This window comes from Zalophus californianus, chromosome X (genome assembly GCF_009762305.2).
Source record: "Zalophus californianus isolate mZalCal1 chromosome X, mZalCal1.pri.v2, whole genome shotgun sequence".
In the NCBI taxonomy this organism is placed as follows: Eukaryota; Metazoa; Chordata; class Mammalia; order Carnivora; family Otariidae; genus Zalophus; species Zalophus californianus.
Window position 1 is genome coordinate 2,029,690 of NC_045612.1, and position 120,383 is coordinate 2,150,072.

Genomic DNA, 120,383 nt, shown 5'->3' on the forward strand with positions numbered 1-120,383 from the left:
TCATAGATTCCTTACCTTCTGGAAGAACAAGATGTTCTAAGCTCCTCCAGACTTTCCCTGTCCCCCATTCTTAGAACCAGCCATTTATCCGAGGATCCCTAGTTCAATTTGAATGAGTAATTGCACTTAGAAACCTTTTGGAAAATCACCACACACACACCCCATACATATATGTACACATATACACATTTATTAATAAATGTAGCAGTAAAATACATATATGTATGCACATTTCCATACATTTCTGTTTACCTATCTATCTATTTATCTATCTATCTATATCATCCATCTCTGTGGGTTCATACTGACACCTCTAATTCCAGGTTCATTCTAGCCTTCTTCCCACTTGCTGATTTGTAACTTCTTTCTTTGTCGCTGAGAAAGCTGGCCCCCATCATCCACACTATATTATGTGTTTGTTCAACCCTAGAATACTCAGAAAGCAGTTTCAGAATTGTCATCCTGCATCTTTGCAAAAAAGGAAACTGTTCTCTCGAGTTCAATATTCGTTTCTTTTTCTTTTTTATCTTGAGGGCATATCATCCAAGGACACCATTCAAAAGTTACTTGGGTTAGTTCTTTTCTTCCCTTCAGGGTGGTTGTGGTATTGTTTGATGGATGGCTTCGTCCATTTGTTTCCATTTGTATTTCATTTTTGGATAATTGCCCGCAAACTTGTGATTTTATTTATTATAGGTAATTTGAAGCTCAGATGCTCTCTGTCTTCTAGTGATGCTGAGGCCATGGGTTTTGTGTGGTTTTATTTGTTCTTGCTTTTTTTTTTTTTAAAGATTTTATTTATTTATTTGACAGAGGAAGATGCAGCGAGAGAGGGAACACAAGCAGGGGGAGTGGGAGAGGGAGAAGCAGGCTTCCCGCCGAGCAGGGAGCCCGATGCGGGGCTCGATCCCAGGACCCTGGGATCATGACCTGAGCTGAAGGCAGATGCTTAACGACTGAGCCACCCAGGCGCCCCTGTTTTTTTTTTTTTTAATTGATTTTTGTTTGGAAGCTATGTTGAGGATTTTGCCATTATCTTGGTTACCCAGAATTCTAAGAAAAAAAAAATCAATGTTTTGAACATTCCAATTCTCTTCCATTTGATTTATAGATTGAATGCAATTGTAATTTAAATGCCATTTTTAAATGGAGCTTGACAAGGTGGTTCTCAAATTTATATGGAAGAGCAAACGGCCAAGAGGAGTTAAAACGCTCCTAGAGAGGGAGGTGGAGGGAGTTGCCTTAGCAGGTTCTAAGAATTATTCTAAAGGTACTGTGTTTAAGATGGCTCAGTATTGGCAAAACGATGGGCAGACAGACCAGTGGGACAGAATGGAGAATGTGGAAGCAGACAGACCATGTGTAGAAACTCCATTTATGACGAAGCTGGTGCTGCAGCTCAGTGGAGGAAGGAGATATTTTTTTAGTATATAATGCTGGGACAACTGGTCATCCATATGGCAATTAAAGTCTGACAACATCAGGTGTTGGCAAGCCTGGGGAACCGCAAGAAAACTTAGATCCTGCAGGTGGGCCCGGGCCCTGGTGCAATCACTTGTCATTCCTCAGCAAAGTGGGGCGGGGGTTTCCCCCTGGATGTGATGACTGGAGAAACTTGTGCTGGGCATCAGGACGCCTGATTGTAACATCACAAAAGGCGGACGCAACCCAGCTGTCCATCAGGCTCACAACTACTAGCTCATCAAGCCCACAACGGGACTAAACTGAGGGAGGGTAGGAGGTTAGTCCTACAAGGGAACAGAATGCTCGGAGGACCAATGGATTCCAGCCTCATGGAGCAGCATGGACGAGTCTTGGGAATCTCGTGTTCAATGGAAAAGCAGGTTGCAGAACAATACAATTAACACGATTCCATTTGTGTCAAGTTCGAATCAGGCAAAATGAAACCATGTGTTGTTTGGGGATGCACACAGAGGTGGTGAAACTATAAGGAAAAACACGGGACTGGTAAAGGCACAATTCAGGGAAGAGGTCACCTCTGAAATGAGAGTGTGGGGGAAGTGAGTGGGGGGGGGATGAGGAGGGACACTCAAGGTCCTTCACAGGCCATGTCACCTTTCTTTTTTTCCAAGCTGGGTGGTGAGTACACAGAGGCTCATGGTATTGTTCTTCACACTCACACATATTCTGTAAGTATTCTTCTGCGTTTTCTCAATATGCTAACAGAAACAATTTTCAACCCGGAGAGTTCCGCTGCATTACCTACGGAGAGGCACCGTGACCCTGTTGTGGCTGGGACCTCAGAAAAAGCCCTCGGGCTCCGGTGCCTCACTGGGGAGCGGGGCCTGGTGCTCTGACCCGCAGTCTGGGTCAAAGCAGCTGACAGCACGGGTAGGGTGTACCGGTGCTTAAAGTACTCAAGTACTTCCGCACCTCAAATGCTCCGCACCTGCTGATCGCCCCAGCCCCCCCTCCGGGGGTGGGGGGACCTCCTGCCCCCATCCTGATTCTGTAAACTAGCGCTTGCTCTCTGGATCCTGTTCCAGCCCCAGAGCGGCCTCTCTGCCTGGGCCTCCGGGGTCAAGTGCAAGGAATATTCAGGTTGCCCCCCTACCCCCGCTCGGCAGCAAGGCCCAGCACCCCCACTGTTGGAGGAGAGAAGACTCAAGGTTACCTCCGCACACCGGATCCGTTTACCATCCAGTCCACCCACAGCCAGTTTGCCTAATGACTAGTTGGTCTAATTACCAGGTCACCTCCAAGCCGGGATTTGGAATTCAAATGAAGGAGTTTATTTTCACCTTTTATTCTAACAGTGACTCCAGCTTAATCAGTTCTTTAATGATCAATTTGCCCAATTTAAAAAAATTAAACATTTGAAACCGATTCACCGAAGGCCCTTGTTTCTCCGTGGTGTGTTTCCAAGGTTTGCTTCCCAGCTGGGTTAGGGGTTCCTCGCTGTCCTGGGCGCTCTTTCTCTTCTTGCCGAAGTAGGCATGTCCAGCCGCAAACGTGTCTCCCCATCACAGGGTTTCCTAGAGCTGCCCATTAGTCCCTGGACTTAGCATTGCCTCCCTCTGGCTGTGCCCTGGAGCACCGACCACATACGGGGGTGGGGGGGTGGGGGTGGGATTCACCTCAGCCCTGCCACCTACTCTGCCACACCACGCCACCAGACCACGCCACCACACCACCAGTTTTGTCCACTGAAGGGGCAAGTGGGACAGCTCGTTACTGCCCTTGGCTGCACGCTATGTTGCACTATGTCAAATTCACAAAGAAAATGGGATTGTGAAACACAAAATGTACAAAACATGTTAATAAAATCTACTTATGCCTAGAACAAAACAACCTTAGGAAAAGATCTTTATACCAAAAGGCAAAAAAGTCCTTGAGGTGGACAAATGTGCTGGGTGTCCTCCTGGCTTCTCATGGCCTCTGGACCCAATAACTCTGCTGTCACTGGCCCTTGACCCCGACAGGTCATACCAGCCTCCTCCTCCGTAAATGGGGCAAGAACAGTGTGTCCTTCAGAGGAGGAGGAGTAGGTAAGTTAATCCATTTACTGTTTGCTGTGGAGGCCTGGAGATCCACTTTTAACTACTATAGAAACACAGATTAAAGCTAGCTGACCTGAGAGGAATGCTTTGTTTTTTTTTTTTTAAATCCTTAAAATGCCAAAAAGTTGGGAAAAAATGAGGCCCCGGATATGGATGCAGAGCCGCTTTGACGCACCCGAAGGTGGGGGAGGCTGGGAGGGGGCTTCTCTCCAGCCTCTGGATTTGTTCTTGCCCTTCCCTCAGCGTGGAGAACTCCACCCAAGTCTCTAGATCCTTCTCTTCCTTTACTACTCTCCCCTGGAAGCCTTTCTTGAGCCCTCACTCCCCATGAGCCTCCACCATTTTGGGGGGGCAAGGCTTCCTTTGCTGTCCTTCACACAGAAGCTCTTAATGGCTTAATGGGGGAAGGGGTGACCCCCAGCCAAATGAGGAGGTGGTTCAAAGAGTGCCACTTGGGGAGAAGGACCCCTTGCTGTGTCTCGGAAGACCCACTTCTGGGCTGCCTTCCAAGCAGGAAGCGAGGTATGGGGAGCAAACATTCCGGGGAGAGCTGGGCTTGTGGCCCTGGGAATGGGGGTGCACACTGGACTCAGGAGTGGCTACCTGCATCTGCCCACTGGGGTTTCTGGAGGCAGGAGGCTTGCTGGAGCAGCTGCCCATCTGGGCCAGGAGGGCCTGAGGGTGTGTGCTGGGAAGGAAAGGATGGGGCACCCGTACCCCAGCTCCACTCCTCCCTGTGGGCGGGAAACCTGGGGCCAGAGGGCTGAGACTGGGAGGGCTGCCGGGGCAGCTGTCCTTGTAGGGGGCACTCACCCGGGGTGGGGGCTGTGGCCATGGCTGGGGCCCAAAGAGGACAGGGCTTGCTAGCCTTAAAGAATCCTCAGCAAAGAGGGGGCCGAGGCACCCTGGGAAAAAGGCGACCCCCCCCCTTGGCAGAAGCCACAGGCAAAGATGGAGCACCCTCCCCCCTTCGACCTTGGGCTGCAGACAAGGCCTGCCTGCCTCAGCCCAGGAGGGGGGCTGGGAGGGGAGGGGAAGTCAGAGCACCCTGTCTCTGTTCCAGTCCATTCCAGTCCTGGGGATGGGGAGGGGGAGTTTCGAATAGGATGTGAATCTGAGCTGAATTTTAATCACCCAAAAAAAACCCAGAAAAGTTACTGGTCAGGGGTGAGGGAGTAGGGGTCGGGGGTGGGGGCAGAGCACACCTGACTAGCATAAACAAGCCCTATCCTGAGCTCCACTGGCAGGAAAGGTCTGGAGTGGTTGGTGGAGCCCCAGGAAGTGCCAGAGGGGCTGCAGGCCCAGGTGCAACCCCTGTTCCGGTGTGCCCTGTCCCCCCAAGATGGGGCCAGCGGTGGGCCACTGCGGGGGCTGCCCGGGGGCAGAGCAGGAGGGAGCATTGCAGCATACAAGGGCAGGGGGCCTCTTCCAGAAGGCGGCCAGGGTGGGAGTCTGGGGGCAGTAGGGTAGCACCCCAAAGGACTCTCTACTTTCCAAAAGCCAAGCCAGGTGGACTTGCAGCCCCAGGAGACATTTCCCATAACTGAGGCTAAGGGGGCAGGGTGGGGAGACACTCAGTGTAGACAGAAAATCACGGGGCTGTGGTTTCAGGACAAACTGGGGCAGAGGTGAGAGGGTCCCTGAGTCAGCATAGGGGCGGCCTGTAGGTTTGGGGACCAGAGGGGCTCAGATCTTTGCCCACTTTCCTGGGAGCCCGGGCAGGCTGCCCGGGGTGGGCAGGCCTACAGAGGGCATCCCTGGGCCCTTGGAAAACAGACCTGGTGCTGCAGCCCGTGGGGGCCCTGGCTCAGACCTACTAGCAATTTCCTAAGGCTCCAAATGTCAGGGCATAACAGAGCTGGACCCCAGAATCTGTTGTGCTGAGCAGGCTGGGGACCCCCAAGATGCTCCTCTGTGGGTAGCATGGCCTAGGGACTCTCCCCTCTTGCTATGTTTCTTTTGCCAGAAGAGCAGATGGGCTCCCCTGTCCCAAAATCTGATGCCCTGCGTCGAAACCAGCTGAACGTTACGCCCAAGCATGTGTTAACTTTAACATTTTTTGACTTTTTTCTGCGTAGTCTCTCTTCAAGGCCTCTTGATCTGTGTGCTCAAGGAGTATGTAATGCCCTGACATTTACTCTCTGACTGGGGCATCTCTGGGACCAGGTTTTTTTCACCCGGCGGCTCTCTTTTGGCCACCATCAGCCTCACACCCAGGCGGCACCAGCATCCCATTGCAGGAAATGGCTTCCGCAGAGCCGGCTGCCTGGTAGCAGAGTGGAAACCATGGCAACGGGAAGCTGGGAGGATCTTCCCGTCACCCCGCAGAAAGGGCAGCCTATTTCTGGGACCTGAGCCCAGTTATTCACTAGTTCTGCATTTTGCTGTGAATTTCAATTCTGCAGAGCTGGCACTGAGTCGACTGGGCCTGAGTTTGAGGGGGCTGGATAAGTGACATGCTCCCCTTCTTTCTCTGAAGGAGACTCAACTCCTGGCCCCAACCTTCTAGGCCGTTGGTGCTGCCACAAGACTCAATTTCTACCCGCAATGAGGTCCCTTCTTCAGGCAGAACACGGGGTGGGACGGACCCCGCTGGGCTCCCCCTCACTGACCTCTCTCTATTCTAAGAGCCTGCTTTCCGGTTTTCAGCAGAGGGAACACTTTGAGCCACCTGGCTGCGGGGAGGAAGCTCTGACATGGTGGGGGAGTGAGCTGAGTCCCTTCAACCCAGCGAGGAGCGCGCCCCCAACGTGCCGTGCACAAGTGCGCGCGGGCACACACCCGCACACAGCCACACACACGAACACGCGCGCACACACGCCAGTTGTGTGGCTTTTGGTGTAGACTACTCTGCCCCCTAGTGGTAGGCTTCAGCCAGCACCCTGGGCTCAGAGGGGCAGGCTGCCACCTGGACTCAGCGGGATTCCTTCCAGCCTTGGCTTAGGGGAGAGGTCTTCGGAGATGAAGGAGACAGATGGGAGACTGGTTCTCCGAAGCTGCGTCCAAGGAGTAAATCTCAGGCTAAGCTTGGGGCTTGGAGAGGGTGAGGAAAGCATCCCAGGAGGGGATCACAGCTGGACCCTACCCAGCCATTCTCCTCTTGCCCCACCCTCTTCTCAGGTGACTTCCTGTCATGTCTGCCCAGGTCTTTCCCCTTGGGTTGCCCCAAACTGGGAACAACTCCTTGATGCCCCCCTTCCTCCTTCCCAACATCCAACTCCTCACCCATTCTGGGGGGCTTGCATCCCAAATTGCATTCATTCACTTATTTTTCAAATCTTTATTTATTTATTTTTCATTTCAATACAGCTGGCACACAATGTGACATTAGTTTCATGTGTACAATATAGTGATTCAACATCTCTATATGTTATACTATGTTCAACACGGATAGCTACCATCTGTCACCATACAACTAAATGGCTTTTAAATAATCCATTCGTGGTAGGCATAATTTTGGCCCTTGTGACTTTTGCCCTCTGATGTTATGCCCGTGAATATGTTACATTGCATGGCCAAGGGGACTCTGTAGCTGTAATTAAGGCTACTAACATTAGCCTAGATAATAGGCTGGGTCCAATGTCGTCACAGGAGCCTTGACACGCTGAACTTTCCCAGCTGAGACTAGACGGGAGACAGAAAGATTCAAAGATACTGAGAAGAATGCCACTCACCATTGCTGGCTGGAAGACGAAGAAGCCATGTGTCTAGGAAATGGTGACCTCAGTCCTACAGCCTCAAGGAACTGGATTCTGCCAACAACCTGAATGTAGAATCTTCGGGAGCCTCCAGATGAGAGCCCAGCCCGTGTGACATCTTTGCTGTGTTTTGTTTTTGTTTCAAAATTATTATAAAGTCCAAATTTATAGTTCCAAAGACAGTGCAGGGGACTGTGTGTACCCTTCTCCCAACTTCCCCCGATGGTGACATCTTACACAACTATGGTGCAGCATCAAACCTGGCCCTGAAGTTGTCGCCTGACATCCTCATGCAGGGTCTCAGAGACACACAGCATGGCCTTCACTCAGGACAGCCTCCTTCCCCCCGGCTAGCTAGAGTTGCCCCCGGGCAGTAACAATTTAAGTCTTTCCTTCTGGCTTTCGTTTTTAAAAATACAGCTTTATCGAGGTATAATTTACATACCAATTCACCCACTTAAAGTGTACAATTCGATGGTTTTTAGAATATTCATCACTATCACCATATTGTTGTACAACCATCACCACTGTCTTATTCCAAGACATTTTCATCACCCCCAAAAGAAAGCCCATACCCACTAATTAGTTACTCCCCTCCCTAGCACCTGGCAATCATGAATCTCCTTTCTGCCTCTATGGATTTGCGTAGTCTGACCTTTCATACGAATGGAATCATACAGTATGTGACCTTTTTGTGTTTGGCTTCTTTGACTTAGTATAGTGTTTTCAAAGTTCATCTGTGTTGTAGCATCCATTAATACTTCACTCCTTTTTATGACCAAATAATACTCCATTGTATGGAGAGGCCAAACTTTGTGTAACCATTCATCTGTTGATGGACATTTGGGTTGTTTTTACTTTTTAGCTATCATGAATAAATCTGCTATAAGCATTCATGGATAAGATTTTGTGTGGCCATATGCTTCATTTCTCTTGGGTATATACTTAGGAGTGAAACTGCTGTACCATATGATAACTCTATATTTAACTTTTTGAGGAACTGCCAAACTTATCCATAGTGGCTGCACCATTTACATTCCCACCAGCAATGTATGAGGGTTCCAATTTCTCCACATCCTTGACAACATTTGTTATTATGTCTTTTTAGTTACAGCTACCTTAGTGGGTAGGCAGTAGAATCTCGTGGTTTTGATTTGCATTTCCCTAATGTCTAGTGATGCTGAGCATTTTTTCATAAACTCACAGTACATTGTATACAATTTTCAGAGAAATGCCTATTCAGATCTGTTGCCCCTTTTAGTCAGGTTATTTGTGTTTTTATTATTGAGTTGTAATAGTTCTTTATATATTCAGGTCACTTATCAGCTCTATGATTTGTGGATAAGTTCTTCCATTTTATGGATTGTCTCTTCACTTTATCGGTGGTGCCCTTTGCATCACAGAGCTGTCTAATTTTGATGAAGCCCAATTTATCTATTTTTTATTATGTTGCTTGTATTATTGGTATCATAGCTAAGAAACCACTGCCTCATTCAAGGTCATAAAGACTTGTGCCTAGGTTTTTTTTTCTTTTAAGAGTTTTACAGTTTCAACTCTTACATTTAGGTTTATGATCCATTTTGAGTTAATTTTTGTATATGGTGTGAGGTGTGTGTGTGGGTCCAACTTCATTCTTTTGCATGTAGCTATCTAGTTGTCGCAGCACCATTTGTTGAAGAGACTATTCTTTCTCCATTGGATATCTTGTCACTCTTGTTGAAAATCAGTTGACCATAGCAGCATGGGTTTATTTCTGGGCTCTCAGTTCTATTCCATTGATCTAAATGTCTATCTTTGTGCCAGTATTACACAGTCTTGATTCCTGTAGTTTTATGGTAAGTTTTAAAATCAGGAAGTGTGAGTCCTCCCACTTTGTTCTTTTTGAAGGTTGTTTTAGCTATTCTGGGTCCCTTGCATTCCCATACGAATTTTAGGATTGGCTTGTCAATTTCTGCAAAAAAAAAAAAAAAAAAAGCCAGCTGGAATTTTGATAGGGATGGTGTTGAATTTGTAGATCAATTTGGTAAGTATTGTCATTGTAACAATAGGTCTTTTGATCCACAAACATGAGATGTGTTTTTATTTATACAGATCTTTAACGTCGTTCAGTAGTATATTGTTGTACAAGTCTTACCCTTCTTTTGTTACACTTATTGCTAGGTATTTTATTCTTTTTGACGCCATTATAAATAGAACTGTTAATTTCATTCTGGATTGTTCATTCATAGTGTACAGAAATACAGTTTTTGTATATTGGTCTAGAATTCTGCAATTTTGTTGGTTTATTAGTTCTGATAGGTTTATTTATTTATTTTTTGTGGATTCCTTTGGATTTTCTCTCCATACAAGATTACATCATCTGTGAAGAGAGAATTTTATCTCTCCCTTTCCAGTCCGGATGAACTTTGTTATCATTTCATTTGGTTGCCTTCACCCTAACATTGTAACTCTTCTAATAGTTGCCTCCATATCAGTAGACAACTGATTTCCACAGCTATTTCTTCATGTAGCAATTTAGACCTTCTCTATCGACTGCCTGCCAAGAGAGTTGAGGGTTTGACTTCCTTGCCCAGTAAACAAGTAGCAGAGACAAGATCTCTGACTGACTCCACTTGTCCTTTGCTGAGTCCCTTTCTAGGTGTCAGGGAGTGGTGCACAAAGCAATGGACTCAGGTGCTCTTGGAGAGGCCCTGCCAAATGGATGTACCTGGGCTCCTGGACTGACTCCCTTCACATAGTCTCTTCCACAGGAAACGGTACATACATTGGACTGCCCCCGGTGGACCAAAGGTTTCCTGTTTCGGAGCGAGTATTCATTAACTAGGTTCATCCAAACAGATTCTCCCTCTGGACTTTGAACCTGGAGACAGAGTTGGTCAAATGATGGAGGACACGTGGTTGAAAGTCTGGGTTGTGCTGGTCCCATGGCCAAAGATATGCGAGTGGGGAAGCCAGGGGGAGAGTGAGGAAGGCAATGGTTCTGGCCCCAAGCCTCAGTGATCCCAGCCACAGGAAAGGCTTTGTGGGCAGAAACCCCGAGAGGGTCTGGCGGAAACACTGAGAGGAATGGGGTATGATGACACAGAGCACAGGAGAGGGGGCTGGTGAGGATGACAAAACTGGTGAGGACTTCCCTTTTCAACCTCAGTGGGGGACATTTGGGATAACAAGGAAAGCACTGTGCCAGGAGCTAAAAGCCCCACATTTGGACTGGCATCCTTGTGCTGGGTGACCTTGAGAAGCCACTTGACCTTCTTGCATCTGATTTCTTCATCTGCCTCTTTTCATCTGTTTTATTTCTCAGTGCCCTGGGATGAATTATGCTTCCTCAGGCCTTCTTCCCTCCAACAGGGTTATGAGTGGCCTATGCATGGGCAGCAACATCCATCCTCTCTATTCTCTACAGTCTTGAGTTTATCAGTGGGTATCAAAGGGAAGTCTCAACCACCCCCTTCCTTACCCCCTTGTATGAGGTTCCTGCAGCTACTGTAACAAATGACCACAAACTGCGTCGCTTAAACAACAGATAGTTCTTCTCTCATACTTCTGGACGCCAGACATCTGAAATAAAGGTGTCTGCAGGGCTGCGCTCCCTGTGGAGGCTCTAGGAGAGGATCCTTCCTTGTCTCCCAGCCTCTGGTGGCTGCAGGCATCCCTTGGCTTGTGGCCACATCACTCTAGTCCCTGCCTCTGTCTTCAAGTGGCCTATGGGTTAAGGAGGTCACCCATGAGATGGACTTGGGTCAAGATGTTCCCACCAACTTCCAGTGTGGTGGGTGCAGAATTACTGAGGGGAGTTTTCCACCAGCACCCCAGACTGGGTGTTCCCCCATCTCCAACAATCCACTCAAGCTTTCCCTACCAAGGAGCCCCACATCTCAGAGTCTTGTGTTTCAGAACTGACACCGTTTGCCCCATTTCAGGACTTCGAGGGCATGCGCTACACCTCTGGGTCCTCCCTGCACTTCCTCGAACTCCCTGTCTTCTTGCTTCCCAGGGTCCCTGGGCCTTTCTCTAGCACAGCATCACCACCCTCACTGCAGCTGTTGTACTGCTGATGTCCCCCTGGCATCTCAGCTTCCTCTCCATGGGTCTGTGAGTTCACTTGTCCACGCAGAGCCTTTAGCTCTTTGAAGAACTCCCTGGCTACATAAATAGCTTGTGGTCCCTTCACCAGCATGGCTTTGCCCTCTGACTCTCTTTGCTGGCCAGTCTTCTGGCTCTTTTTTATGAAATCCCTTCTCCGCATGGGAGGGTTTTGTCCTCGATGGCACAATTGTCCATGATCATTTTTTAAATAACAGCTTTATTGAGATATAATTCACATACCATAAAATCCACCCATTGAAACTGTACAGTGCAATGATTTTTAATATATTCACAGAGTTGTTCAACCATCACCACAATCCAATTCCAGAACATTTTTATCACTTCCCTGAAGAAGCCTTATCCCTCTTAGCAGCCACTTCCATCACTCCCCCAGCTCCCCAGCCCCTGGCACCCCCTAATCTACATTCTGTCTCTGGATTTGTAGCAGCTATCTGTGCATATCTAGTGCCGGCGCAGGTTTTTGAACCCTTGTGTCGACTTTCAACACTTCTGAGGTCAAACTTGGTCACACACAAGATCCCGTGGGTGTTCAGAGCTTGCTCAATGTTTCTCTTTACTGAGTTGTTTTTACTCAAAACTTTGAAAAAGGAAATAATCTCAGGTAGTAGATTAACCAAAAGCTATAATTCCCACAGTGTCTCCACTCGTAAGGAAACTTCCACCTTCTTTAATAAAACTGAACCCTGACCCGCCAGGTAAATAGAGCTGTGTCTAGGTAGCTAGTATGGCTCTTGCAGGCTCAGAGAAGGAAGGGCCCCAATCAGACTTTGGTTTTACAAAGGAGGCTTTGTCTGGAGCATGTGGGGTGGGGGAGGAGAGCAAGGCTACTGAAGGGAGACCCTGTCTGCTTCATCCCAGCACCAGGCCTGAGCCTGGCTCATGCAGGCACTCGGTCAATGAGGGGAGGAGGCAGGGAGCCAGGAGAGTGGGGGTGACAAATCCTCAAGAGGAAGGTGTTTGGGGCAGGAAGGAGTGTCTCATAGTCACTCTTCAGGAACAGGATTGATCTCCCACCCAAAATTTGGTTTGGACTTGGAGACTGATGGCACCACACCCACCAAGAGGTTATGAAAAGATGCCTTACTCATATACTGAGGCTTTCTGGGGGGGTTGCACGGCAGGTCCCCCAGTTGGTCAGAAAATGACTTGAGAGGGTATGGAGAGGAGACTGGCAGGGTTCTTTGTCATGGTTGGAGCTAGGGCAGGGGTGAGGGCTCCTGCGGGTGGTTTGAACTTCCCTCTGGTGCCAAGGAAGGGAGCACTCAGGCTTTCTCATCAGCTTGCCCAGATGTGGGGCACAAGCGGACAGGGAGGATGAGGCTTCAAAGCTGTCAGCAGTCAGACTTTAAAGCAAGGAGCAACTGGTGCTGCTGGGAGGAGGCAGCTCAGAAGTGGCACATGACCTTGGTAGGTGCTATGGTCTGAATGTGTCCTTCCTCCCGAACTCACATGGTGACATCTGAATGCCCAAGGTGATAGTATTAGGGGGTGGGGCCACCTGATTAGGTCTTGAGGGCAGAGCCTCAGGAATGGAATCAGTGCCCTTATAAAAGAGACCCCGGAGAGCTAGTGTGCTGCTTCCACCGCGAGGGCACAGTGAGAACTTGGCTTTTTGCAAACCAGAAGAGGGCTCTTACGAGAGCCCAACCATGCTGGCACCCTGATCTTGGATTTCCAGCCTCCTGAAATTTGAGAAAGAGATGTCTGTTGTTTATCAGCCACCTAGTCTGTGGTATTTTGCTCCAGTAGCCTGAGTGGACTAAGATGAGGATGGTGTGGGAGGGGGACTGTCTCACCCAGCAGGGGCCAGATGCGGGGGGGCCAAGGGCAGAGCAGGCAGGAGGCTGTGGAGTCCAGGGACACACATGGCTTCAGAGTTGCGTAGTTGAGAAGGGTGGGAGAGCAGAGGGCAGTGGAGACGGGGAGGCGGACCCGGAGGAAGGTGGTTGGATTTGCCCATGGTGAGAGATTGGAAGTCAGAAGGTGTTTGTGGAGAGGGGGAGATATGGGGAAGAGGGGGTGACAGTGGAGTGAGGTTCTCAGGTTGCAAGAAGATTCCAAGGACAAGTGACAGGACTGGACTTGGATGAGGCTGCTCTTCAACTGACCACCCCTAGGGCCAAGGCCACTGGGAAGGAGGTGGGCAGGCTGAGCACTTTGGAAATCATCCCCTGTCTTTGAAGAGCAGCCAGGCTTTCCAGTGGCCCTGCCTGGGCACAGCCTTCCCTCTGTACCCCGAATGCCCCTCCCCCTTCTCTGCCTCATCCTTTGAGCTCCAGCCTGAGGCCCTGGCTCACTCACTCACTCATTAGGTGATAGCGCCATTGTGAGGAGGAGGCTGTGGTTTACTCAAGGTAGAGGCGCGCAGTGAAGGTTAGATAAGGGAGTGTTGGCAAATATCATAGAATCTTCTTCTGATACGATTGTCCGCCCCTCCTTTGTTGACCATCTTCTCTGTACAGGGTCTGAAGATAATCCCCGGGCAAGGTCAGGGGATGGTGGGGGTGGTGAGAGGGGGGACGCCACCTTTGGGAGGGGTGACAGATGACAGGGAAGGGAGGGCTCTGCAGTGGGTGTGGCTTGATGGTGGGAGAGGAAGCCCTGCCTAGAGGTTTGCTGGTTCCAACCGGTGGCTAGTGAATTATTCATTTGTCAACCACTGTGTCCAGGCTGCTTGCCAGGAGGGTGCCCTGTGACCCAGGGTTTTAAAAATTAATGTGTTCATTGAGTCATTCCCTTGACTCACATTCACGGGCACCTATTACTTGCTGAGCCCAGACTCTTCACGCCACAAAAGGCCCAGGGGGGAAGGAGGAATTCAAGCTGTGCTGTTTAACCGGCAAACACGGGATGGGGAGGCGACAGGCAGGCCACTGGGCCAGGGGCCAGAGGGAAAAGCGATACGATTTGGGTGTGTGCATGTGTGTGTGTGTGTGGGGGGGGGGGGGGGATGCCTGATGTACGTGTACATTTGCATGTGAGTGTGGAGAGGGGGGTGTGTGTGGTGTGCCCCTTTAGGCTGGTGCTCTGGGTGGTCTGGGTTACAGCCTCGGGTGGGGGACAGACAGCAGAGTGCTCAAGGCATGACAGGTGTTAGCAGCACAGGGGCCTTGGGGCCCTGAGTCCCTCCACACACATGCACACGGGCACACGTGCACAAGCACACATGTGCATGCGTACACACACACACACACACACACACACACAGCTACTCAGCCCAGAGGGCCTGTGCCTTGCCTCAGACAGAGGTAGCTGGGGAGAGGGGTATGCGCCAGGAATCCCTTCACTGGGCAGAACTTGTATGAAGACCCTTAGGTGGGAGACTGTAACTTCCAGGGAGTTGCTCAAGGGTGTTGCTATGAGTGGCCAAGTGGTGAGACCCAAGGCTGGTCAGTTTGACAGGGTGACTCCATGCAAACTGGCATGTCAGGCTAAGGCCTCAGCTTTCTCCTGAGTTGAAGGGGACCTGGAAGATGGTAGGCAGGGCAGAGCCCGTTCAGGCTTACATTTTAGGAAGCTCACTCTGGCTGGTGGCTGGTGTTGTGGGCCAGATGGTAGCCCCCTATGTTGTAATCCCTGGAAGCTGGGATTGGCAAGAGGGTCTTTGCAGATGTGATGAAGTGAAGGATCTCAAGTTGAGATCATCCTGGATTTCCTCAGTGGGCCCTAAACGCTGAGACAAGTAACAGGAGAGACACAGAGACACACAGAGGAGAAGGCCACGTGACAACGGAGGCAGAGACTGCAGTGACATGGCCATGAGCCGAGGAACACCTGGGGCCACCAGCAGCTGGAAGAGGCAAGGAAGGATTGTATCCTAGAGGCTGCAGGGGGATAATGGCCCTGTCGACACCCTGAGCTCACACTTCCGGTCTCCAGAGCTGTGGGAGGATGAGTTCCTGTTGTTTCAAGTCCCTCACTTTGTGGTCATTTGTTACAGCAGGCACAGGAAACGACCACGGCTGGTGTGGAGAAAAGACTTGGCTGGGAACTGGGTTGGGAGAGGGATGGGGGAGCTGAGGAAGGAGACAAGGCTGTCCCGGGTGGGTCAGGAGGTGGAGCCATCAGGATCGTCACCGGGGTCCAGTCACCCTGGAGGAAGAGCTTGGGAGCAGTGGCTTTTCCTCTCAAAGTTCCCAAGTCTCTCAAATCATAGCAACTATCCGATGATACCAGAGTGACCCAGATGACAGGGTGCTTAGTTTGGGAGTCCCTCTGGTGCTCTATAGCCCTAAGCCTGACACACGATACCCTGCTTATGGAAGGCACACGCACAAAGCGTGAATTGGCATTGCGAGCTGGATATTCAACAACATTCCTTCGTTAAGCTCCTAATGTGTGTCAGCCTGGGAAGGTGAGCAGAAGCCAGATCACCAGGGGATGCAGAGGAAAATCCCAGAGCCAAAACCCCGTAATGCACTCATCCTTCGCACATTTCCTTCGGGGCTCATCTACCTGTCTGGAGACTTTGGCAAAGCTGGATTCAGCTTTTACGAACACTGACACTGAGTCACATGATTTCTCTTGGTGGGAGTCGCCGACGTCTCAGAGAGCGCACAGGTGAGCGCCCCTCGCCCGGGGGCTGGCAGTCACCACCAGCTCTCCCAGTCCTAAACCACGCCGGGCCACCAGCCTGGAGCAACACCTTAGTGGACCGCAGGGACTTGCAGCTAAGATGCCTGGGGGTGCCCGTGACCTCGCGGCGCCCTCGCGAAGTAGCCCAGCTAGTTCCAGCCGCGGGGTACTAGGCTGGCGGCTCTCGGGGGCGGGGCATAAGCCTCCCAGGGACCTGGCGTCAGTTCTCTTGCGCGAGGCAAACGGCGTTCAGGTGCAGGGCGGGCTCAGGCCAGCCGCCACCTGGCCGCGTCGGCCTCTGCGCCTGCGCCTGCGCCTGCACCGGCGCCTGCGTGCAGCCGCGCGGTCATCCTCCCTTCCCCGCCTCCCGGGGCGGGGAGCTGGGAGGCGGGGCGGCGCGGACAGGGGCAGGGAGGGGAGCCGGCGGGGCGGGGCGGGGCGCGTGGCCGCGCCCGCCGCCAGGACCCCCGGAGCTGGTCGCCGCGCGCTGGGGCCCCTTCTCCTTCCCGCGGGGGGTCTGGGGCCGCGGGGCGGGGGCCTCATGGAGGCTGTTGGCCCGGACAGTTGTGGAGGAGGGGACGCGGCGCGGGGTGCCGAGGGGTGGCCAGCACCCGAGGCGAGGGTGCACTTCCGAGTGACGAGGTTCATCATGGAGGCAGGTAACCGCGGCTGGGGAAGAGGGCCGGCCTTACGGGAACCCACTTCCCGGAGCAGGGGACGCGCAGGACGGGGAGCTGGCGCGGCTGGCCAGGGGGAAGAGGCCCGGCTCGGGGGTACAGGCCTCTGCTTTCCGCCGCGCCCTGCGCGCTAGGCTTTGAGCTGCAAGGACACGGTCACTGCCACCTCGCGGACGGGCGCGCAGGCCCAAAGAGAGGACGTGGGAAGGGACTGGCCCGAGCGAGAAGGTGGTCGAATCCGAGCGCCCGCGGCTTGGTGGCCCACCGCGCCTTCAGGCATACCTGTCTCCCAGCGCACTTGGTCTCGCGGAGCCTTTTCCGGAGCCCGCAGTTGGTGAGGCCCGTGACGAGCCCTGCTGGCGAGGTCCCATCACACCGGGGACCCAGGCAGGGTGCAGCTCGCGTTTTGAAAACCCTGCCAGGGTGTCCACAGAGGTGTTGGGTGCCCCTGCTCCCAAGGCGAGACAATGAAGCAAATCGGATTCCTGTAGAAACATTGTTTCTCTCTCTGGCAATAGTGTCTCACTCGGGCAGACGGTTACTTTCGATCTTTGTTACTTTGTACGCACTCGGTGGGAGCGGGGTCTGGGTGAGTCCGCTTTCAAGTCAAAGCCAGCGGTCTGGGGAAATGATGCAGGACCATTAAGCCCAGTGATTTGTACATTTAATTTCCAGGAAGAGTTGCACAAGGTATGAAGAAGGATGGCAGTGGCCTCCCATATGCTGCCATGCATTCGCTTGGAGGGTCCATGTAAACCAGGGCAGTGTGCTGCCCTTTGAGGATTTGCTGCATAAAACAGGGCTTGGAGGGTCATGTGCAGCTATACCACCGTATTTGACATCTCTGGGAATGAGGAGTCCCATGTGGGAACTGCCTATGTAACTTAAGTTTAGACCTTGAAATGCTAAAAGCTCTTCCAGGTACCACCCTCCAAGGACTTCTTTATAAAATGTATTGCATATGCCTTGCTCCCCCCTGTGAGGCTAAGCACTGGTCCTCCGAAGATGTCCCCACCCTAATCCCCTGAACCTGCGACCCTGTGACTGTTACCTCACGTAGCAAAGGAGATTTTGCAGATGGGACTAAGCATTTTTTTTTTTTTTTAAGATTTTATTTATTTATTTGACAGAGAGAGACACAGCGAGACCGGGAACACAAGCAGGGGGAGGGGGAGAGGGAGAAGCAGGCTTCCCGCCGAGCAGGGAGCCTGATGCGGGGCTCGATCCCCGGACCCTGGGACCATGGCCTGAGCCGAAGGCAGATGCTTAGTGACTGAGCCACCCAGGTGCCCCAGGATTAAGCATCTTGGTATCGGGGAACTACCCTAGATTATTCACTGGGCCCAGGATAATCACACCTATCACATCCTTAAAGAGAGAGGCGGGAGTGACTGGCAGACTGGAAGGCCATGGAGTGAGGGGAGCAGTTAGAAGAGGCTTCCCCTGACTTTGACGAGGGAGGAAGGGGCCACAAGCCGAAGACTGCAGGCACCTCTAGAAGCTGGAAAGGGCAAGGAAACATTCTCCCCTGGAGGCTCCAGAAGGAACCCACCATGCCCACACCTTGAATTTAGCCCCCTAAGACTCATTTGGGACTTCTGACCACAAGGATTGTAAGAGAAACAGTATGTGTTGTTTGAAGCCACTAAGTTTGTGGTAATTCGTTACGGTAGCCCCAGGGAACTAAAACGCCTTAGGGAGAGGACACTGAATGTAATCTTAATGATTGACGGTTGTTCCCCACCTTCTTTCAGTCTGTTGCATGTCATTTAACCTTCTCTTGTTGACCCTGGTCATTGTGAATTTATATTGGTTCTGTTACCCAATGCAGTGATGTCCTTAGGAGCGTCCAGAGGTGGGGTGGGGCGCGGGCTTTACCCCCTAAATCAAACCACCACGTGCTCTGCTTTTTGAGTTCTCTTCCCTTTTCTGTGTGTCAGGCTTCCTCCCTGGTGCCTGTCGGTGGCCATAGGTGTTGCTTTTTTTTTTTTTTTTTCTTTCTGCTTGCTTTTCTTGCCTTTTTCAACCTTCAGACAAGGAAACCAGGGCCGAGTATAATCTTTAGTTGTAACATTGGGACTCTGTGGTGTCTTTTTGATGCTCAGAGGCCTTTTTCCCCTGCTGTCATCTTGGCAGGATTTTTGTTAGGTGACCTGGGGGGGTGGGGGCAACCTTTAGTTAAATGCTTGTAAGGTAGAAACAGACACACAACAGTGTGTGGTCCTTTCTGGGATGTTGTGCAGAGGCTGACATGCCAGGTGGTCACTGAGGACTAGTCTGAAGCCTTGCTTCTCCTAGTGTGGTCTGCAGATCTGTAGCTTGGGTGTGACCAGGGGGGCTTGGTGGAAGTATATCTGCAGTGCCACTGAAGGGGATACTGCATTTGAGCACAACCCCCCGGGGCTTGTTAGCCCCATAGAATCTGAGAAGCCTGGCTCGAAACCTCTCAGGTAGGGGACCCAGTGAAAGACCCAGCAGCCACAGCCAGCTAGGCTCTAGGCTCTTGGTCTTGTCTGAGCAGGGGTGTATACCCTTAGGGCCCAACCCAGCAGCTCCACCCACGCCTTAGCAGAGGGTGAGCACTGGACTGAGCTACTCTTCTGCCTGCTTTCTCTTGGCAGGTGTCAAGCTAGGGATGCAGTCCATTCCCATTGCCACAGCTTGTACCATTTACCATAAGTTCTTCTATGAGATCAACCTGGACGCCTATGACCCCTACCTGGTCGCCATGTCTTCCCTTTATTTGGCCGGCAAAGTGGAGGAACAGCACCTGCGCACTCGTGACATCATCAACGTGTCCAACAGGTAATGGCATCCCGGCCCAGGCCTTTGGGAGGACTCACTGGTGTCCACCCAAATGGGAGGGCAGAGAAGGGTCCCACTGAGCCCTGACCGCCAGGTGACAGTGGTCAAGCTCAGAAGGAAGCACTGGGGTGGTCTTGAGCCAGGGCAAGAAGCACTAGCAGCAAAGGCAGGAATGAGCCTGGTGTCGGAAACCCATGGGGTGAGTGGAAGGGAAGCTGGGGCCAGATTAAGGGAAGCCTCAAAGGCCCGAAGGAGTGTAGAAGAGCTGGGGTCATGGGGTGCTCTAGAAGATTAGTCTGGAGTTTTGGGCAGGCTGGGTCGAACCAGTTGTGTTCTGTGGGACCTGTAGGACCTTCCCATGCAAGGGAGGGTGTGGACCCAGTTGGGCAATTATTTTATTAAGATGGTGTGGGAAACTGAGTCAGAATTGCTAACAAGCACCTCTTGTCCTGGTGTGGGCATGGTGCTCTGTGGGCGGCCCCCTTGGGCCCAAGCAGCTGTGTTCCTACTGGGAAGGACACCGAGGGGGCCCAGGAGAAAGCAGTCTGTGGAAAGTTACTGGCTAGCAGTATGGCGTAACCTTTCTAGAAACTAATCATTAAGAAAACTGTTTTGTGCTGCTTCTCTTTTTTAATAAACAGGTAACAGGAAAAGCGCTCCCTACCCCCTAAGCATGACAGGGTCGCAGTGTACCGTGAAAGGCTAGGAGAAAAACTGGAGGGGGAACCAAGGGAGGGCCGCTAGAGTCCACCTGTAATTGCCAGGTCCCCAGCAGGGAGGCCTGGTAGAGGGGAAATTGTGCGGACCACTAATTAGACAGGAGCACCCGGGTGGGGTTCTGTGGGGAAGTTGCAAAAGGCGTGAGGAACTAGGAAGGCTGAGTCATTGGCAGAGAATTTTGATCACTTGAGTGTGAATCCTGTTCTCTTACATCTTGGTGATCATGCGTAGGTGGGAGTGTTGTGGATATATATGGCGTAAATAAGGACAGAAGGATCTGGAACAAAGGAAAGACAATCTGGGAACATAAAGCTGAAATACGTTTATTCTTCTGCATATAGCATCCCCATGACATGTTTCAATTCCTTCCTTGGACCCAGAGTAAGAGCCCTGGGCATTGCTGTCCCAGGTGGTAAAGCCTGTCCTTGATCCCAGGCTGACTGGTCAGTTCAGTGTGTGCTAGAGCTTCCAGTCCTTCTGGAGCAATTGCAAGGAGCTCATCTTTACCCTTGACATCTTGCTGAGTGATATGGGACAGCCCATCAGGGCTGAAACTAGAAGCCGGCTTCTTTTCTCTGTTAGTTACTGTTTTTATCCTATATCGTAGGCATGTAGATGAAGATGACTTAGAAACACATCAGTAGAACTGGCCCTATCTAGTGGAAGAACACTGGAGTTTGTGTCTGGACACCAGGGGACTCGAGGGGCTCCCCAGAGACGCTTCCCTGGCTGCCATAAGCATTGCTGTCTCTCCGCGCAGGTACTTTCACCCGGGCAGTGAACCGTTGGAGCTGGACTCCCGCTTCTGGGCGCTCCGGGACAGTATAGTGCAGTGTGAGCTCCTCATGCTGAGAGTCCTGCGTTTCCAAGTCTCCTTCCAGCACCCACACAAGGTACCTGCTGGGGAATTGGCAACTGTTTCTAGAGGCATGAACCTTTTCGTTTTTTATCCTGAAAGTGCACCCACCGAACCCTCACAAACACGGAGTGTGTGTGAGGAAGAGCAGAGCCACAGCTGGGCACTGGGGCTCCCGACTGCACACCCGGGCTGGCTTGTGTGGCCCCTCTTGTCCCAACTCCCTGGGTTTTCTCAGGCAGTTCTGATTTCAGCTTCTGCCTTTTGGCCTGCCTGGCCAAGGCTGCAAGCTGGGATCCGTGTGACTCTGTGAAACCCTTGCCGATCCCGTGACCCACCTAGATTGTGTGCTCAGTGAGCCACAGGGAAGTAGGGCTGGTTTCATGATGCCCCAGAGTTCCTGTCCCCGAGAGTCACGCTCTGCCTCAGAGCTCACATGCAGCTCAGCTGTGCTTTGAAACCCACAAGAAAATCTGAGTCACAAAGTTAAGTAGCACACTTTTAACTGCTAGGAACACGTAAGTCCCAATAGAACTGTTTCTGACGGCAGCAAAAGGGATGTGTGAAGCCCTTCGAGCACTTGGATGTGATACTTTGGTGGCCCCAGTCCCCGGTGTGGGCAGCTTGGAAGGGTGGCCTGCAGGGAAAGACGTGGGGCAGTGGGGGGTTGGGACATGGGTTGTGAACAGGATTTCGTTTTTTTTTTTTTTTCTAATTGAAATTCGTATGAGGTAATTGTAGATGTACAAGCAGTTGGAGGGAATAACGCAGAGATCCTGTTTGAGATGGAGACTTTGCCCAGTCTCCCCGAATGGAAACATTTTGCAGAACACCAATCAGTGTAACAGCTGGGGTGACGCCACTGGCACAGCCCCGCCCCTGCCAGGGATTCTGGGGGTCGCTGGGATGTTACTTGCACAATTTTAGCCCATATGCACCTGCATATATCCACCACCGCAGTTGAAATACAAAACAACTCCCATCCCCACAGGGGTCCTTATAATCTCACCCCACCTTTCCAAACTGCCTTCCTAATCCCGGAAACCTCTGGTAGCGATTTTAAAATAGTTGTGTTTCCGGATGGTCGGTTGGTCGGTTGTTCAGTTGGTCGCACGATGCAGGGGAAGGCAGGAGCCGCCCTGGCTGTGTGTCTGAGGAAGAACAGCACCTGTCAAGGGGGCCGTCGGGTGGGGGAGTGGGGGTCAGCGTTGCCTTGAGCCTAGCGGCCTTCCCCTTATGTCAGGTTGGGATGGGGTCTAGGGCAGCCCATGAGTCCCCTGTTCCGTGGCATGCTGGAGTCGCAAGCATGTGTGTTCAGGCCTGTGGAGTGGGCTTATCAGTGTGTTTGTAGATCAGGCGGTTCGAGCAAAGCCGCTGTCTTCCCAGCGTGGAAGCCGACAGACAGTTGAGCTGAAAAGCCATTAAGAGTTTATAGCCAAGGGCGGCACTCCTGGAAAACACGGTCACCATTCATGGTCCCTCTGAAAGCAGGCGTCCTGTCCCCGGGCAGCCCCTTGGCCTCAGGCTGGGCACACGGGCGCAGTGTTCTGTTTGGAATAGAAGGATGCTGTTTCTGGAGCTTACGTTGAGCTGGGCAAGGGGATACGCAGAATGATTTCTGATGATGGCTAGAGCAGGGCCAGGTGATGAAGAGGGACTGTGGTAGGGGCGGGGAGGAGGGGGAGACGATTTCAGGCAGGGCGAGCAGTGAAGGCCAAGGCCGGGAGGGAAGCGTGCTCTGCATGTTCCAACCTGGTGGGAGGGCGGGGCAGGGCTTGGAGGCCAGTGGAAGGGAGATGTTGGAGGGCTTGAACAGAGAGATGACTCGATCCAGTTTGTGCTTTATTCCTGTCGAGACAGCTTAGGGGAAGAGTGGCTGGTGGGCGGTGGGGCCGGGGCACGGGGCCTCACAGTGAGGAGTCAGGTGTCTTGGGGGCCTGCAGCCCCAAAGGCCAATCGGCTGACTGGTGTGTCTTTGCAGTACCTGCTCCACTACCTGATTTCCCTCAAGAACTGGCTGAACCGTTACTGCTGGCAGCGGACCCCCATTTCCGTCACTGCCTGGGCCCTGCTGCGGGACAGCTACCATGGGGGGCTATGCCTCCGGTTCCGGGCTCAGCACATAGCCGTGGCAGTGCTCCACCTGGCCCTGCAGGCCTATGGGGTTGAGGTGCCCGCCGAGGCCGAGGCCGAGAAGCCATGGTGGCAGGTGAGGTGACTGCTCCGTATGCTGGTGTGTCCCCCTTTCCTTTGCCTGAGGACTCATCCATGTTTCTTTGTAGTAATTATCCATGAAGGAAGATATGGGCTACTTAGGAATATTGAAGCTTGAGCATACCCTGTCATGATTATCTAAGGCAGGGGCTCTCCCCCCTTGGCACTGTGGACATTTGGGGCTCGACCATTCTCTGTGGCAACGCCATCCTGTGCTACCCTGTAGATGCCCCAGTCGTGACAACCAAGAAATGTCTCCAGATATTCCCACGTGTCCCAGGGTGGGGGTCACCCCCAGTTGAGAGTCACTTTGTTCAGCCAAGCACTTTCATTGAATTGAGCGGGAGCTTGCTGTAGATTGGAAGTTAATAAACTTGGATTCATATCAGAAGAAGTATAGGGAGTCCTCTAAAAAGATGGATTGATAATGGACAGGCAGATAGATGATAGATAGATCAATAGATGACAAATGGGTAGAGGGGCGGACAGACAGATGGACGACACGAGATGGACGGGTGGGTGGAGGGCTAGATGGCAGACAATGAGGCTGAGGGTTGAAAGATTCGCTGGCCTCCCCCCGACCTGCTGAATCCACAGCACGGTTTGTAGAGGGCGAGTCGGGGGGAAGGGCTGCCCTCGAGGACTTCCACAGTCCTATCGATTTTCCCTGAGTAGTCCCCACTGTTTCTCACAATGGAATTTTGAAATCATTTCTGGTTTTCCCTTTCCCATACTAGACCTGAGTCTAGTTTGCCGTTCCTTTCGTATATTGTCTGGCCTTGCCCCGGAGGTTTCTCCTTGCGTACCCTCCCTCCCCAGCAAACTGCCAGTGGCCAGAAGTCTTCTAAAATGTGTCCTCTGTTACGTGAACAGAGGGTGCCCTCCTGGGTCTGCTCCTGGCTCCGCGTCCCTCCCTGCAGCTCTTGGCTCCCACGGCGCCCCTCTGTCCCTGCTGTCCCTCTGTGGAGACCCGGCTCCTCCTGCTTGCCTTTTGTTCTCTTGCCCTTTATGGTCGCACCCCTCCAGCTAACCAGATAGCGAGTGCCGGGAGGTCGGGGGTCTCGTCTGCTCTATCCCCCGCCCGAGGTCCAGCGCCTAGATCTGGCCCACAGTAGGTGCTCATGCATCTTCGAGCAGACGTATCTGTGGCCCTGGTCTCCGGAGAGATGCACCTCCTCTGGCAGCAGGGGGCTGAAAGGGATCTGCACAGACAGAAAGTACTGCTCCGTGCTGGGTCTTCTCAGGGATTTCCAGGTCATGTGACCATAGCGTCCCTGCTCTGTTGGGACCGGGTGGTAGCAGAAGGGGCTGCCACTTACCGGCCCTGCTCTCTGAGGGCATGTGGGCATGGCAGCCCCTGTCTCTTGGCTGCTTGGGTCTGTGATGTCATCACTTGTTTCCCATTGTCTGGCTCTCCTCTCTGTGTGTCTTCCTTTCTGCTCTCCTTTCTTTTCACCTGCTCCTGAACTTCCCCGGGCACCACCTTACTGCCTCGGCCTCCCGGTGCCAGCCCTCAGCCAGCCCTGTGCTTACCCAGTGGGGTGGCAGACTCCTGTTCACCCAGCTCTGCACCTTTTCTGGGTGGCTCCGGGCCACAGGCACCAGGAGCATCCAGAATCTGGGGGCCTCTTGGCCTTGTGACGTGCAAGGACCAGTTGCCTTATGATAAATGGCTCTAGACAACGACCCCCCCCCCCCCCGCCCCCGCCTCGCCTGCCCGCCTGGCCCGGATGCTGATGTCTGAGTTGGGAAATACTTTTCCTCCTTGCCCTCCACTGCCACTCCTCGCGGCAACCGCCTCTCTGTTGTCCCTTGCCTGCTGGGGGCTGGGGCTTTGCCGTGCTGGTCAGGAGCCTTGGGGGAGCATGAGGTGCTTCTGCACTTGAGTGTGAGGGTGGTGAGGCAGGCCTTTGTGCCAAGCTGTGTTGGGCCTCCGGGTGGATGAGGCACTGACTCTAAAGCGGTAGTGTGTTGCAGCAGGTGTCAGGGTGTCTGTGCTTATGAAGGCTGAACACTGTTCCATGGGATGGATGGACTGCATTGTGTTTACGCATTCCTCCAGGGGTGGACTCTTGGATTGCTTCCACCTTTTGGCCCGGGACTACTTTTTAACAGTCTTTTCTTGGCTTGGGGTCCCCAGGAACACACAAGGAGTGGACCTTGGTGAGCAAGCCCAAGCCCATATTTCGGAAGCATTGATTTTCTACCTGGAGACTGGGGCGAGATGGCCAGTCTTCATGAACCAGGGCTTGGGGTTTTCAGGCCACTGATTCCTACCTGTGGCAGCAGCTTACGGAGGGCCCTGGCTTTCTTTGGGGGCCATGGAGGGGTTGGACTCAGGTCTAGTTTTTGCCCTGGCTTGGCCCAAGGTCTTGACCCTACTGGTATTGGTTTCCCAGGCAGCAACCCCCGGGCCCAGGGGGCCACAGCATCTAACCAAGATCTCCTTGTTTTGCTTTTTATTTCCCATGTCATCAGGGCTCCTCGAGAGCACCCTCAGGCTCGATGCTTCACTAGGAGGGCTCGCAGAACTCAGAAGAGCCGTACAACGGCTCCCGGTTACGGTTGTTATGGTCAATTACAGTGGAAGCGCCCAGGTCAGAATCAGCAAGGACGCGAGGAGCGTAGGGCCAGGTCCAGGGGAGACCAGGCGTGAGCTTCCAGGTCCCTGGCCGGCGGAGGCGTGCGGCAGTGCCGTTTCTCCCGCAGCCTTGTGTGACAACCCGCACCGGGCACGGCCACCAGGGAAGCCTCCCTGAAGTCCGGGGACTTCAGTGCGGGGTCGGTCCCATTGGCCTGGAGCTCCCGCGGGGCTGAGCTCAGAAACTCAGTCTCTGCACCTGCACCGTCCCCCCCCCGCCCCGGGACATGAAGCTGAGAGGTGTGGTCCAGCTCAGCCCCAGGGAGACTGAGACCCATTCATCAGGCAGGACATGCGGGGGGCCTGAGGTCCTTTCCCAGGGGCTGGGCAAGGGCCAGAACTTCCTTGGAAACATGCGGGGTTAGACCTGAGCTACACACCCCTCTTGGTTTGGGCCCCTGGGGATTCACTTGACAATTTTGTAAGCTCTCCAGCACGGTCAGGAGGATGTCTGGCCCAGGTTATAGAACAGGTCCAGGTGTTCTCCAGGGGCCAGGCCAGGGTGGAGTGGGGTTCAGTGGTTTAGCCTGTTTACTTCCGGGAATGAACTCCTGGCCCAACTCTGTCACCAGCTCCCTGTCCTGTCTGGGTCAGATGATCACTGAGGCCTCTTCCATCTGGAATGTTCTCTGCTTTGTGGTTAGCCTCGGCAGGCTGGAATTGAATTGGCTTTGCAGAGAGCCACCATCATCTCTGATAGCCAAGTCCCTGTGCCATCCCCCTGTGCAATGTGATTCCGTGCGCTTAGTGGTGGGTGCCTTGTTTGACACAGAGGGAGTCTAATCAGAACCTGTTTTCCTTCTCCTTTCTAGGTGTTTAGTGACGACCTTACCAAGCCAATCATTGATAACATTGTGTCTGATCTCATTCAGATTTATACCATGGACACAGAGATCCCCTAAGGCCCTGGTCCAGGCCTGCCCAAAGAGAAGCCCGGGATGCTCGGCTGCCTGGGGACGGCATCACCACATCGCTGTGACGGCTGGTCCCCAGAAGACCAGCTGGGAGGACTGGTTTTGTGCTGCTGGAGACGGGCTGGTGAAGGCGATGACCTGCTGCCACTTTGATTCTCATGCTTTGACTGTCCCTGGCAGCTGTGGTCCAGACGGTGATGGGAGCTGTGCCTCCTGCGGGCAGGCCGGGGTGCACCAGGGGAAGGGCCCCCAAGGCATCCGTGTCTGCTTTTGTCCTTTGAGAGGGCACCGACTGCAGTTGAGGTGTGACATCAGTGGAAGCAAAATCAAAGAACAGATGAGACTGCACCCTTGGGGATGTTTTTAAAGCCAGATTTATAGAAAGTATGAATGTGTAACATAGATGGAATTTTATTTTGTATAATAAAAGATGATACAAATCAACAGAGATGCCCTGTCTTTGCTCTCTGGCCTGGGCTGCTCTGGGTGCCATTCAACCTCGGTTTCCCCTGGAACGCTCTCTTTAGGTGGAATTGCCCCTTGTGCCTCCATTGCCTTCTGAGGGCACGGTGGCCCAGCACGTGCACACATCATGGTGGCGTCCCCCGAAGGAGTCGCCATGTCCTTACTCCCCCACTGGGACATTCACAGAGCTTGGCGCCTGTCCCATTCAGTGAGTGAGCATCAGTTTTGGAGAGAGGGATTGGGGAGCATTACTTGGGTTCCCCAAACCCAGATCTGACCACAATGTTACTAGAAAGTAAGTGATGGTGTTTTCTTAAGTGTCAAGACAGCGAGTCTAGATGGAGCGCCTAGAGAATCTCAGGGCCATGACACCCTCCTGACCCACTCGGAGGGCACTTCTTCCAGAAGACTTGCTTTTTGGGTGCATTAGAGAAAGAGAGCAGCCGAGGTTGTTCTCCCTGGGAATCCGCACTGGGCTCGACACACCCTGGTTGGACTGCCCTTCAGTACATGATGGTGTGGGGAGCGGGGGACCATCCCAGGTGCCCCCCTGCATTTGGGAAGTTGTTGCCAGGGGAGCATGGGCTCTGGATACTGGGTGCCATGCCCTCCGGCACCCACAGGTGTGGGAGCGGGCTGGAATGCCTGGGGTCCAGCAGGCTGCGTCCGAATGCTTGTCTCTGGTGGATCACACACTGGCTTGCTTGTGTTTACTTAGCAACTGTGTTCTGTGTCTTCGGGAGGAGAGATCTGAGTAAATGTCGGCTTTCCCACCGTGTGTCCTTTCCATATCTGTTCACCCAGCTCAGCTGGGAGCTCTTTGAGGCCAAGGTTGGTGCCCAGAGTCCCGGCTGTAAGCACGCAGTGGGTGGCGAGGGGCCAGCCCGCAGGCCTCTCTCTGTGAGCAGCTCTGGCTCTTCCGCCGGTCCTTTCTGTCTTCTGCTATTTGTCCCGCATCAACCCGGTGCTGGCCTTGGCCGGCGCTTATTGCTGGTTTGAATGGAACTGGGCAACAGATGTTTCACTTTTGGATTCTCTGTCTTCTCTCTCCTGACCAGATCACAAGCTCTTACAGAAGCTTCAGTGTCTTTGGATCTCTTAAGGTTTAGCCTCCAGTGAGGCAGCTGGCCCCCACGCACTTGATGGGAGGTCATTTGCTCAGCTCTCAGAAAACAGAACCCCCTGATCTGGATGGGAGGGCTAGGTGGAGGGTACAGGAGAACCCTCTGGAGAGCTCTCTCCATCTGCACCTGTTCCAGTCTGTTTGCTCCCCACCCCCTGCCCCAGGACTTACCAGAAAGAAGGGAAGATGGTTGGATAAAGCTCTCTAGGGATTTGGTGAACATCCCTACCCCCGGCTGAGAGCCCCTGTGCCGAACTGGGAAAGCGTGGCTCCGGAGACTCTGGTCTGCTGGGGCTAGCGGCAGCCTCCGTGGAGATTTTGTAGCTCTAGGTTTCCTTTTATGACGACTGCATAGCAGGCCGGTTCCTTTCTTTCTATGGGACTCGGTTTCCCACTTTGTAAATTGAGCAGGTCGGACCAAGTGACCTCAGACTGCGATCGCTGATGGCTAGTTTTCCTTTTCTTTTTCTTTCTGATTGCTATTTTAAAATCGCTTAGCCCGCCCCGTGCCTGTCGTGCTGCCCTGTGGGACTTGGAGCCCTCGCGCACTGGCCTCTGGGCCTGTCCTGTCAGCGCTTACCACTCAGGGCTCGTCTCTGCTTTCCTGATGCAGCTGGGGCCGGAAGCTCCCCCTTCAGTGTGCCGTCGTCGGAACAGAGATGAAGGAAAGGCGCTGGGCAGCAATGAGGGATGGAGACAAGATTTTCTACAGCCCGAAGCTTCCAGCACATCTTAATTACTGTAAAGTGATAAACGGCCGAGCCTTGCCTGGCCTGTCAAGTGGGTGGAAGGAGGGGGGCAATCCAAGTTCTATGAGGAACACGGCGGTCTCTTCTTTTCCAGCTGTGGATGAGTGAATGCTGTCCCCCGAAAAAATGTGTTTATGTCCTAACTCTTGGAACGTGGGGATGGGTCCTTATTTGAAAACAGGCTCTTTGTAGCTAGTGTCAGTGTGAGGTGAGATCCTACAGGAGTAGGCTGGGTCCGAATCCAAGATGACTGGTATCCTTCTAAGACGCAGTGATGGAAAGTGCAGGGGAGAAGGCCACGGGACGACAGAGACGGGGGTGGCGCGGCTACCAGCCAAGGAAGGCCAAGGACGCCGGCCGCACCAGCAGCTGGAAGGGACAAGGAAGGGCCCTCGAGCCTTCGGAGGGAGCGCCGCCCTGCCGACACCAGGATTCCTGCCTTCCGGCCTCCGGAGCAAGGCGGCGGCGGGGGGGGGGGGGGGGGCTAACTGTCTTGTTATTTTAGCACCCCCCCCGCCAGTGTGGGTACTCTGTCAGCTCCTACCGGGCTTCCTCAGACTCCCGGGGTGCACCTCTGCTTTGTGAAGGGGGTGGGTGTTGTTACGCTTCCTGGCCTCAACTCATTTGGCTAAGTACCAATTTTTTTTCCAAGGGAACCTGTGTCATATCTGATAGCAGGAGTGGAAAAGAGTCTCGACAGGCAGAAATTAGCAATCTGGGGGGGAGGGCAACATCTCTCCATAAGGTGCCAGCTATCTGGACATGGCGTTTGGCTCCACGTAGACTTGCTCAGCCTTAGGGTTCAAGGTGGACTCACACATCAATGAAGCAAGGGCTCTTGGCTATTTGTCTGCTGTTTTCTGTTATTTGTCTTTTTGCCTTTTTTAGAAGTATGGACTCTGGTGGTTGGGAGGGAACTTAGAAGCCATTTTCCTCCTTTCCTGGCAGCTTCCCTGGAAAAGGCATCCGCTGGCATTGCCAAGTTTGAAAGGGTGATGTGTGGAGTGGAGAAATAGAAACACAGGGGACGGAGATGTGGGTAGTCTCAGCTCTGTCCCTGTGGTGGTCATTTGCAAGTTTTGGCCCAGGGCTGCCTCTGGGCCGCGGAGCACAGATGCCCCCCACGCAGGTGCTCGAAGACGCCCAGTGTGCGAAGGAACGGATAGGGGGATGACCTGGCGAGCAAGTGAATGACCGAAATAATGGGTTTTCTTTCCCTCGCTTTGGCGTAAAGAGGAAGTCTGTGATTACAACCCTTGTGCACTGCTGGGGGCAAATTTAAAATGGTGCAGCCGCTTTGGAAAACAGTTTGGCAGCTCCTCAAAAAATTAAACCTAGCATTACCAAATGACCCGGCAATCCCACTTCTGGATGTACACCCAAGAGGACTGAAAGCAGGGACTCCAACAGAACACCCGTGTTCACAGCAGCATGATTCACAGTAGCCAAAAGGTAGAAGCAACCCACGGGTCCCCTGACGGATGAGTGGATAAAGAAAATATGGTCTAGCCGTACAACAGAATGTTACTCAGCTTTAAAAAAGGCAGGAACTGGGTGCGTGGGTGGCTCAGTTGGTTAAGCGACTGCCTTCGGCTCAGGTCATGATCCTGGAGTCCCGGGATCGAGTCCCGCATCGGGCTCCCTGCTCAGCAGGGAGTCTGCTTCTCCCTCTGACCCTCTTCCCTCTCGTGCTCTCTCTCTCTCATTCTCTCTCTCTCTCAAATAAATAAATAAAATCTTTAAAAAAAAATAAAAAAGGCAGGAACTTCTGACACAGGCCACACCATGCATGAAGCTCAAGGACATGAAGCTGAGTGCCATCAGCCAGTTACAGACAGTTACTGTATGACTGCACTTCTGCGGGTTTCTTAGAGCAGTCAGACTCAGAGAGACAGAAAGGACGGCAGGCACCAGGGGCTGGGGGGCATGGGATGAAGAATTAGTGTTTAACGCAAACAGATTTCAGTTTGGGGAGATAAAAATGTTCTGGAGACAGATGGTGGGGATGACTGCACAGCACTGTGAAAGTACTTAATGTCATCGGACTGTTTGCTTAAAATTGGAGAGTGACTTTTATGTTGTATATATTTTGCCACAGTAAAAAAAAAAAAAGAGGGAGTCTGCATGCGTGCATGTGGGTTGGTGGCCCCTGCCTTCGCCTTCCTTTGAGGATGCCAGCCTGGGCCTTCAGGCGAGGCCCCTCCAGGTCCAGACAGTTCGGGGACCAGCCTGCAAACCTCTGCTAGCAGAGCCCTTTCTTCCATAAGGATTGGACAGGTGGTTGCACACCAGGGGGGAGCTTGGCCATTCCTGGGGCTCTCAGCTTGGTTAAGTGGATGAAGACACCTCCTTTTCATTCCAGTTCATTCAGAATTCACCAACTAATAAATCACACATGTTACCCAGACTGGCACTGTAGGAGCCTTTCAATTTTTTTTTTTTTTAATACACAGAAATTTTGGTCTATTCTTTAAATTAGGAAATTCAACTACAGACTTTAAATTATTATGCATCTGGTCTTTCTCATTAAGATAATTTTTGTTCATCTTTATAACAGGCAGATAAAGATGTAAAACATGTTTAATAACTGAACACAGTTGACCAAGCCATTCCGTATAATATGCTTTATAGAGGGGGCTTCCTCACAAGACAGGTCCCTCGGCCTGAAGACTGTACAGAAACCAGAGCGACAATCTGAGGTCACGGCACCCCTTTTCTGAACCCCACACCCCGAGGGTTTTTGTTTAATCTATATTGACCATTTGTTCTACCAGGGTGTCTCTAACAGAGAATGAAAAGAAGCCCATGAGCAGAGCATATGCAGCTTACCTTCTTCAATTTGAAAGATTTCCAATTTTATTTCTAGTTTAAGAACACACAGACCCTCAACAAATTGAGTTGCCCTTTTTGTTGTTTAAACGAGGACATTAGGGAACAATTTACAAGTGGGTAACATTCTCAATGTGCCCTTTGGAATAAAGGGATGGCTTTAAGTTATCTGTAGCTGGCATTTTAAGTGGGATTTTCTTGTCTAACTGGAATTGCTTTGCCCGAGATTTGACTACTGCTGCTCCGGGGGTGACATGGCCTTCCTGTTGGCGGTAGGAACTGAGCATGTTTTGGATGTCCACCCAGATGCTCACGGAGGCAGGTGGGGTTGGACGAGTCCCCTGCCAGTGGGGGCAGCACAGGGGACATGATGGGTGAGCCGGCCTTGCTGCTCATCCACACCTGCATTTGCATTCTGACCCACGCCCCTCAGCTCCCAGCTGTCCCTCAGTGGCTCAGCCTCAGGCCCAAGTGATAAGCACCTGTACGCGCTGCGGTCGGACTTCAACTGCCTCTCTGCAAAGCACGACAGATGAATTCAGAAGGTAAAGGAAACTCTGCTTTTTCTGCATTTCCCTCCCTGGTCAGCGTGCATTCAGGGGAAACTGAGGCTTGGCACAACGGGTGCCCATACGGCAAGGAGAGGTCCCCGAGGGAACCGTCTGGGGAGCCCAGGCCCAGCTCTCCCTCCTGCAGACAGGGTGCTCAGCCGGCACGGCGAAGCTGACCTCCTCAGCCTTCCGGGCTCGTGAGACAGAGCCACAGCTGTGACCGGAGTGACGGCGGCGAGGTGCCATTGCTCCCAGGGGCTTTGCTCCTGCGTCTGCTTCCCCCATGTCACCGTAGGTGGCTGCAGACACAAATCCATGCCTTTGTGGGTCACAGTTGTCCTTGAACGAGAAGCCCCGGGTCGGAAGAGTGCTTTGGCGGGTGCTGACTGAGAACTGGCCCCAGTCACTCGACAGACCCCTTGGCCCAACTTCGCGGTTGCGGTCACGTCAGCTCTTCTTGGGTGTGGAGGGTACCTCTTCCTCTGCCGCTTTCTGCCTGGCTCTTGGTGCTCTCCCCACCCCCACCCCACCTCCGGACCTGGCTCTCCTGGGGCTGCTCCCAGATTCTGGGTTTTCCCAAGGGGTCGGTGTGGCAGGGGGCGGCAGCGCTTCATGCCGTTGAAGTTGGGGCGTGGACAAAGAAAGCCCACCAGCCAGAATTCAGGACTTGGAGTTGAAACCGAAGGAAACTGAAAGCAAAACTCCCCTTTCCACCTACTGGAGGGGATCATTCTTATCAATACTTTGGTATTTTCCTTTTAAATAAAAAAATTCCATTGAAAGGTTTTTGTTTTTTTTTCTCCCCCCCTCTATAGGCAGGGGTCTCAAAGTGCAAGAGTTCTAATTCCAACCGCTCCGGCCTCGTGTCTCTCTCCCCGACCTTCTTAGGAATCTCCACAGCAACATTCCCAGGAACTGTGCGGGGGGGAGGACTGGGATGGAGAGCGGAGGCTGGGCAGAAGGTGGGGGGCAGCGGGGGGGGGCAAGCAACCAAACAGATATTCTTGCAGTCTCGTTCCCTGAAAAAAAAAAAAAAAAACCTGCCACAATAAATAATGAAATTTCAAAATGAAAATACCTGATAAGAGGAATGGAAATATCATGCTGATAAATAGCTCCTTATTCTTTAAATACGCATCTGGTCATATATGTACGTATATGTCTATACGCACATGCATATCTATGCACACACGCACACACATGCAGACCGCACATGTGTCCTGGGGGAGGGGCGCTTGGTGGTGCAGGTACATTTGTAGGCGGCTCCCAGCGGTGGGCTGTCCGGGTGGGGCATCCTTCCTGGCCCTGCAGAGCAATGGTCATCTTTTTTCTTTCTGTATGAACCTATTGGTCCAATTGCTCTCCGGCAGGTGCAGTGAAACGCCCAATCACCTGAAACCAGGCCCCCGCCCCACCGCAGAACCCAAGCAGCGAACATCTGGTGGAATTGTAGTGTTCATTAAAAAAATGCTTCGATAGAAAAAAGGGAAACACAGCTCTTCTCACGCTCTAGTTTCTCCCTCCTCCTCCTCAGTTCCCAGAGAAGAAGCCTTGGATGGAGTGGCTTCCTCCTAGTGCCGTGCGAGCACCATCTTCAGCCGCCTTGGCCATGCTCTCCTTGCAGGCCTGTGCCGTCCGGCCGAGTGCGCGTGTGTGCGGGGTGCGCATGCTGAAAGCCGTTCCCTTAGAGGGACGTCTCCACGCTGTGGAGTGGGCTCCCAGGTCTGGAAGAAAACACTGACGAGGTAGCTGACTTGGTGCCGTGCGTGGTCAGGTAGACACCACTGTCTATGGCGTTGTTGTTCTGGTTGGGGGACGGGGGTGGGGGGGCCCGCAGGCGCTCCTCGTTCTCATCCACGTCCGTGTCATCGATGAGTGGGATGTTGTGGGTGTAGTCATTGATCAGAAACTCGGGCGTTGCCATGAAGTTATGAATGGAGGTCTTGGATTCCGGTTTCTCCAGGCCTTCATAGAGCGAGCTACGGAATGCTTTCACCACCCGGATCTGGAGTGAGAGATGGAAGGACAGGGGCCCAAGGTGGGAGGAGGGAGGGAGGGAGGGAGAAAGGAAGGAAGGGAGGAAGAAGGGAAGGAAGGAAGCCAGGAAGGAAGGAAAGAAGGAAGGAAGGAGATAGTCAATGGCTGGCTGGCGCTGGCAAGTTCCACCCACATCAACAGCACCAGGTTACTGCGTGACAAACGTTCATCCACTGGAATGGAGCAACTCGGGCAGCTCTGCCTGGTTGCACTAAGGGTTTTCAGGATTGGGTCTGTGTCTCATCAACTGAGCCCTCTGCCAAATCTGAATTCCAATTTGATAGAACAGAAAGATGATTCCAAAAAGGGAGAATGCTAGAGAGGGGACTCTCCGCTTCCTCTTACCACAAAGTCTGCATAACTTTCTGATCAGAGGAAGTCCCCAGCCTTCGGGCACATTGCCGGCCTTTCTCAAGTGGGTCTCCCTCCCTGGCTTCTCTATAGACCTTGTCTCTGTCCTGCCAGCTCTCGTGCCTGGAACCAGCACCTGCCATGTCCAGACGCACATGGCCATCAGTCTTCCTGCTGCGAAGTCCAGTGGCGACTTTTGTGTCTCCGTCTTATTTGATTTCTCAGGGGCACCCAACACAGCTGAATGTCCCTCTTTCTGGAAACTCCTCCCGGCTTCCCTGACATCGCCACTGCCTGGCCCTCCTCCTACCTGGCCCTGTCTCCTGCACTTCTCCTTCCTCTGGCCCATGGTGTCCCAGAGCCCTGGCCTGGCACTGGTCTTCCTCCTCTCTGTTCGTATGCCCGGGCCCACCTCCTAGCCCTGACCGCCACCTTGGGGCTCATCTGGCTATAATCGGGGGCCTGAGAGCTGGCCACTCTCCCATCTGGAGGCATCCAACACTGAAAATGGCCCCACTTTTGATTTGCACCCAGTAAGCCTGTCCTGCTTGGATGCCCTGCTCCAACGCGATGGTTCCTCTCGCCTCCTGCAGGCCCCCTGGCCCACAGCTCGGTGCCTCTGATGGGTTGGCGTTTCCCTTCACAGACCTTTTTGCCCTCGTGTTTCCGGCCATCACAGGCATTTTGCAATCTGGTGCTCCTTGCCCCTCCAGCCTTTCTCACCCTGCACTCTCCTCCTCCTCTTCAGTTTCCAAGCCAGATGACTTGTTCCCCGGCTGCTCCACTGGCATTGGCAGACCTCAGGGAAGAGCTTCCCACAGTGCCCTGATCCCCGGCTATGGTGGCCCTTGGCCCCAGCCGAGCTCAGGCACCCTCTGACCCCCATACCTCCTGCAGGATCTTGCTCCCAGAACTAGCCCCTTGGTCTCTTTGAACCCACCTTCACTTACACGAGTGCTCAAATGTCATCAGGTTTGTGAGCCACAGAGCTCCTGCCTCACTTTGTTCCCTCCCTGGTTCCCTACCACCTGGGCTCCCTCTTGGTTCTAGAAGCTCGAGTCCATGGGAAGGCCTCTGCTGGGCCCCACATGAGCCAGCTGGCCTTGTGCTGAGGTGGGGAAGTCAGCTCTTCCCTATGTGAGTGGGTGGACATAGCATCAGTTCTAAAGTCATTTCCAGGTCAAAGCTTCTAGGACTTGGTTTTCTTGGTTTAGACTGGGTGTTGGCAAACTGTGGCCCAAGGGCTAACACTGGCCCTCAGCTTGGTTTTATAAATAAAGTTTTATTGCCACACAGCCACGCCCATTCACTTGTGCTTCGTCTATGCCTGTCTTCAAGGTGCCAGGGCAGAGTTGGGTAGTTGTGACAGAGACCTGGCCTGCAAAGCTAAAAATAATTACTCTAAGGTCCTTTATAGGAGAAGTTTGCTGTCCCCTAGTTTAGACCATGAATCACACTGCTGACAATGAGTCCTTTCCGACCCTCCAGGGTCTGGAACCCCGGGACTGTCAGTGTGTGGCCAGGCACAGTGCTCCTAAATCAGTTTAAGCCAGGTGAACCTCACAGCCAGTTGAGTGCAAAAACAGTCAGCCAAAGAGCTCCGTAAAATTGGAATTTCCTAACTCCAAATCTTAAATCTGGCTAGGATTTTCTCTGAATTTGGTGAAGTCACGTCTTCTGGATTACAGATGGCCAACTATTTGCCCTCAGTTCCTTAACTCCCCCAGACTGGCTTCTGAGAAAGGGGTAACCCAGAAATTGAGGGGAGAATCATTTGATATTTTTCATGAAAAGAAATAGAAATCACTTTTTGTAGTCATTGAAGATGTGGCCTCATTCTTTGGGCCTTTTCTGGTGCCAGAATTGTGGGGGAGCTACTGGGAGAGTTGCTGCGGCTGTGTGGCGGTGGTGAGGTGTCTGCTCCAGCAGTCGGCTACACCCCTCAAGTCACAGAAAGGAAAGTAAGCTGGACCCTGCTGCCCTTGACCCTAGGCGCCTTTGTGGTAAGCTTGGCAGCAATGATCTGATGACCCTGGCTACACCCTTTCCTCTAGCTGAGCTGGTCCCCTCATTTGGACCTGGGTCACATGATCAGGTCAGACCCCCTGCTGAAACCCATCTTCAGGTCTCCCTGTGCCTGGCTGAACTCCAAAGTCTTTGCCCAAAAAGGGCAGCCAGCCCGTCTTCTCCAGCTTCTGCAGCTCCGGAACGTTCCTTCAGGGTGCTTGCTCCTCCCAAGTATAATCAGACTTACTTTAATGACTGTCTTGTCACTGGTCTTGTTTGCTGCCTATCGACAGAGTGTGGCACAGAGTAGTTGCTCAATCACCAGCGGGGGTCGGGCGGGCAGGGCTTCTCATGCAGACGTGCGATTTTGGGCTCTAAGCTTGGCTTGTGTCATCCCAAGTCTCTTCCAGGTCCCAATTCCCCACATTCAAACCTGGGGCTGTTAACAAATTGCTTGGTGTTGGTGTTATGATGGGGTGTTTTCAGGCCACCAGACACTGAAGAGAACAGCGACTTCCTGGGACACGAGTTTGGTGAGAACTGGCAAAGGTTTCGAGAAGAGAGGCCTGCCCCAGAGAGCCGAGCTCAAGCACGGGGCCTTCAGAACATCCCCACGGCAGAGTTCAGTGTGTCCCAGCAGAAGAGTGACCAAGGCTGAGCGGAAACAGTGCCCTTCTCCAACGCTCTGCCCTACTGCCTCCTCAAGCTCCTCCCCCAACCTGGGACCATCCCTCAGGTCACCTCTCCATCTCTGCCACTCCCCAAGGGACCTTGCCACCCTCAAGGCTGTCAGTGTCACCGAAAGCCCACAGACTCCAGGGACACCATTTAAAGGAGATATATATATACACACACACACACACACACACACACACACACACACACACACACACACCCACCTATGTCTGCAGCCAGCATGCACTCCTTCCCAGCATGCACTGCTGCTTCCTCACCTCCCCTTGGATGGCTGAAGGGTCTATCAAACTGAAGGAGGCTGAGGGTCAGCCCTGGTCTTCCGGTCCTAGAGCAGGGCTCTGGCCAAACCACAGAGGCGCCTCGATCCCCGACCCCAGTGCCCTGCATCAGCATGTGCCCCAGCCCCTAATTCCCCAACCTCTTCTCAGCGGAGCCCTCTCTACCTCCACGGCTGCTGCCATATCTGCCAAGGGCCCTGGAGGCCCCTGGGACTCAGACCCTGACTGCCTGGTCTCTTGATCCTCCCCGGCTCCCACCTCTGTGGCTGACATCTCTGGGGTCCCTCGCAGCCTCCCTCCTCTCTGACTATTGAATCAGGCCTGGCCCTCGCCAACCTAGCTGGTGGGGATGCCAAACATTCTAGCAGGTGAAGGAGCTGCCCTCGGTCCACTCTGTGCAGTGTGGAAACTCACCAAACTGAACCCCTGCCCCCCAAAAGTCCATTTTACTGCGGGATAACTTAAAAGTAAAAGAAAGACATGAAAAGCACTTTCCTAAGGTTGTAGCCAAGGTGTCTGGGAAGGCCGAGGAGGATCAGGTCAGGCTGGGGCCGGAGGGCTCTCCCATAGCTTCCTGTCTCGCCCCAAGTGAGGCCAGCTGTGCCCCCCATTTCCTGATGTCTGAGAGGCAGCCCTGCTTGTTCCCGCACTGCCTGGGTGCCCCACCCTGGCCTCTGCACCCACTCAAGGATGTTGCCCCCCCTCCCTTGCCTAGCCTACTCATTTGTCTTGTCTTACAAAAGACTCTCTCTTGGGGCCACAGTCCCCTCTAGCTGCTGTCAATGGCTGGTTCTTTCCTGACCCCCTGCTCCCCAGGGACCTCCCCATTTGGGCACTCACTGCTCCCCACGCCACACCCCTGCTTCCTGGCTGTAGACAGGTCTCCAGGTTCTCTGTCCTCTCACCATCCGCTCATATCCGGGGGCCCCAGGGCTCGTCTTTCGACCTTTTCTCTTCTTCATCTACACCCACACATTTCCTAGCTGCTCTTATCTGCCGTGGTCCTAAATACCATCTGTCTGCTGACGAGTCTAACACCTCTATCTCCAGACTCGGGGCTCTGCCTGCCACTTTAACTTCACCCCCACCCTACACCTCCTCCCCGGTCTCACAGCTGCTGCCCTTTACCTCTGCTGTCCAGTCTCTGCAGGGCAGCCCAAGCAGTCCTTTCAAACAAAAGCCAGAGCATGTCATGGCCTCCACTGGTCTAAACCCTTCAACAGCTGCCTCTCCTGCGAAGTCAGGGCCCGCCTCAGACCATTTTCTTTCTCAAACTTCTTTACTGTCTCCAGCCTCAACTTTCTGGCTTTTCCTGAATACTGGCACACTCCTGCCTCAGGGCCTTTGCACAAGCTGTTCCCTCTGCTGGGAAGGCTCCTCCCCAGTGAGCCTCATGCCCCCCCCAACCTTTTCTGTTTACAGTCTCAGCCCCCTCCCCCCTGCCACTATCTCCCTCAGCAACCCTGTGCCTCTTCTTCATTTTCTTCCCAGCATGGCTCACCTTCAATTCACCCCACCCCCGCCATTATGCTCTCCTCTGTCTCCTTTCCATAGGCCCCTGAAGACGGCTCTGTCTGATTTGCTGACCTCCCTACCTCCCAGCACCCAGCACAGTGCCTGCACCCAGCAAGATCTCAGTGGGCGGCTGTCGAAAGTACCTCTAACCAGCTAGCTTGAGCCTCCCTCAGCAACATTACACGGGCCCTCTCCCCTGCCTAGACTGTTCTTCTGCCAGATTGTCCCATGCTAGCTTTTTCTCTTTGTTCAGAACTCGGCTCACATATCCATCCTTCGAGAGGCCATCCCAGACAACCTTTATCCAAGATAGCACCCCCAACATTTCTCTTGCTCTCCTTTCTTCTCCTCTGTGGCTTGTGACCATCTACACTTAACATGAGCTTCCTTCTCTGTTCTTTGCTGTCCGCCGTCTGCTCCCACAGGTAAGTGCTGGCCTGCCTTCACCGGAGCCCTGAGCTCCGTCAGGGCGGACAGGGTGGGTGAGGCTTCGAACCCACAGCGCCACTCCAGCCACACAGAGCCAAAGCCAAAGGGATGCTTATGTCACACTCTGCCAACAGGACTATGCTACTGATGGATGCTTGGGGCACGGGCAGAGGGGCTGAAGGTCACGGCTGAAGGTGGATGTGCTCCACTTTTGTTCTGACCTCCAGTCGCTCAAGTTTGCAATGCAGGTATGATGGGGGTGGGGAGGGGATGTAAACACCGGGAGGCAAGGGAAGGACAGAGGGAACACCCACCCAAGTAAAGAAACGCAAAAAGGGAATGAAAAGAGAAGAGAAGAGAAAAAGCAAAGCAAAGGCTCCCGAACAACGATGACAACAGTAACCACAGAAACTGGCCTTTTCTCCTCTGTACCGTGGGACGAGCAGGCTGTGGATGGGGAGGGGTCGTCACGCTTTCCGCCCTCTGCTTCTGTCTCACTGCTGCTCCCTCAAAGCCCCCTCATGCTTGATGGGCATGCCTGTCTCTGTGCCAGCCACTAATCCAGAATCTTCTGCAGGAGGGAGGGGACTTTCTGCTCTCCTGGCATTCGGGCTTTGGGTTTACAGCAAATTCTGAACATAGCAGCTGGGCAGAGCCAGGGGAACTGCTTTCCAGGAACTTTGGGGTTCCCAGGTCCCAAATCGTCCCTGTAGGCATGAGGGGGGATCAGGGCTTGAAGGCAACACAAAGAGCTGTGGGGTGACTTACCCACAATCAAAGAGGAAGGTTCCCTTTCCTCACCATGGAATTAGGAAATGTGAAAATGCAACTCCAGAGCTGGCCCTTTCACTGAGGGAGGGATCGAACCCCAAACCAACTAAAGACAGGGCTCCGTGCATGTTGGCAAGTCAAAAATGCTAACGGTTGGCAAGTTCTGTGAAGATTACCTCCCATCCTGTGTGCATGCATCTGTGCCCAGGACTGGGAGAGTCCAGACTCATGCTGCTGATGTCAACAAGCTGTTGGCACTGAGCTGACCCAGGCATGGGGTGAGTCCTGGGCCTTTCAGGTGGTCGGCCTTGCTTTTCATCCTGGTCATGTCCAGCTGCAGGGCCTCGAATAAGTCTTGAGCTTCCTGGGCTCTGGCTCCCAGCCCTGGGAGTCAGCCTGGAAGTGCCTACTGGGGAGGGCTCGGAGCAGGGGTTCTGGGGTCGGCCTTAGGCTGCGAGCTAGCATGTGCTTTAGGAATTGGCTGGACGGTTCCTCCCTGTGGTAGGGCTCATTGGTTGCAGGAAGGCTCGGGCCGGGCAGGGCTGACACTATTCCTAATGTGGAAACAAAGCTGTCACATAGCTGAGAAGAAATGCCAGCACACTGTTCGCGGAAACCCAAGTGGAGAGACTTGGCTTGAAATCAACGAACTTCCTGAGAAAGGCGCTTTCACTTTGCAAGGCTCCTTCCTCCGCGGGCTTGGCTTAATCATGGGAGCTGCTGCCCTGCAAGTGTGTGATGAGCTTGCTTCCCCAGGCTCCGGGAGGGTGTGTCCAAGGAAATCGTTGGGGCTTACCTGGCCTCGGCTTTGCCAAGTTGGATGGAAGGCTTTCGTGTTGGCAATTAAAATAGAGCAACTGCTACGATCTGTTTCTGGCACGGTCAGTCAGAACTAAACAGCCCCTCTGGCCGCATCTGACCAGATTTGCTGCCCGTCCCTGCCCGTCGCCTGGCTGGGTTAGGAGCCCTCTCTGTTTGAGTACGGAGGCCCAGTGCTGCTGCCTGATGAGATGGGGGAGCCATCGGGGCACCCTGGTGGGGAGCAGGCTTTGGAAGTGTGGGTGGGAGGGGGCGCTGGGGCGTGTCTGTGTGTCTCCGCTCACCCCCGGGGGCAGCCATCTATCTGGCACCCAGCTTGCTGCTTGGGAGTAAACCTGCGTGCACACAATACCCCATCTCTGGCCACACCTTTGGATCCTCGCGCCCAGCCTGGGGAGTGGGGCCAACCAAGCGTGGGTGAGAGTGCGACTGGGGCAGGGGCAGGGCTGGCTGGCATAGCAGCGGGGGCGGGGCGATGGGATTGGGCTCCGTTAGTTTCCATAAGGCGGAGAGTGCTGATTAATCAAGCCACTCACAGGGGCTGGCCTCCGGGCGATGGCTGAGGTCCCATGCCAGGAGGTGGCAGCCGTGAAGGGCAGGTGTGACACCCCAGCTGAGGATGCAAAGGCTCAGTGAACCATGCTGGGGCTGCAAGGTCATTGTGTGTGGCCAGAGGAGTAGGTGCTGTGTGGGGCTCCCAAATCCAGAAGCAGCAGACATGTGGGCGTGGGAAGCCTGGGGGGGCAGGTTGGCTGGAAAGGGTAGGTGGGTGTGCTGAGCCCCAAAGACCTCTCATCTCTGACCCTCCCTGGTCACCCCTCTAGGGAGCTCTCCTTTCCCTCCTGCCCCGAGGATATCCTCCAGCCACCTCTTGGCATTGGTACTACGTGCTGGAACCTACATTGGTGAGCGACGTCACCTATCCCTCTGGCCCCGAGGCTCCTCGTACGCAGCCTGCGCAGGGCCTTCCACCTGGAGAGCCTGACATTCTCAGCGGAAGGGATGTCAGATCAGAGGCCCTGGCGTGCTGGAGAGACTTGTGCCGGCATGGGGGTTAGGGCCAGGCCGGCTGGCCTGTGGGGAAAGAGGACGGGAACCTTCTCATAAGAGCTGGGGTTTTCCTTAGGAAAACTCGTGGCCTGTAACCACTGCACCCTCTACGACTCGGCCTCTCGGCTAGGCTTAGAGCTCTGTTGTGATCTGCACCTTGCCTTCCTTCTGGTAAGTTCCAAGAGAGGGTGAGGGCCAGTGGCTAGCCCTCCTGGCCCCTGTGCTAGGGCTTCTTCTGCTTTGTACAATGAGGGTGCTGGGCTTAATGATTTCTCTAGGTCCTCACAGCTTGGACTGGGGGGGCCAGTCCAGAGTCCCAAACCAATCTGTCCCACAGTGGTTTTGGTTGGTGGCTTCCAGAAGCAGGCATGTCCCCTGGTGTTGCCCAGGCCTCCAGCCAGCACCTTCCGCCACAGTGTGGGAGCTTCCTTTCTGAGGTGGGCCCTTGCTACCACACCAGCACCCTCCTCAGACAGAAGGTGCTCAGCTCTCACTGGGGTCCTGCCACCTGTTCCTCACCCGGCACCATGGGGTGTGGATGGGACAGTGGACCCCCCCACTTTTTTTGGTCAGGCACTAGTTCTATCCCCCTGGAGTAGCTCTTGACCAGCGGAAGGGGTGGCATCTCTCGAACTGTTCTTACCAGGCACTGCTGGGCTCCCCAAAGTGGGAAGTGGGGTGACAGACGGTTGCAGAAGGAACGAAGGTGCCAGAAAGAGAGGAGAGAAAGAGGCTACTGCCAGGGAGAAAGCCCAAGGAATCCGAAAGGAACCAAGAGACAGCAGGCCTCAGCAGGTTCTCAGAGGGGAGGCCCGGGCTGGCCCTGGAGGGGAGAAGGCCTGAGGGGCATGAGGAGTGGGGGCTCTGTCAGCTGCCTCTCCCCGTTCAAGTCAACAGACAGGTGGACAGACAGACAGGAAGTGCGGAGAGAGATGGCAAAGAAACACGTGGAAAAAGTCGAGGGAGAGGGCAGGTCGGTATGTGCCCCTTGGGCGGACCCGCGCCCTCTCTCGTCCCTTCACTTCCGGGAAGGAAGGCGCTGCTGCCTCAGCCAGGCCCTAGCTGAGGCGCTCCTGGGAGGCCGCGTACCATTTCTGTCCTCAATTGACTGTAGCCGAGCCTCCCGCAGACCTCTCCGGGTGGAGTGGTGGCAAGACCCTTCTGAGACGGGGCCGGAGCTTTCCAGCCGATCTGTGATGGCTGACGGGCAGTATTTGTGGCCCAGCTGGGGAGGCCCAGTGAGTGTGCAAGGGAGCTGGAGGTGTGTGTGGCCTGTGGTTTGGGGATGGGGGAATGTGTGTGTGTGTGTGTGTGTGTGTGTGTGTGTGCGCGCGCACATGTACGTGTTGTTTCCGAAGGGGACAAGGTGGTCCAGCGGGGACTGGTGCGGCCCACATCCCTTCCTTAAAGGGCAGAGTGGCCTGAAACAACAGTGTAAGCAAGAGGAGGGATGCCCCCCACTGGGGACCTCTCACCAGTTCCTAAAAAAAGAAAAAGAAAAAAAAAAAGAGGAAGAAAAATTAAAAAAGGGGCGGGGGGGGGGAAGAAGACAAGACAAAAGAAAAAAGGGAAAGAGAAGAAATCAAGAAAAAAGAAAATCCGAGTCTGGTGAGGGAAAAAGGCATAGTTAATGGCTCCCGTCTGTGGGGAAGTGATGTGTTCACGGAGGTGAGAGTTGCCGGGTTTCACTGGAAGGAAAGGAAAGAGGTAGCATCGAACCATCCCAGCAAGAGCTCTGGGCTCATGCTTGGAGGTTTACTGTTTGGTCTTTGAAACCTCGAGTTTGTCACAAGAAGCGGGAGGCGCTGGGAGGGAGCAGGGCCCACACCGTTCCCTGCATTCTCGCTCGTTAGGGAAACCAGGGGGTGGTGGGTTCAGGGCTCTTGTAGCTTTCCTTTTGTTTTTGTAAAAAGATGTGAGCAATCATGGAAGTTTCTACCTCTTTTAGGACAGCCCCTGGGTTCTCTTTAAAATGTGACCAACATGGTGGGAAGTTTTCATTGGAACATATAGAAGGGAATCTGCCTCTCCCAGCTTCTCAGTGGAAGGAAGAGAGAGAATGTGGACCGGATCAGGCTAAGACCTTCCAATCCTGAGGCCTGTTCAGAAAAGAGCAAAGGTGCTTTGGGAACAAGTGGAAACGTGGCAGAGTGCTGGCTCCGGGTGTGAGGAGGACTCCAGTTCAAGGCACACCTCGGATACCTCTAATGCCCTGGGCTCAGGGCAAAGGCCTATGGGGCAGGTAGCCCCCGAGCAGAAGCAACTGGCCACCACCGAGCCCACCTGGGGACGTGTGACCGTGGCTTCCCGAAGCCTACATCCGGTCTCCTGCCTCTGGAGACCACCTCCAGGGGAGTTCTGGAAGCGGCCACTTAGTCCCAAGTAGGCGGGCTGGATTATTCTGCCGTGAATGATGCTGGAAAGGCACTTGTCCCCCCTCCCCCCCGCCCCGCCCTGGAAGGCAGCCCTGAGTCTGCCCGCCTGCCCTTGGCTGCCCCACAGAACACCGACCAAAGCCCCTCCCTGACACCAGACACCACCAGAAGCGGGCCCAAGTTCATGAAGAACCATCGGCAGATGCAGACAAGTTCAAGAAAAGAAAACCAATGACAGAAGGAGTGCTAAATGAAAACCAAAAAACCCAACAAAGAAAAGAACAGAAGGTCCAGCAGTGCCATGGATTCAGTACATTTCGTAAGAGAATATGGCTCTGGAGAGACACACCGTCTGGGCGGGAAGGACTGGACAGGGCAGTGAAGGAAGAACGGAAAAGCCACGGTGAGCAGAGGGTGCAAGACTGGAAAAAAGAGAAGGAAGAGGCGGGGAGGCTTTTTCTCCCCCAGAGATGCCATTTATGAGAGAAAAGGGGACTCAAGACTCACTCCCAGCGGCACTGGTGGGATTGGCAGCAGAGAGAATTACGTGAGTAGGGGTAGAAAGATTGGTTACGTCATGGAGCTGGCTGAGGACCGAAGACCGCCGGCGCACAGCACCCTGAAATGAACCGCTTCTCTTGAAGGTACTCACTACCTCCATCTGTGGGAGAGAAAATGAGATAAAGTTTGGCTTGCACTGTTGTCCCGGCTACCACACAGGGGTGGGGTTGGGTGAGGACAGGGGCCACGCCGGGGACATATTGTGACAGCAAAGCCTCATCTAGGTCGCCCCGCTCCCTGGGAGCTGACAGTGCTTCTGACGGGGGCCGTGGTCGTGGCTGAGGCCAGCCTCTGTGTCACCACCAAGAGAGGGAGGGTTTGCTGAGTGAATGATTAGCCCTCAGAAGACCGGGAGGGCGGGGAGCTCTCCACCCTGTTTCCTGCCCCAGCAGACCAGAGGGATACGACACGCTCCCATGAGGACGAGTCTCCCTGCGGCTGTGCTCGCCGAGGGTGTGCGTACGGGGGCCCTTCCCCAGCCTGTCCTTGGTTTACATCGCTCTAAGCAACAGACGTCCACTGCTTCTCACTACGCCGGCCTGCCCTGCCTTGTGGGGAGGTGTAGACATCGCTCTCCTTCTGTGGCTCATCCGAGTGATGGAGGGGGCACCCCTGTGGGCAGCCTCAGTGAAAGAATGGACTTAAAAAGAGAGAGGGGAGATTTTGCAAAAGCACCTGCTTTGGCTTATCAGGCTCCTTTCTACAGAGCCACAGGCACGGCAGGGCGGAGAGCAGAGGGATCGGAGGGTCCTGGGGGCAAAGATGGCTTTTGCTTTGTCCCCCACCCTTGAAGCTTCCCAGGTGTCAAAAGGGAAGTGGGTCTATGGGAAGTGAGACCCATGTGGTGAACTCGCTAGGAGTCCCATTGTCTTCTGACTTCCTGACCCCATCTTTCAGTGGCCTGGATGGCTGGGGGGTGAATCAGACCTGTGGCTGAGTGGCCGCACTGAATGTCTTCCCCCTCGGAGACTGTGTGCCTAGGTTCTAGGAGGCCAGCCTAGCGTGGCACCCTTTCAGCTGCCTCTTTGGGAATGCCTTCCAGGGGTGGGGTGGGGCGGAATCTTTTGGCCTTAGAAGGTGGATCTGATTTCTGGAAAGTGCCGTATGGTTCACTGGATGACATGAGCAGCAAAGCAGATAGGCAATTCTGGAGCCTGATGCACACTGGCTACCTACTCTCGGCCCAGAGCGAGGGGCCCCGTGCCACCCCCAAGCCCTGCAGTGTCTGGCACGGGGCCAGGCTTCTTGGAAGCAGGCAGCTTGAGGACCCGGACCCCCTTCACCCCAACCAAAATGAAGTTGTGCATCATTTCAACTCCTAGACGCGCGGTGGAAAAGACTTTTGCCATGTACTCTGCCGTCGAGCTCCCTTCCACCAACACAAGCTGCTCTTCAGCAAGGGACTGAGACCCACGCGTAAGGCACACTGAGCGGCCACAGGGGACTGCCCCAACGCACTGAAGGAAGATGACCCATGCCGCATGCCACTCTCTCTCCGGGGGCCCTCTCCTCCCTAGATTGCCAAGAGGTTTCTAAGGTCTGTCTCGAGAGGGCACTCTTCAGGCAGCAAAGGCGACAAGGGAAGGAAAAGATGCTTTTTCTGCCTCTGATTTGACCTCTCCTCATGGTGTCCCAATGGGATGACGGTATCAGTCAAAATACCTCCAAATTGCCCCCCCCACCCCTCAAAAGCCCAGTTGCTGCTGAAGCTTCTCATTGGTTCATAATGGAATGGGAAGTAGGCCGCATCATGGCTGCTTCGCAAAGCTCCGCGTTCACAGTTTTAAGGACTCTTTTTTTTTTTTATTCTGGAATGACCCCCCCCACCCACAAGTCTTTGGTGTATTGATATGTTAGTGTGGAATGGTGGTGAGAGCAGGCAGCAGGTTACAAAATGCCTTCACTTAGCAACGTGAAAAGCTGTGCTGGGGAGCAGTCTGGGGAGCAAGTTTGTTGTTCGCAGAATCCAGAAATCCAGGGCCAGCTGCCTAGGGCAGGTTTCCCTTGGCTTGGGGTATTACATACAAGCTGGGGGACTCGAGTTCTGCTTTTCAAGCAGGTATTTTGAATCAAAAAGAACAGATGCTCTTAAATTAGCTAAAGTAGCCAATTGGCTCAGCATTCTTGAGGGGCGTGAATCTGATGTGACAATGTGACGGTCCTGTGGGGGGAAGCGTGGCTCTATGGAGAGAGGGCAAGGCATATGCTAGCGGATCAGGGGACGGAGACTCTCAGTGGGTGACCTGGGGCAAGGCCCCTTTTCTCTGGGCCCCATTTCATCATGTACAAAGTAGGGACCTGACTGGCCCGGGTCTATGTGGGCGTGATAATCAGAACGGCCTGGAACTCCAAGACTCTGACTGAGGAGACCCGTTCTACTAGCCAGGCCACGGGGCAGGCCCCAGAGCCCCCAGGCACACAGAAGACACGGACGCACAGCCCCCAGATGCCTCACACTGGGCAGGGCTGCCGTCTCAGCTGCTAGAAAAGCGACCACCAGCTAGGGTTGGCTCTGGGCTCTGCAGCTGAACTGGGGCATGACAGACAAGAGCCCGTGGGGCCAGGATGGGGTGCGCAGGGGCTCACAGTTGGGTGTGAGGCAGTGAGGGGAGACCGGGACATCTGGCTACAGAGTTGTTCCTGCTCCTCCCCTGGGCGCTCAGCATTCCATTCAGACCTAAGACACTCTTCCCTGGCCATGCCGGCCTAGGTGCTCGGGACGCGAAGAGGAATGAGCCAGAGACCTGGCCTCCTGCTTCTCCATCGGAGAAGCCCCTTGCATCCCTGGGGAGCTCCTTAAACGTGGACTTATTGGGGATCACCTCGCCCAGCCCTACAATATCGCAAGCGCTGGGAGCAGCCCAGGACTCTGCCGCTTTGGAAAGTTCCCTGGGGTACTCTGCTCTTCCCTGATTCCAGTGCCCTGGGCTGAGAGCCCGGACAGCTGCCTGGGGCCTACAGGGGCAGGAGGGAGTGGACCCTGAGAAGGCTTCACGAGGTGGTGCTCTGTGAGCAGGCCGCTGCAGGAGGAGGAGGTGCCTCCAGGGAACACAGTGGGAGCTGGGGTGTCCTGGGGCCCGGGAAGTGGCCAGCATGGAGGCAGAGCGAATGCATGTCTGGAAAAGCGGCAGGGGTTATAAGGGCCACAGTGGGATGACGCTAAGAGGCACGGGCTTGAAGGCCATGGTCAGGACCCTGGACTTGACCCTAGGACAGGAAGAGAAGCTGGACGGGGTCGTTAGAGGCCCTAGCTCAACAAAGGCTGGAGGAGCAGGCGGGAGGCTGAGAGCTTGTGGTTGAAGCTGAGGCTGGGGCCTGGGGAGGAAAGAAGTGGGGGGCCCTGAGCCCGAGCCCCATGAGACTTCCGGGGACTGTATGGCAATAGGTGCGTGTGCGGGAGCGTCAGACCCCAGGCAGGGTAGGCACCGGCTGCTGAGGGTGCTTTGGGCGAGTTGTGTAAAAGATTCTTCGGGATGAGCCTGTAGTGCTGTGTGACGGGCTGGAAGCAGATACTGGGGAGAGCTGTGCTCCCCGGTCATGGCCCCGGGCCCAGGGGCCCTCAGCAGGAATCTGGAGAAGGGCGGGGCTAAGTGCATGGTAGTGTTCTTCCCACCGGTGCGACCCCCAGGAGGAAAAGCAACTGGAGCTAGGTCAGGGGCATGGGGGCTGGGGGTCCTGGACAGAACATGGAGGAAGACCAGAGGCGGGGCTTTGGGAAGCACAGGAGTGGCAGAGAGTGACAGGTGTCACTGGGGGCTAGGGAGGCAGCAGGGATACTTGATCCAGGCGGAGGCACTGGTGGCTACGCCAGGAGGATGGGGGGCAGGGGTGACTGGACTGGGGACTTGCATTCAAGGGGGCAGAGCTGAGCCGATGGGCCATGCTGGTGTACCAGCTGTGTGGGGAGACAGGGAGAGAGTCTGGGGCTCTGGCTTGCTCAGTGGAGGCGACAGAGCCATCGGTCAGGTGCTGCGGGGCTGGAAGGAGGTGGGCTCAGGGACTGTGGTCTGGCCCAAGCCCACTGTGGGCATCTCGGTTCAGGTGTGGCACTCTGGGGATTTCCGGTTGGGCACAGGAGGAGATGGGGAGTGAGGGCCACTGGGTCGCCATCTGAAGGCTGCAAGGGAAGGAGCAGGCAGTGGGGAATTGGCCAAGGAGTGTCCACGGGGCTGAAGGAGAGGCTACAGGAGATGCTGAAGGAAGGGGGGGGGTTGTAGTTGAGAGGGGCCGAGGGCTGGGGCTCAGCTCTCACCTGCTCTTCCTTCCTTCCCTACACAGTCCAGTGCCCCCAGGTCTGTGGGATTTTCAGCATGTGGGGGCCACAGCAGGGTGGACCAAGGTGTCAGCGGGAAGTGGGGGAGCCAGGCAAGCAAGGCTGAGGAGCAGACAGTGGGATGGAGGGGAAAGCAGGCCACCAGAGAGAGCAGGGCCGACTGCCCTTACGGAAGGGCGCTGGGAAGAAGGGACAGCCCGAGTCCGGGAGCCAGGGGTCTTACAGGCCTTGGTGACAACTGCCTCTGGGACGTTGAAGGCAGAGGCCAGGCTGTGGTGGGATCACACGTGAGTGTGAGGAAAGGATGTGGAGAGGCAGTGAATACAGAACATTCTGGCAAGAAGGCTAACTGGGAGGCGTTGGGGGCAAAGAACAGGGTTTGCTCTGGCAGGCAAGTCTCGTGAAGCCTTGGAAAGTGCCCGTGGCCGAGTGGTCATTGTGACCATCTGACTTTATGGAGGTCTTGGTCCCCACCAGTTCTGATATGTGGCCATTGAGATGAACAGAAAGGCCCAACTCTGTGGCCCGAGTCGGCTTCCATAGAATACACACTATAACCCGTGAACGGTGAGCTCACCAAAGGCTATTTGTAACGGGCATCTGTCTCATCCCGAGAACGTCACCTCCCTGTGACTGGGCTGTTTCCAGCGAATAAGGCAAGGCCCAGCAGCAACGCAGACAGTGGGTGGTCTGTGCCCCCCAAGAGACAACTACTGGTCACAACACACACCTTTAGCTGACACCTGCACCCAGCACGGCGGGGGGGCCCTCTGGGCTCTGAGGGAGGTGGCAGAGATAGGCCACCGTGGCAGCACACCCGCCAACAGGCGCACCTGGGGATGGCCCGTGTCACCGTGGCAGCGAGACCCAAGGGTTTCCCTGTTGGTAGGGGGCTCACCTCGCCCACTCTCTGCCTCTTGCTTGCTTGCCACCCTCTCAAGGCGGGAAAGCCAGAGTAGCCAAGTGGCCCGGCGGCTTACCTGTGTCTGAATCCGATTGAGGCCCCGGAACCAGAGGATCTGGCCTCTGCGGAGCTCCCGCTCGGCGTGGTCAATCTCTTCCTCCCCCTCGGCCAGCTCCTCGTCAGTCATCTCATCCTTCCCGGGCCCGTGCCCTGCTTCCTTCAGGCACTTGAGCTGGCTGGTGGGGATGGTGGCGATGACCTGGGGGGCCAGAGGTGAGGGACAGCAGAGACAGGTGGCTGTCAGAGCAGGGCTGGTCCTCTCAGGGCGGGAGCTCTGCTGGGGCCGGCAAGGGACCCAGACCTCCCCCCTCCCTCTGACACGGGCAGACCCGGGGATGGGACGTCCTTTTCTGCTCCCCGAGGCTGCATGCCTGGGCCACCTTTGCCTGGTGCCAAGTCCTGCTCTCCAGAGAGAGATGCCAGCCTCTTTCCTCTGACTGGGAGCAGGGTGTGGAGGCCGTTGTGAGCAAGGAGTGTTTTCTAGCCAGGGGAGGCCTGGCCTTGGCCCCCAGCTCCTGAGAGGGGACCTCTAGGCCCCTGGCCCATCCTGCCTGATGAGAGGGTCTCAGTCTCCCTGGGACCGAGCTGGGCCACACCTCTCAGCTTCACGTCCCGGGGTGGGGGGTGGGGGCGGCGGTGCAGGTGCGGAGACTGAGTTTCCGAGCTCAGCCCCGCGGGAGCTCCGGGCCGACGGGACCGACCCCGCACTGAAGTCCCCGGACAGCGCCGCTCAGGGAGGCTTCCCTGGTGGCCGTGCCCGGTGCGGGTTGTCACACAAGGCTGCGGGAGAAACGCCACTGCCGCACGCCTCCGCCGGCCAGGGACCTGGAAGCTCACGCCTGGTCTCCCCAGGACCTGGTCCTGCGTTGGCTCAGTCTTGGACTTCCAGCTTCCAGAGGTGTGAGAGAATAACACCTGCTGTTTAAGCCCCCCAGTCTGTGGTACTTTGTTGCGTCTGAGGTGACTGAGATACAGGGCAAAGTGGATCGTGGACTTGGCCTCCTACAGCAATGCTCCAGAACTGCCGAGCAATGCTTTCAGAAGCCTCTTGTGTGCCTATGGCTTGGGCTGTTTTTTCCCTAACATAATCTTCGGGTGCCACAAGCCTCCCTCTGCACATGGATTTAACTGCCAAGGCCCTGAAGTGTCCGACTTTCGCTTTCTATCATCTCAAAGTATGTCTTCATTTTCCTTGACACTTTCTCTTTGCCCCTTGGAGGATTTAGCAGGGTGTTGTTCAGTTTAGCTCGGTGGGGATTTTCTAAGCCACCCCGTTTTAGGGGATGATTTTTGGCTCCTATCACGAAAAGGGGAGTGGTGGGTGATTTTGCTGGGGCTTTGTGACATCCCCGCCGTGGCCCTTGGTCTTTTCTCTGCTGACGCTGTCACCTGTGGCCTTGCACCTGAGTGGTGACATGGCCCAGGCCTGAGCCCTTGAACACACTGAATACTTTCCTAAGTGTGGGCCCTGAGGCGCCCCGATCCCCCCACATCACGCCCATCTGTGGTGCTGTTGTAGAGGAGACAGCTAAGGGGTGGGGCCGGGGAAGGTGACGAGGCAGACACTCACCTGTCCCCAGACCAGCTCCCCAACGCCAACGAACAGGCACCAGAGCCACTGCTCCGTGGACAGGGGGGAGCAGCTGAAGGGCTTTCCGCCGAACTGGACGATGACGATCTGCAGGGGTGGGGTGGGAAGGAGGCAGGCACAGCTCCTGAGGCCCCTCCTCCAGCCCTCAGGGACCACATTTCCAGCTTCTGTCAACGTAATGCTTTAACATCTGCCTGGCGTAGCGTGTGGGACGCCACGAATTCCGTTTGGAGGCATCTTTGAGCTCGCGCAGTAGACACCATGAGCAAAGCTCACCCTCCCGAGTTGAAAAAATTTATGGACAAGAAATTGTCATTGAAATTAAATGGTAGCAGACATGTCCAAGGAATATTGCGGGGGTTCGATCCGTTTATGAATCTTGTGATAGATGAATGTGTGGAGATGGCAGCTAGTGGGCAACAGAACAATGTTGGAATGGTGGTAATACGAGGACAGAGTATCATCATGTTAGAAGCCTTGGAGCGAGTATAAACAATGGGTGTGTTCATCAGAAGAAATCAACTGCTTCCACATGTCCCCTCCATAGTACCTGTTTTACTACAATATAAAAATCAGGTCGTGTGCATTTTCATATGGAACTTTTTTGTTAAATAAACTTTTATAGTAGTCAACAAAACAAAACAAAACAAGACGAAACCATCTGCCTGGCGTGCCTGCGCTGGACACACCTTGCCCTGGATACCCCAGTGACACGCCCGACTCGCCTTGCCTGGGCCTCCTGCTGGCTTATTGCCCCTTCCTAGGGAAGAACCTCCCTCCCTGGGGTGAGCTTTGTCCATGCAGACCAACCACCCCCGTTACTGTGCTCTCCTTTCCAGGCCACTGCCCCTGCCTTAATCACCCAGGGCCAGGACCCAGACAACCAGAGACAGTCCTATGTCCCCCAGAACCCTGAAATTACTCATACTAGTGAATCCTCAGCCAGCTCACCCCCCTCAGTTTCTCCCCCAGAAACCACAGTAAAGGCTCCCTGCTCCCCCTCTGTCTCCTGACTGACCCAGACGCTTCCCTGGTTGGCCCTCCCAAGGCGTGGCAGGTCCCTCCTTTGAGAACTGTAAGGAGAGACTATCCTGGCCTGTTGCCGTCACCAAACCTCACATTTTCTATTGCCACACCCTACTTTTGAATGCTCAGCCTCTCCTGAAGAGTTGACTGACCAGCCTGTCCACAGCACGGTGGCGGGCAGAGGCCGGTTTGTCAGCGCTGGGGATAGAAAGCTTGTCCAAAGGAACCTTCTGGAGTTCTGGTGGCTTCCCACCAGGGAATCAAGTGCTGGAAATGGGACTCAGAGGGAACTATGAGGAGGTTCGTTCTCAGTAAGGCACACTAGGGCTCTCTGGAACCCAGCAGGCGAAGCCAAGGCAATGCCATGATGTTTTGAAGGTGGGGACAGAGGACGCGGGGTCGCAGGGGATGCCAGCCGGGGCTGGGGAAGCAGGAGGGGCAGAGCCACCTCTGAGCGGGACAGGCAGGCCACCGGGGGGGGCGGGGCATGGTCCCCCGCTTCCCCGGCTGTTGTAAGAGTGGGGTCAGCGCTCCTACCTGAATTGCAAAGGTGCCCAGGACAATGGTGCAGAAGATGGGGTTGCTGAAGATGCCATGGAAGACGTTTCGCTCACCGTGGATCTTTCGGGCATTGATCTCGTTGAAGAGCTGCATCATGACGAACGTGTTGAAGATGATGGTGTAGTGCTCTGAGGGTGGAGAATGCAGGGGCGCGTTCCTCCCGCTGTCGATGTCGAAGAAGAGCTCCCCTGCAGGCCAAGGGGCACACGAGGGAGTGGAACCCTGAGCGGACATGGCTCCCGGCCAATGTCGCCTGAGGGGTGCTGGTGGGGGGGTGTCTGTGGTGAGACGGCCGAGGGAACGGAGCTCACGGCCAAGGCCTGGCCCACAGCTCTGGTGCCGAAACCCCAGGGCAGGCAGGAAGGAAGCCAAGACAAACTCTGGGTGCCAGGGTGAGCTGGGGGTGGGCTGGGGAGGGATCGGAGGCTGCAGGCCGCCCTCCTCGGCCCTGTCCCTAAGCCAGGGCAGCCAGGCAGAGGCCCTCAGGCCGGGCACGAGAAGCTTCTGCTCCCAAGATATCAGAGAAGGGGCCCGCTGAGGAACCCTCTCCCCACCCGCGATCCTGACATTTGTGGGGTCCCCCCCACACCGTGACTCCTGTCTGTCAGCAAACGCTGTCCTGGAGGACGGCACCGGCGGCCTGCCGAGAGTGCCCTGACCTAAGGGAGAGGGGCCACAAACACCAACAAGGCCAGCCAACTGCCTTCTCTTCCTGCCCTCGCCTCCTTGCTTCCTGACCCTCAGTACCTCCCTTCCCTCCTCCCCCTTCTCCCTTCTTTCCTCCGGCCTCTCCTTCCTGTCCTCTGCTTTACCTCCTACTGCCTTGCTTTCTCCTCCCCCTCGTCCTCCCCCCCTCCCCCCACCTCTCTCCTGATCATGGTTGTTGTCCCCTGGAGAAATGGTCATGGGGTGCACGGACAGATGGGTGTGATCTGGGTCTGGGAGCAGTGGACAGTTTCTCAGCTGCTTGGCGGGGGGGGCGCCCTGTGACCCCTCGCCGGGGCACACCCAGAGAGGGACAGCAGGGAGGGGAGGGCGGGGTGGTCCTCACGGGGAACTGGGTTCCTAGTGCTCATCCGTCCCTTCCACGGCCAGACAGGGTCTGAGCCTGCGAGCCGGCCGCCGTGCAGCGTGCCCCAGGGCGGACCTACCGACGAACAGCAGTGTGAAGATGATGGTGAGCTGGTACACCGCGTGGCCCAGGATGTTCTTCATCATGGTGCGCGAGATCAGGGGCTTGTCCCGGCCGTACGGTTTCCGCAGCAGCAGCGCCTCGGTGGGTGGCTCCGTCGCCAGGGCCAGAGAGGCAAATGTGTCCATGATCAAGTTCACCCACAACATCTGCACGGCTTTGAGAGGAGAGTCCTGTGGAGAGGAGGCAGTCATCCTCACGTGGGGCCAGGAAGCGCCCTGGCGCACCGCTCCCCGGCAGAAACTCAGCTGGGGGGCGGCGTCACTGGCACAGACTCGCAGCGAATCCGCCCTTCCCAGAAAACCGTGACATCCCCCATCCCTGTTGTTAAGGTTCGCAGCGAGTTTTCGCCGCACTTTCAGATTCCTGCTCTTAAAATGTTGCCAGTCTCCCTTCTCGCACCTGGTGGCAGTGATCTAGAAGGTGTGGCCCCAATTGTCAGCAGGAGGTTCACGAGCCCGTGTGTTGCCCCAGACTGCGATGGGTGCTCTCCTGACCTCCCACACCCAGGGGGTCTGCCCTGCACCTTCCTTCTCCTCATCGCCTCTGAGTCGGTTAGAAATCAGCCTCACAAAAGGCAGACACAAAGGGCCACATGCTGTATGATTCCATTCCTATGAAACTTCCAGAACTGACAGAGAGCAGGTGGAGTGGGTGTCAGGAGCTGGGGCAAGGCAAGGGGCGGGGGGGGTGCCAGCTTTAGTGGGCACAACATTGTGAATGTACTGAGTGTCACTGAGCTATGCGCTTTCAAATGGCTATCGTGATGTGAATTTTATCTCCATTAAAAAAACCTTTCAAAGGGAGACAAATCCTGGACCCTCACTAACGGGGAGCATTGGACTATTGAAAACGGGGATGAGGCTCCTCGAAAGGAGCAGCACTTCCCCCCACAAAGACTTGTACACGCATGCTCACAGCAGTGTTATTCACAGTCACCAAAAGGTGGAAATGACCCAAATGCCCACCGATGGAGGAAGGGACAAATGAAAGGGGCTCTCTCCATACGATGGCGCATTATTCTGCCATCCAAAGGAACGGAGTACCGATCCATGCTGTAACACGGATGGACCTTGAAAACACGATGCTGAGTGAAATGTGCCAGACACAAAAGACCACATGTTATTTGATTCCATCTGCATGGAATGTTCCAGAATGGGTAAGTCTGTAAAGACAGAAAGCAGATCCGCGGGTGCCAGGGACTGGGGGGAGGGGGATGGGGAGCGGCTGCTACTGGGGATGGAGTCTTCTTAGGGGCGATGAAAACGTTCAGAAACGAGACAGAGCCAGTGGTCTGCACACACTGTGAATGTATGAAATGCCACTGAAGTGTGTCTACTCTCAAATGGCGAAGGTTTTGGTATGTGATTTTTATTTCAATTAAAAACAAAAAAAAAACATGCAACAAAGTAAAGACCTGGCTCTCACGGCCGAGCCCCTGGGCGGGCGCTCGTGGCCCACACACTCATGGGAGTGGGGTCTCCTGGGCTGGCTCTCCACACCGGGCTCCGGGCGCGTGAGGCAGGAGGGGCCCCGGAAACCGGCTGCCTCCCGCAGGCCCCAAGGCTTGCGGAAAGGAGAGCCCGGGGTCTTCCTCGGGCACGGCGGTCCCCAGTGCCCACCTGAGTAATGCAGGCACCCGTGAAGGCCACGATCACGGCCACCACGTTGACGGTCAGCTGGAACTGCAGGAACTTGGAGATGCTGTCGTAGACGTTACGGCCCCACATGACTGCCTTGACGATGCTGGTGAAGTTGTCATCGGTCAGGATGATGTCAGAGGCCTCCTTGGCCACGTCAGTCCCTGCGATGCCCTGGGGGGGGGGCACACACGCAGTGTCCACGGGCCCTTTCCCCAGCCCCCTTGAAGACTCAACCCACCGGGGCTTACCGCCCAGCTGGCCTTCCAAATGAGGCTCCCCAGCAGCTAGAAAGAGACCTTGTTTCATCCGACGTGACCTCCCACTCCAGGTGGCAGGTTGTCTCAGGGCAAGCTAAGGGTCTTTGCTCATAGACAAAGAGGAGGCCACACCACCGTGGCCACCAATGTGGCCTCAGGTACAAGGCCCGGCTGCCACCACGTGGCCACCACCAGGCTTCCGTCCAGTGCCAGCATGCTAGAGCGGCTTGCTAGATGGGAGCTCCATGAGTCCGGGGGCGGGGGGTGCCTTCGGCAGAGCAAGCACAGGTCTTCCCGGGCCACACACGGGTGCCTGGAGGAGGCCCTCCTCCATCCTCGGTGCTCAAAGCCCCTGCCGCAGGGACAGCCACAGCCGCGCAAAGCTGCACACCCCGTCTGCCGCCCTGAGGCTGGGTCCCGTGCAGCTCAGCCCGGTGCTCCTGGGCAGGACTGGCCTGGGGCCCTGGCGCCTGCCCGTGGTGGGCTACCGTCACTGTGGCAGAGCGCAGGTGCTCCTTAGTGGTAGGTGGGGAAAGGGGCTCACTGGGTTTCTGCAGAGCTCACTCTAGAAGGCTGTGGTGCCAGGGCCGGGCTCCTGGGCAGCAGGGCGAGGGTTTACAGAAATAACTTAGCTCCATATAAGCAACAGGAGAGAAACACAGAGGACAAGCTCATTGGGGCGGGGGGGGGGGGGGGAAAGGGGCTCCAGTCATCACACTTGGGGCTGCGGTTCGCTGAGACTGGACCGGGACTGGCTGAGGCAGGTGCACAACAGGCCCCACTGTCACCAAATGCCTGTGGAGGCCCGAGAGGCCAGGAGGTGAGAGAGGCCTTAGCACTAGCTCCCACCTTTCTGCATGGAGCTGATGTCCTTGAGACACAAGACCCTACGTGGTGTGCTGAGCCAGGTCGGCACTGGGTGGCTTACCATGGCAAAGCCCACATCTGCCTTCTTGAGGGCTGGCCCGTCGTTGGTGCCGTCCCCGGTCACGGCCACCACCTGCCGCTGCTCGCCAGTGCTGCTGTCGATGATCCCTGGAATGCAGAGTGGGGCGCCTGTGCCCTGGGCTCCTGCCTGGGGGCTGTGGGCGACTGCTTGACTCAGGAAACCCTTCGGGATTGCGCCTGCGCCCACTGCCCCCAATCCCCTTGTGCTTTGGTCACCTTTGCGGTGAAGTCCCCGCTCCCCTCCTCCTGCCCTGGCCCATCACCCGGCGAGATGACACGTGGTGGTGATTGGGTGGAAGGCAGGGGCTCAGCACTGTGTGACTCGAAGGCCTCAGTTTCCCTATCTGTTACAACGAGAGGCGTCTCCCACTCGTGTCATTAGCCCAGAGATGCGGAGGGGTGGGCCCTGGCATGTCGGCCATCATCACCGCCATTTTCCTGAAGTTCACGTTCAGGGCCATGTCCACCCGCAGCACATCTCCAGCCCGGGACCCCACTTCCTAGGCAGGCCCTGGAGCTTGGCATCGGGAGTCTGGGGGCAGACCACACCCAGCCAGTGGCATGGCACCCCGGGCAGGGGCGGGGGCAGGGGCGGGGGCGAGCAGCAGTGGGCAAGCTCCATTACCTTTGACCAGAGTATGTTTGTCGGTGGGAGACGATCGGGCGAGGACCCTCAGCTTGGGCCACACCTTGTCCAGACGCTCCTGTTCTATCTGGGAGGGGGAAGCACACAGATGCTGCAGAGCCTGGATGGGGGCTGCTGAGCAGAGGTGGGGCGGGGGGAGAAACCGCCAGAACCCTGGACTGAGGTGGGAGGGCAGCGGAGCCCAGGCCTACCTCGCCTTTCTCATTGCGGATGCGCCGGTTGAACTCCTTCCCCTCCAGGCACAGGAAGTCCTCCCCAGGCTGGATGATGCCACACTTGGCCGCGATGGCCCGGGCTGTATTGATGTTGTCCCCGGTCACCATGCGCACCGTGATGCCAGCACGCTGGCATTTGCGGATAGCTTCAGGGACCTGGAAGAGATGAGAGAGATGGGTGCAGCCACTGAGGCAAGGCGCATTTCCTCCATCCAGGTCTGCAGCACCCTCCCCCCCCACTGTGGTCCCTGTGAACGGTATCTGTGGGGGAAAGTGGCTTGTCCTTCATCCCCTCAGCACCCTCCCCACCCCTGGGGGCCTCCTGCATTGTGCTGGGCCCCAGGGCCAGCGACGACTCGGACCCGGGCCCCGACGCCACGAGTAAGGCTGGGAGAAGGCACTGGCCACTTGTACGCTGTCGAGGGGCGCCACTGGAGTCGTGTCTGGAAAGGTGACCATAGAAATCACCCAGCTCCATCAACCTCATTTTCCGCTGCGAGACGGAGCTCCAGAGCTGCTGAGCCAGGGGTGGCCCTGCTTACCAGGCTGGCTGGCAAGGTGGCTGTGTCAGTGAGCTCTGGAAAAACGAGAAAGGAACCTCTGTCCCCAGCTACCCTGCCAGATGGCAAAGCTGACGGCAGGCCTGTCCCTTTGGGGCAGGCTCCTGGCCGTCAACGGGCTTGTGGCCAAGCTCCGGGCACCTCTCGCTTGCCCCCCCCACCCCACCCCCGCACCCTGCTCCTGTCTACAACAATCTAAAACCCGGGACACCTAGAGCCGTAGGTTTCACGCGAGAAGGCACTCTCCCTACTCATTAGGGGAAATGGAGCAAGTGGACAAGTAGCTGAGGTGGAAGCGGGGGCAGGCTCAGGGTCCTGGGAGTACAGGCACGCTGCCCTCCTGGGTCTGTGAGACATTCTGACACCCACCACCCTCGGAGCAGCATCAAACGCCAGCCAGCTTTATGGCTCGGCTTCACTGGGTGGACACAGGCCTCCTCCTCTGTGCCTCAGTTTCTTCCTGGTCTGATGAAGGGAAAGGTCCACTGGCGTGGCCCCGTCACCCACAGCAGCATCCTCTCTCCTGGGCTGCTTCTCCCACTGTCCACTTTAGCTAGACCTGTCCCCCTGGCTGGGAGTCTCTCCCTTCCCCTCTGCTGCCATCTGCGTCCTCCCAGGCAGGCTTCCAGTCTCCTCAGAACACAGGGGTGCGCTGTCACGGACGGTCTGGATGTAGCAAGCACTGACTTTTGAACCGACGGTCTTTGGTACCCGATCCAGTGTGTGAATGAAGACCCGTCCCCCAAAGGAGGGCCCAGGAGTGTCTCCTTCCTCATGTCAGCAACCCTAAGGGCAGCTCATACACATACATGCGTCCAGGCTAATCAGCAGGATCAGGGTGGCCCTGCTTCTGACATGAGGTGGGTGCCACTGGACCCTTCCTTCAAGTCTCTTTGAAGGTTCCTCCCACATCTGTCCTAGCTGGACACTCACCCTGTGACATCACTCACATAAGGATGCTTCTGGAATCTCTCCTGCCAGGACCTTCCGCTTTGAGCGCTCCACTCCTACAGCTACCTACCCACTTGACATCTCTATGGGGAGGTCCCAAACCTCACCCGGCCCCAACCAAACCCTTGACCGAGGACTGCACCCTGCCCCCCAAACCTGGGTCCCCTGGCACTCCCAGGCCAGTGATGGCACTGCCATCCACCCGCGTCTCTGAACCAGAGCCCTGGGGGCGGCGCCTGACTCTTCCCTCTCCCTTGCCCCTCTCTCCAGTCCATCAGTCCTGCGGGGGTCACAGCCGTCGAGGTTCTACTGACGCCGTCTCTCACCTGGTGGAGGCAGAGCATGAGCCAGGCCTGGAGGCCCTGGGCGGGTGCAAGGGCGGGAGGGCAAGGGGGATCGAGTGTGCTCGGGAGGTCTGATCTGAAGGACCCCGAGGCCCTGCCCTTGCCCACGTTTCCTGACCTTTCTGGACTCCGGCAGGAAGTAGTGTGGTAGCAGGGAAGGCAGGAGAAAGGGGCCATGCTGTGGAGGCCAGGTGGGAAGCAGGGCTGCCCCTTCACCCATCCAACAACCTGGGCTGCTCACGGACAAGTGGGTGGCTACCTCGGGCCGCACAGGGTCCTCGATGCCCACGACGGCTATGCAGGTGAGGTCGCCCACGACCTCGTTCTCATTGTCCCAGTCGGGCTCCTGAGCGGCAGAGAAATCCCGGTAGGCAATACATATGGTGCGGAGGCCGTCGCACGCCATGGGCTCGATGATCTTCTTCACCATGTCGTCCCGGTCCCGAGGGCGAAAGCCACGCAGCTCACCATTGTTGTTTATGATGTTGGTGCACCTGGGGTGGGGACAGAGCAACTCGAGTTGGTGCCAATGAGGCAAGGGGAGCTGGACGCGCTGAGAGAATCAGCAGGCATCGGTGTGAGCCCTCCATCCTGTGTGGCGGGGAGGCTTCTTGGGGAAGGAGGCGTTCTGCTTCTGCGGGGCCCAAACAGTGTCTGCGCCGCCCCCCACTCCCCCCCACCCCCCTGCCGCTTCGCGATCTTCCCAGAACCTCAGATTGTGACTTGATTTGGAAATAGGGTTGTTGCAAAGTTAAGATGGGGCCATACTGGTGTACGGTGGGCCCTTAATCCAATGACTGGTGTCCTTATAAAAAGAGAAGAGCACACATCGAGACACAGACACACATGAGGACAGGGCAATGTGAGGATGCCGGCAGAGATGGGGGTGACACATCTACAAGCCAAGGGACTCAAATGACTGCTGGCAATCACCAGAAGCTGCAAGAGACAAGGAAGGAGCCTCCTCCAGCAGCTCCGAAGGCAGCACGGGCCTGCCCACACCTTCAGCTGTGGACTTCTGGACTCCAGAACTGTGAGAAAACAGGTTTCTCAGTTTTTAAGCCATCAGGTTTATGGCCCTTTGTCCTGGCAGCCCCAGGAGCCGGAAACTCAGAGACTTGTGTAGGCGAGGAGAGCGCCTTTTTGTGGATTCACTCATGTAAGTCTCACAACTTTCCTAGGAGGTAAGTGTTTGTGTTGTCTCCGTGTAGGAGGAAACTGAGGCTCCGGCAGGGGAGTAACTTGACGTTCACATGCCAGCAAAGAGCAGAACCACAGCCCTACTACAGAAATCGGGCTTTTAGCCAGAGGAGAAGGGAAGCACGGAAAGAGGGCTGAGGCCTCCCAATCCAGCCAGGATGCGGCAGGACAGCTTCAGGGAGGAGGTGGCCTTTGCACCCGGGGAGTCTGTGTCTGGGCAGAGTTTTGGGGGAGAACATCCGTGTCTTAGAAGGTGGCTCTGCGGGAAGTGAGGAGCCAGGTGGGCAAGGCAGGAGGATGGGGACTTGGGGGGGTGGGGTGCTCCCCCATTCAGTTTTTTTTTTTATAACAGCTTTATTGGGATATAATTCACACACCACACAATTTGTCCGATTAAAATGTACAGAGATGTGCAACTGTCACCACAGTCAATTTTAAAACATTTTCATCACCTCTAACAGAAACCCTACACAAGCGACACAAGAAATAAAGGGATAAACTTCCAATGATGACTTGTGCATCCAGGGATGAATCAAGGGGGTGAAAAGAAAAAAAACAAAAAAAAAGAAAGCAATCAAGAGAGTGAAAAGACAGCCCACAGGGAGGGAGAAGATATTTACAAATCGGATGCGTTAAGCTTCTAGTATCTGGCATACAGTGAGAGCTCTTAGAGCTCGGCAACAAAAAACCCCCCAAAACAACAAAACAACAACTCAAATCAAAGATGAGCAAAGGATTTGAATAGGCTTTTCTCCAAAGAAGACACACAAATGGCCAGTGAGGGCGTGGAAAGGTGCCGACATCACTAGTCGTCAGGGAAGTGCAAACACAGCCACCGTGAGAGCCCAGTTCACGTCCCCTAGGGTTGGCTATAACCATCATCATCATCGTCATCGTAATAATAAACAGATTAACACACGCTGGTGAGAATGAGGAGAAGCAGGAGCCCTCGTGCCTTGAAAAAGTGAAACTATGCTCTCATAGGACCCAGCACTTTCCACGCCTAGGATATATGCCCAAGAGCACTGAAAACATGTATTCAAACAAAAACGTGCACACCCCTGTTCATGGCAGCATGATTCACAGGAGCCAAAAGGTGGGAACAAGCCAAGGGACTGTCAGAGGATGAAGAGATACAGAAAGCGTGGTCTGTCCACACAATGGAATATTATTCTGCCACAAGAAGGAACGAAGCACCAATCTGCACTACGACGTGGATGAGCCTGGACAACGCTATGCTCAATAAAAGCCATACGTTGTATGATTCCATGACAGGCACGTCCGGAGAATGTCAGGGGCTGGGGAGGGGAGGGGGGAGTGGCTGTTTAATGGGGACGGGGTTTCCTTTGGGGGGTGATGAGAACGTTCTGCAAGCGCAGCGACAGTGCACAACTCTGGGGACATACTCAGTGCCGCCACGCAGTACGTTTTCAAGGGATTAACGTGGCCAATTTGACGTTACGTCTACTTTACCGCGATAGTGACCCTGGAAGCCCGCATTGTGTGGCTGGCCGCCGGCCTCCGGGGCACCCGGCCCTTAGGCTGGCCCTCGGGGCCCGCTCACTTTTTCAGCAGGATCTCCGAGGCGCCCTTGCTGAAGAGGCGGAAGCCGCCGTCAGGCATGCGGATGACCGTGCTCATGGACTTGCGGACCGAGTTGAAGGTGTAGACTTTGTAAAGCTTATCTTCTGGAATCTGCTCCCGCACAGGCTGGAAGTCCCGCTTCAGGTCCAGGACAAAGCCCAGCAGAGCACACTCAGTCTTGTTGCCCACTTGGCGTGGGAGACCGCCTTCCTTCTCTGGAGGCTGTGAGGCAAGGAGAAGCAGCATGGCACAGGGGGCCCGAGTCTACCCTCCTTGCTGCGCCCGGGGCCCCCTGCCTGGCTGCGGCCACCTTGTCTCTAGGGTGCGGTGGCTGGGAGCCGAGGACGGCCTCCACGGGGACAAGATGGGCAGGCTTGCCACCATGCACTGGGCTTGGAAGGGTTTCCAGAAGCTGCAGGTCTTGCCCAGCAGCCAGGACAGGAGTCCAGAGATGAGGTGGAGGCCGACCAGCATCCCAGAGACCCCCGTATCTCTGGCCAAAGGTCCTCAAGGGAGCCGAGAGAGGCCCTGGTGACAGCTCCGCGGCAATCTCTGGCCTGGCCCCCTTCCTCCATGTGCCCCAGCTTGGCCCAGCCTGCAGCCCGCTCTCTGCTCACTAGTATTTTGGTGGTGTAGGCACTGTTGATGGAGATGGCGTGGACCAGGAGGTCGAGGATCTTGGGGGTCACGGTGCTGGGGGCTGGAACCTCTTTGTAGTGGGTGTCCCCGAGGTAGGACTGGACCACGGTCATACGGTTGGTGGTGAGTGTGCCCGTCTTGTCTGAGCAGATGGCGGTGGCGTTGCCCATGGTCTCACAGGCATCCAGGTGACGGACCAGGTTGTTGTCCCTCATCATTTTCTGTAAAGGGCAGGGATGGGGGCTTGGGTCACCAGCTGTCCTCAGAAAGCTTGGCCCACGGGGTAGGGGAGCAAGAGGTCGTCAGCATGTCGTGTGTGCCTCTGCTCGGCCCTGCCAGGGGGCCTCAGTCAGCTGGCACACGTCCTCACCCCTGGGCTGACGGGCTGACAGCAGTGCCCAGAGGCACCGCTTGGAGGGGCTGCGGGATGGGAGGACTCTCATCAGACAGGCCAAGCGGTCAACTCTGGGCAGCCGCTCTCCCCGGAGCTCACCTGGGGCCTCCCGTGGCCCCCTCTCAGATCAGCCCCAGTGTCAGCCACCTGCCACCCACTGTCTCCCGGTGTCCTCAGCCCTGTCCTGATCACCCATTTGCCCCCTGCAACACACTTCTGCAAGTGACGCCAGCACCCTCAACTTCCCGCCCTCATCCTGCAGATGCCAGGTCTAACCCACCGCCTGCCTGCTTTCCAGCTCATCTCACTGCTCCCTTGCTCAGCCCCCCTGCCACTTCCCCTGACTGATCCCAAATTTTCGCCAGTCCTTGTCACGCCAAGTTGCTTAATGGCTTCGAAGTCCAGTTTCCGGGTCTGGATCCTGGTATCAAGGGATTCTCCTTCCTATCGCGTGTATTATCATTACCTTGACAGAGTAAGCTAAGGAGATGGTGACAGCCAGAGGCAGGCCCTCCGGGACGGCCACAACCAGCACAGTGACGCCGATGATGAAAAACTTCACAAAGTACTGCACATAGACGGGCGTGCACTCCGCCAGCCACACCCGGCCGTCGACGACGAAGGTCTCAATCACAAAGTAGAGGACCAGGATGATGACAGTGATGGCAGACATGACCAGTCCTGCCGGGGCCACAGGAGCCACAGACGGCGGGGGGGCGGGGGGGGGGCGGGGGGGCAGGATGGGGAGTGAGCGGGGTGCGGGAGGGAGAGAGCAAGAGCGAGGCAGACGTAAGGGAGGCTGAGGCGGGGGCGCCACTCCCCTAGCCCAGCCTTGCGGGACGTTGGGAACCTGCGCTCCCTGACTGGGGACTGCACCAGACTCTGATGGCCACCGCCGGCCCCGGGTGGGTCCCCTGGCTGCCTGGCCCACACGGCCTGTACCGTCCCTTTCCCGCTCCCACTTGCTTTCCAGAGCCCGGCCCGGTGCCCGGGAGCCCAGCGTCTCCGCGCCCAGTGGTGGCCCCACCTGCTTTCCCAATCTGCACGGCCAGCTTGGTGAGCTTGCCCTGCAGGACCGACTTCTCCTTCTTGGGCACGCTGGCTTTCTTCCTGTCCCGTTCCTCCATCTCCCCGCCCTCAGCGCTCTTCAGGGGCTGCATTTCCATGGCCACTGCCCCGTCCTGCTTCTTAGCTGCACACAGAGGAACCCCACAGCCAAGGTTAGGGCCCAGGTGGCAGCTACAAGGGGCTTTCACGCTCTGTGAGAGGAAACAGGGCTCCGGGGAGTTCTCTGACTTCTGAGGGGCTCTCCCCCCTCCCCTCCTCTCCCCTCAGCAGAGGCCCAGGCCCTCCTGATATGGGTGGGAGGCTGCAGGGCTGTCCCGGCCAGGGCAGACGCGGTTCTCTTGGGGCCTCTCAGGGCAAAGTAACTTGGGCACACAGACATAAGGCCCCAAATCTTGATACCTGACAGAGGCCTGGGGCCCAGGGAACGTTCCAGAATCTTGAGCTGACCCACTGGCGCACTGGTGTCCTAGACACCTCCCTGCTCTCCTCAGGAGGCCTAAGAAGCCCCTGCACTCTTCTCCCCTGCTCCCTGCTTAGGCTGTCTGCTCTCCCAGCAGCCTCTCGAGTGGGTGCCCTGACTTCCAGCAAGGCCCCAGCTCACCATGCGTGCACCCCCGGGCAAGCCTTGCACCTCTCTCTCCTCATGGGGCCTTCGCTACTCTCCTCTGGCTGCCTCTTTGCTCTCGGTCTGGAGCCGGTGGCCCCCTCACGGCTCCCCCAGGGGGTCCTGCACCCTTCATGCTGCCCCGACGTGGTGGTGGCATACCCCCCACCCCTCTTCTGTCACTTGGCACCTCACACACTCCGAAGACTGGGGAGTCTCCAGCTGTCCATCCCCCACGCGGAGGGGGCACCCGACCCCACCACTCATCCTTCTCCGTCACCACCCTTGGCCCCACACAGTGGGGCTCTTGGCGCTCCTGACAGCACCCCTGTATGCCTCCCGCCACGCCACTGTGTCAGCTGCTCCTTATCGCTTCCGGTCTTCCCACCCGAGCCTCCTCCCCTCGGCTGCCTGAGACCACTCACCGATGGCTTCTTTGCCCCAGGGGCCTCAAGCCAGAACCCACGGCCTCAGTGGTACTCCATCCCCCACCCAGCTGGGCCACTGCAGCCGTGTGCCCCAGCGATTGCCCGGGACCACGGCCATCGGGCCGGCCCCCTGACCCCACCTTCGCTATCCTCTGAACTCCAGTTGCCTTGTCTGAGCCTGTCTTAGTCTCTGGGCCCCCGGGCCCCACAATGCACTTGAGTCTTGCCCCTGGGTCTGTGTGTCTGCACCGTGACCTTCCTGACAGCCGGGACCACACTTTATCTACCTTTGCATCCCCAGCACCTGCACCTGACCACTGACGAACCCTCATCCCCTCACGGAGTAGCAGCACCTACCAGGCATGCGGGCTGAGAGGAGAGCAGGTGTCAGATGGCCACCCAGTCACCCTGCCTCAAAGGTCCAGCTGAACTGGGACACCCACAGGCCTGAGCCTCAGTCTCCTCACCAGGAAGCCCGCTCACAGGTGATCTCTGCGGACTTCTGGCAGGGTCTGCAGATGGGCACCCCCGGCCCCACTCACCTGCTCTCTGGGTGCTGCTCCTGCAACGGAGGCGGGCGGCCCCCCCACCCTTGCCACACCCTCCCCCCCCCCCCCCCGAGCACAGGGCGCGCATTACCTTTGGTCTGGCTACTCTCCATCGCCCCATCCTGCTGCTTGCCTACAACGGAAGAGGAATGACAGACGCGAAGACTTGAGAACATCCACACGGTCCTGGCACATGCACACAGGACAAGGGGGACACAGACAGCGAGGCCAGAGAACGGTGGAAAGCGGGGAGCGGGGGAGGGCTCCAGACCCCCCAGGCATCCTCTGATGCCCTGTGACCACCTCTTGGCAAATGGGCGCCACACTCTGGGCTTCCAGACCGAGTCCCCAGCCCTCCAGCGAACCCTCAAAGCCAGCCCCGGACAAACCGTGGGTCATGCACGGCCAGCAGTGGGAGGTTTCCAAAAAGGCTGCCACCATGGGGAGTTAGAGCGGCCGGGTGTCTGGTCCCAGCTCTGCTACCTTGAGCCGGGCCCCCAAGCTGCGATGTGCATTGTCCCCAGAAGCAGCACGAGCCGTTTACCTCGGTGGTCCCTAGCCCCCACTGGCCTAGAGGTCAGCTCTCTGCCGCACAGCCAGCAGTTAGCTCTATGAGGGCTTTGGAGGGACAAAGGAGCGAGACTCTAGAAGCCTGCCAGCTTCCGGTGCCCGCCTGGGTGCTGGGCACCTAGCACTGGAGGGAGGACAGGGGCGTGGAATGCGCTGGGCCCCAGGTGGACCTGTGGGGGGTGGCCATTCATGAACGTGCTCTGCCACCACAAAGCCCGCAGCCGGGTGTTGGGGACTGTGGCAGTGAGTGGCTTCCAAGGCGGTGAGTCTAGCACTGTGCTCAGGGTCAGGCTCTGCACCCAGCTCCTCTGGCCTCATCTTTCCCAGGGCATCATGGGTGGGGCATCAGGTCAAGGAGCTCTTTTCGGAGCCACACCACTGCTGGCCCAGGATCCAGAAATGACTGACCTGGGGGGCAGGAGGGGCTTGTGTGCTGACCTGTCAGCCAGCACCCAAGAGCTCATGTCACTGGGCGTCCAGGAACGCAGACAGGGTGCCAGGTGGCTCCTAGGCAGTAGGGTCTAGTCTGGGGGGTCCCAGGGAGCAGGGAGGGGTCCCCTCCTAGCTGGGGTGGGGTGTAGGTTGGTCCCTCTGTGAGGGCGGGGAGGTTCAGAGGGCAAGGAGATTTCTGGGGGCAGAGGAGACACCCGTAGACTCTAACACGGTGACAATACAGCACAGTGAGGAGTCATTGCTGAAAACTCCAGAGAGGACAGAGGCTGCAGACAGGGCCCAGGGAGGCCTCTGGAGGGAGGGAGGGGGCTGTGGGATGAGCACTACAGGAAGGGGAAGACAGGAGCCGAGGGAGGGGAAAGGGGGGAGGAAGGACACCCCAAGTAGAAAGGTGACTAGGAGTCAAGGCCAAAAGGCAAGAAACAGGTCGGAGGGCAGCAGGTGGACTGGGGGCACCGGGCTGACGGACGGGGTTGAGAGGCAGCGAGGGTGAGGACAAGGGCCGGGGGGGGGGGGGCGGGGGGGAGGCGCTGGGCGTGGCCATTGCAGTGGCTGGGCCTTGGGCTGAGACCTTGGTGGGGAATAATGTGGGTGCTGCTGCCCCTCCCCAGAGCCTGGCCGGCTCCGCTCCCCTCTGGGGCCCCCCCTCAGGGTTCCCCTCCTCCAGGAAGCCCGCTGGTGAAGGTGCCCCCTCTGACTCCTAAGTCACAGTGTCGATGGAGGAACACCAGGCACTCAGCTAGGCTTCCCCGGAGAGAGGGATGGGGACTCCGGCCCAGCCCCGACGGAGGCCCAGGGCTGACCTACCCACCCGCACGCCTGCCTAGGGACCCTACTGTGCTCACTGTGGAGAGCAATTAGGCTGAGCCCTGCAGGGAGAGGAGGCTTGCTGTGGCAAAGGTGGACAGGGCCAATGGAAGCTTCTAGGCAATAGCTGGTCATCTGAGTCCTCTCTCTCACCGCCTCCAGGAGCAGGGTAGCCTAGGGCTGGGGACACTAGCACATTCTTCCTTATGCTGACCTGCCCCCTTGTTGCCTGTTTTCTGGGTCTAGGGGCCCTGACTGACTGGGGTGGGGCTGGTGGCCGCAGGCTTTCGGCACACGCTTTCCCCACACACGTGCAGGTTCTCTGTACTTCTAGTGGACCCGAGTGAATTCTCTCAGAGGCACACATCTAGAAAATTCTGCTCCCACCTGACTGGACTGCAGGAGCAGCCTGAGGGGAGACCCAGGTTAGTGCAAGGTGAGTCGTGAGCTGGTGCAGGCCTGAATCAAAGAAGGTAATGGGGTCCTGACTCTGGGAGTGGGACTCTGGTGTGGGGGTGGCACCGAGGACTGCTCCGTAGTTTTGTAAGACCTGCCCTGAGGACTGGAAGGAGACACTGGCCGTGCCTGGGGCTCAGAGCCGCGGCAAGAGGAGGCAGCAGGATGGCCATGTGCCAGGGAGGCCAGAGTGGCTACAGAGCTGGGCTCTCAGAACACATCTGTCCCTTGACACTGTTTTCCCCCTGGGGTGAGGGCCCCCATCCCATCCCAGCTTCCTCTGGCCCTGGACATCCTCTGGGGCGTCCAGTCCATTCTGCCTGGGAACCCTCTGTCTCTGGCTGTATGCCCCACATTTCCCTGGCTGCCACGTTGGCGGGGCCCTCAGTACCTTACCAAGGGGAATGAGCACACCCAAGGGTGGGCACAAGGTCCCCGAAGCACTCTCCCAAGCCAAGGCGGCTGGCCCCTGTCCCTCCAACCCCATTCCTACCCAGGCAGGGCACTTCCCCTACCCTGGCACACACTTCCCAAAGCCTTCGGGGAATAGCTGCCCGAGGGAGGCTGGCCTTACACAGAAATGAGGGGCCCCCGACCTGCTGGCCCCAGAAGAGGGGGCCCCCGGCAGGAATCAGAAGAGAGGGTATAGCCTCCCACCCCCGAGGGCTGACTCTCCCTGGAGGTGGAGCTGGAGTAGGGGATTAGGCCAGCAGGGGATGAAAGAAGGAAGAGCGGGCTGCACAGGGCGAGGGTCAGCCCCTCATCGGCACTGGGAACTGGAGGTCACTGTTTCCTTACCTTTCTTATCCTTCTTCTCCTCTTCCTCTCCACCGGCTCCGAGCAAGGTAAAGATGATGCCTGTCTGGGAGTTCACACCAACGGCAGTCACCACCATTCTTCCCGAACCTTCCATGACATGAGTACCTGGCAACACAGAGGAACCAAGACGGACATTTGCACCTCTGGTGGGAGGCATGCTGAACACCTACAGGTTCTCTTGCAGGAATCCCAGAAGCAGGGACTCGGTGTGTGGAGGCCCCCGGAAGCTATGTTGACCCTAAGCCTAGGCTGAGGCCTCGCAGGGCCCACCTGGGGCCTCCAGCCTCTCTGTCCTGTTGCATGCTGCATTTGCCACTGGGATAAACACCGCGCTAAGCCAAAGCCTTCTGGAAAGGGAACACGACCCCCACTGGCTCTTCTTGGGTGTCTGGGCCGGGGAGGAGCACAGGCACTATGTTGACCCCTCTGGGGGGGCTTTTGGCAGGATATCAGGGGCCCTTCGGGGCTCGGAGTCCCCATTTCCTTTCCCAGTGGCTGAGCTACCACTGTCATGCCTCCCACGGGCTGCTCTGGCCTCTTGGGGGGCAAAATCTTCAGACTCTCTGACCAGAAGGGCTACTCAGGAGGCCCCTGGTTGAGGGGATGGCCAGTCCAAGCGGCCTCCAAGGCTCTTCAGGGCTGAGCTGGTCCAGGGGGCGGTGTCAGCCTGCGTCCTGGCCCCCCCCACAGCCTGGCTAGTGCCCTGAGGCCTCACCTGAGAGCAGCATGGGGTCTTTGTCGGCTGATTTGCGCACGTGGTCTGACTCGCCTGTCAGGGAGCTCTCATCGATCTTAAGGTCATTGCCTTGGATGAGCACGCCGTCAGCAGGTAGCAGGTCTCCTAAGGCCAGCCAGGCGGCCGGAACCACAGGCTGTGGGTCCAGGCAGCCTTCCTCCCTGCTGCCTCCCCCCTGCCCCAGGAGAGGTCTCGAACCTAGGGTGTGGGGCCCTCTTCTTTCAGTCTCCTCCTTTCTGGGGAGGATTCACCCACCCCAGCCTTGTCATCCTGCCCTCCTGGGGCTCTGTCTCCAGCCTGAGCCCCAACCTTCAGCCCCTGCGCAGCAACCCCCACCCCCTCCGCCCCGTAGGTGAAGGCCCACATGCTCCTGGGGCGAGGCGGTGGGGAGGCCTGCACTGGGTGCACTCACCGTACTTGACCTGGGCAATGTCTCCCACCACCAGTGCGGCCACGGGGACCTGCAGCAGCTGGCCATCCCGGATGACGGAGAACCTCTGTTCCTGCTCGATGCGGCTCTGCAGGCCCCGGAACTGCCTCTCCTTGCTCCAGTCATTGAAGGCCGTGACCAGCACCACGCAGGTGACCGACAACAGGATGGCGGCTCCCTCGATCCAGCCTGCCTCGGCCTCCCCTTCGTCTTCTGCCCCAGCTGACACATTCCCGCATGCTGGGCCCGAGGACAGCAGGGAAGGATGGGGTGGCAGCAGAGTCACGCCGTTGCCCCTTGGCTCAGGTCCCGTTCCGTCCCTCCTGTCGGGCCCGCCCCTGCTCACCTTCGCTCTCCTCCCCTGGCGGCGCATAGAAGGAAAGGCCCAGGGAGACAATGGCGGCCACCTCCAGGATGATCAGGGTCACGTCCTGCAGGGCCTCCCACACCAGCTGCAGGAAGGTCTTGGGCTGCTTGGGAGGGATAAAGTTCTGCCCATAGATCTGCCTGCGCTTCTCCAAGTCATTGGCATTGTTGGCCAGGCCTGTGTGGTGCAGGGGCGGAGAGCAGGGACACGAAGGGGATGGGAGAGCAGCCGCGCGAGGCCCTGCCCCTCCCTGCCCCGCTCGGCCACAGCGCCCGCCCCGCCCTCCGGCCTGAAAGCCCCCGGAAGGCCAACCTGCCCTGGCCTGGACGACTCTCTGCCACCACACAGCGCACGGCCCTGGGGGGCCCCTGGTGGGCCGAAGGGCCGGGTCCTCCCCCGGATAGGCCCAGGGACGTCCATGGGCTACGCTGAGTCCCTTCAAAGGGCAGGTGGGGAGGAATGCAGTAACACCCAACATGGGGGGGTGGGCAGAGGGGACCCAGCCGGGCCAGGGATGGCCAAGTGTCATCTGGAGACAGGAGAAGAGACTGCCAAGGTTCTCCCACGGGTGCAGGGCTTGGTACGAGACTGGGCTGGAGGGCACAGGGGCTGTGAGTGGGCCGACGTGCTCGTACCATCCCTCCAGGGTCCAGAGGAGGAAACTGAGGCCAGGGAGGGAAAGGGCCTCCTCGTACCCATGAGTTGGAGCTCTTGTGAGCAGCCCAGGACTCCTCTGCTACCCTGTGCACCTGACCCCAGGTCAGGACGAGAGCAGCCTCACAGATGCTAAGCCACCAAGAGGGTGGCGTGGTCAAACTGTGTGTGCGGGACACAGAGCCTTTATCATCTGACAGGACCTGGGGGAGGGTCGGCTCTAGCAGCCCAAAGACCTTGTCCATTTCGCCCACGCTGCTGAGCACGGGCCTGGCACCCACGGCACTTAGGAGCTGCATAGGAACTATCCCCAGCCCTGTGTTCTCAGGGCCCGTGCTCCGGAGACAGCTGGCTCCTTCCTAACGCTTTCCCTACACCCCACAGCGGTGCCAACCTTGAGCTCTGAGCTGGGGGTCACAGTGAAGGGCAGGGATGGGACGTGGGTCCCCATAGGAGCTGCATACATGGCAGTTGGTGAACCATCTATAAGGTCAATGGGATTGTCAGTGATTCATGCTGAGGCCGCGCTGTCCCCTGGCCACCAGGCAGAGGACAAGGACGCTGAAGGATGAGGAAGCCAGTCCCACCGGGGACCCCTTGTGGCCGGAGCAGATGAAGCACGGTGAAGGAGGGCTGAGGGGTTGACAGGGGCCTGACCAAATAGTTTCAGAGCCCTGGGAGGCCCCCTCCACATCCCAGACAAGCTACTGGGTCGAGGCTGGGACAAAGGACTCAGAATCAACACCCACAAAGGGGTGAGCTCTGGCATTTGGAAGCTGGGCCCTTACCTTACTTCTCATTCTTGGGACAACCCCACTTCCTACCCAGGCCTGCACCAAAGCCTGCTGGCCCTCTGCCTCTAGAGCACGAGTCCCCTCAGGCCCATGCCTGAAGCTACCAGAAGCTTCTCTGTGGGACTGACATGCAGGCCACCTCCTTCCAAGGCCAGATACCCACTTGGCCACCTACCCCTGAGGCCGGCAGACGGGACACAGTCCCCTGGGCCCGCCCTCAGCCCTCAGCCCTCAGGATGCGCCTTCCTTCTAGACCTGTCCCTCAAGTGTCCAGCCCCACACTGACACCTAGTGGACAGATGGTGGCCTGCGGTTCCCAGTCACCGCCAACTCCTTTGGCCTCCTGAGGGGGCAGGGAGCAAGCCGGGAGGGCAGATGGGGGGTCGGGGTTCCCAGCCTATGGGGTGCTCCCAGCTGGCTTGGGGAAGGCCCACAGGACCTGGCCCCCAGGCGACTTGAGAGCAAGGAAGTGCTAAGTGGAGCGCGGAAGGACTTGGGAGGAAGGACGGTGGGTGTCCACTAGGCAGGGAAATATGGCTTTGGGGGAGGGGCAGGGCGGGGCCCACCCGAGGTGGAAGGCCTGACAAGAGCCAAAGCCCACCGCCGGCACAGGCCTGGCCCATCTCCCCAGCTGGGCGATGATCACACACCCTGTGCCCCCCACCTAGCCGAGCTGCAGCTGTCCCTGCCCTTCTCCCCCGGGGCCTCATGGTGCCTGGGCCCTGCCGGGGCTCAAGTTTCTGGAGACTGCAACTTTCCAGTTGGGTGTCTGGGAGAAGCTCAGGACCTCAGGTCCTAGGGGCTGGGGTCCTAGCTGAGGGCTTGTGCCCCACTCCTGACTGAGGCCTGTTGTCTTTAAGCTATAAGACAGATGACATGTGGGGTCAGTACTAGGGAGGCACTTGAACCCTGGCCCTCCCAGACACTCAGCGTTTCCACAATCCCTGCCTGAGAAAGGGCAAGGGTCCCCATGGCACCGTAAGTCTGCATCCTGCCTGCCTCACCCCCACATGCAAGCTTATCCCCAAGGGAAGCCAGGCCCTTGGGGCCCCTTCCCCAGGAGTGCGCTGGCTCCATTCCTTCCTCCCTCTCTCCCTCCCTCCCACCGTCAGCCTGTTCCTTGGCCTTGAGTTGCCCTTGATGCTCTAGCAGTGCTTCTCTCTCCCTTGGCCTACACCAGCCCGAGGCTGTGGCCTTCCTGTCGGGCTCTGGGGTCTCGACAGCTGCTCAGGTACTCATGTGGGGGCCGGAAGGTAGCTGCAGTCCCTCTTGTTTCAAGCATGTGCCTGAGCAGCAGGCCCCCAACAGTGGCCCAGGTCCAAAGTGCTGGGGCAGGGGCCGGCTGGTTGGCATGGACACAGATGAGCGCCCTACCCAGAGCAGAGGCCAGATGCCATCAGAATTGGATTAGGACCACATCGTGCGGTTCCTGGATAATCCGTGCTCTCCTTTCCATGACTCCTGGTAAAGGTCAGACAGGGGAAGGGCGGGGACCTGGGCCCCGCCAGTGGGCTTACCGCTGCACTGAGCTTGGCCCAAGACCCAGGTTCCCTGGCCTCTGGAATCCTCTTGGATAGCTACAAAGGCTCAGCCCGTTGATGTGCTTCTTGCCAGGAACAGGCAAAATCTCCTCCCCCAGTACACCATGCACCTCCCCGGACTCCCCACCCTCCCCAGAGCACCAATCTGCCAGCACACCTTGGCAGGGGATTGATGTGGGGCCTGGGGTGCAGCTTTGGGAGGGGCCCAAAGCTGAGGCCACTGTGTCGGGGCAGGAGCGGGGCCATCTGGGTGAGCACTCCAGGGCCAAGTTAGCAGGTGTGCTGGGGGCCAGGGCTCCTGGGCTTAGAAAGGGGAGGGGTAGTCCTCACAGTGCTCATTCTTCAGGAGGCAGATCAGGCCTGGCTGGCTCTCTCTGTTGCGGCCTGGCCACCCACCTGGGCACTTGCCCTTCTCCATGCCCGCCCCTCCACAGGCACCGGGCAAGCTCCAGAGCCGCTGTGGCCGAATCAGGCAGGTTCCCAGGGGCCTTGACATTTTAAATATTTAACAAGGCCTGACAGGCAGAGGAAAGAACTGCCAGCTGAAGCCCATCTGCTTCCTTTTATCTGGGAGAGGCCAGAGCCCTTGTGGCTAAATGGCCCTCCACCCCAGCCTCCCCCCTAGCCCCAAATCCTGGTGGGGGGGGGGTAAGGAGGAGGGAAGGAGAGAGATCCCTCTGGCCCTGAGCCAAGCCATCTGCCCCGATAACACAACACAGCAGGCTGGGTCCCTTTAGAGCACAGAGCAAGAGAGACCCAGGTCACCCTGGGAAGGCCACTTAGGCTTGGAGTTCCTGACCTGGCTGGGTGGGCACCCTCTCACTCAGCCCTTGGGCCCACCACATCCTGGGTGGGCCATCTCCACCCCCTGCTCCAGCCCATGTGCCCCCCACAGATGGATGGGGCCAGGGAGCTGAGGACAAGGGTGATGGCCAGAGCCCTGGGTAGACAAGGGTGTGACAGCTGAGATGCGAGCTGATGAGATCAATCAGCGCGGGCTCAGAACAGGCCTGTTCCTGCCAGGGAGGTGCCAGCTGGGCCAGAAAACCCTCGAACTCCTGGAATCTGGGGCCAAGCCTGGCTCCTGGTGGTCCCAGCCTCCCAGCAGACCCAGCAGGCAGGACTGGGGAAGGCTGGCACAGGGCAGGGCAGAGTTTTGCCTCCAGAGCCGGGGGAAAGGGCTACAGGTCAGAGGCAGGGACCCAAGATGGCAGTCGGACCTCTACCTCTGGAACCTTCTAGAGGACGCTCCTCAGCCTCCCTAAGGCTCCCTGCAGCAGCTCTCCTCAGATCTATACTGCCTCAGGCTTGCACTTCTCTGGGACGGCCTGTGGCCAGTGGCACCTCCACTCAGCACTCTGCTCCCCTCGCTTTCCGGAGAGCGGCTCCCTGCAACCCAAGCCCTCAGAGGGCCTGTGTCCTGAACATCTGCCTCCTCTTCCTGGACATAGGGCTGAGCACACACGGAACCTGGGACATACAGACAGGGGCTCCGCCTTCCTCCTCCTCTGTGCTGGGAGGCTGTCCCACCCCGTTGCTCAGAAGAGCTTCTGGGGTTTCAGCTGGCGGCCCAGCCCGCAGGTGCATGCCGACACCGTGCGGTCCTCTCCCTTCCCCTTCTCTGTTGCTCCATTTCTGTTTAATCCAAAGAGGCGAGAGCAGGGAGCTGCTGATTATGGAGGGGATCGGGCCACAGCTCCTCGAGGACCCCACGTTACCCAGAGGATGACCTCCTCACCGCACACAGAGCATCGCCTGCTGGCGGGGGGGCGGGGGGGGGGGGATGGCTACCATGGTCATGTGCACAGTCAGGGTCAAGAGTGCCTCTAGGAAGCGGCTGCAGTAGCACCGCCCAGCCCTTGACCAGGCCTTCCCTGGGGGGTACGGAACATCTTCAGGATGCCCCTTGAAGCCTGGGGGGGGTGTCAGATGGCCCATGACCCTACATCCCTGGCGCACATGCGGCCTTACCCTCTGTGGGCGAGGTCTTCAGCCTCCTGCAGAGCCCGCTGACATCCCCGTAGGCTTCCTGGACCTTTTGCAGCGCCTCAGCTCCTCGGAGCTCCATGAGGGAACGCAGCTCAGCCAGTGTGCACCCAAAGCCGCCTGCGTGGGGGGCCTCCCGCGGCTGCTGGGGTTTGGGGTGGAACTCGATGGAACTGTTGGCCATGTCGCCCATCCTGCCTGCCGTGCTGGGAGGACAGGGTGCCCAACCTCTTCACAGGTGCAGCCTCGGCTCGGGGCAGGTGGCCACCGGAGGCCCCTGTGCCTGGGTGAGGTGTAGTGGAGGGAGCTGCAGCGGGGAAGTGGCTGAGTACGGACACCTGGGGAGAGGTGAGAAGAAGCCAGGGGCAAAGTTGAGACAAAACCAAGGCCCACTCTTCCAGAACATTCTCTGCAGATCTGCACTCAGTCTGAGCCATGAGTTGCCGATTGCAAAATTCACCTCCGAGCCTGGGCCAGTGGCCCTCATTCCCTGCCAGGCCCACCTGCCAGGCCATCCCCTAGTCCTGCCCAGCATGAGCACCCAAGCCAGGAGGACTTGCTGAGGTGGGGAAGGGGGAAGCGTTACTGTCTCCTGGAAGGGATCGGCTGCTGCCAGCACCAGCCCAGCCCAGCTGGGATGTGGAGGCTCTAACTGCCTCGCAATCTGTCTAGGAACCCACAGTGAAGCAGAGGCGATGTGTCGGGGCTGAATGGTGGCATGGGTGGGTGGGTCCTCTGTGCCACAATTCTCCCCACGTCCGTGCCCCACCTTGAGTGAAAGCTCGTCCACTCCATCGCGCTCCCTGCTCTTGCCTGATTAGGACCGGCCCACCGTGGTGGGCATGCTATAAATCCCCCCGCGCGGTGGTGGCGGCGGCGGTGGTGGCGGCAGCGGTCTTCTGGCTCAGCCTCTGTGGCTCACGGTTTCAGGCTCGGGCTGCACGGGGGTCCAGGGAGCAGGCCAAGCCATGGACAGGGCCAGCTGGGAGCCAGGTCAAGGCTTAGTGTGCAGGGTGTCTCTGCTGCCCTGAGGGCACCTGGGGGGCTGGGGCAAGGAAGGGAGGTGGCCTGGAGGGAGGGAGTAAGGAGGGAGAAGGAGGGCAGGAGCGGGAAGGGAGAGAGGGAATGGGGGGAAGGAGGGGAAAAAGGGAGGAGAAGGGGAGAGGTGGCGGGGTGGGGGGGCACATAGGAGAAAGCAGAAAGCAGCCACAGGTCACTGGCGACTCCCCATCACCCTGCCCCACGGCACGGTGCCATCTGCTCTCCCTCGTACCCTTCTGCCCTCCAGATGATGGATTCAGGAGCTGCCCAGCACATACACACATACTGAGAGCATGAGTGGAAGCACCCCCAAAGGTCAAACTCCCATGATTGAACTAGTCTCGGTGCACATGGCCTTGGCCTTCATGGCAGCAAGAGGCCTCCTGACGGCATGGCTCAGTTGGGACCAGTCCTTTGCCTTTGGGGGGGCTTTGGGCTCAGAAGGATCTTCTTGGAAGCAGAACTTGGCCGCTGATCCAGGTTTCTGATTAGAACTATCCATGGGAACACAATAGCCCCGAGCCCTGTGGCCTTTGCTCTCGGGAGAGCGCCCGCCTCTTCCTCGGAGCCCAGCAGACTCAGCAGCAGGGCTGCGCCACAGCCCGCAGGGGACAAGACCAGGGCCTCTGGGAGAAAAGGGCCATTCCCCTATGCCTACAGCCCCGAGGGGCCTCAGAACACGTAGGGGCCTTAGTTCCTCTGGATGCTGGCCCTGTGTTGTCAAGAAAAAGCACACGTACCTAGGGCAGCTCCCGCCCCTGAAGTCTGGGACGCAGAGAGGCACCCCAGAAAATGCCCATCTAAAGCGGTCCACATTTTCTAAGTTTGGGCACCTAAGTGTTACTCCTCTAGACTCTTTCCACATGGAGCAGGCTTCACTGCCAGAAGATGTGGGAACAAAATGGTAGACAAGAGAATGCACTGTCCTCTCCACTCCCACGCAACTTCCCACTGCCCGTCCTTTTAGTTTGCCATCTGACAAATCCTTACTGAGCATCTACTATGTGCCCGCACTGGCCGTCCGTGCTGGCGACAGAGAGGTGACAGGATTGAATGGATTCTTGTGCTCTCTGGCTGGGAGACGCGTACCCAGCAGGTGAGAGAGTTGATGGAGAATATGGTTTCACTGGGGGCGGGGGTCAGGGAAGGCCTCTTGGAAGGGGCACATTTGAGAAAAGTGAGCCATTCTTCCGGAAGGAAGAGTGCTCTGAGACTAGGGAGAAGGCAGGTAACAGGACAGGGTGGTGGGAGCGAGGGGCCCCAAGTGACATGGGCCATCACCAAGCAGAAGGCTGCTGGGTGAGGACAGACTGGAGGGGCAGAAGCCAGCACGTGAGGGAGGGGCTGCAATCAGTCGGTGGGCCATCCTGTCCGCGGCGGTGAGGGCAGAGGCGACGCAGGTCAGCCCTGAGCTCAGGGATGTGTGGAGCCTCAGCGCGCCCGGAACTTGAAGGAAGTGAAGCTTTCATTTTCATGGCGTGTAAGGCAGAGTAGGCTCTCTCCGGGGTGCTCTGTGAAAGCACCCCACTCACCTGGGTGGGTGCAGTAGGAGTCACAGTCCAGTTCGCTGGCCCAGGAAACAGAGGCCATTTCCGGAGGCACACTGGAGGCCGCAATGGCAACTTCTGACCTCCCTAGATGGCCTTGCCTGTTGCCCCCGCCCCATGCCTTTGCCCCCGCCAGGTTCCTTCCCCCACTCCAGACTCTTGCTCGGGACGGTGCCCCGGCTGGGTGCCCCTTCTCCCCGCCTTTCTCTCACCCAGCTGCCATGCCTCTCCCTTCCCAGTACGAGGCAACCTGGGGGAAACTCGCAGTGTTGGGCTCCGTGTCCCCCTTGGCCGCTGGACAGGAGAGACAGGGTCTGGTTTCAGCCCCCCAGCAGGCACAGATCCCTCTGTGAGTAGGCCCCAGGCAGACAGGGCTGCTGAGAGAAGACCAACCAATGGGCTGTGTGAGGTGTGAGTGCAGGTGGGGGTGGGGGGGTGGGGGGCATTTAGCAAAGCTGTGAGGCAATTGTCCCCGAGCAGAGTCCCCATGCCATGTCAGCCCCAGCCGGTGGGCCCCTCCTCCCAGGCTGAGGGGAATGGCCCGGCACCCACACTGGCCTGCATTCCGGACCTTCCACTTCGGCCCCAGGGGCCAGCTATGTGCCTGCATGGCTCCCACAGAGCTGCCTAGGGCCTCCCCGGGGTTCCTTCTAAAAGGGAAGCCAGATGAATGATTTTGTTCCTTTGGAACCTTTTATCTTTTTGGCCTCTACACCCACTTGGAGAAGGCTTGGTTGGAAGGTGCCCAACTCCACCCAGGTGGCATTCGAGGGCTCCAGGGGGTGACAGAGTGAATGGTCCAGAGTTGGGTGGGCTCAGGGGCAGATGCTGGGAGACAGCAGTGCATCCTGGTGGAGGTGACACCTTCATACACCTGCTGACACCCGCGGCACAGCCCTCTCCCGCCCCCACCCCCACAAAACAGGGCCCACTGAAGGTGAGCTCTGTCCTCCCCTCCTGTTCCCTACTCCTGCCCCCAGTGTGGCCCTGCCCTCGATTAAGCAACAGCAGTGGCCCAGACAGCCGCACAAGGTCCTTGAGCTGCTCCTAATTGGTGTGCTGTCATCACTGCGGCCTACTGGGCCTGTGGTGACTCATGGTAAGGGAACTGGGCAGGGAGGCAAGGCCTGACCTTCCGTGGGACACACGGCACTCCTGCCCCCACCACTGCCTCTCAGCTGGCCCTGCCGCTCCTCTGCACTTCCGTATCCCCTGGCGCCCCGCCTGCAGCTGGGGCCTGTTCCCTCTACCTCAGCCACCACCAAACAGGCCCCATGTCTCCATCTACCACCTCACCGGTTTCCGTCACCACCCTGCTCTGGGTCACCACTTCCCCTGGTTCAGGTGCTGCCACTCTCCCTGCCTCCAAACTGCACTGGCTTCTGGAAAGCCACACGTCCTGTTCCCACCGGTACCGCACACTGGTGTGCCCGTGGCACCACGCGCCTTGCCCCAGCGCACGGCCTTGCCGGCCCCAAGCGCTCCAGACGTACCCTGCCCCACACACCCTTCTGTCCTCTCTCCACCCGATGACCTCTGACAAATTTGAGTGGCAATTCAAGTGGAACTTTCTCCACCAAGTCTCTGCCAAAATTGATCGCTGCTGAGTCTGTAATCTGGCGACTGTCCCTATTCCAATCTGCTCAGCGTTGCAGTGACCTGTGAGCATGTCTTGCCACTCTCGGGGTCGCAAGCCTTTTGAGATAAATGGTTATTGAACTGGCAAGAAGTCCACCGCACGGTCAGCCCTGGGTGGGGATGGGGGTCTGGAGGAGTGAGTGAACAGGGGCCTGGCTGGCCAAGGAAGAGCTGGGAGCCTTTTTTTTTTTTTTTTTTTTAAATGGGGGATCGCCATCCTCGAGAGCACGAGGGAGGGCACGGGTATGAAGGGCAGGTCACTCTCAGTGTGCCCCGGGGCTTCACCCAGGTCTGGGGGGCCCCCCTCTAGTCAAAGACTGCTCATGCTAACCTTCTTCATCTTCATTCACCCTATAGGCAACCGGGCAGACAGGAGCCGTCAGTTAAATCAAAGTCTATCTTGCGTGACTGTCGGCTGCTGTAGAGACCAGATGGCATATACTATTGTTTTTCTGGGTTCTCTGTAAGCCTCGGCAATTGCCTCCCTCATTCTGAATAAGGACCCTAGCCATCACTGGAATGGCCAAGAACAGAAATGACCGGGCCTATCAGTTCTGCAGGCCTGACAGAGACTTTATGGCCTGGGCTGGCTGCCTAGAACGGTCTGTAGGCACTAAAAGTGCAGGGAACGTACCATCTTGGTACTCTTTCATCTTTCAGACCTTAATTGGCTTAATTGAATTACAAACCTCCACAGAGAGGGACTCACGCCTTCTGATATTTGCTCCATCCTGGCACAAGGTGGCCAGCACCACAGAGATCTGTGTCAGGTCCCCTGGCCTGCCTCACCCCTGCCCTGTGAATTTCAGCAGGGTGCTGCCAGAGTGCTGCAGGTCACCCAAGTTCAGGCCCGTCACACAACTGCCACCCTGACACCTCCTGTCCCCAGGCCCAGTGACTTGTCCCCTCTGTTCCTGCCCCGCCGCCCGGCCACTTCTAATCAGGCTCTGGGGGATCTCCCCGCACCTCTAACCTAATCTGCCTGGATCTCCCCCTTTGCCTCCTTGACCTCCTCTACCAAGGCCCTGGGCAGCCCACTGCCCACTAGGAAACCAGGAGCTTCCTGAATGAGGTGGGGGCACCTGTGCTCCCAGGCTCCCTTCTCTGGGGACCTCACTCCAGATGCTTCCCTCACTGTGCCTCGTAGTCAAGGGGCAAGAACACAGCTGTCCATTTCACAGATGAAGAAACTGAGGCTCAGGGAGCCTCAGTGATCCCAGACCTCCTGGCCCTGCTTTTCGTGCTCCTGAGGAGGGTCATGACACCTGGAGCAGCTTAGCCCCTTGGCTGCCAGGAGAGAGAAGCCTTGTGCTCCCTCAGGGGGCCTGGTCCCATGCTCTACCCAGCTGCCTACTCCGTGTGGGCTGCCCACCCTCACTTTGACAAAGGGGACAAGGAATGGAGAATAAAATCCCGCAAGTCAGAGGTGGCAATGCATCAGAATTCAGCCCGTTCTCAACGGTGGCAACACCGTTCCCCTGCAGCCACCGACCACTACCACCAGTGTGCAATTGTTGGGTCGGAGTGGGCATGTGTCCCCAGGTTGGATGGAGCCTGGCTGGCAGCACCGAAGCCAGGAAGTCCCAGCTCTCTGCGTCACTTCCAAGTCACAGTGCCCTCAGCCCTGGGGTCAGTAAACTGGTGACAAGAACATTCTCCCTGTGCTTGCCCAAGGCAAGAAAGGCGCAGGATCCAGCATAGCCAAGTCACGTCTGAGGCAGGGTCGGAGGCAAGGGATGTGGGCCTGAGGGCCCACCTGGGCATATGCCCTCCATCACTGCCCTCCTTGAGGCACACTGCCCATCGGCAACTCCCGACAGACCCACCGAGAAGGGATGCCTTCCAGAAGGACCCATGGCTCAGCAATGTGACTCACTGTGGGGATTCCTTGAAAAAACTGTCCCCTCCTCTGTCCACCTCCCGGCACCTGGAGCCCAGGCCAGGCCCTACAGAACTGAGAGAGGAAGAGCAAGACCTCCCCCCACCGCCCCCAAGGCTGGCCCAGGCCTCCCTCACACCTGCAGATGCGGGGTGTGGCCAGCTGGGAGCAGGGGGGCAGGGGGTGCAGGGGCCCTCCGGAAACGCCCCTGGCAGAGCCCTGCCCTCTCCGGGGCCTGGTTTTAATCTCAGGCAGGTGCGGATGTGGCCGGGCACCCCTTTAATCCCTGACTTCTCACGCCACCCCCTCCCTTGCCAGGCCCTCTCCCTACCGCCCAGCCCCTGCCCCTCCCCTCTGCTTGACACACCTTGGCTCTCCCAGGATGAGCCCTGCATTCAGCTGAGGAGGGAGGGAGCAAGCGTGGGGGGCGGGGGGAGCCGAGGCAGAGAACAGCCTCATTAATATTTCAGAGGCACCGTCACTGCAGCTCCTGGGCCCTCACAGCTCCACCACTTGTGCTAGCTGAGGGAGGAGGATGGGAAGAAAGAAGGAAATAAAACAGAGAAAACAGATTTAAAGGGACAGTCCCCCCTCCGTTCCTTCCTCCCCCTTGTTCCTGGTACAATCTGTGCACACACCAAGCAGGTCTCACGGGGAACAGCTTTGGGCAAAAACAATAAGAGCAGAAAAGGGCCGCCCCCCCCCCCCCCGCCGCCGCCAGCCCTGCGGCACCCTCTCCCCAAACTCACGCACACACGCCCGGTCCACCGCCGGTCCATCGGTCCACGGCCCTCTGCCCTTGCAGGGCTGCCCCTAGGGAGGGCCTGTCATGGGGCAACCAGGCCACTAGGGCCACCTCGGGGACTCCCTGGGGGCTGCCAGCAAGGGCAAAGGATGCTTCCCATCCCGTGCCTGGTCCAGACTCGAAGGACCATCTGAGGCCAGCAGAAAGATAGATGCACAGACTCCAGGCATTGGAAGTCCTTGCTAATTAGAGCCCAGCCAAGGAGGATTCTGGAACCCGGAGAAACACAAGTCTAGATTCCCGGAGGTGGCAGGGACGTGGGGTTTACCTGATTCAGGCCCTGCCTACAGGTGGGTGGACTTCTATAGTACCCCTGGCTACCACATAGCCCAGTACTTGAATCTAGATCAGTGGATGCCAGACGTGTAGGGGCCCCCTTTCCACCAGGGGACTTTAAAAAAAAAATGCCTAGTCCCAGTAGGAGCTTCATAGTCAGAAGAGGGTGGCTGTGCGAGTCTGCAAAGCCATCTGCCCGGGGATCCCAGGGCCCAGCCAGCTTTGATGCCCCACATTTGCCTGCCTTCAGTGGCTCCAGGGAGGGCCCGGAATTCTCCAGTTAAAGCAAGCCCCAAGGGACAATGTAAAATGGTGCAGCTGTGATGGAAAACAGTATGGCAACTCCCCAAAGAATGAAACACAGAACTTCATATCTGGGTCTGGACCTAAAAGAAGTGAAAGCAGGGGGTTGAAGAGAGATTTGCATACCCATGTTCGTAGCAGCATGGTTCCCAATAGCTAAAAGGGAGAAGCAGCCCCAAGGGCCCATCGAGGGATGAATGGAAAAGCTAAATGTGGTCTATCCACGCAGCGGAATGTTCTTCAGTCTTCAAAAGGAGGGACATTTAGGCACCTGCTACAACACGGGTGAAGCTGGAAGACATTCCGCTGAGTGAGGGAAGCCAGACACGAAAGGACAGACGCTGTAGGAGTCCCACCTCTACGAGGTGCCCAGAGCAGTCAGATGCAGGAAGTGGGAGCCGGGGCGGGGGTGCTGGGGGGAGACGGAGGGGGCGTCCGTGTCTAATGGGGGCAGAGTTTCAGTTTGGGACGATGGGCAGGTTCTGGGGAAGGATGGAGGGGTTGGCTGCACAAAATAGGAATGTTCTTAATGCCACAGAGCTGTACGCTTACAAATTGTTAAGATGGTAAATTTGATGTTCTCTGTATTCAACCACAATCGAGAAACCAAACAGGTCTCACCGCCCCTTTTGCTCTGTGTCCAGTGATTGCAGGTACCCCGCTGCTTTGACTGACGGTGAGCCCGTGGTTCTGCCCATGGAAATTGTAACTTTCAGGAGCATCCCCTATCTGAAATGGAAACCTAAGTAGACCACTCTCCACTTGCCCTACCCCCCCGCCCCCCCCCCCCCCCCCCCCCCCCCCCCCGCCCATGCGCTCAGTGACCTCTGGCACCACCCACATCCTGCCTCAGCTATTAGGCGGCAGAGATGCAGAGACGCTGGGAAGCTGGGCTCGCTGGTGACTCCTGCCAACGGCTCTTGCCCTTCTACCCGGAAGAAGCGTGGTCGCACTTCCCACGTGCATTTCCTCAGAGGCGCCGGCCCCACCCTGTCCTCAGAAGAGACCAGAAGGGAGCCAGAACACTTGGGGAAGGCCTGGCCTCCACATCTGCATTCTGCTTATATAAGGTGGCTTTAGGAAGTGCTAACGAACCCCCAGGAGGCTGTGGCAGAGACTTGCTAGATATTCCCCGATTTCTGTGCCTCTTTCCCAACGTTGTATTTTAATTTTTAATCAGGCATCTTGTCATCCAGCAAAATGACTACATTCTCCTAACTCTGGTGCAGCTACATGTGACACTATGTCCTGGCCAATGGGATTCAAGCAAAGGGACAGGGACACAGCTTACTCTTGGACTACACTTGGGACAGCACATGGGGCAGAGGGGGATAGGGCCAACTTCAGGGTTGTGTCCTTAAAGGGAAGGAATGCCACCAGTTGCTTGCCTCGCCCGCCATGCCCCCCCGAAATCTCCACGACCTAACAAAGGCCGACACTTCCATGGGCTCCCTGGGACGCGTGATGAGCCGGAGCTGGGCTCCCTCTCCTCTGTGTATTGGACACTGTGCTGGAAGTTCTAGCCAAAGCAGCGGACAGAACTGTGAAAGGACTGAGAGAGACAGAGTAACAATCTGGTCACAGGCGATGCCAAGGCCCTGGGGTACGCGAAACATGGCTCTCCATGCTGGACCGAGTTACGCTGCAACTGATTTGCTCTGTGCTACCGGCCCCACTTTAGGGCTGAGGCTGCTGAGGCACAGAGAGGTTGAAGAGCTCACTCAAGGTCACACAGCCGGCAAGGGGCAGAGGCAAACATGAACTCCAGAGAATTCTACATTGCTCCTCTGCCAAGTGACTGCCCAGGAAACCCCAGAAAAGCAATAAACACATGATTAAAACCAATTAAAAGAGTTCAACAAAGTGGCTAGACAGGAACTCTGTCCCCATAAACCTCAGGTCTTGGGACTGCAGCCACTGGAGTCAGGCCTGGCCGTCCCAGTCGGCTCAAGGCACTCAACCTCTCTGGGTCTCCACTCTTGCATCTGGGAGAAGGATTATTGTTCCTGCTGGCTGGGTTGGTGTGAGCTCTGAGGACAGGGTGCCACCATGCCTGCATAACTAGCAAGGTCCCCAGGGTGCCTGCTTCCCCAGAGGGAAGATGAGGAAGGGAATGCCCCTTGTTGAGTCCTCCATCTGCCACGCCCACCTGCCCTCCACCTGCCCCGAAGCCCTGAGCTCTCTCTCTGAGCCCATCTGGACCCCAGAATTCGTAGGTCAGAGCCAGACTCCACTAGTGAGGCCAGGACATTCTGCTTGGTCAGCGGCTGACCCTATGCAATGTTCGGAGGCTTCCCCTTTTCGGGGGCCATCCTCAAGCTGGCCAGGGCCACGAATCCCTCCTGGAGAATGCTAGACACTGTGGGGACAGCTGGCTCCCCAGGATGCTTCTGGAGAGAAGTCCACACTCCCACAAGGGTGCCTCTCAGAGCACCAGGTGCCCCTGGGTCCCAGAGGGAAACCGGAAGCCCCTTTTTGGCTGGGGCCTTGAAGTGTCATTATGGGGGTCACAACACTACCCTGGGGAAGGCAGCCATTTGTTTCCTGCCAGAGAAGGCGAGAGCTGGAAAGGAGAGTGCGAGAGAGCAGGAGAGGAGAGCTGATGGGCAGGAAGCATAATGACACTAATTATCCAATTACGGCGGCGGGCTGTTCAGGAGAGAACTGCATTGCAGCAGGGAGCCCGAGCCAGCCGCCCCTTCCCCCCATGCTCGTGGTCTGGCACACTGTGGCCCGGGCCCCTCCTGCTTTATCCCACGAGCAGTTGGTGGGTAGTGAGGTCCCGCGCCTGGCCCGCAGGGCGCAGAGCAGGGCCTGACCTGTGGTCTCAGGAGTGGCAGGTGGGAGGGGACCCTGCAACACCATGGCTGCTGGCCCCTGGGGCATGCCTCCAGCCCCCAGAGGGGCAGAGAAAATACATGTGGGGTCTTGGGAAGTAGCAGAACCCCGTCCTCTAGGCTTTCATAGAGGACGCAGGGACAGAATGAGGGGTGTTCAATCCCAATCCTCCCCCAAGTCTCCCCAGCTCTGTCTGCGGTACCACACTGGCTGCCCCCCACCAGCTTCCCATCCCCAAAGCCAGCTGCAAGCCCCTAGAAGCACCCAAGGCCTAGACAGGTAATTAGGGAAATTATAGGCAGCTGACGGCCACGTGCCACCGCAGTCCCAGGGGGGACTAGACAAGGGGCCCCATCGTGGGTCCTGGTGGGGAGAGGATCTGGTTTCTGGAAACAGGCTGAAGCCCTTGGGAAGACAGGCCTGGGAAGACTCACTGGGTCAACGTCAGGGGCCAGGAGGCCCATCAGGGAAGGAGACCCTCTTCCCTGTGGCCAGTAAGAGTCTGGAAGACCAGGCGCTGGTGGGGGATGGGAGATGTGTGGGCAAACTTAGGCTCCACCCTTGTAGGACCCAACTTGGCTGGAGGTTAGAGCCAGGTCCATAGAGCCAACACGACATGGAGAAAGAGCTGACCAGGACCCTCACCATATGGGGAACTTAGGTGCAGGTCACTCCAAGCACTTAGGAAAGACCTTGGCCTTGGCCATTCCTTTGGGAGGGGAGTGGCAAGGGTACGGGGTGAAGCAGAGAAGACGTCTTCAGACTAAAGATGGGAATTGAGTCTAGCTGGCCTTCTGCGACCCAGACACGAAAGCTGCTCGCACCACCTTTCCCGGCTAACTTTGGAGGAGTACCTGTGGACAAATGCGCTGATAGAGGAGAGAGTGACGGAAAGGGAGGGCTATCTGCGAGGCTTCCAGGCTTGGCTCTAGCCCCCTTACGAACCCCGCCCAGTGACTCTGGCAGGACCTGAAGGTCACCAAGGGCCTGGCTGCCATCTCCTGAAAGGTCAAGCCCAGCCAGGTCCTGCAAGCCTATTTCTGGCAGAGGACCCCAGCACACAAAGCCAGAAGGCATTTCCTGCAGAGCCCTGAGAGGACACCCCAAGGATCTTGCAGGCCCAGGAGGTGCTGAGAGGGACGGAGGGGTGGTACCGAGACAGGAGGGCCCCTCTTGTGTTGGGACGCCTCGACTGTGACAACAATGTGGTGGGGTCTGAGTGTCCCCCCTCAGCATACCCCACACCACAGCCCATCGGCCGAGGAACTGGGGGCCACGGGAAGGAGGAACCAGGTGGGGTGGGGGGCACCCTGCACTGGCCTGTGCCTGTGCCCATGCCCCACACTCCTGTCCTGCTGCAGGTGTTGGGCCAATCAGGTATGAGTCTTCCTCTGACCGTGGGGGCCACCCCACTCACGGGGCAGTGCTCAGGGACCCCAGCAGCCCGAGGAGCCCAGACTGCCTGTCCCTGGACCGAGTGCCTCCCTCCTAGGCCTGTGGCTCCAAGCCAAGATGGGTAATTCGGCCCCTGAGTTCTCCCAGGAGGACCAGAGCTGAAGCCCATTGAGGGGAGGGGTGTCAGGGAAGGTCCCCTGGCGTGGCAGGTGGTGGCACCAACGTGGCCCGGGACACATTCGCCCACGCTGTGCACCCAGGGCGCCGAGCACTTTCTGCCAGGCTGGTCGACTGTGGAGAAGGGTCCTCCCTGCCCGGTCACATCCCATGCCACCATCAAGGCCCGTGCCAGCGATCGTGCAGACGGTGGGTCAGCAGAGAGCCAGCGGCTCCACGCGCCTCGACCCTGGTTCAGGGTTTGCGCCAAAACGGCAGCGTGCAGGGGCCCCCAGGGTCGGGATGGTTCAGGGACTGGCAGTGTTCCCAGGCCGCTTAGGGGGAGAACGGACTGCGGTGGCTCTTTTGAATACTCCTGCATCTGGGGCAAGCCAGAGACATGACTCCCGAAGAAAAGCAAAAAGACCCAGAGCCCTGTCGTCTGAGTCCCGAGTCCCAGCAGCCCGGGCGAGGGCGGCCCGCAGTGATTCCCACATCTCTGTCCCTTCCTGGCTTGTCAGCTTTGTGTTTCTGTTTCTTAATCAGGAGGCTCTGGTGCTCCTGGGCTGTCTGGCCACACCCGCCTCCCCCCTCCCCGTGTGTCTCTGTGAGGAAGACCCACAGTGTCTGTGGAGAGCAAAAGAGGTCTGTTTTGCTTTAAGACTACTAAGGTGTGACCTGTAGGTCAGGTATTAAAAGATACAAGGTGTGAGCCCACAGACAGGTCCACAGAATGGGACAGACAGCTCAGAAACAGGCCCCACTCCACATCAGAATCCATCTCGACTAAGGAAGCATCACACAGTAGCTGGGGGACAAATCATCTGGTAAAAGAAATGGGGATGATGGGTTGGCCCTCAGGAAAACAACGTACCTTAGATCCTCACCTCATATTATTTCCCAAGATAGATTTCCTTTGGCTGAAACAGGGTTTAGTAAACTATGGCCCAAGGGCCAAATCTGGCAGCCAAATGTTTTTGTGAATAAAGTTTTATTGGCCCACAGCCATGCCCATTCATTTCTGTCCTGTCTGCATTTGGGACAGAGACTGTGTGGCCTGCAAAGGGGAAGATATTTACTATCTGACCCTTTGTAGAAAAAGCTCGCCCACCCCTGAATTAAATGGTTAAACATCTTAAAAATGTAACTACACACACGAGCGCGCGCGCGCACACACACACACACACACACACACACACACACACACACACACACACACACACACACACACACTCCATGCACTCACACGCAGGGCAAACCCAGAAATGGACAGCTCTCAGATTTTGTAAGGGATTTTGTAAGCCCAGAAGCAATGGAAGAAATCACAAAAACATGTGACATAGAAAGTGTTTATCTTGCACATGAAAAAATTCAAAGGCAAAGAACAAAGAAGTTTCAAAATCACTTGCAACAAGTATGCTAAACTGTCAATATCATTCACGTGTAAAGTTCATCCAACCCCACAAGAAAAACACTAGGGTGTCAATAAATAAAGGCGAGGAAAAGACAGATCACTGAAAGAGAGAGAGAGAGAGAGAGAGAGAGAGAGAATTAAAAGAAACACGTGGGGAAATGCTCACTCTCATGAGCAATTAAAGAAATAGATACTGAAGTAGATATTTTGGACCTAGATATTTATGCCAGGTTGTTTGACTATAATATCTAATGCTGGCAAGCCTTCAGTGAGCCAGTCTTTCGGATGTACTGAGGAGCCCTTCTGGAGAACAATTTGGCAGAATGAGCTTCTGTCTGGGCACTCTCTCCTCGGGACAGGATGAGCATTACCCACCAAGATGCTCAGCAGAGCCTCATGTATGACAGCAAAACGGATCCGACTGCCTGGATCTCCACAAATAGCCAAATAATTAAGCGAATTATAATCTCTTGAGAGAATATTATTCAGCCATTAAAAATTGTAATTACAGCCCTGAGGACTGCCTTAATACATCCTGGGTGCTGGATAAATTCGTAGTTCCTTCTTCGCACAGTTCAAGTTCTTTCTTGATTTTTGCAATAGGCACTTACTGCTTTCAAAATCTTAAAAAAATTAAACTGTATCTATTTTGAAAAATTCATTTAGGAAGGGATTATATTAATAAAGAAAATGCTTATGTGAAGTAAAAAATAGATTACACAATTGTGCCCATGGTATAATTACAGTAATGTGAAAATAAACGGCCTATGCTAAGAAAGCGGAGTGGGAACCAGTCCAATAGGATGGAAACACTGGTTTGCATTCTGGTGATAGGATGGTGGGGGTTCCTACGTCTTCTACTTCTCTGTGTTTTATGAGTCTTCTATAAAGAGCATGCATGTTAAGAGCATTATTTTTAAATGGAAAGAAATAAATGTTATTATTTTTTTAAACCCAAGAACCTTGCCCATCTGTGCAGAGCTGCTTGGCCCCGCCGGCCATGTTCCAGGTGAGCGAGCTGGAGGCACATGGCAGGAGCCTAATCAGAATGGAGCAGGGCCAGATCCACACTTGCCCCGAGCTAGTGTGTGCCAGGGCCTCGTGGAGGTCTGCTCCCAGAATGAGGCGCTCTCTCGCCATGTTTGTGGGGGCACCTGGGCCAGCCCTTCGCAATGGTGGCAAAGGCTCCCAGACTCTCAGGCTGGGGACAGGCAGGCTGCCCGGAGGCGTCCACACCCACCTGACCCACTCCCCTCCAAGGAGCTCAGGGTCCGGGTGTCTGCACTGGCTCTGAAGTGGTGCTATGTGACAGAAACTTCTGGAGTGACGGAAATGTTCTCTCTCTGCCCTGTCTGATACAGTAGCCACCAGCCACGGGTGTCTATGGAGCACTTGAAATGTGGCTAGTGAGACCGAGAAACCGAATTTTAAATTTTGCTTAATTTTATTTAAATCACCACTTGGGGCTAGTGGTTACTTCATTAGACTGCGAGGCTCCAGACGGGGTCTCAAGATTGCTGCTGCAGGAAAGAAGTTCTCATTGGAATAAAGGGGCTCCCTTTTACTGAGGGACCTATGTACAGAACCCGAAGCAGGCTCAGGACCACTTCAACTAGGGCGCTCCCCGATAACACTGACCTAGCCCCCCATCCGCCCAACTCTGATTTCAACCCAAGTCTCTGGAAACTTCTTGTGCTCCAAGTCCCCTGACAGTCCCCAGAGGTGGGAATCAGGAGAAATCTCCGGCCCTTTCCTCCCACCTGGACCTTTCCCCTTCATCCTGTAGCTCTGGTTCGTTGGGTTCTGCCACCTACTCAGCTGTGTGACCTCGATTTCCTCCCCTTCCCAACCCTGGCAACCCAGGACACTCAGCCTTTACTCCTGCATCTGAGATCCTCTTTCCCTCCATCCTGGTGACGTGTGAGCTCAGATCCCGCTCTCCAGGCGGTACCCCAGGCCACCTTCCAGCACCTCCCACCCAACAGAAGGTGCATAGGCAGGGGAGGGCTTTCCAGCCAGGTGCCACTTGGCCTGGCTTCTGCCAGCTTAGGCAGGGCAGGGAAGAGAGGAGCAGTGAGGAGCCAGAGCCCCAGCTAAAGAAGTGGCCTTCTGGGAAATGATGGGGTTGGAGAGGAGACATCTGCACATTCCAGGTCTCTGCCTGCCCTTCCCAGCAAAGATACAGCCAGAACCTGGATGCTGGGCCCATCTCAGAGATGGCACTGGTGAGGTTCCTGGGCAGCACACCATCAGATTTGAGCATCTGCTTTTGGTGCCACAGCCCCGGTCTCCAACTACCAGCTGCCATTTACACACACCGAGACTGCTCCTTTGTAGAGGTGACCCGAAGGGGCCACGCAGACTTACTGAGGAGTAGATCATTCCCCAACTTGCCTTGGATCAGTATCAATCCATGGTTTGTCCATTTCTCTCAGTGGGTAGATGGGGGCACAGTCGGCTCAGCTTCTGAGCTGCAGGGTCTTCCCAGGGCTAGAAGTGCCCTCGATAATTAGCTCATGTGTACAACTAATGGCCTGCCTTCCAATCTTGGTTTTGCCACCTGCTGGCTGTGTGACCTTGGGCAAGTTGCCTAACCTCTCTGGGCCTCAATCTCCTCACCTGCAAAATGGGGATAGTAATGGCCTTGGCTTAATTTGGTTGTTGTTTCAACGAAGTGAGGGAATATCGTGAAGCACTGAGAAGAACCGTGCCTGGCACATGAGGAGTGCCATTATTGTTACTGTCATTACCGACATTATTTAATGTGCTCATAACCTCTGATGGAGACAGCAGCCCTCAGTTTAAAATTGGAAGGAGGGAGTGCAATGAGCATAGCCCACATACGTGCCTACAACTGATCCGTAAGTGGGAGGAGGAAGCTGGGCCTGGCTTTGCTGGCTTCAAGAGAACCAGCTGAAGCTCAGCTCTCAAGGCCCCCAGGGATCCAGGGCACTCTTGTCCTGTCCACCGGGAAGGCAAGGGGCCCCTCTCTATAAGCCACGCTGGGGGAGGCGGAGGGACCGAAGCTGACCCCAGCACCCTTGGCTGCCTTCCTGGGCTGGGAGAAGATGTTCTGGGATGGAGTCAGGCTCACTGACTCAGGGCCTGGCCTCTCCCCACTCGCTCACAAATGATTCAACCTCCAAAGCTCCGGCTCAGAATCCTGAAATGTCAGCAGAGTCTCGGAGACCCACCCCTACCCTCCCCAGGCCTGGAGCAGGGAAGGGACTTGGCCAAGGTCACAAAGACCATCAGGCCCGGAGCTGGCACCAAAATAGAGCTCCTGGCTAGGCCGAGACACCCCCTACCAGCCTTCTTTGCCCCTCAGGGTCCTGCTGCAGCATCTCAGCTGCTCGTGGCTCTCTCCCCAGTGCACTCTTACCCTCGGGGGCTTCCTTCCCCAAGGGATGGCTTTCCTTCTGGCTCTGCGCAAAGCCCCCTCCCACGCCACCCCAGTTCCATCTGCCTGCGTTACCCTCCCCCCCAACACACATACACTTCTGTGCCAGAGCTGCCTGCCCCTTCGCTCAAACCACCTGGCAGCGCTGGGCAGGGCCCAGGTTGATTTGATCAAGACTAGCTGTGTCCTTGGCCGTCTCTCTCCCCCAGGCCAACAGCAGGGACAATCAATGCCCTGGGACCGAAACTGCCCAGCCCCTTCCAGTTGGCTCGCTCTCCAGGGCCCAGCTCCACCCGCGGACACTCTGCCAGCCTCTTGTCTGTGGGCCGGTTCTGGTAGGGGCTCCCAGCGCCCTGCTCACGAGCCACATGGCCTTGGTTTCCTGGGGGCAGTGCAGAGAGTGGCTTGCATGTGGTGTTGACCGAGAGATTCAGCCTGGGGGGCCCAGGGACCTGCTCAGAGTGGTGCTCCTGGAAGTGTCCCCAGCCCTCCACCCATCCAGGCAACGTAGGGCCAAGTCCCTTCCCCTCTCGAGGCCTCAATTATTCCAACTGAAAAATGGGAATGAAGAGCCCAGCCTTGCCTCCCTCATCGGGTGATTCTGCAGATTCAGTGAGGTCAAGGTCGTGAATGTGCCACACAGAAACCTGTGCCCACTCGGAGTCAGGCCTGTGCCGGGCACTCAAGTGCTCCCTGCCTTAAAATGCTCACAGACTAGTGAAGGGTGATGGCGGTGAAGGGGGCACAGAGCTACCGGGTGAATGAGGGGGATGCCTTCCAGGCTGGGAGCCCGGGGAGATTGGGATGGCCAGGGTCAAGGCTGGACTCGACCCTGTGGCCAGCAGGGACCCACTTTAGGTCCAAGGCTCAATGACCTCATCTCGGAGATACTGAGTGCACCCACTTACCTGCCTGGCCCCGGGGAGTGTCAAGCTCCTAGCTGAGGGATGCTGGCCCTGCCCTGCCCCTTGAGGGAGTGTTTCCACACATTCTTCCCACCCCTCACCAGCCCTCACCCCAAGACTCCCTACATATCAGCCTGGGCCATGCCTCTACTCTGCCTGCCACCCCTCCTGTGCTGGCCAGCTGCTAAGCCTGCGGGGGCCAGCAGAAGGAAAGGGACCAGGTCCTAGAGAGAGAATCTGACTGTCCAAGGCGGAGACCCAGGGCTCCCTCCTTTGGGAGATGCCACACCAGCCTCCAAATTCCAGAATCCTAAACCCAGAGAACACTGAGGCCCCACAGGAGAAGCCATCTGGCCAAGGTCACACAGGTGAGGAGGGGGAGGACAGCTGTGCGAGGAGGGATGGAAAAGCAGTTACCCAAGTGTGGCCTGGGAGGCTTGTTGTTGGCGCTGCCCGGGCCAGTGGCGGGGTCTGCCGGGCAGCTGTGCGGGTGTGCGGGGGACAGTGTGGGAACGCGTGAGGGTTTCTCAGTGTGTTGGGGGAAGATGACACAGTGTGGGGGCGCGGGGGGGGGGGAGGTGGTGTCAAGAGACTCCGGGAAGGTGCGTGCAGCGCAACCTGGCTCTAGCCCAGGCCCCCGGCGCCCAGGCTGTGCCCGCCCAGGACCCCGCCCGCAGCCCCCCGCGGCCTTCCCCCCTCCACCGCGCAGATGCGCGTGCGCGCGGGATGCGGGGCGCGGGGCGCGGGGCGCGGGGTGCGGGGCGCTGCCCGCCGGCCCAGGGCCCCCGGGGTGACGCGCGGCGCCGCAAGGACACGCAGGCCGGACGCGGGGCGCAGGTGCCGTGGGCGGGGACCCGCGTCCCCCCACCTGCCGGCCGCGCCACCTGCTGGGCCGCCCGCCCCGCCCGCCCCTGCCTGCGCGCCCCAGGCACCACTTACCCGGTCCTGGGCACGGCCGACGCTGCGGCCTCGGCTCCAGCGGCTGCTGTCGCTGCAGGCGGGCGCCCGGCGGGCAACGATCCGCTCCAAGGACGGAAAGGCCCGGGCACAGGGCGGCCTGGCCGGAGGCGCCGGGCGCGACCCTCCGCGGCAGGCGAGAGCTGCGGCCGAGTGCTCCCCACGCTCCGCACCGGCGGCGGCGGGCGACGCGGCGCGCTCGGCTCCAGCCGCAGCTCTGAGCGCGGAGGGAGGGAGGGAGGAGGGAGGGAGGGAGGGGAGGGAGGCAGAGCGCGGGGGGGGGGGGGGGGGGGGAGGGGGGGAGGAGGAGAAGGGAGGAGGGAGCGGGCGCGGGGGGCGGCGCGCGGCGCGGGGGCCGCGGGGCTCCAGAGCCACTCTCCTGGCGCGCGCCCTTCTGTCCCCCAGGATGCGCGGGGGGTGCCTGTCCTTCCTGGTCTGCCAGGGCCCCCGGAGGGCGCTAGCGGATGAGAGGTGGGCTTGGCTGGAAACCTGGGGGACCTGGCACCTGGAGCACGGAGAAAGAGCGATGAGCATGTGACTGGGCCACCCGACCGCTGCTGGGTCCTCGCAAATGGAGTGTGGGGCTGGGTTGCTGATTGGTAGCCTGGGGTTCCTGGGCCCCTGTGGTTTCCCAGGGGGTCGTGATACTCTTGGAACTGCCTGCTGTTGGGAGTATGACACCTAAAAGCGTCTTTGGGAAGGAGACTGGAGCTTATGACAGATTTTCAAAGTTGGTGACCCCAAAAGGTTATCACAAAAACACCATAACACAGGACACAGAGCTACTGCACACAGGTGGACACCCAGAGACAGACGCACAGGGACCCATACATTCCAGACACAAGTGGAGACAGACCCACAGACAAACCCCAAAGCAGAGAAGACCCACACTCACCAACACACGTAGGTGCATCCATGGACAGAGACCGAGTCTGTGCCCATGGACACCCTGCAGCCAGGTGGGAGCTGGCTGGCCTGTGCCACTTGTCTTTAGAGTCCCAAGCTTCCCGGTTCCAGGGACAATGGGTGCCTCCAAACTCAGAGGAGGCCTTTGTCACCATCTGTGAGCATCAAGCAGAAGTGCAAGAGGGCTGACTCTGTAGGAGAGAGAAGTGACAGGCCCACAGTAAGCCTCACCACCTCAGAGCAGGCAGGGCTCAGAGCCCAAGAATGGGGCAGGTTGAAGACACTTGGACATAGCCACAAATTCTTTCTTGCCTTGGACAAACAGGGCCCCAGGGTGTCCCATGTGCAAGGCCCATGCTGGGCACTGGGGACACAGCAGGGGCCACAAAACAGGGAGAGGGCGGGCAGAGTGAATGTGTGGTCAGGAAGTTGGGGTAAGGGCCCCCAGGGTATATTGATGGGGGAGATTCTTTATTTATCCCCCAGGGAATAAAGATGGTGCTGGGGGCTCAAGGAAGGCTTCTAGGAGGAGGTGCTTTTGTGACAGAGACCTAGAGGATGCAAAGGGCCTGCCCTGGGCCCGGGGACTGTCACACCTCCCCAGAGTTTGTCCTACCTGCGGGAAGCAGCTGGTTCCATGAACAGCCCTTGAGACCTGGAACCCCTCAGTGCAGGCAGAGGTCACACGCACCCTCACACATGCACACACATGCTGACGTGCGTGCACACACATGCTCATTCACACACGTGGACATGCTCATCTATGCTCTGTCACACACACATGCTCACTTCCCCACACTCACTCTCACACTCATACATAATTGCACTCGCACACATTCACTCACAAGGTCATATTCACGTAGCCCACACTTGCTCACTCACACATTGCACACTCACAGGTCACTCACACATGCTCATGCCAACACATGCCCGTGAGTCCTCACTGGCCAACATGCACACGCTCACACCCAATGAGTCACACACTGTCACACTCACACACTTGTACACACTCAGTTACTCATGTACCTAGCCAACCACGCTCACACTTACTCACGCACAATTATTTACAGACACTCACACTTGCGCCCACTCTCACCTAGTGAGCTACGCACACTCTCATATACACTCACGCACTCAGAGCCCACTCCCATGCTCGCTCCCACGGACTCTTACACACCACTTGTGCACTTGGAGAGCTAGCAGGCCGCCCCGCAGGCAGGGGGTCGCCCCAGTGGGCGCAGCCGGCAGCAAGGCTGGCTCCCTTGGCCCCACAGCAGCCCCAGAGCCCAGTCTGCCTGATGCACTGGGCCCCGAATGGGGAACATAAAGGCTGAAGCGAGTCCTCTGATTTCCGGAGCTCGGTGTTGCCCATTTGGCCTCCTGGCATGTGAGAGGCAGCCATCTTGGAGTTGTTCTTCTTGCCGCCCCCCAACTCAGAGGGGCACCGGACCCCACCTGAAGCCGACTGTGAAGCTGGGTGGGCCTTCACCCTGGCCAGGAGCTGAGGTGCCAGCTCACCTCCCGGGGCATCCACACTAAGGAAGAGGAACCCCGAGTGGTGGGAACACCTCCTGAGAGCCTGTGGCCTCCTCCACCCCACAGATTCAAGCTGGGTCCGCTTCTTGCCCCGCCCCCCCCCCCCCCCCCCCCCCCCCCCCGTGTGGCAGGCTTCCTGGAGTCTGGCCCAGTGGCATGTCCTTCGGTCCCAGGCCTGGGGTCCCTGGCTCTAGACCCACAGGAGGCTCTGGTGGCCCTTACAGGAGCCTCCCTTGGGCAGGAGGTGCACTCTCTGGCTGATAGCAAACGTTCAGTTATTGGTCAGCCTCTTAGCAGACATGTGTTGGCAGCTCGGGGCGGGGGGGGGGTAGGAGTGGGGAAGAAATGGGTGCTGAGTGGGAGGGGAGAGTCTTGCACGTGCAGGCCTGGGAGTGGCTGAAGAGAAGAGCTAAGACTCCCTTGGGACTTTGTCACTGCCTTCCTTCAGGGACCAGGGGACCTACTGATTGCCCCTGGGGGCATGCTCATGTTGCCGATGGCTGCCGTCCACACGGGGGGCATTGGCACCCTCGCGTGAAGTCCGCCCAGCTCCCAGAGCTTGGTGCTGGCTGCCTTGGTTGGACAGTTACATGAGTCCCCTTCTCTTGCTGGAGTTGCCTTGGAACACCCAGGGGGAAGAAACAAGTTGAGGGGAGAAAATCAAAGGCAGGGAACAGTCACCACCACCCCTTCGCCTCTTTCCTAGGGATACTGCCAAGGGCTAGCCCAGGCCAGAGTTGGCTGGGCCACACAGCTTTGTGATGAGGCCCGCTGAGGCCAAAGTCAGCTGACCCAGGAACGAGGTGTGTGGCCTTCAGGAGATCTGAAGGGACCGAGCCACGAGCCACGGCTCCACAGGGTGTCATGAAAACCCCCAGTCTCTGGCAAATGGCAATCCCCAAACAGCTAATGAGCCAGGAGGGGGATGACCCCCTTTCTGTAGTTCAAAACAGTTGGTCCCTAGCCTGTGGCCTGAGGCCAAGAGGGAGGTCTCAGACCTGGGGAGTGAGGGAGCCTGGGTGCCAGGGAAGCTCTCCCACTGTCATCGATGGCCCCTGCTCATTGGCCAGCCCCTCCTGGTTTCTCTATCTGTACGGAGGTGGGTGGGGAGAGCTTCTCTAGAAAGTTCTTCCTTACATCAAGCCCTGTCTCCTGTACTGAGAATGCTTAGGGGGCAGCTCCAGGAGGCCCACGGCTGGGGCTGGGGGTGCGGCAGGGCAAGGTGTTTGGCTGAGTGGCCCCACTGTTCTCTTGCCCTTTCCTGCCCCCTCCGGAGCCTTGGGCCTTGGTCCGTGCCCCTGACTCTTACATGTCAATGGCTCCCTGTCAGCTGTCTCCTCCTGGGAACTTCTCAAAGGCACTCTCGGCCCAAGAAACAAAGCCAAGAACCAGAGGCCCTCCCTCAGGCCCGTCTCCCTGCAGCCTTCACACTCACTGTGTAAGAGGAACCCACACGCCCTCTTCCTACTGACCACCCCCTCCTTGTCACCTGCCTCCCGCGCTCCCCCTCCCCCACTGCCGCATGCTTTCTTTCCCAGGTCTTCAGCCAACCGGCGCCACACCACCACACCCCTCTTCCTGGGCCCGGTAGCAGCTGCCCCTCCCCCGCTGCCTGGTTTCTCCCTGGGGACAGCAATTCCTCAGCCCAGACTTGAAGTGGGGGAACTTCTGGCTGGGCCCCAGGGCCCTCTCTTTTCAGAGTGTTCGCTTTCTCCCTGGCTGAGAGCATAGCCCCTTCCTTCTCCCCTCCTCCTAGGCCTTGGGGGCCGCCATCATGCTGGGGCCTCCCAGATCAGTACTCACCTGCAGCCCCACAGCAGGCTGAAATGTCCCCACAGAGCTGTGCGTGTCCTAAGCCCTGGAACCGACTGGGACCTTATTCGGAAACAGGGACTTTGCAGATGTGATTAAGTTAAGGATCTTGACATGGAGAGATCATCCTGGATTATCTGGGTAGGCCCTAAATGCAGTGACAAGTGTCCTTATAAGAGGGAGGCAGAAAGAGATTTCACACACACACACGCACACGCACGCACACGCACACACACGCACACACGCACACACGCACACACTCACAGAGGAGGAAGCCATGTGAAGACAGAGGCAGAGCCTGGAGTGGTAGCCACAAGCCAAGGAATGACCGGAGCCCCCGGAAGCTGGGAGAGGCAGGAAGGATCCTCCCCTAGAGATTTTGGAGGGAGCACGGCCCTGCTGACACCTTGATTTTGGACTTGTGGCCTCCAGAACTGGGAGAGACTCAATCTCTGAAGTCACCTGCTTGTGGTCCTTTGTTACAGCCTCCCCAGGAAACTCCTACCAGTCCCTGACCTGTCCCCCAAGAAGTCCTGGGCCCCCTCAACCCTGCCTGCGGCATACCTCCCCTTGGACCTCCCAGGCGCTCAGCCTCAATAGAGTCTACCCCAGAGGTTCTGGAGAGCCAGGGTTCCTCTCTCATTCTCAGGAACAGCTCAGGGCTGGCTGTGGGGCAGGGCCCCTGCAGCCCTAGAGAGCCCGGGGCAGCCCTGACGCTGAAGGGCCCCTGGGCCTGCTGCACGCCCCAGAGGCTGGAGTGGGGTTGGCTTTGCCTCTTCCTGCAGCCCCTGCCCTCCCAAGACCAGAGCCCAGAGCCTGCGGGGACGGGGCCTGGAGCCCATGGGGGGACCAGAAGTGAATGAACACTGCCGCCCAAGTTCTCAAAGCACCCCCTCCACCCAACCCTTCAGGACCCTCAAGGAGGGGTTGTCCTTCTGAGGTGCCCTGCCCCCATCCCCGGCCGTGGTCTATGGATGCCTGGCTGGCTGCCCCTCCGACAAGCCCTAACTTGTCTAAACCCAAGCAGTGGATTCGGCTTAGGCTCCAGCTGGGCCCCGCTACGTCCAGAAGGCACCTGACCTGCAGTAAGTACTTGGAAATGTCCCCCCACCCCAGCCTCGTGTGGCTGAGAATGCTCGCTCCTTGGCAGCCACTTCCTGCACAGGACAGCCCTCCCTGAGTGAGCTGCTCCCGTGACTTTCATGGTGCGCGTGCGTGCGCGTGCGCGTGTGTGTGTGCGTGTGCGTGTGTGCGTGTGTGCGCGCGTGCACCTGTGCCTGCCTCAGCTCACTCTCTGGCTTAGGCCCCTCCTCTGAGCTGCATCCACACACCCAGAGCACCTGGGGTGCTCCCAGCCCTCGGGTGGTATTCCTTGCAGCCCCTGCCTCTTCCTCCAGAGGCCTCAGACCTGGGGGTGCCCAACCCCCATCCTGCCCACTTCCTTCCTGTCACCCCACGTCCTATATCTGTCCCCAAGTCTAGCGGCTGGAACCTGGTCCCTCCTCCCATCGTTCCTGCTGCTTTGGGGCATAGTTGAGGCTTTCTAACTGGGCCCCCCTGAACCCATCCATCTACCCACAGCTCAGAGTGGGCCAGCCCAGCCCGCTGTAGCTTTGCCGCCCTGGGGCTTCCCGGGACCTCAGCCAGGCCCCGAGCTCCATGAGGAGGGCACCCTGTGTGGCGTGAAGTATACATGAAACTGTATACTGGCCTGGTGCCTGGCAGGGATCACCTTCATTTGCCCTGGGTTTTATTTTTAAGCCCAACCAGCCCCAACTTTTGTATGGTCGTCATCATCATCATCTAATAGTTGGCAACACACTTGACAGCGAGTGAGACTAAGTAATCCATCTTCGACCAACTGCTCTGGGTGTAGAACCCTGTTTTCCAACCATGACTCACAAGCTCTTGTGGGGCATGGCCCTGGTCACCCCCCTGGGCTCCCGCCACAGGGCCCAAAGGGTGCCCTGGGTGCCTCAGGGCCTCTGGTCTGGACAGAGTGTGGGTCCTGCCCGCAGGGCACTGTCCCCTACTGTGTAGGGTGACCCACAAGACCCACAGGACACCTTCCCTAGGGCCCAGCCACAAGGGTCTTATATGCATTATTACACTTGTCTTACTAGGGTTTTTTTTTTTTTTTTTGAGAGAGAGAGAGAGAGAGAGAGAGAGAAGGAGAGAGGGCACATGTGTGTGAGCAGGGGGAAGGACAGAGGGACAGGGAGAGAGGAATCCCAAGCAGACTCCAAGCTCATTGCAGAGCCCGACATGGGGCTCTACCTCACAACCCTGAGACACGTCCCAAGCTCAGGTCAAGAGTCGGATGGTTAACCGACTGAGCCACCAGGTGCCCCACTTGTCTCACTAGTTTGTCCTGGCACCTCTGTCCCTGAGTGAGAGGGAGGCCGAGAGGAGAGGAAGGGCAGGAAGGCTGGGAGGGAAGACAGAGACCTCTGGGGGCTACGTTGGACCTTCCCGACACAGTTTGGTGCGCCAGACCGGCCCACAGAGAGGTGGCCTGAGGGCTCCACGTCTCTATCTCCTCCAGGCCCCAGTTCTGCCTGTCCCTCTTCCCGGCCAGTGAGGGGACTTGACTGAGGCCCTGTCTCCTGGCCCCTGGCCAGTGCCCTTGCCCTGAGCCTGCCCAGCTCAGCAGACATGGCCCAGAATAGTGCTATGATGCCGACGGGTGACATTCTATCACAGGGCCACCATGCTGAGTGGCGCCTCCCATCCCCAAAAGGGGAAACTCAGGGACGTCGGGCACCCTGGTGCCAGGCCAGGCAGAAGGGCATGCAGCCCTGCGCTTGGAGCCAGCCCGGGGCGCCTCTGAGCTCCTTCTCTCCTGGACTGGCTCTCCTCATGGGCCCTGCCTGCTCTACTTTCATTGGCGGTCTGTGGCTGCCCGGGAAAGCCCAGGCCCCCCACCACCTGAGGCAGAGGTCCCTCGTGGGGAACGAGGGAGGAGCAGCCAGGCTCTAGCCCACCATCTCCTCGGTCTGTTGGGCTTGCCGTCCGAGGGCACATTGCTCTGGGGGACTGTCCCTCCCATGCCCATGCTGCCCTTTCTGGGCCAGACCTGTATCCCCAGCGAGTAGGCTTCTCAGGCCATGTCCTGGATCCTTTCTTGGGAGCTGGCGACAGAGCGTTGCAACCTGGGCTTGGCTCTGCGGGCACACAGTGTGACCTACTGCGTGGAGGCTCTGCTCGGGGCCCAGGCCAGGCCCGCCCAGGTGGGCCGCGCACAACTTGCTGCCGCGTCTCTGTGAGGCCTGGCCTGCCCAGGTGTGCGCCCCCTGGTGCTGACTTGGGTGCTGTGCACAGTTTTGATAACAGCCAGGATCTAGTGTTGTTCTGAGCCCCCAAATCCCATCAGGACAGGCAGGCAGGGCCCCTAGGATTTCCAGGCTCCCCTCTCAGAGTGAGGGTCTAACCTGGTGCTCTGAAGATGGCAGGTGCTTGGCAAATGCTCCACTCTGGGAGGGCAGATGCTCCCTCAGCCAGGCCTGCTTTAGGAGCCCAGTATAAGGACAGCTGGGGCAAAAGCAAGTGCCTCGAAGAAAGCGGAAGGGGCCTCCTTGTCCAGTCTCGGACCGGGAGGTACTGAGGACTCTGGCCTGTGGGCAGGGAAAGCAGCAAAGAGGAAGCCCGAGGCTCAGAGTGGCCCACCGTGGCTCCCCTCTCCGCTCAGTCCGCAGCGCCACCCCCCCACCCCCCGTGAGTGGCAGCACACAGAGCCATATTGCACAGTGTTTCTTTAATTGGAAGACAACAACCGACCTCAGAAGCAGCCCCTCCTCAAGCTGGGTGTGATTGCTTGAAACCCCCACCATACCAGGGGCCAGAAGGCGAAGGGAGGGGAGAATTAGCCATCATGGGGGGAAAGAGGGACAAGGAAAGCTGGCTGGTGGCTCCAGTGGGATGCTGGGCCCTTTCCAGGGCCAGTGCTCCCCTTTGGAACAGTGGATGCGTGCAGGGTGCATCACCTCCACCTGTCGGCCTCCTCCAGGACAGTCCAGACTTGGGGGCAAGGGACCGGGTGGGGCAGGCTTGGAGACAGCTGCCCACTGCCCCCTGGCTTGCCCGGGTAAGGGCTGGGCAGAAGCCTAGCGAGACAGACACTGGACCCAGCTCAGAGATGTGAGAGAGGAGAGCAAGGATGAGAGAGATAGATGGAGATAGAGAGAGAGGGAGAGAGAGAGAGAGAGAGAGAGAGAGAGAGAGCCAGAGAGCCAGAGAGGAAGATACTGGTCTAGAGGCCAGTAGAGCACAGAGGCTCGGATAGATGGGCCATGAACTTGCGGAAGGGTGGGGGGCATGAGAAGCCAAGGGTAGCAGGCCAGGCCAAGGATGGTTGGAAGCTGGAAGAATGTGTGCCAGGCAGGTGGGGTGGGCTGTCTCCATCCTTGTTAGCCCCTTCCCACCCCCTTGACCCAGGGCCCATCTTTCTTGGACTGGAGTCTTGGGCAATTTGATTTCAGGGTGAATGGGAAGAGAGCTTTATGAGGGTGCCTCTGAGTGGCTATGATGGGGGGCGGGGGCAGGGGCAGCTCTGAAGCCAAGAGGCATGTGATGGTGGCTGGGTCTTGCGCCCCATCTGCATGCTTGGGAGCCAGGATGAGGGCGTCAGGAGGCAGCGAGTTGGGGTCCAGGATCAAGGGCGGGGCTGGGCTGGGTGCAGCTGGGTGCTGGCTTCGCTCCTTTGCTCGGCCTTCCCCTTCACGATGTCTGCTGTGCTCCCCAGAGGCCCCGCCCAGGCCACCACAGCGGCTGCTTGCTGCTTCTACTTTTTGTAGTTGCCAAACTGGATGGCCAGGCGGTCGGTGACGCAGCGGAAAGTGGCCGGCTGCACCTCCCAGTAGGGCACAGGGTTATTGAAGAGGCTGATGCCGTTGTAGTACGCCCGCTTGACCCCGAAGCCCACGGGACAGAAGTCATTGACGCCCACCTTGGTGATGTTGTTGGTGTGCAGATAGACCACCTGGGGGCAGATGGGTGTGGCTCAGGCCCTGTGCGGGCGGCCGAGTCAACCCCTGACCACCCTCCGAACCTGGTCCAGCCTGGGTGGGCCAGGTGGAGGGCAGACAACAGAGGGCTGGGGCCCTCCCTCCTGTCTGAGTCCCGCCTGGCCATCGCATGGGTGCGATTTCATTGCAGGGTTTGCCCTTTTGAGGCTTGGGTATGGTTGCCAGGTGGGTGTTGGATGGGATTTTAGGGGGCTGGTGTGTGACCAGGGGCCGGGACCAGGGACCCAGATGCGGTGTGTGGTGGGTGGGAAGTGAGGGGCCTGGAAATATGGCACCTTGGGCTCACAGAGGGTCCCTGGCCCTCCCTCTGGGTTTCCCAAACTCCAGGCCTGCCCCTGGGTACAGCCTCTCACTCCAGAGACCCAGAGGTATGAGGAGAAAGAGCCTGCAGATGACCTCCTCTTCCTTCCAGTCCGCAGGGGTGCTTCCTCTCTAGCAGCCCTCAACTTCCTGAAGCCCCTCTCTCGGGGAGGGACAGAGGAAGCAGGAGGGTGAGTAGGTAAGGAGCCCCGCGGTGGTGCGGAGATGCTCAGACTGCAGCTGCGCCCTCTAGAGGCAGAGAGGACACCGGCCGCTAGAGGGCGCGCGTAGCCGGGCATGGACCTCCCTGCCGCAGCTTCTGGCCTGACCCTCTCCCCCCGCCCTCACCGGTCTGGACTTGGCTCTGGCTGGACAGCCTGTGAGAATGGCAGGTCTCCTGGCGAGTATGAATGGGACCGAGGAAGAGACTGGAAACCAAGCCAGGGACACGGGTCCCTGAAAGAACCCCAGGCAAGACCCTGCACCCCCTCATCAGCCTACTTCCTGCCCTGAGCTGAACCTATCTTGCCACAAATCTGTGCACCTCCGATGCCCAGACTGTTCCCTGACCTCCCAGGCTCTGCCATGCGTTTCTGGTGTCCCACCCACCTAGGAAAACTTCAGCTGCAATATCTACCAGGCCAACTCCTGCTCACGCCTCGAGCCCCTTCCCCACCCATAACCTGCCCTCCTTGTCATCCACGGTGGAGTCCCCGCTCGCCTTCCCTACTTCCTCAGCACTGATCCTTGTGATTGCTTCTTTGCAGATCAGGAGGCGGAGGCAGAGAGAGCAGAAGTCGTTGGCCAGATGACACACAGCAAGGTCCTGTTCCACTCTATCTTACAGAAGCCGGCATGGGGGCTGCCCACGGCTCTCACCTGGAGGAGCTTGAGGTCCGGAAGGCCAGAAGGCACCCTGGACAGCTTGTTATTGTCCAAGTGCAGCTCCCGCAGGGTGGGCAGGAAGCTTAGGCTCCCGTTCTCGATCATGCGGATCTGGTTGTGGCCAAGGCCCAACCTGCAAAGGGCAGATGAGATGTACCAAAGGCTAGAGGAGAAAAGAGCAGTGGGGCAGGGCACACCGCTTGGACCCCCAGACCACCTGTACAGCTTAGAGTAACGGAGCAGATCCTCCAGCTCGATGGCCTGGATTTTGTTGTGGTCCAGATGGAGTTCATTCAGGGTCTCGGGGAGGTCTGCCAGGAAAAGAGGGTGTTCTGAGTGGAATGCAGGAGGGGAGGCCACGTGTGCGGGCTGGGTCTGTATGCGGGGTGGTGGATGGGAGCGCAGGACTGCCAAAGCCCTCCCTGAGTTGACTGGTGGCTCCAGATGTCTCCAGCCCCCCCGCCCCCCATCTGTGCCTACCTGTGCCATGGAGGCTGGACAGCAGGGGGGAAAGGGGCTGCCTTCCTACCTTTGGGGATGCCGGTGAGCTTGGCCTCAGAGATGCGAAGGTAGTTGAGCTTCAGGCCATCGAAGGCTCCAGGCTCAAAGCCACTGTTTTCCAGGGGGTTCCCACCCATCTCTAGGAGAGAAGCCCTGCTCAGTCCTGGCGCCGGAGCTGGGCGGCCGCCTGCCTGCACAGCCCCAGGTCCTGCGGGCTTCCTGGCTTGGGCTGGCCTGACGGGCCCTGCTCCCCCAGCTCCCCGTGAAAGCAGCTCTGCTAATTTACTGGGCCGATTGCGAACTCCTGGCTATTCAAGACCATTACCTCCCAAGGGTGTTGGCCCAGGCATCGACCTCCGGGGGTAGGGGAAGCAGGAGGAAAGGGAGGGGAGCCAGAGATCAAGGTGGGGCTCCACCCCAGCCTGCTCAGCTCCTCTGGCTAGGCTCATGGTGGTCCCCGGCTGGCTGGCTGGCCCTTTCCCTTCCCTCTCTCTATGGTCCCCAGGTTTCTCTTCATTTTGTCTTGGCAGCCCTGGGGCATGCCCCCTAGACAAGCCTCCAGAATGTCCTATGAGGCCCACCAGGCTTGTCCGTGGCACTGAGCCACTCTGGCTACAAGAGGCTGCTCTCCCTGGGCCCTCCCTGCTGGCCATGGGGTAAGGCCTGCCTGTCGCAGGCCGGCCGCACTCACCGATGCAGTTCATGTTGCGCAGCCCGCTAAACACGCCCTTCGGCACCTTGCGGATGCGGTTGTCATGGATGCGGAGCTCCACCAGGGAGCTGGGCAGGTTAGGTGGGATCTCCACCAGGTGGTTCTTGGAGATATAGAGCTTCTGCAGCTTCCGCAGGGGGCTGAAGGCCTTCTCGTGGATCTTGGAGATCTTGTTGTTCACCAGGACGAGAGCCTGGGGCAGGGAGGGCGTGGGAAGTGAAGGCACCAGCTCCCCACCGCGCCCTGCCCTCACCACTTTCTCCCTCCCTTGTCTGCGCGCCACCCCCCCCCCCCCCCCCCCCCCCCGGACTGGCGATCAGTGGGGCCTCCAGCGCAGCCTCAAGCAGATCCATCTGTGCCTGTGGGCAGAGTGCAGAGCCAGGAGCCCACACTCAGGCCTGGCTGGGCGATTATTGCCTCACACGGCCCACCACTTCGCTGCGCCTCGATTTCCCTACTTGCACCCTGGCTATGACGAAGTCTTTTCCTTCTCGGGTCGCTGCAATGCGCCAATACAACGAAAAGTTTTCAGCCGAAAAGGGAATTGGGCGGAGCGATTCTGTCCTGTGCTTCTGGCTGCTGACATCCACACATGTGACCTGTGACCTGGGGCACTCCAGACTTCTCGCAGGACTCCATGGGCCCCCGGTCCCTCTGGCACCCACATGGCACTCCACAGGCACCCAACTCCTCAGCTGCAGACCGCCCACCTCCTCGGAGCCCCGCAGGGCCGGGGCAGGCTTACATAAAGGTGCTGGAGGCCTTTGAAGTCATCCCTGCGGAGCTCCGAGATGTCATTGTTCTGCAGGTCCAGCAGCGTCGTGTCGGGTGAGATCTCCTTGGGAACAGCCTTCAGACCTGGGGGCCGGGGCCGCCGTCACCAGCATGAGCGACTCTGAGCACCGGGTGCACGCACGCGTGCACACACACACACACACACACACACACAGAACAGACACGCACGCAGGGACTCTGCCACACGTGAAGGCCCTTCTCACTCCCCACCTGCTTGCAACCAAACAACCGTTCCACACTGAAACCCCAGATCACCCCATCCCTGACCCCACCCTTTCATGCCCATCCCACAGGACGGACACGTGTCTTCTTGGTAGGGCACTCAGGCTGGGCCTGCGCCTTCATGCACCTGTCCCGCCCTGGTCCCAGGACTGACCCAGGTCGGAGCACTGAACAACCCGCAGGTGGCAGTGGCAGCCAAAGGGACACATGGCGCTGAAGGTGGGCGTGAGGGAGTCCAGGTCCGGGACCCCTGAAGTTGTCTCAGCACCCGAAGCCTCCTCATCGTTCAGCATGGGCAGCCCGTCGTCCAAGGTAAAGTCCCAGAAGGCCTTCTGCTCAAAGGGCAGAGCCTGGCTCAGGGCCAGCAGGGATGCGAGGAACCACAGGGGCCGCATGGTAGGTGTGCCTGGGAAGCCAGGGTGAGGAGGGGCTGTCAGGAGGGCCCAGCCGGCACTTGTACCTGCCCTCCAGGCCCTTTCCTGGCAAACCTCCAGACGGCAGGAGCCGAGGTTCTGCGAGTGCTGGCACCCCGTTCGCCACTCCTCCCTGGGGACAGCCAGACCCCAAGGTAGGAGCGGCCTGGAAGGAGGCGGCAGAGGGAGGAGGTGTGGGCAGGCAAGAGACACCTCCTTCTGCTCCCCTCCGATCCCAGGCAGGATGCTGGCTTTAATGGGCAGTGTGTTGTCTGGCCAGTCGGTGAGTCTGCAGCACTAAGCCCCTCCCCCGCTGTCCCCCACACACCACTGAGTCAGCCGGCAGCCTGCCTGGGGAGGGGGGGGGTCAGTGAGGCGAGCGAAGGGAGTGGGGGAGGCAGATGGAAACGCAACTATTTGCCCCATGCCGGCTTCGAAGGATTTGGAGTTTGAATGTACTATTGTGGCTCAGGGCAATGTGGGTGCAGTCAGCATTGAGCTAGACCACCATGAGTCACTTCCTTTCCTGCCTGAGCTCCCCCTTGCAGCACACCCACATTTTTCGAAGAAAAGTGGAGGGGCCAAGACACCAGGCTGGGCACGCTGGGCTGAGACCTGGGCTAGCCCCGGAGGTGGTGCGGAGAAAAGACGGCAGTGCCGAAATGGCTGAGGGGAGGGGCACCCACCCTCCCCATTGCTCCCCTGGGCCTCAGCAGCCCCTCCTGGCCTCCAGCGCTTTCCCTGGCTTGGCCTGCGGAGCCCCAGGGCTCGCACATCGGCCCCTGCCTTCCTTCTGCCCGTGGCCCAGCCCCCTGGAGAGGCCACCAGAGGGGAGCAGGCTGCTGCCAAAGTGGCAGGCAGGACCAGGCTTGTCTGAAGGCTCCCCCAGGCCGGGCAGCAGGGTGGGCGTGAGGGGGAGCTGCCCTGCCTGAACCTGCCCCGGGTGCCCATATTTACCCACCTCCTTCCTTCTCCCCTCCAGAGAGAGGCCCCTCTGCTGGAAGGTCCTGGGCAGGAAAAGGCCTCTCCCAGCACCCTCACCTACCTGGATTGCCCGGGAAAGTCCCAGCCAGCCTAGTTTCAGCATTTGTTATACAGGCATAATTGGGCCTGCCCTGCTTCGCTCCCAGATTCTGGTGTCTGGGGCTGCCTTGGGGGCTTCTGTGGGCAGTTAAGCCTGGCCGGATTCCAGGGGCTTCCTGCAGACCCACACTGGGCCCCACCCCAGGGAGACCCTCCTCACTTGGGGCCCATTTTGGCTGGGGGAGGGGCTGTGAGGGGCTTCAGTGAGGCTGGGTGACCCCTGAGCCTCAGTGCTGGATGGAAATGTGGAAGGAATCCCTGGGGAGTGGAGGGCCTGCCTACTCTAGGCCGGCACCTTGTGAGCAGCTCGGCCCTGCCTGCTGCTTTCCTGGGCAAGCCCAGTGGGTGCGGGCTTGGGCTAGCTGTAGCCGGCTGCCCCCCAGAATCCTCCCAACGAGCAGGCCAGGCTCCTGGGACCCCCTCCGGGTTCCCATCTGTCCCAGTCCTGCCACCCCCTTCCATACTCAGGCATGACCCCTCAGTGGGTCACGTAGCTTGCGCTGGCTCCCACCATCCCCGAGGACAGAGCGGGAGAGAATGGAGTGGTCTTTCTGGCAACCAGGCCTGCAGTGTGCTTGGCCAGCAGAGGTCACGGACCCAGGACATGGTTCAGTGGACTCAGCTGGAGAGCCAGCCCCAGAACGCCCCCAGCAGGTTCCAACAGCCCTCCTGAGTGCGGCGCCCAGTGACAAGCGCAGAGAAGCTGCGTGCCTGTCCCAGGTCACACAGCAAAGCAAAGGTCCCCCATGTTGGGGGAGCACCCAGTGTGCCTGGCTCCTTCAAGCCCCAACACCCCACGATCACACCCCAGGTCCGGCCAGCCCCCAGAAGGTCACAGCGCCGAGTAGGGTGAAGGCCCTGTGCTTGCCTACCTGGCAAGCGTGTCCCTCCTTCTTCACCTGATTCTGCAACCTCCAGGGCAGAGCAGGGTAGGCCTAGGCCTCGAGTGCCTGCTGCCGCTGCTTGGGGCCCTTGCCTGGGAGCCACTGGACGGAGGCAGGAGAGCAAGATGGAGTGGGAGAGAGGGAGGAGACTGTTCCCTTCTCGCCTGGCACCCCTGCCAAAGCCGCTACCTCACAGGGGGGATGAGTCAGGGCTGGAACGCCCAGTGGGAGCCTTGGAAGGCTTTGGGATCCGCAGTTCACCTGGATAGGTGGGGGTGGGAGGGGTGGTCTGGCCAGGCCCAGGGAAGGCCGTGGGGAGCGGTGGGCAAAAGCAGGCCTCTTGTAGCCTGCCGGGGCTGGGAAGGGCTGGGGGTCTCCACCGGGAACCTCCGGCCCCCCTATCTGGCCCTTCCACCAGAGCAGGGGATGGATGGCCCTGCGAAGGCCAACCAGGGTGAGACTGGCCACCCAGGCTCCGCGTGGGCTCCCGGAACCTGTCCCGGGGGGATGGGTGCTCTAGACGAGATGAATCAGCTCAAACCAGCCATGCTTGATGTCGCTGCATCTGGGGGCCGCAGAGAGGCTGAGGCAGCGGCCCTGGGCTCCAGCGCAGGCTCGTTCTTGGGGGAAAGGGACTGAAGCTGAGGGCTTGGAGGCCCTACACCAGGGCCCTGTGACAGAGGCAGAGGACAGGGTGTGGCTGGTTCTCCTGCCACCCGCTTCTGGCCGGGCCCAGGCAGTGGACCGGCTGGAAGGGTGGGGGCTGGGCAGGCTTCCCAGCAGAGCCTCATGTCCACTCTGGGAGCCGGCACAAGACTCAGCGAGTAGAACTGCACGGCGGCGTGGGGAGTGGGGGCTGGCCGGACAATGGACCCGAGGGGCCTTGAGCCCCATCAAAGTGTGCTTGGAGCTCGCTGAGACACCCCCCCGCCCAGCCCCCAGAGCAAGGGAAAGAAGTGGTCACAGCGGTGAGGCCTCCGGCCCGGTGCCCACAGGTGTGAGCAAGGGAAAAGGCCGGGCTTCCTGGAGCCTGCACCGCCAGAGCAATAGGGCCTTCCTTGTCTAGCCCTCTGAAAGCCAGCGCAGTCCTCCGAGTGGGATTGCTCCAGGTCAGCGCCAAACAAGACGCATTGGCAGCCTCTGAGAACATGGAGGGGCTGTGCCAGGCATTCAGGCCAGGCCAAGGGCGGCGGGAGCAGGGCTTAAGGTCTGGCATGCCCTGGGAGCTTGCTTGCAGATGTGTGGCTTGCCGCTGCCAAGTCGTAGACGCCGGGCACTGTCCCGAGGCCTCAGCCCAGGGCGTCTGGCCCCACGGAGCAACCCGACCTGAACTCTGGCGTGCGTGCCACCACCTACCTAGCCGTGCCGAATCCCTGCGACTACGTGGATGGGGAGGGTTGGGAAGGGGACAGGCAACACAGGGTACCCTTCCCCCCCCGGCCCCCCTCTGTCCGCCAAATCCCTCAGGGGCCAGCTCCAAACAACAGGCCGGAGGCAGGGGCACTGTCCAGAGCTGTATTCCCAGCTGCTCCCTGCTGCCCTCCCAGGCCCCAGCCCACTGACCCTCCGACGGCGTCTAATCTGCATTTGTGTGCCAAGCAGAGAGAGGGGACACGTGCCACCCACGGGTCTGCTGAAGCCTATGCAGGTGCGTGTGTGTGAGGGGGTGACCGTGTGAGGGGCTCATGGCTGGAGTGGGGAGGGGGCAGGCCCTGAGTGCCACCCCATCTGCGTCTGCACCCCAGCCACTGTCGGCTGCAGGGCGAGCGGACGCCTGAACATGGCCGGCCAGGGCAGCTCTTTCCTGCCGTGGCCCTGGCACTGCTGGTGTGACTGGACAGAGCTGCGCCCCGGGCTCTGTCAGCCTTCAGGGAGAGGTTTGACCTGAATGTGGGAGTCGGAGGCTGCAGGGAGCCGGCAGGGAGCCAGCCCACTGGCTACAGAGGGCTGGTCCCGGGGACCCGGCAGGGTGGCCCGGGCTGGCTCGGCCAGACCTCTCTCCCCACAGCACTCGGGAGAGCCATCCACCCCTCTCCCACTCTGCCGGGAAACCTCTGGAAAGCAGGAGGGTCGAACTGCTGGCCCGGAGCCAGGCAGCAGAGGACGCAGGTCAGCCGGGGGTCCTGAGTTTCCGGCTCCATTCACACCTGAGCCGTGCGTCCTTCCTCCTCCTCCTCCTCCCACTCACTGAAGAAATCCTGAGCTCCTCCTCACCACATTCTAGAATGTTTGAGGAAGAGGGTGGATGCTATCATCTCCCAGGGGCGGGGCAGGGGACTTAAATGGTCTCTTAACACAGCCCTCCCAAAGACCAAAAGAAGCAAGCGCTGTTTTTACCACTTAATGAATAGGTAAACTGAGGCTCAGACTTTGCCCCCACAACTCTTGCCCAAGGCCACACAGTAAGGAAATGGTAGAACTGGACTCCACTCTCTGTCTGTCTCTGTCTACCTGCCCATGTAACTGGCCCCATCCTCTGTCATTGCAGACTGTGCCACAGGTCCCAAAGCCACAGGACCCCTATACTCCCTAGGCTGTGCAGGGGGCTGGATCAGCCCCTGGGTCCCTGGAAAAGACTCCTCGGCAGCTCCCTCACCTGAGCCGGGAGGTGATGCTGGTGGAAAGCAGGGCCCTGCTCTGTGGGCCCTTTGCCCCCTTGCTGGCATCATGAATCCTCTGGCAACACGGGGCCTCCCTCTGACCACCGCGAACAGTAACGCCCTACTGTCTGGAGGGCCAGCCGCCCCTCCGTGGCCCCAGCACATCCACCAGCGCTTGCTTCAGGTCTGCAGAGGCATGGAAAAGCCATCATCCCAGCCAGGCCAGGGAGCTTCCCTGGAACATTTTAGGTCCTAGCAGGCACCAGACCCCGAAGGGAGATGTTCTCAGCCTGGTTCCCAGAGCCCGGCGCCCCACCTGTCTTGCTCCCTGGCTGCGCCAGGCCAGGCCAGGCCGAGGCAAGGGGGCTTGGCCCTGCCTTCTGGGCAGGAGACTGGCCAGGCACCTGGGAGTGAGACCCTTCCCTTCCTGGGCCCAGGGTTTCCTGCAGCTCCTTCCCTGCATCGGGTTCCCTGTTCTCTGCCGGGAGATCTGGCTGGGGGTGGGAGCCAGCCCCCTGCAGTCAGCCCAGGGGGCCCCTCCCAGGGCTCCCCCCGTGCATGCCTCCTTGCAGCCAGGTGGCCTCTAAGGCCCTGGTGGACCATAATCAAGGGCGAGCAGGGACTCAGACTGCAAGATCAAAGTCACATTTGCCTCCGGTCTCCTGGGACGGGGCTGCCAGAGCCAGCCTCTCTCTCTGCCCTCTGCCCTTCTCCTTCAAGTCCCGCTTCTGTTCCCCCAATCCCCAATCCTGCAGCCACTTGGGCCTGTGTCTGCTGTGTTCCACTTAGCCATCTGACCCTCAAGGGGCAGATGGTGGGGGAGAAACAGGGGTGGGCTTAGAGTCACAGAGTCCTGCAGCTCAGCCCCAGGCTGGTGTTTGCGGAGTTTGGCTTCCAGATGCCATGGCCTGGGAGAGCTGAGTGCTAGGAGACTGGGTAGAGACCCCAGCCCCTTAAAACTGAGACATGTGTTACCACAGGGAGGGGCTGGTGAGTCATCTGAGTTCCGGGCTCCCGGGAATGACAGTGATGTTGTTCTGTAGGCTGCCATGGGAACTGAGGCTGGTGGGTCCCAGGCAAGAAGGCGTCTTCCATGGCCACCCCATGAACTGTCCTGATCCAGAGCAGGGCAGTTGGGGGGGGGGGACACGAGAAGCCAAACGGGGTGGCTTTGGGGCAGCTCCCAGGAGCCTGGAGTCCCAGAGGGAGTGAAGGAGGCCCCGGGGGGACGCTCGGGCTGTGGGCTCCAGGTGAGCGTGGGGGGGGGGATGAATCACAGCCACCCACCCCCTTGAGGAGGTGGCCGCGAGGGCCCGGCCCCATGCCCACCCCAGGGGCCACTGGGAGACTGGCCTGACCACGGGGCCGGCCAGTTAGGCTTAATGGGCCTCAGGCCCGGGGGGCAAGACTGAGCAGATACGTTCCCCATTCCCCCAGCGCAGCCCTCCTCTGCCGGCCCCCTACTGGCCCCCTCTAAGGTGGGATTTACAGAAGGCGTCCTGTGGGTGATCAAGGTGTGGGCCCCAGTGTCTGAGCAGAAGAGGACGGGGTGGGGGCACTGACTGGCACTAGGGTCAGCTGATGGGGGGCAGGGCAGGGCTGCCAGGACCCTGCCTTCAGGGAGAGCTCTTGCTCAACCCCCTCAACTCCACGGCTCACAGGGAGGGTGCCTGGGAGAGCCGCCATCACCCCTCCTGCCCCTCAATTTGAGCCAAGCCCTTGGGCTGGTGTGTCCCCTTGCACCAATGGGGCCAACAGGTGTGGAAGGAGGCAACTCCGGGCAGAGACCAAGCTCTCTCACCCTGGGGTGACCAATGAGGAGGGTGGGGAGGGAGTCATGGTGGGGGTGGGAAGACCTTTTTTACAATCAGGGGTGTTGGAAGGTCCCTAGAGATGTGCAAGACAAATGACCCAGTGGCTCAGCAGATGAGGCTTCAGAGGTCCTGGGGTTGGGGCTGGGACCGTCTGCGGTGGGGGAGGGGGACAGGGCGGACGGCACCTGCACCAGTGCCCACTGCTTGTGTGTCCCAGAGAGATCCTGCGAGGCGGCTGCGTCCCCAGGCTGCTAAGGACAAGTGACCGCTGGGGCAGTCCTGTGCTGCGCTGTCTCCGCCGGGCTTCCCCAGGGAGCGGAAGAGGGATGGCTGTGAGTGGCCCAGGAAGCAGGGCAGCTGGGAGAGATGGGAGGCCCTGTTGGAAGGCTCTGCCCTCTTGTGGGGACTTGGCACTGGCAACGGAAGGGGCACTCTGGGGTCTCTCAAACACTCCCGTTCCTCCTGTCGTTCCTTGTTTATGCTCCTCCAATGGGCCAGGGCCACTGGTAAGATGGGGAAGAAATTTGGTCAGAGGACTGGCATGCCAGCCTTCTGGGCCCCGGAAATGAGCCTGCACAGAACTGGCCCCAGCCCATCAGCGAAAAAGCTGGGCTTCAGACTCCCCATCTACAAAACGGGCACTCGAGTCCCTGCTCCGGGGCAGGGCACAAAAGCCGTGGGATGGTTTGTGCCCACTGTGACCTGGGTTCTTGGGGCTTAAAGGTAGGCCAGTGGGCAAGCGGGTGGGCCAGGCTCCCAGTCTGCTCTCGCCGTCCAGTGTGGTGCCTTTCCTTGGATGCACCCCCACCCTCCTGCCCTCCAAGGCTACCCCGAGCTGTCCCACCAGAGCCAGACACGGGCGGCTTCCCCGCGAAGGTACCTCTGCCTGAGCAGCCGGTGTCTCAGGGAGCCGAAGGCCCGGGCAGCTGCATGTCTCCAGGAGGCGCTCCCCTGCGTGTTCGCGGCCGCCCGCACGCATTTTCACCCCGCACCAACCCTGTCCCTGCAGGGACCTCCCCCAGGAACCTTCTTTCTTGGCACTGAGGGAGGCCTGAGCATCTCCAGCCTGTCTCAACGCCACTGAGGCCCTATAGGGTGGAGAGCTGGCAGGCCAGGGAGCAGGGGAGGGCACGGACGCAGGAGCATGCTGAGGGTAGGACTGGCCATATCTGCAACCAGAGTGGCCCTTAACGAACACTGTTCAAGAATAGTCTCCCTGGTCTGAACGAGGTCTACCCCGCCTGCCCTAAGCCACCACCCTGCCCTGGAGCACCCTGGGCCTCCTGTTCCCCTCAGCCGAACCAACTCGGGCAGCCCTCACGAACCAGTGCCTGGGCCGCAGCCCCACCCACGGAGCAGTGAGCGGGGGTGCTCCCATCCCCCAACCCTCCAGGGCACTTGGTGACCCATGCAGAGAGCTCCATTCAGCCTTGCTCCTCTCCTGGGTCTCTTGGCAGGCCCCTCAGCATGCCCGCCATCTTGGGACCAGTGGCCCTGTCACCTCCCACTCCAATCCCCACGCGGTGCAGTTGGCCACAGGTTGTCGTTATCAATGCCCAAGTGACTTTGAGGCTTCCCTGGGTGGTATGGCGTCGATAGCCAGGGCTTGTCAGTCAGGAGCCCTGGGTCCTGGCCCCAGCTTTGCATCTGATTTGCTGTGCAATTGTAGGCAGGCTTCTGCCTGTCTCTGGGCCTCACGGGTCCCCTTTGTACGTTGGAGGGAGTAGGGGTGAGGCCAGCAGGGGCCACTCCTCCCCTCCCAAAGCACTCTGGGGGGCAAACTTGCAGCTACGCTTTTGCTTCAGACCTGGGGCTCTCCCTCCAATCTAGAGTCGCCCCATGCACTAGTCGGTGGGGGGCTGCTTTTGGGGGACAGAGCTCTTGAACCTCACTGATCCTGGGACAACGGTGTCTGAGTTTGAAAGTGGATCTGTGGCCTCACCCTTCCCCAGGGCCCCCAGAAGCCCTCCAGGGCCCCAAGCTAGGCCTGCCCAGGCTGACATGGCATTCCCCCTGCCCCCCCCCATTCTGAATCTCAATCCAAGGGGCTCCTGGGGACAGGCAGAACTGAGCCACCCAAAGCAGCTGCACCCAGGGACCCTGCGGCCAGGGCCCTGTGGACCCACCCCTCACTCAGGAGGAGGCAGAGGAAGGGAATTAGCCTGTGAGGAAGGGAGAAATATCTGGGCCGGCTGCCTGGGGTATGCGGGGGAAACCGAGTGTCCGAGCCCACGCCAAGGGCCGGTGCTGGGCAGTGCGGACTGTTCCCCGAGGGTGCCAGAGCAGAGCGCAGAGGGAAGCCCGCAGGAGTGCGGTGTGCTCTCAGGGACTCAGGGACTCCCAGTGAAGGAAGAGGGCCACCGGCAGAGCTGGGATGCCAGCCACCCAGCCATGCCTGGGCCATGCTCGGTGTGTGTGTGTGTCGGGGGTGGGGGAAGTCAAGGGGAAGAACCCGAGAGGGAGGCAGGGAGGGCAGGCATGCAGTGTTGCTGAGTGAGGTCAGAAGGGAGAGGAAAGGGGGTCAAAAAACACAGAAAGGGCCAAGGGCTAAGGGAGCTGCAGCGTGGCGACGAAGGGGTGTGGGCCGGTGGGAATCATGCCTGGAGGTAAGGGGCTGGCAGAGACAAGGGTAGGGATGCGGAGGGGTGGTGTGGGGGCAGCAGGGGCGGGGGGCAACTCCAGGACGGTGAGGGGGCAGTGGAACCAGGGATGAGACAAGGAGGGGACAGCAGGGACAGCTGGGGGGGGAGCTGGTGTGGGGGCCCTACCTGGAGAGGGCAGGCAGCCGGGCACAGGCTGGCTGGTTGGCAGGCTTGGGTGTCAGGCAGTCAGTGCGTCTGTCCGTCTTCGTCGGGCCCTCCGAGAGCAGCTGCTCACTCCGGGGCAGTTTGTGGAGAGAGGGAGACAGAGGCGGTGGGAGGGAGGCTAAAGGCTGGGCGGGCTGGCCGACAGGGAGGGGACGCCGGCAGGAGGGGGCGGGGAGGGAGGAAAAGAGGGAGGGGGCTGGTAGGGCGGAGAGGGAAGGAGAGAGGGAGGGAAGAAGGGAGGGAGGGGGCAGGCCTCCGGGGGCCCCCCTGGAAGCTTCAAAGGGAGCAATTTTCTTCTAGACGGCTGGGCTAGCTGTCCTTCCCCCCCCACCCCCCACCCCACGGCCCCAGGCGCATGGGGAAGGGACACACTCTCACTCACACAAGGACCCTTGGTGTCTCTGGGCAGGCACAGCCTTAGATAGTCAAATTTTCCACTGCCCAGATAGGGACACTGAGGCCCAGAGAGGGGCGGGAACTGGCTTGCTGGCACTTGCAGGCAGAGAGCAGAAAGGGAAGGGAGGCCAGGGGGAGGCGGCCTGTGGTTGCTAGTCCAGCGAGTGGCCCCTGGAATTCTGTCCTGAGCCCGCCCAGAACCTCGGGCGGCCTGGGCCTGAACAAGGAGGTGGTTCTCCGCCGTCAGGGAGGCGGCTGTTGCGGATTTCTAGAAGGGCCTGATGCAGGCTCCCAGGTACTCTGGACATCCCAGCCCCCCACCCCACTCCAGTCTTTTTTCCCTCGAAAAGAGGACTGGTCTTCTCTGTGTGAACTCAAGATGGGACTCAGCTGGGGACTGACAGGAAGGCGTCACAGACGCTGGGGGTCTTCCCTAGCTCGCCTGCCCTGAGGCTCAGACAAGCTGAGAGTAGAAAAGTGAGTCATCTTTCTTTGCTCAATCCGTGCGGTCCCCTAGGAGGCAATGAATGCTCTGTGGGTGGGCACTTCCTCGGGGCCGAGCCCAGTGCCGGCCACTCATAGGGTCGAACTGGGCCAGCCTGCCGAACGTCCCAGGAAGAGGCCACCATCAGCCACAACCCCACGTGATCACTGGGAGCCCAGCTCTACCTGTGTCTAGAGCCCAGGGCCTTAGCACATGTCCTCTCTGTCCAGCGGGGTCCCCTTCTTCTCCTGGTCTGGGTACCCAGCATGCAGCAGAGCCAGGCCACGGCCAGCCTCCTTCATGGGAGGGGACGGGAGGGTTTCCATAGGGCTAGAAAGTGAAGTGGGGAGCAACGTTGAGGTCCGCAAAGGAAACAGAGGGAAGAAACTAGAGAAGGGACGGAATGCCCCCGAGATCAAAAGAGAAAACTGCATGGAGAGACGACAAACTCCCCAGGCAGAGGCTGAGGGAGGCGGGGTGGGGGGGGGGAGGTGGGTCCCAGAAGGGAGAACAGGAGTGAGGCCTGCGAGTCCTGAGCACCTGGCCAGGTGTGCAGGGCCACGTGCAGGTGGGGTCTGGAAAGTTCTGCCTGGGGATGTGGCTGGGCCTGGATCCCCTTCCATGTGCACCAGGATCAGTTCAGGGCCCCCGGCCGAGGACCTGAGACACATGGTGGCCTGATGAAGCCATGGTGCCTGCCTGCAAGAAGGTTCCAGGCCATGGAGAAAGGAGATGTGGGAAAAACAGGATCTGGGGTGGGAGCTCTTGTTTTCACGGGTGAGGCTGCTGCAGATGCTTGGGACCTGGAGACTGGAGAGAACACATGCCCTTCCAGACAAGGGGAGTCGTTTGCTTGTTTGTTTATTTGTGTTTTTTACTGTTTATTGGAGACATCCTCAAACGTCTCTGGCAGTAGAAGCCCACGTAAGCGTCCCTGAGCTCCGGCGTCCCCAGTCACAGTGCCCCCGTCATGGATAAAACACCGGGCTCTGGGAAAGGGGCCCGTCACATATTGTATGATTCCACATGAAACATCCAGAAAAGGATGTTAGTATAGGGACAGAAAGTGCATGAGTGGTTTCTTAGGGCCAGGGGGTAAGTGCGGGGATAGAGGGTGGCAGCTGAAGGCATCAGTTTTCTCTTCCGGGTGATGAAACTGTTCTAAAGTTGACTATGACGATGCTGCACACTGAACATACTAAAAACCACTGCATTATATGTTTTATTTTATTTTTTTTAAAGATTTTATTTTTTATTTCTCAGAGAGAAAGGGAGATCACAAGCAGGGGGAGCGGCAGGCAGAGGGAGAAGCAGGCTCCCCACTGAGCACAGAGCCCGATGCGGGACTCCATCCCAGGACCCTTGACATCATGACCTGAGCCGAAGGCAGATGCTTTACCGACTTGAACCACCCAGGTGCCCTGAATTGTACATTTTAAATAGGTGAATTTTAGGGTATGTGAATTATATCTTAATAAAGTCTTTTTAAAAAAGAAAAAAAAAAACATAAGACATGCCCATTGCCCCAAGCACCCTTTGAGCTGCATCTGAGGGCCCACCTGGCCTTGTGCCCCCAGGCCACCCTCCACTGGCCCTGCACGGCTCTGGGGGCTGGGACCCTAGGAGCCAGCACTCAGGTCCTCGGCCTCCAGGAGTCCCAGTGGGAACAAAAAGAGCCCTGAATACGGTGGCTGGAGCTCTGCTGGGGAAAGGCACTCTGGGGGCTCCGGGGCTGAGCTCTGAGCCCTGCAGGGAGGGGACGGGGGCACTCTTGTTTCTTGCTTCCCCAGGGCCACACACAGCACCAGAGACTCCGGAAGGCTCCCTGGAGGAAGTGACTTAGAGTAGACAAGAGAAAAAGGAGGGAAGAGAAATGTTGGCAGAGGAAGGGATAGCACACGGCAAGGTGCAGAGGCTGTGGGGACCAGCGGGGAGAGCGTACCACCCCAAATGGGTGGGGTAGCCTCAGTGTCCCCTGCACAGTGCACAGCCTTGGGTGTTGGCCAGGCATGCTCCTGGAGGGAGCCTGGGGGTGATGGTGGGCAACACCCTGCACGGGGCACATTATG

General features: G+C 57.8%; 4 protein-coding genes across 9 annotated transcripts; 2 read left to right on the forward strand and 2 right to left on the reverse strand.

Annotated features, from left to right (window-relative positions):
- The first annotated feature begins 16,315 nt into the window (after positions 1-16,315).
- Positions 16,316-27,175, forward strand: CCNQ (cyclin Q). Of its 3 annotated transcripts, none has more exons than XM_027609323.1 (5): positions 16,316-16,563; positions 19,203-19,386; positions 20,867-20,999; positions 22,944-23,171; positions 26,630-27,175. In XM_027609323.1, the coding sequence occupies exons 1-5, from the start codon at positions 16,446-16,448 to the stop codon at positions 26,717-26,719; spliced, it is 753 nt and encodes a 250-aa protein (XP_027465124.1). In that variant the 5' UTR covers positions 16,316-16,445; the 3' UTR covers positions 26,720-27,175. The 3 variants fall into 3 exon arrangements, with proteins under 3 accessions (XP_027465124.1, XP_027465126.1, XP_027465125.1); XM_027609325.1 differs by having other exon boundaries at positions 26,690-27,175; XM_027609324.1 differs by lacking the exons at positions 20,867-20,999; positions 22,944-23,171 and having other exon boundaries at positions 26,690-27,175.
- A 4,030-nt stretch (positions 27,176-31,205) lies between these two features.
- On the reverse strand, positions 31,206-95,298 carry ATP2B3 (ATPase plasma membrane Ca2+ transporting 3). Of its 4 annotated transcripts, XM_027609151.1 has the most exons (22): positions 95,123-95,298; positions 76,572-76,924; positions 71,591-71,788; positions 71,227-71,484; positions 70,794-70,919; positions 70,058-70,183; positions 67,065-67,106; positions 65,353-65,517; positions 64,792-65,006; positions 63,910-64,152; positions 63,273-63,514; positions 60,768-61,002; positions 58,630-58,809; positions 58,418-58,505; positions 57,773-57,879; positions 56,567-56,758; positions 54,904-55,117; positions 53,729-53,940; positions 52,145-52,252; positions 50,591-50,773; positions 45,351-45,437; positions 31,206-34,453 (listed from the first exon to the last, which is right to left on the reverse strand). In XM_027609151.1, the coding sequence occupies exons 2-22, from the start codon at positions 76,777-76,779 to the stop codon at positions 34,133-34,135; spliced, it is 3,750 nt and encodes a 1,249-aa protein (XP_027464952.1). In that variant the 5' UTR covers positions 76,780-76,924; positions 95,123-95,298; the 3' UTR covers positions 31,206-34,132. The 4 variants fall into 4 exon arrangements, with proteins under 4 accessions (XP_027464952.1, XP_027464953.1, XP_027464954.1 ...); XM_027609153.1 differs by lacking the exon at positions 95,123-95,298 and having other exon boundaries at positions 34,177-34,453; positions 45,284-45,437; positions 76,572-76,779; XM_027609154.1 differs by lacking the exons at positions 31,206-34,453; positions 45,351-45,437 and adding an exon at positions 40,204-40,468.
- Positions 52,366-52,657, forward strand: LOC113931312 (small nuclear ribonucleoprotein G-like). The gene has a single exon (XM_035725766.1). The coding sequence runs from the start codon at positions 52,427-52,429 to the stop codon at positions 52,655-52,657; it is 231 nt and encodes a 76-aa protein (XP_035581659.1). The 5' UTR covers positions 52,366-52,426.
- A 7,833-nt stretch (positions 95,299-103,131) lies between the features above and the next one.
- BGN (biglycan) lies at positions 103,132-117,564 on the reverse strand. The gene is made up of 8 exons (XM_027608033.1): positions 117,396-117,564; positions 107,988-108,239; positions 107,562-107,674; positions 106,796-107,009; positions 106,133-106,243; positions 105,821-105,914; positions 105,598-105,736; positions 103,132-104,372 (listed from the first exon to the last, which is right to left on the reverse strand). The coding sequence occupies exons 2-8, from the start codon at positions 108,226-108,228 to the stop codon at positions 104,175-104,177; spliced, it is 1,110 nt and encodes a 369-aa protein (XP_027463834.1). The 5' UTR covers positions 108,229-108,239; positions 117,396-117,564; the 3' UTR covers positions 103,132-104,174.
- Positions 117,565-120,383: the final 2,819 nt, after the last annotated feature.

What these genes read in the sequence shown, in the direction of transcription:
- CCNQ (XM_027609323.1), top strand. Translation starts at nt 16,446, where the DNA reads ATGGAGGCTGTTGGCCCGGACAGTTGTGGAGGAGGGGACGCGGCGCGG. An exon ending in GAGGTTCATCATGGAGGCAG is followed by an intron (nt 16,564 to 19,202) that starts GTAACCGCGGCT and finishes TTCTCTTGGCAG; the next exon opens with GTGTCAAGCTAGGGATGCAG. An exon ending in CCGAGAAGCCATGGTGGCAG is followed by an intron (nt 23,172 to 26,629) that starts GTGAGGTGACTG and finishes TCTCCTTTCTAG; the next exon opens with GTGTTTAGTGACGACCTTAC.
- LOC113931312 (XM_035725766.1), top strand. Translation starts at nt 52,427, where the DNA reads ATGAGCAAAGCTCACCCTCCCGAGTTGAAAAAATTTATGGACAAGAAA.
- ATP2B3 (XM_027609151.1), bottom strand. Translation starts at nt 76,779, where the DNA reads ATGGGCGACATGGCCAACAGTTCCATCGAGTTCCACCCCAAACCCCAG. An exon ending in CGGGTGCCTGCATTACTCAG is followed by an intron (nt 55,118 to 56,566) that starts GTGGGCACTGGG and finishes TCCTCTCCACAG; the next exon opens with GACTCTCCTCTCAAAGCCGT. An exon ending in CTTCACACTGCTGTTCGTCG is followed by an intron (nt 53,941 to 54,903) that starts GTAGGTCCGCCC and finishes CTTGGCCTGCAG; the next exon opens with GGGAGCTCTTCTTCGACATC.
- BGN (XM_027608033.1), bottom strand. Translation starts at nt 108,228, where the DNA reads ATGCGGCCCCTGTGGTTCCTCGCATCCCTGCTGGCCCTGAGCCAGGCT. An exon ending in AAGGCCTCCAGCACCTTTAT is followed by an intron (nt 107,010 to 107,561) that starts GTAAGCCTGCCC and finishes TCCCTGCCCCAG; the next exon opens with GCTCTCGTCCTGGTGAACAA. An exon ending in GCTCACCGGCATCCCCAAAG is followed by an intron (nt 105,915 to 106,132) that starts GTAGGAAGGCAG and finishes TTTTCCTGGCAG; the next exon opens with ACCTCCCCGAGACCCTGAAT.